At 27.1% G+C, this 144179-nt stretch overlaps 9 protein-coding genes and 2 pseudogenes across 19 annotated transcripts; 8 read left to right on the top strand and 3 right to left on the bottom strand.

Annotated features, from left to right (window-relative positions):
- Window positions 1–46562: 46562 nt before the first annotated feature.
- On the top strand, window positions 46563–53160 carry LOC114123346 (serine/threonine-protein kinase 26). Of its 2 annotated transcripts, none has more exons than XM_027986278.2 (10): window positions 46563–47228; window positions 50232–50456; window positions 50522–50687; window positions 50743–50900; window positions 50965–51150; window positions 51226–51371; window positions 51488–51698; window positions 51812–52015; window positions 52181–52374; window positions 52447–53160. In XM_027986278.2, exons 1-10 carry the CDS (start codon window positions 47202–47204, stop codon window positions 52457–52459), a joined length of 1530 nt encoding a protein of 509 aa, XP_027842079.2. In that variant the 5' UTR covers window positions 46563–47201; the 3' UTR covers window positions 52460–53160. The 2 variants fall into 2 exon arrangements, with proteins under 2 accessions (XP_027842079.2, XP_027842080.2); XM_027986279.2 differs by having other exon boundaries at window positions 46568–47228; window positions 51815–52015.
- Window positions 53161–55164: 2004 nt separating this feature from the next.
- Window positions 55165–58151, top strand: LOC114123345 (mitochondrial cardiolipin hydrolase-like). Its single transcript, XM_027986277.2, has 2 exons — window positions 55165–55776; window positions 57346–58151. The coding sequence occupies exons 1-2, from the start codon at window positions 55763–55765 to the stop codon at window positions 57962–57964; spliced, it is 633 nt and encodes a 210-aa protein (XP_027842078.1). The 5' UTR covers window positions 55165–55762; the 3' UTR covers window positions 57965–58151.
- Window positions 58152–59451: 1300 nt separating this feature from the next.
- LOC114123350 (thioredoxin reductase-like selenoprotein T homolog CG3887) lies at window positions 59452–63383 on the top strand. The gene is made up of 4 exons (XM_027986282.2): window positions 59452–59972; window positions 61242–61371; window positions 61433–61628; window positions 61690–63383. The coding sequence occupies exons 1-4, from the start codon at window positions 59812–59814 to the stop codon at window positions 61794–61796; spliced, it is 594 nt and encodes a 197-aa protein (XP_027842083.1). The 5' UTR covers window positions 59452–59811; the 3' UTR covers window positions 61797–63383.
- Window positions 63384–64615: 1232 nt separating this feature from the next.
- Window positions 64616–72035, top strand: LOC114123349 (rab11 family-interacting protein 2). Its single transcript, XM_027986281.2, has 11 exons — window positions 64616–64849; window positions 64930–64968; window positions 67167–67278; window positions 67346–67483; window positions 67696–67859; window positions 67936–68001; window positions 68087–68232; window positions 68302–68527; window positions 68598–68807; window positions 69469–69611; window positions 70180–72035. Exons 1-11 carry the CDS (start codon window positions 64819–64821, stop codon window positions 70339–70341), a joined length of 1437 nt encoding a protein of 478 aa, XP_027842082.1. The 5' UTR covers window positions 64616–64818; the 3' UTR covers window positions 70342–72035.
- A 927-nt stretch (window positions 72036–72962) lies between these two features.
- LOC114123352 (serine proteinase stubble-like) lies at window positions 72963–81276 on the top strand. 4 transcript variants are annotated; one of them, XM_050205794.1, is made up of 14 exons: window positions 72963–73152; window positions 73221–73382; window positions 74559–74744; window positions 74864–75061; window positions 75181–75378; window positions 75496–75705; window positions 76074–76175; window positions 77968–78159; window positions 78241–78317; window positions 78395–78489; window positions 79402–79670; window positions 80514–80567; window positions 80704–80858; window positions 80940–81276. In XM_050205794.1, exons 1-14 carry the CDS (start codon window positions 73098–73100, stop codon window positions 81102–81104), a joined length of 2118 nt encoding a protein of 705 aa, XP_050061751.1. In that variant the 5' UTR covers window positions 72963–73097; the 3' UTR covers window positions 81105–81276. The 4 variants fall into 4 exon arrangements, with proteins under 4 accessions (XP_050061751.1, XP_050061754.1, XP_050061752.1 ...); XM_050205797.1 differs by lacking the exon at window positions 74864–75061; XM_050205795.1 differs by lacking the exon at window positions 80514–80567.
- Window positions 81277–83922: 2646 nt separating this feature from the next.
- Window positions 83923–91513, bottom strand: LOC114123351 (DNA-directed RNA polymerase III subunit RPC2). Its single transcript, XM_050205792.1, has 2 exons — window positions 91171–91513; window positions 83923–87135 (listed from the first exon to the last, which is right to left on the bottom strand). Exons 1-2 carry the CDS (start codon window positions 91372–91374, stop codon window positions 84001–84003), a joined length of 3339 nt encoding a protein of 1112 aa, XP_050061749.1. The 5' UTR covers window positions 91375–91513; the 3' UTR covers window positions 83923–84000.
- A 361-nt stretch (window positions 91514–91874) lies between these two features.
- On the top strand, window positions 91875–140956 carry LOC114130738 (voltage-dependent anion-selective channel-like). Of its 5 annotated transcripts, none has more exons than XM_050205799.1 (7): window positions 91875–92354; window positions 138818–139041; window positions 139246–139372; window positions 139437–139555; window positions 140075–140183; window positions 140243–140448; window positions 140514–140956. In XM_050205799.1, the coding sequence occupies exons 2-7, from the start codon at window positions 138843–138845 to the stop codon at window positions 140603–140605; spliced, it is 852 nt and encodes a 283-aa protein (XP_050061756.1). In that variant the 5' UTR covers window positions 91875–92354; window positions 138818–138842; the 3' UTR covers window positions 140606–140956. The 5 variants fall into 5 exon arrangements, with proteins under 5 accessions (XP_050061756.1, XP_050061755.1, XP_027851583.2 ...); XM_050205798.1 differs by lacking the exon at window positions 91875–92354 and adding an exon at window positions 114627–115075; XM_027995782.2 differs by lacking the exon at window positions 91875–92354 and adding an exon at window positions 137395–137848.
- LOC126551735 (uncharacterized) lies at window positions 96887–122157 on the bottom strand. Of its 3 annotated transcripts, none has more exons than XM_050205803.1 (3): window positions 121988–122157; window positions 97201–97472; window positions 96887–97120 (listed from the first exon to the last, which is right to left on the bottom strand). In XM_050205803.1, exons 2-3 carry the CDS (start codon window positions 97452–97454, stop codon window positions 96925–96927), a joined length of 450 nt encoding a protein of 149 aa, XP_050061760.1. In that variant the 5' UTR covers window positions 97455–97472; window positions 121988–122157; the 3' UTR covers window positions 96887–96924. The 3 variants fall into 3 exon arrangements, with proteins under 3 accessions (XP_050061760.1, XP_050061759.1, XP_050061761.1); XM_050205802.1 differs by lacking the exon at window positions 121988–122157 and adding an exon at window positions 100526–100762; XM_050205804.1 differs by lacking the exon at window positions 121988–122157 and adding an exon at window positions 99267–99377.
- On the top strand, window positions 103926–105880 carry LOC126552609 (uncharacterized; annotated as a pseudogene).
- Window positions 119232–123529, bottom strand: LOC126551734 (uncharacterized). Its single transcript, XM_050205801.1, has 3 exons — window positions 123242–123529; window positions 119922–120193; window positions 119232–119841 (listed from the first exon to the last, which is right to left on the bottom strand). Exons 2-3 carry the CDS (start codon window positions 120173–120175, stop codon window positions 119646–119648), a joined length of 450 nt encoding a protein of 149 aa, XP_050061758.1. The 5' UTR covers window positions 120176–120193; window positions 123242–123529; the 3' UTR covers window positions 119232–119645.
- Window positions 126655–128133, top strand: LOC126552608 (zinc finger BED domain-containing protein 4-like; annotated as a pseudogene).
- Window positions 140957–144179: the final 3223 nt, after the last annotated feature.

Here is a 144179-nt window from a genome sequence, read left to right as displayed (position 1 = left end):
TCAAAATAAATTGTCTAATGATATAAAACTGTTCTTACATCACTATCATTACAAAGATATAAATATATAAAGGAAAAGAATATTATTTTTTTGAATTTTTGATAAATATATAATAATCTAATACAAAAAATTGTATTAAAATATTTCAGTACCTAGGTACTTTAAACTATTATTATAAATTATAATTAACTAGGTATCACAAGCAAGTAAATCAATTTGTATTCCCTTTTTTCAAAAAGTTTAATATACCACTAATATATTATTATTCGTTTCCTGGCCAGACTAACTGAAAGTAGTCCCAAGCATAGCCATGCTTTTTGACCTAAACAAAAATAAAAACCAAAAATTTCGTATACAGTCTATAACAGGTGCGGCCAAACAGTCGATCACGATCGACGGGTCGATCTTGGACAATTTCAAAGTCGATCATGATAGAATTTATTTTTAGGGCCACGCGCTCTATATGTATCTTAATAACTATAATTATTCAATAATAATAATAAAAAATTATGGAAGTCAATCCTTAAAGGTGAAGTATATTTTAGTAGATCGTAATCAAAAAATGTTTGGCTACCCCTGGTCTATAATATATTATAATCACGAGAAGCATAATGGTAGATTTTTTGATAAACAATTTTTTTCAGAAAATGTATTGAATAACAATAAAACCATTCTTAAATAATCTCGAATAAATTAATTTTTAAAATAATTTGTTTTTTATACACGTGTAATAGGTTATGTTCTAAAATACTATTTTACTTTCTAAGCAAATAGTAAAATAATTCTAATAACAAAGTAACAAGTACCAATTATTTTGTGTTGTCAGCATAAATATTATAATTAAGAACGAATCGATCTAACTTAAAGGCGAAAACGCGAAAGTTTGGTTTTGTATGTTAATCATTGTACTATATTTATATTTTAAGGAGAAATACGAGTGATACGTAAGCGAAATGTGTCACATTATTTAAAAACGTTCACGACTCTCTCCAAAACTAAAATATCGATAAAAAACTGAAATAACGTCAAAAAATAAGGATAACAATGTTTTCTATGGAAACCAATCTATTATATCGTCTAAATTAGAATAAATTCAATTATCTCGTACACTACTTATATTATGTAATATGGACACGTGTCCATTGCAGGTACCTCTCCGCCTCCCGAACCCTGCACGTGTCTACTTATCGCGAATAAGGAAACGGTTCTATCGCAATATTCATTATGTAATATACATAATACACACTGTATTATGTATATGCGTAAAACAATATACATACAGATCTGTGGCGTACGTATAGACACGTATACGTGTATGGGTAATACCGCGTAATATATGTAGATAATAGACGCCAGACAGAGACATCAAAGGCGATGCGCAGCGACCGTCCAAAATGTTTTCGTCAAACGATCTCCTGGTGAAATATATTCCGTAAATAAATCTCTTAATATACATATTATATACCGGCGTTGAACAGTCTACAGCAATTTGTGTATGTGTTACTATACATAGAGGTAATGTGTGTATCGCGTGTACGTCCGTATAGGTGAACGTATATCATTGTACGTGTATGTAATATGTATATATATATATATATATATATAGAGAGAGAGAGAGAGATAATATTGTCTGCGTCGTTTTTAGACCCACCGCGCATATATTTTACTTGTACGGGATGTACCGTATAGTATAGACGGTAGTTACTACGACCGAGACGTTTCATCTACTGTTAATTTTTTTCCTAAAAAAAAAAAAAACAGATCAAGGCCAATTTCTTCCAGTACGAAAAAAAAGAAGCCGTTACCCTTTACAGTATGACGTAATACCTATACTGTTTTTACACGAATTTAAGTTAAAAAATCTTTTGATTAAGTATATATAGTAAAATAATAATTATTTTGTAGTAATTACAAACTATAATATTCATTCACGCGTTCAGCGCCTAATCCCGAATTTACGTATATATTATGAGTCTAAAGCGCGGTTTCGAAGGTATTAAACTTTAAAAGCTAAAGATACTGGTCCACAGGGAGCACCTGGACTACGAGAATACGAAAATTATTGCGATTAACATTAATTTAAAACCTTTGTATTACATATTTTTATGTAAAACCATTACTTAGAAATATATTATCTTAAGCACGTCATAAGGTTAAATAAATCGGAAACTACTCGTTCAAGTTTCGATTTAAATGCGTAACGTTTTCAAAAACATTTTTGATTAATAATTTACATTCAAAATAAAGTAACTCTAGTTAAAAAAATTTGAACCACCACAAAATTCTTCTCAAATGAAATTTGAAAAAAAAAATCGAATTATTTATAGTTTTTAATACAAACTTAAATACCCCTAAAACCAGAATAATTTAAATAAATACATTATTAGTAAATAAAATGTAGTTGGGTCTGATTGACAAATCTCACGCTTTATACGAATAATAGGGTATAGGTTAATAAAAGCTCTATCGTATGTATTCGTACGTCACGTTTTTATTATTCTGACCGCAATATATTCTTTTCCAAACCAATATAAGACCATCTTACTCGCCTTCTCCAAATAAGTCCGAAACATGTATAATAATTATAACATTATTGTAGTTTTTATGTTTTATCGTAAACTCGGTTAGGTATATGGTAGGTCTTGTGCCTACAAGATATATCGAAAATTACGGGTCCTTTTCCATGAGCGTTTTTAAAACGCGCGAACGCGTGTGAGTTTAACGCGCGTTTATGAAATGCATTGGAAGAAATACAAGCGTACCCATTTCAACGCGCGTGAGTTTTAAACGCGCGTCTTACGCGCGTGAACGCGAGGTCTTGCTTCTACGCGCGTTTTTCGTTTGAGTTTTGAGCTTAAGCTACACGCGCGTTTTAAAAACGCTAGTGGAAAAGGACCCTACGTTATTACACAATAATATTTGAATATTAAAACGTTAAAAATACACTCATAAACAAAGTGGAGTGATTAAAACATTATTTAATTTACTAAATTTACTAATTTATTCAAATTATTTTATTATTTCTGTGTATAATATTATGTAAATTAATAAACTGATCGACTGACATATCAACGCACAACCCAAACTATTTTCTGTCATTTTGCACGGAGATTTCTTATATAATTCAAGCAAGTACTGAAAAAGGATTTTTTTAAATTCGACCTCCATGGGATTGAAAATAGGTGCAAGAGTTGGTATGAGAAAAAAATGAAAAATAAGTTTAATAAACAGTTAGATAGTTAAAGCCTATGGGCATAATATGTGAAAAAAATCTAGAAGGTTTGGTAGCTACAGCGCCCGGGGAAATGGGTATTATTGTCACAACTTGGCTCTGAAACAACTTATCCAATCGTCGAATGGTTTTTGTTTTTAATTTATAGAGAAAACTTGGAATCAGGTTTCAAACGTAGTCCTTGTAGACCCGATTCTTGTCCCTGGAAAATGAGCAATGAAATAGAGTACATCAGAGTCGGTTTTTACAGCGACTTTGTAAAATCTGTTTCTATGGAACAACCTACGACTGGACCGTGTTAAAAATCTGCGTTTTTTTCATTTTTTGTTTATTTTCCCGAGCGAAGATGTACCAAAACCGATTTTCTCGTGAAGTTATTACACTTTAACCGAAACACGCCTAACGCTATATTTTATATTTGTTCATTTTCTCAAAGTCAGGTAATACAGCTAGTTTTTTTTATAAACAAAAAAAATGACGACCCATATTTTTAATCTATCGTGCATCCTGAAGCAGTGAAATTTATTATGAAAACGTTGAAACGATAATAATAAAAAAAACTAAATTTATCATAATAATTGGTTGTTGCTCGCTTAATAAGCATTTAAAGTGCATAATATAAGCACGACTTTGGGGTGGTCGGGGTAGAGACATACACCACAGTCGCTTCGCAACTCTAAACTTTTTATACGCGTGTCTACACGTTTATAAATAAGAAAAACCATTACACGTCATCATTATAAATTCATAAAAATATTCTGCTCCTGGATATGAAACTTTTTAATACAGTGTAGAAATTATCGTTAGTAAAAAAGGAGAATAATATTGAAAAAAAAACCAAAAATGATAAAAATGACAATTCAAAAAAATTGGTGTAGAGATGCGTATTATTTTATTACTAGTCAAGCTTCAACTTAAGCCAAAAAATCAATTATTTTAATATAAAAATTATTTACCCTTCCCTTTTAGCTTAAAATTTTAACACATAGATCAATATTCAATCTGCTATTTAAATTTGTTTAACATTTGAGTTAGTCATCAACTTATTGTGATGAAACATTTAAACTAAATTAATTAGATGTGTCTGTTTAAGAAAAATCGATCAAATCCAAATGTAGCCAATAATTAGGTTTCAGCGAGATGTCTAAGCTCTCGTACGTCTGCAATGCGACTGAAAATCGAGTAAGTATAAATTATAGTTATTCACATTGTATAGTCAGTATACTATATTCATATTATACAGGTTATGGCTGAGTCAAGGATATAAAATAATAGCTTTTCCTGGTCTCGTCGTCTTGCGCTCAATGATTCGTAAAACTAGACGGTACGACATGTCCATAGTGCATTACATTAAATAAAATTGTAAAAAATACACAAGACAATCCATTCAACTAAATATGCTAATTTTCCAAGTCAATTTTTGTGTTTTAAAAAGATTAATGTATTGTGGTTTTAAAATTATTATTTTTTTTTTAGTTAGAACTATATTGAAAGACTATAATATTGTCTTGGAACACAAATTTACACAGCAAATTTATTCTATTTAATCGATTGACATTTTACATTATTAATTTAAATTTTATATTGATAATATCTAATTATAAATTGCAATAATACAATAAAACAATTGTGTATAATAATTTATCGGACATGCTCAACTATGGTATATATTATCATTGTTGTAAACAATTGTATATTTAATAAGAATATATTCTAATACTGATTTTTGGGATTTTTAAAATACTCAATGACCTATTTTTAAATTGAAGTGAACTTTTTTCCATTAAATGTTGAAAAGATGATATTTTTGAAAAATTGAAAATATGGAGATTTCATGTAAAATATAATACATATATATATATATATACTTACTTAGATATAAACCTGAAAATTTAAAAAAAATATATTACAAGCCCATAGATTAATATTGATTACTATAATTTTTAAATCATTACTAATGCTTATTATAATGGTTTATTGTCTTTTACCTATGTGTCGCCATAAAATGTTTTTTTTAAGTAATTTATTTTACTTTTAATATAACGATAGTATGATTTAATTTTTCCCCAAAAAAAAAATTTCATTTATTTACTTATTGTAATTTATAGTTATGTATTTTATTATCGTTATTAACTTTGGTGTTGATAATACCTTATTGTGAATATTAAGTGTTATAATACTGTGTGAATAAGTTAATCGCATAAATAGATATCTTAAAAATATTATTCCTTATATTTTTAAAATATCATTATATTGAGTAAACTTCATAATATAAATAAAAGTTATAAGACTCAATAAATAATTCAATTTTAACAAAATAATTAATATTGTTATTTATAGTTAAAATACGTAAGTTCATACAAATTTTTAATACAAATATATTATATAAAAATGAATTGTGTTTGTGTTGTTTTTAAGATTTTTTTTAGTTCAAATATGAGCTATATACATAAGAACATCTTTATTAATTTTTTTTTTGCTTGTTAATATAAAAATGAAGATTTTATAAATAGTTTATACATTCCGTTATTATAAAAAAAAATTAATTTTATGATTAAATGTATGTATTTTAATAATTTAATAAAAAACAACTTATATAAGATCATGTATTCGATTTTCATGAATTTTGACCCTGCGAATATTTAAAAAAAAACTAAAAGCCATACCACCCTCAAAATATTATTATATGATGTACAAAAAAAAAAATTATATATTGTATTGTATGTATTATAAAATCAATACATTCATCGCTCCACTCAAAAAACTAAAAAACAGGATGTTCTCATTATAAAATAAATAAATATGTATAATGTCATGAAAAATCTGAGTGTTTTATTATATGATCTTAAATAATACTCAATGTTCTAAAAATCGTAATTTGTATGAATGCAAAAAAAAAAAAAAGAATGGAACTAAACATATTAATTATTCGTGGCAGGTATGTAACGATGAGGTTCTTGGAAGCGTATCCTCAGTTTCAATTTTCTCGTATTATCAAAGAGTGTACTGTAATTACAATTTCTATTTAAAGAGCACAGTTGTACATATTATTGTCTGATTAAATAGATTTTCCTAAGCTGTACGTTTGATGAACACATTCTTCGAAAACTATTCTGTAATTTAACAGTACCTTCCTACGTCTCTTTTCGCTATTGATAAAATAATAATTATTAATGTTTAATTTTAACTATAATAAACTGAACCGGAAAATAAAAGCGAAGGGCACTACAACCACCACCTTTGCCATGGTTCAACAGTATAAGGTTAAAACACTGCTGTCGGTATCTATTTATAAAGATAATATGCGTACAACGCGCAGGTCGCGGGTCGTCGTATTATATATTGTACGTAACGTATATAAAATTATACAGAGTTATTCGTTGAGCATGCTAATCCCCTTTTTTCTCTTTAATAATTCTTTAACTCAAATTCTGTTTTTTATAATTTTAATGACCGTATTCATATACACAAATACTTAGATTGCTTATGCAATTTAAGAAAAGTCCTGTTACAATACTAACCCTTTTTTGTAAACGTTAACCGTCATAATATTTTACTGTTAATTACGTGTTGTTAGGTAAGATGATTTTTTTTCGAAAATATTGATTTTAATGATTTACATTAATCTAAATTCAAACATTAAGTTCCTGAGTTATAAGAGTTTATTTAAAAATAATGAACTGACGGTTTAAAAGAAACGGGAATATAATGAGTTGAAAATTAAAGAAATTTATATTAATATTTTATAACTTTCTTGGCTAACTAAAATATATTATTTAATACGTATTATATTCTATAAAAACTATCATCATGCGGACATATTTTATATACTTTATACATAACGTTTAGTAATAGGTGACTACCTATATAGTAACCGATTAGTTCGAATTTCAGTTTAAATAATTAACATTTTCAAAAGCCAAATATTTTCATGGAAATTCGAGTATTAAAAAATGTGATCTTTAAGTATGTAGGTATTATAGTTAAAGGCTTTTAAGATCCAAGTATTGGAAAAATCCATTATTAAATAATAAATAAAGATAGGCATATTATAATATGTTAATATGAATCGATCCACGAGACCGTGCACAATATAATATATAATATATATATAGCTTATAATAAAATTATGTACAAACGTAATTTGTAGGTACAAGTAATAGAGTTATTGTTCGAGTACTGCGGTACATATTCAGTGTGTATAATGTACCCCAACCTAATGTACATACCTACTGTTAAATGTATTATTGTTCAGGTCCGAACGTGCACACGCTTTTGCAAACATTTACACTGAAATATTTAAATACAAATTGCAAATAAATGTTCAGTATATCTATACATATTATATTTATACGTTAAGTTCATGAATAATACAATACGACGAATCGAAAAATTCGACTTAATATATATTATGTTGTATAACAGTGCACCGTGCAGTACGGGGTATAGTAGTATAACATAAATAACTAACAAATGTAATTAACTAAGTATATGTACCGTACCTATACCGGCTATCTTAAAACTTTTCTTCTAAATTGCATGAAGTACAGACGATAATAAACATACGTTATGGCGAAAGGAGATAAAATCTCTGCAGATAATCAAGGAGAAAATTCATTATTCTCCATTTGAATATCTATAGATTTGTCAACATTTAAACTTCAAATCTATTGAAAAATATTTCATTAGTATTTTCTAGAATTTGTATAGACGTTTATCGAGAAGAACTTATTAAGAATATTTGAGCCCATTAAGTATATCATTGGTATAAAAACATAAAATAATATTTGTATTCTAACCTGACGAAAGTCGTATACATTTGAACTTTAAACAATCATCCATAATAATTGTCAATATTTATTCATATATGTATGTATTAATTAGTTTTTTTTATATTGTACACTTAAAAGAAACCTTTTTTTTTTTAACACAATCGAATTTTATTACCGATGCTAATACTTACACCAATTGATGAATTAACTATTGTGTCAATAGTCCCGTATTTACAATTCCCCGTCTTGTACATACACACATACAAATTACATATCAAAAACCAAACACAATATCGAACCATTTTTTATAAAATGTATCTCCAAATATATATATAAAAAAAAATCCACATCAATGCAAAGCCAACAAACGTGTCAATCATTCCAATCAAAATCTAAAAGTTTTCCACCCTTATTGATATGCATTATACGAATAATTACAGCGCACAAAATAAATTGTGTACACCTATCATGTAACTGTATTTTTTTTTTTTATAACGGGGTGTCTAATTTTTATACCACTCATTTTTAACAAAAACATCGAAAACCGTTTTATTTTTCCACTATACAATTTTAATTTATATGGTAGGTATAAACATATTATTATTAAATATTTAAAAAAGAAAAAAAAGTATTTTACCTTACGTATTGCGTATGTGGATTTTATTTGGTGTACTTTTATCTCGAGCGTCCATCGCGCACCGTTGTTCCCATTTGAAATCCTGATTCCATACCCATATTTTACCGAACATTTATGTGCATATGAATATAAAACATCGAACAAACGGTTTATTATTCATTAACATATACAATTCTGAGGGGTAAAGTGGCGCAATAAAATCGCAATGCGTAAAATACACCACTCGGCACTTTCTACGTATGTATTCTTTTCACACGCCCCGCTATCTTTACTACATTATATAATATACAAGAGGATTCTTTTGTAGAGGTAAATGTTCGTATTTACTAAGAATATTGGCGTTTTTGAAAAAAAATATTTTACATTATTTGAAGATATTACAAATGTTTAAAGAAAACGATTATATAACTTTTTCTATTTTTTTAACGTTTACATTTTTTTTTTTTATGACGTCTTAAATTTTAGATGATTGTATTGATTTTATAATGATGTGTGTGTGTGTGTGTGTTTTTGTGTATATGTAGTATGTAAGTACATGTGAAAAGTAATTGAAAAAAATGCTTTGATCCTTAACTTTGAGAATGATTTCTGATAAAAAATTGGATCTAGTGCCGACTATTGAAAGGTTAAAATTGAACCAATTCTTTCTAATTTTTCAAAATGATCAAGAAACACAAACAAAAAATACAAGAAAATGAGGAAAAAACAGTTTTAGACAAAATCAATTTTGTTTTTTTTTTTTTAATGTATAATTCAAAAACAAATAACTGCGGATACTTGAAATTTTCATTATATGTTTTTATCAGTATAATATATGTGTGATAAATTTTCAATTTTTTTATAATAAAATTTCAATTATAAATTGCTGGCAAAGTAATTCTTTAAAAAATATTTACTCAATCAAAAACCTTGAAACGTATAACAGTTAACAATGTTTCTCATAAGTTGTTTGTCTGTCAATTAAAAAGATAGGTACATTAAAAATACAAAGAATAATAGTCACAATACTTTTTAAAGAACGTTTAATGTTAGAATTTTACCAAATGATGCTTGACCACAATTTTTTCATGAACTACCTATGTATAAAACGATTATATAAAAAAAGTAACACATCGCATAAGTGTTTAGATTTGTTTTTATTCTATACCTATGACATACCTACATATTAAATAATTATAATTAAAAATTTTGTTCATCATTATACACACAATCAAAACAAATAAATTTATTGACTATTCACTTCAAATGAAATCATTAACTCGAAAATGTTTATTGCTCTAAACTAAAAACGAAATGGACCGTGCGATAAGTTATCCAGAACCATGGCAACCTGCCGACAGCAGTGGTGTATTTCAAACGTTAAAAAACAGGTACTTACTTTGCCTTTTTTGAAAAAAATTATGGTTTATTATATCGAATATAATCCATATTGTATAATATAATAATAGAAAAAAAATTTAATAGGTATAATCGAGTACATTTTATTTCAATTTATTTTTAAGAAATAGATTAACTTTCTTGTCAGTTTTTATTTATAAAAAATGACTATTGGTCACAGTTGTTACCCTTACTGGTTGTTTGGTTTTTTTTTTTTTATTGGTTTTAATTGTAGAAAAAATAAAATCCCACGACACAAACACGTCGTCCGAGAAAACATGACGAGTGTAAACTATATATACTCATATAATACGGATTGATCCATTTGACTGGCTACACTTATTTTCTTAGTAAATTTTGAAATTGATATATGTGCGCAACGCACGGATCACCGACTGTTATTACAGACGTGTTTACAAAAAAATAAATTATATAGTTAACCTTTAAATTCTCGTGTAAGATAAAAAAAAATCATGATTAATAATAAGATTACAACATAGGTACCTCAGTAACTATTTTCACCGACAACTGAGACCACACTATTTTGTGACTTACAATAATAATGTATAATGTACATTACCCACTGTAAACCAAAGACCACAAGTACCACGTTATTGTTTATACACAAACGCCCTAATACTTACACCGTGTCTACATACCGGGTGATCCTTGATCCTTCTACAATTTCTACAATAATATACTCTGTCAATATGAGTTTATGGGAATAAAAAAATGTTTTTACGATTTGAACGGTGTAAGTATTTATAATACGACATTATTATCTAACAAGACAACACTTTATAATAACATTGAGGATTTCGTGTTCTGAAGTCATTGTCTAATAAACGCTTCACTCGTGTTATCTTTAAATACCTACACCTGTTGTAACATAGTAACTATAAAACTATACGATATTTCTTTTTGTACTCGTTTACATATTTTATCGATAATTCCGTTTCTAGTTATGAAATTATAAATACCTATTGTGGTTTTCGATACAATAAAAATAAATAATAATGATAACTAGTAAAAATTTATGCTTTTGTAAGGATCATCGCAGCAGCGTTATAAACGAAATCAAGAAAACCAGTTGAAAGGATCACCCCGTATTATGGTTATTATTTGTACACCAATTACGTTGCCGGGAAAAAAACTGCAGGTGTGTGTACACTGTACACATAATAATAAGTGCGTGAGACACACACTTCCTATACGCCACCTGTTATTGTTGTGTACGACGATAATAACGATAATAACGATACAATAAATACCGTCGTGCCACCGCATCACCACCACCGTTGGACCACTTGACTCGTACGCGGGATGAGTTGACCCTGCGTGTCGTCGTCTGTGTACAGAGTGATTCACTTTTTCATTTAACAGATTGGTGTTTTGATTTTTAGAATATTTAAATATACCACAAGACACAGATACAAATTCTGGTTTCTTTTTTTAATGAGAACCTCATTTTTTACTGTAAATTATTTGGTAGATAATTTTATTAAAAAATTTTGGATGCCTAGCTAATGCACAGTTCAAACGATTGGTTTTTAGTTATTAATTAAATGTTTATATTAAGAACGACATCCTTAAAAATGTAGGTTTTACTAAAATATACTTATGTAATATATGAAATATCGGTTCTAGTATTCGCATTACGTGAATTATTTTTTTTTTACTATAATAATATTGATAGGTTATTAGTATGAATTATTTTAAAACGTTCAAATTACTCTAGCTCCTATGAAATAATTCAATTCCTATTCGTTAGAGTTTTGATTTTAATCCGTCAACGTTTTCGAAAAAATTATATCTGTTGATTAACTTATTGTTAAAAAGGAAGGTTGTCATTTGAAGAACATAAATTTTTATCTCCGCCGGAAACTCGAATAGTAGTACGACACGTGTTAAGAATCTAAAAATACGAACTCTGAGTATATTTAAGAATTGCTCGAATCAAGTGAACAAATGCGTCATTGAAAAAGAAAAAGGGGATGAGAACGCTCGGCGAATCACCCTGTATGTATACGAGCAAGTACCTGTCGTCTGTATACGCGTGTGTGTTCGTTCTTCCTCATTATCGCTGGTTCGAGCGTTTCAAGGTAAATCAATTTTAGATTTTCATTCTTTATAAATACATGTACCTACCTATATTATCATGCTGCACGTCCGTATAGTCGAGTGTGAAACGCGGTCTTAATGCGATACCGCAGACACAGCAGCAGTGGATCTTCAATGAAATCGCTAGACCGGATCGACTATAGCTATTATAACATTGTACTCACACGTACTTATAATGTAGGTCCCCCATAATATAATATGATGTAGTAGGCACACGTAGTTAAACACTCGTAATACGCATACCAATAATAATTATATAGGTACATTATATTATGTGTATACTCAATCACGCTAGCTGTTATAATAGGTATATTGTATTGGTAATAAATATTATGTAGGTCGATTCCGACGCTCGTTTTTTTTTCTTTCATTTCTGTGTTTTTTTTAAAAAAAAAAATAATAATAATAATGACTTTTTCATAGAAATTTTAAACACTTAACCTGCTAGCTAACAGCACAGATACAACGCAGCGCCGTTAAATGCGTGTTTTTGGACGAGGTGGAAAAGGTGCGAAGAGCAATTGCCCCGGGTGGCATATTTTTGGGGTTGGCCGTTACCACGGAGTATATTTTTTAACTGCGCCTTATCCTACTTAATTAAAAATAATATTAACAAAATATTATTTTAGTAACATTATATATATTATATATTTTTTTTTAATACAAACACTACTTACTTTTTTCAATTGTTATCAATACAATTTTTACGATTATATGAAAAAATTACACATTTCTGTCGGCGGCTTTTAAAATACTCACTATAAAATGTTAACTCAAAAATCAAAATAGCTATTAATTATTATACAACTTAATATAATATTTAGTACAATAGTTACCATTTTTTGAACTCTCTCAGTCAATCGACTCAATACCATCGTCTATTGGATTCACTACACTTGTTATGGAACAATATATATTATTATAAAAGGTATATTTATATGATTTTTAATACATTTTTCAGATTTTATTGCATTTATTTCTACTATTTATAATACTCTTTACTCGACTTCTCCACATCACAAAATATTAAATATTTGAACATTTTATTTTATATCATTTGAAGTGATTATTTACAAAAACATTTTTGAACAAATATATTTATATTCTTTACATATTAAAGAACAAAAAATATATAATATTATAATATCATCTCGTTTAAATACATAGCCAAATTTAATTTGTTTAGTTTATAATGTATTTATATCCTTTTATTCTTGGTCCTTTCGCCTTATTGACTCATTCTATAATATACTCAAATATTGTAGCTCCAAATCGAGAATGCAATAACGACAAATACTGTACTTTAAATCGAATCTTAACTGCTTACGTTTTAAAAATAACGGTACTTAATTGCTTACGACGTCAAATTGTTAAACACATCTAAATGAATAAACTTTTACCATAATTCTATCTATAGTTTTGATTTTTCATTCTGAATAGATATATTTTTCCAAAACTTTTGTTAAAATAAAAACTGAAATACGGATATTTTATGATTTATAAGCATTTAAATGTTAAAAGTTTACATCGACTAGCCTCGATTCGTTCTGGTTACCTGCAACGCTATCACTCCCGCTTCGAATACGCATTGCTTAATGGCTATGCATTATTCTTATAAGAGATGAGCATACAATTTTTGAAATCAAAATGTAAAATATATTATTGTGATTATGAAATTTGAGCAGCATAAAAGCGTATATATCCATGTCGTCAAACGAGTGTCGTGTTAGATGGAACTACGTAATACTATTGCAGAGTCTGGTACGAAAACAGCATATCAATTTTAATATTCACCAACGTCGAAATACAGGCCAAAAATAATCTAAAGAATATAAACGTCAATTATTTATTTGTTTTCTAATAGACAAACTTTTTACAAAAACTTCAACAACAGTACTTCGTGTATCAATACCAAACCATGTGAGAAATTTACAGAGAATTTTTTTTTTATAGTGGTATGAAAAAAAAAATAAATAGGTATCCGTTCTTATATCATATTTAAAAATGTAGAGTTAAAGGAGATAACACCACTCTAATATTTTACCTATAATAAATCTATGCATCAATTCATGTAACCATTGTTTTGTATACTTTAAAATTTAAATATACTCATTACAATAAAAATATTTTAATGACATATTAGTTGTAACTTGTAATATAAAATACAGAAAAATTAAATAAAAGCTCAAGAATGATGCATTAAAATTAATTAGAGCATAAAACACAGTGATGAGCAATAGGATATCGTTGCCCTCAGTCCTCACTGTAAAATGTCAAGGGGCCATTCTTGCATTCCTCGGTCCACCAAATTACAATTATATGAATACAAATCCAAATTCCATTCTCATGAATTCAGTAAAATGTCACATTTTTAAAACTTGAATACTTATTAACATTTATTTGGTAAATTAGTACAATTTAAATAATATATAGGTGTTTTACATTTAACTAATATCAATATCAAAAGTAAAAGTAGGTAATTACATTATTAAAAGGCAATTATTTTTTATTTATTTTAATTTATAGCAATAGTTATCAGTAATAATTAGTATAATTTAGACGAATATATTGGCTTAAAAACTATTAAAATGATTTTTTGCATTGATGTGATAGCTTATGTTGTATTGTTTATACATATTACCTGAAAACTATAAAAAAAAAAAAAATGTGAACTATTTAGACCCAACCAAATTCAATCATTTAATAATATTAAAAAAAAAAAAAACCAATGACTTTTTTCAAAAATCGACCAGAATCCTCGTTCTCAGCAATAATTTAGAAAAATAAGGCATCTAGTTAAAATAATATTTTAGTCAAAATCTAAACGGGTTCATTTAAGCAGTATGTAGCTTTTAATCCTAAATGGCTTTATTATAGAATAATTTTGAATCACGATAGTAAAAACAAAGTTTATTTTTTTAAAGTCTACTTATACCATAAATTTGCATGAATCATGAACTATTATAAACTATTATAAATGTAATTATTTTGATTTGTATTATACGAAGTTAATTTTTAAAACAATTTGAGACCTAACCTTTTTATCTATATAATATAATATAATTTAGAATGCGATACAGATAAAATCTGAATAATAATGATGACATAATATACAACGCTGTGTATTTCGAGTATAATAAACGCTTAAATGTGAATTTTGACGGCATTGTGTATGATTTTATACTGTGCTCAGAGGAGTCGGCCATTTTCAGTATTTTTGAGTCGTTAAATAAATTGCAAAGTCAAATATAAAAATCCATTAGGAAAATAGGGAATCTAAATCCGAAATTGTATTTTGCATATTTTAAGATTATTTTCGCTTATAACAGAAAACGTATGCAATATTTTAGCGCTTCAAAAATTAAAACACCTATACTACAATGCATTATATAAATATTGAATTGTTTTCCACAAGGTAAGCTTCGCTGACGATAACAGTTTCGTATTATTTATTGACTCATTATTTGGTTTATATTAAAGAATTAGATCTGATGACATTGTTATAAAATACAAAATAAAAATTACAATAATTCAATCGACATTGATTTTTTTTTAGTACATATTTGGATATATATAATTCTTTTTATGCATATTTATATGTTATTTTAAAGTCAAAAAACTTGTTATAAGTAGTTTTTAAAACAACTTATCTTCACAAAAAAATATTAAATTATGTTTTCATTTAGGAAATTTGTTTGCACCAAGACATACACCCAAAAAAAAACATATTATTCGTAAAATAATATTAATTTTTAATCTCTAACCTAAAACCTAACCTTGGGGTACTTGTAACATTTAATTAGTAATATACAATATCACGAAAAACAAATATAATAATTTTTATTTAGGTACCCATTTACAAGATCCTGAGTCTTTATATTATATTAGTTCAATACAAAAATGCGTCAAAATTAAATATAATATGAGTAGTAAATATAATAATAATTTTAATAGTATTTTAAATTAACTTATAGTAATAAATAACTTTTTACTGCATTTTTTTTTTTCACTGACCCAAGTTATCCCTAGGCGATGTTAAAATTGGGCCAGTCATAAAATTATTGAATGGAATTCAATTTTCCACTATTAAGGTCTAAAATGGCAAGTGGAAAATATTAAAGTTTTTAGCGAATAAAACGTGCTTGAACCGAAACATTCCTAATTTTTTATTATATTTTGTTGATATAATTTTGTGAAGAGAATGTTTGATAACAAGTTTGAAAGTATTCAGTTAAAGTCGTGAAAACAAAATTTACTTTTGCTCCTATATAATCATTTATATATTTATATATAAACTCCATGTTTACAAGTTTAGTGGTATATATTTATGGAACGGACAAACGTTTATAATGCGGAGGCGCCAAATGGTTTTAACTCAAAGTATAAAACAGGTCAACACGCGTTGTGATAAAATATTTACATACAAACATCACTTAATACCGATTTACTAGGAAGATACCTCTTACCATTGTATATTTTATATATTAAAATTGTCTGAAATCTTCAAACCATACGCGTTAACATGCTAAAGGTGGTACGCAAAAATGTCGGCTTTCATGAACGATAAGTATAAATTAAAAAGAAAAGAAAACCGGCACGTCATAAATTAAAATTGTATATTTTAATATTTTAAAACTTCTTTTCAGCTTTTTCTATTTATTTGCGTATTTAATACTTCACGCGTATATATTCTAATTAAGTATAATTATGTTGCAGCGAACGGTGTAAAACAAAATCCTTAGTTAACATTTTTTTTTTTCAAAAAAACCAATGAAAACTAGTTATTTAATTTCCTTAAGTTTTTTACCCTTTTATTCGTACTTACATTTCTATTTACACGCGCACATTAATTACAATATTTTCGAGTATGTAAATTGATTGTTATACTCCACTACTGAGGAAAAATTACTCAACTCAATGTTTGCAGTTAACGAAAGATCTTTATTTAGTAATAGGTATAATAATATATTCATCATAGTAGGTAAGTAAATAACAATTGAAGAAGTGAATCTTAATATTAATACCGCAGAACCATAAAAATATAAAATATTAATTATCATTCCACAGCTTTCGGTTCAACTGGTTCAAGTCTTATAATTAGCCAAGTCAAATTGTACACAACTCGCCTAACGTTAAGTTGCCATTATAATATTCAATACTGATAAAATGCATATAGAAATGCACTATTTTATTTTTAAAAACAATTTCGCATTACAATTAGTACAGATTATTAATTTATTACTATTATTTAAATTATTACATATTAGTATATTACGTACATTATACGACTTATACGGCCAAAGACTTAAATGAATAAAATTTAAAATTATGTCTTGACCAATAGTTATTTCATAATATATAAGAAAAAATTGAAATCGTGTTCAAATGACATGATTATTATTGCTAAATTTTAAAGCGAAACGTTTATAACCATAATAGCGTTTCATATTATTGTGAAATTTTAGTTTTTTTAAAAAATTGTACGAGCTTGTATTATCAATATCCTAACATGCCAATTGTGTGAAAAAATCATCACATATTATTTAAATTTTTTTCGCAAAAAAAAAATCATAAAAGTCATCAACTCGCTCAACTATTATGTTTTTATTGTGTATACCGAACAGCGGGTATAGCCGAAGACATTAAATTATAATATTATACCAATAGGTTATTGGGGCCACCCGAGCGCCACTGCAGTGTTTCCCCCGCATTATCTATATGTACAGCTGGTACATCAGGCACTTACACGGAGGGAGGGAGGTATTTTGGGTGTTCAAACGCCCCCTGAAATATTTGTTTACTTATTCTATTTTAATGTTAATTGTCAGATTATACATTAGTAGACAGGTACAATATTACATTGTGCTTGTGAAAATTTAACAATAACAAATTAAAATAATTAAACATTTTGTATGTTTATCAAAAAAAAAAAAAAAAGTTCTACTTTTTAATAACTGATTTTCAAATACACCCCCCCAAAACTTTTTCCCGTGTCCGTCACTGTACACTATATGATGTTATTAAAACCGCAAAAGCGCGAATCGTCAAAACTGCATCAGCAGGATGCTATATTTTTTATATTCGTAATTTTTTTTAAATATTATACCATTTATGCATTGTCGCGTTATAATCGCGTATGCCAGCAGTGTTGTGTCCATCTCGCGCGTAATACGTATCTGTCGCAAAGCTCTCGTCCTCTCGTCCTTTCCCACTCGCCCGCACACCTCAACAAACTACGACCCGCCAGCCTCCTTACACCGGGACCACGGTCATCACGTCCCCGACCGCACTAATTACGGGCCGCCACGTCGACCGCTGCGTATGACAATAATAATATTAACTATATTATAATATTATACTGCAAACGCGATATCGTTCACACGATGTGCCCTCCGCTTAAACCCGTATAATATTTTAATATATATATTGCACACTTTCTATTACAACTATACAGTATACCTGCCGTACGTTATAAAACGCGTTATAAGTAAGTACGTGTGTGTATTTAAGTCTCGTCCTTAAAGTTTTTACGCACACGCACGCCGCCGCGTGTACCAGACGTATAATATTATATATAGCCTTCAGCCGTCCGTCGAGGACCCGGAGCGATACGCGGGATATACGCTTAATAATATAATAATATTAAATAATGTGTAAACGATGTCTCGTGCAGTGAGGTACCTGTATATTTATATAATACAATATTAATACCGACAAACTGGTATTTGCGATTAAACACGCCGAGGCACTAAAAACGTAGGCAGGTAGGTAGGTAAAGTTATTCTAAAAGCAATAATTAAATTATAATAATATTACCACCGTTGTTGACTACTCGCGGCATTAACGAATTCAACAAACAAACAAACGAAAAAAATGCCAATTCGCCGTATTAAAATATCACGCACCGTATTTTATAATAATATCGTTTGAAAATATAATTACCACTATTTATACACAAGTAGGTATAATTATATATGTTGTAGTAGCGACGAGGAGATGATAAAATCGTAGCGCCCGATCGATCATATTTTAAACGTCGATCAATTTTACACGCGTAAATATTGTGATGGGAAACCTGTGTTGTATTTATTTTATATTACATACATAGACGTATTATATAATCGTGAAGAATTCACTCTAATTTACATATAAGGTTCGAGTTAAAAATTAACGGCGACGTTAGTCTTTAATCATCAACGTCAAAATTGAAAAACTGGGAACTCCTTCGGCTGTGTAGTATAATATGTCGAGTGTGCATCTTCACCGAGTAGGTTGTAGCTATACCTACTGTAATGGATGTGTTTGATTTGAATTCAATGATAAATCATTCAATACGATAAAAGGTTCTGAACAGAGACGGTTGTCGGTCTATGTATTATTATTAAGTAAAATATTTCATTATATATTTAAATCGCTATATAAGTAATTTACTTCCCTATGAATTATACAAAATTCTACAATATACATAAATTATTACTATAACAATATATTATATAATATACTATTTTTATTAATTTTTTGGTCAAATCAACTTAGCGTGTAGAACGGTGTGCGTAGGTTCGTGACGAAAATAGCTACCATTGCTGTTAAAATTATTAATCTAAATATTTTTATAAAATGTCATTATGTATAATAAAATATAACAATATGAGTAAAAGTGTCAAGTAATTGCCAATTATATTTTTGAATTATAGCTAAATTTGTTTTCGTCGAACTATTTTATCAGAATTTTAACTTCAAATATCTGTATCGAAAATGTGCATATTATACAATATTAGATTTTTAGATTTCATTAAAAACTATTTATGAAAAACCTCGTATTATATTTTCAAGCCTCAACAATTAAATTCAAAAGTATATTTTTAGCTACAAAATAATTTTTAAGCTTTTGAAATTTTCAATATTTTCGTCAAAATTTGAGCTCCAAGTATTTCGTTTAAAAAAAAAATGTATTCATAAATTGTTAATATTTTGAAATGTTTATAAAAGCAACAAGTTATGTGAAATCTTTTATTAATTTTTAACGATTTTGGCAAGCTTAAAAATATTTAGCATCAAAGATTCTTACAAATACACCATACAAATAAATAAATACACACTTTATACAAGAATTAAATAAAATTCAACTATCTACAAATAGGTTAAAATTAAATTAAATATTTTGAATATTTGATCATATTAGTTTTATATTTTTACATATTTATGAGATAGAAGGATTGTCTTGTACCGATACAAACTTCGGTTTATTTTTAAATCAAAATCACATTTTTTTACTTTTAAATTTTCAAGCAGATGGTTTTAGACTGAACAGTTTGAGCATAGCGATTAATTATATATGTATATACAATTAATATATTGCTTTTACGATGTGTAATACTATATTTTTTTATGGCTCTTGTCCTTTATTTTGGAGCAGTAAAATATTTATATTTGTATTTTTTAGACGTGAAATAATTTTTAAAGTGTTTTATTTCTTTTTGAGTTATTTAAAGACATCTGAAATTAAAAATATATTCATATATATAATATAAACGTGTTGTATAATAATATTTTTTTTTTGTTTTAGAAGATACTAATATACAAATAGTATTATTATCGCCTCATTAATTATCTGTAGGTATAAAAATAATGGTTACAGAGTATTGAATATTAACAAGTTTAACACTATGTGATGGTCACTAGATCATCTACCATATTCGTTTTTATTTCAAATATTTAAGTTTTCACTTACCGAGTTTCGTTTTAAAACACTAGAAAAAAATTAAATCTTTTATTTCATTATACAATATACATTATTATTGTACAATTTCGTCGCCTCTTAAACTCTAGTTATATCGCCTAGCGTTCCGTCCATGTACTAGTAATTGCCTATTGTTTACGCCGTGAAATATCTATTTTTTTTAATAATTTATAAAAATACCTATTACATATTTCGTAATTATGTATTTTACTGGCTTACTGGTCAAGTACCAACATTAGATTACATAAAAAACCAGATTATATAATATACTTACCTATATTTTATGATTATGTAAAGAATTAAAAATAATTATTTCAAACTACTAACATCAGTATAGTATCATTTACAATCAAGTATTAAATTAAAATTTTTAAACATGATTATTTTCTATATAATTAATTATTTAATCAATCAAATTATTTTTATAAATATTTAAAATGTATTAATTATTTCTTATAGGTTAATGCTTTCGTATGAAATACTCAGATAAATTGATTGGAGTAGCATGTAACTTGGTGGCACTAGAACCAAAAGGAGGCGAGTCCCATTAAAATACTGAAATTAAATTATTATCTATAGAATATTTTTCGTATTTTAAATCAAATTATTTTCATCACAAATATAATTAAAAAAAAAAAAAAAAAATGTTCAGTGCTTTTTTAATATATTAATAAAGATCTTGTACCCTTCTCTCCCACAACTTAACCATACTTTGGGATCTTTAGCCATGCAAAACTGGATAACTTTATTTAACTTTATGTAGAATAACGATGAATTAAGTATATAAAATAACTATTAATTTTAAATAAACTATTAAATTAAATGTTTATGCAAAATAAATATTTTATAAATACATTTGAGAACTCTAAAATAATATATACCGCTGCTAATCTTCAATCTAAACTATAATAAACCTACAAAAAACACGCAATGTATTCAATATAATATTATAAACATTTTTCATTTTTATAGCTTGTAATTGGTAATTGTTAATTGTACATTCAACGTAGGACTCATATTGCCGCGGGTCTGTAATAAAAAAAATATATATATACATATATGAATTATGGATACGAATTAAAATCTGTGATTCTCAGTCAATTCTCGACAATCAAATAAACATGATTATATCAGTAATGACGATTATCATTAATTATTTGATCCATTGTTTTTTTTTTTTTTAATATTTGGAATGAAATTATTTATTTTTTTAATACGGGAGAATGCTTTTGTCTGAAATACTTTGATTACCACTTACCTGATTTACTTCGGCACAATGACAATGAATTGAAAAACATAATAATAACTGTGAATTTCAAATAAAATCATATTGAATAAAAATCACTCGTCTACCCAACATACCGATAACAAATTATTAAAAGTACCTACCTAACAATACCAATTAAGTCTAGTCAACGTACCTTTAGTTAAATAAAATATTCATGCACATTATTACAGTGGCGATTATATCAGTTTCAGTGATTGATATTTATTATTTAAAATATAATTGTAATCAATTTTCTCTTGGAAGCTTTTCAAAAAATTGTCAGATCACACCAAAAATGTTAAAAAAAAAATAATAATAATAAAGTACGAAATACTGATACTCATAATTATTATCATACTGTATTAAAAACACATTTCGCAGCTTTTATTTTTTACTTCTGGTATATCAAAGAAAAAAGGAACGTAAGATCCTATAAAAGTATGGTGTTAACTCCTACACACGCTTTTATCAAAATGACCGAAGAAAAATTCTATAATTTCTAAACAAATTTTTTATTTTTATTAAAATATCAGTTTTATAAAAAGTTATAATACATGTTCGAAATACAAAAACTAAATCGGTTACAACCATCAATCATAATCAATGAAAAAAAAACATTATTTTTAATATGTTTAAGTTTAATAGACTAAAAAACACATTTCAACATTAATAAAAAATGAAAAATGAAAATGAAAACTTCAAAAAAAAATATATATTTCGTCGATACCACGTATTTTCTATACGTGGCTTACAATTTATTTATAGAAATAACAATTCGCATTATTATGTTTTCGTACTAAATGTTATTTAAAATTTTTAAAATGAAGGTTTTTAAAATTTTTTAAAATCTAACCATATAATAAGAATTATGTTTTTTCTCCACTAAGGACTTTTAGACACTCTAACTCGTGCTGTAAAAAGATCAATGTAGGATATTATATTTTAGCATTTGGCCGAGGAAAGCGTTTTACAAAAATTAGGCGTAAATGGGTCCTACGCTTACCCCCACGCACCGACCACCAATAAACGAAACACCCGGGATTGTCATGATTGTATTTTAGTAACTGACTAATATTTTAAGTAAAATTTTAATTAATTAAAAGACTGCCCGACAAATGACTGCGCACGTTGAATATAAACAATACGAATACTACTACAGTGATGTGCTTTGCTAAATCGTTGAATCCAATTATTCACCGTTGTGTTTTATTCGAGTACTCGATAATGAATGTTAAAACATAATGCAATTAACAGTAGACCTACATCATTCGGTTGTGCTTCGCAAATCGCAATACACCGGTGAAAAATTCGTAAACATTTAACTGCAGTCAGTGATGATGTTTTCAGATCGGTAGAGTTTTTTTTTTTTACTCAAAATCCATACGTAATTTAATAACTATTATGATGTAATTCAAACGTCTACTATGAATTAAGCATACACATCCTTTCGTGATGAACCAGACTGACCTGGCAATATATTAGAAAAAAAATGTAATTTTAATGCTTTTTTCAAACGCTATATTAAACAACTCGATTTTATGTACATTTTTCAACAATAATCTGCGTTTGGTCTTAAAACTGAAAAATGTTCGCGTTTCTATAACTTTTAAGTATATTTTCAAAAAAATTGTACAAAAATTAAGTTTTTACAAGGGCCCGTATAATCAATAGTTTTTAAAGTTCATCAATTTCTATGCAAATAAATGTCCTTAATCAATTAAGTTCTATTATTTTTAATTAAAAAACAATAGAAATAATAATAATAATAATAATAAAACTAGTGGTTTTTGCATTGATTCTAAATGTTATCTAGTCAAATCAAATGTTCTAATTTAAGTAGGTACAGTTAAAAATATTAATTAAGTCGGGACAATATTATATTAAACAATATGATAGTAATTTTACGAAACAAGTTAGACTATTCGTTAAGTACAAAAAATATCAGTATATTTTATAAAATAATAAATTTATAAAGTTCAAATTTAAAAATTTTATTGACACGCCTTCATTCAATAATATTTTTGTCAGTGCCTCCAACTTACATTAGAGCGTTTGATTTGATTTAATAGTGATTTAACCAAGCATCGTTTAAAATCACTTTTTAAAATCCGTAATATACTATAGTTCTAAAAATATTAAATAATAATATAAAACCAAATCCGTGTCTAAGAACTGTCGAATAGGATATATAATTGTTTTACAAACGTCATACGGTTTATTCGTAATGAGTTGTTAGTAAAATTCCTTTAGGCATCGTGCGCCGTCTATTAATCTATTAGTTTAATTCTATGGAAAATTAATAAGTTTCTATAACATATTAATGTTGAATAATATATAGACATTTATGTCATTTATTTCCACGGACGTGATGAGTACTATCTGCAGCAAAGTTTATGAAAACACCGTCAGACTTTAGCGCAGACGAAACATTATTGCTACTTTCTGCTCGAATGTCTCGTGTACCTCTACTTGTATTGTAGGAGTGTGACGGTCGTTCGTAATAAGAACAGCTTCTATGGTATTTATGTTTTGACAGTATTTTCATATTTCTTTTACAATTATATATTATATTATGGCTGATGACTGCAGAGAATATGTGGTCTGTCCTCGATTTTTTAACACGCGTATTAAAAAAAAAAAAAATCAAATTACGGATTTAAATTAGACACAGCACGAATCGCATCACCACAATAATATTATTATAATCGTCGTTTCACGTTTAAAACAGTGTCAAAATCGATTCGTCTATCGCGATTATTGCCATTCAATTGGCGTTGGTTTTAAAGTGCACTTTATATACGTACAAGACGTGCCGTTACAATCCTCTGGTAAATCATCTTCGTCTAAACGCTATATCATAACTATAAGCCACCCATATAGGTATAAGCACACATAATAAAATATCGCTTTAATTACGTATACTTCGTATAAATTACTTGCCGCCAGCCTGCGATATATATAGACACGTTATAATATTATACTGCAGGCACATGAACGTTACATGATATACGAAGTCCTGCCCCGCGGGGCATCGCCGCCGAGTAAAGTTTACCAATTTCACGTCGCGTCTTCAAAGTTGTACAAAATTTCAACAATTGTTTTATTATAATGTATATAATATATATTAATACGACGCTCGTGCGTTTAACGTAACGATCGTGATCGACGTCGTTTCCAATCTTAATCCAATTAAACGCCGTAACACAATAGTGTTGTGCGGTATTATATATATATTGTTATTATCTAATATAATAATATTATACACCTAACATGTTATTATTATTATTATTATAATACCGTCGTCGTCGTATACCGAAACCAACTTTAACCTTCCGCGAACGTGCGCATTGCGTCTGCTGCAAGTGATAGACGCCATAACAGTCGCTCGTTAATCGGAACTTACTATTATATTATAGGGATATGTTATTATAATATTATATTATGTCGATATGCACAACTATTTTATTGTGCGCGTACAACGGAGGCGGTACTCGTAAAGTTAAACGCTCGATTTCACACAAAAAGTTTCAGTGTTTTTGGAAATATGTATATGTATTTTTTTCTTAAGTTAAAAAACATACTTTTTACTATTTATTAAATATTTACGTTTATTATAAAATATAGCAACATTCGTATTTAATTTCATATTTCGAAATATTCGCTCGTCAAAAACTTTTTTATCTACTTCTGACTACAGAAATAAGTGTATTTGTATTTTCTCAATATAGCTATTATACCATTATAATAATGTTAAATATTATTTTAAGAATATTAGAAAATTAGATTTTAATATTGTCGGAAAATATTAGTAAATGATGTAAAAATTATTTTTCCGACATCAAACTTATACACTTGTATGCAAAACATATTTTTCAGCAGAGATAGATTCTCGGTACAATGAACCTCGGACATATTATATTAGTTGTACACATTATATCGAATAAAAATATAACTTAACTTAAAAATCCACATTCTGATTAAAATTTATAGAATATTTACCAATATATGTATGATGTTTCTTTCAATAAAATATAATACACATATGTTAATCATCATTTTAGAAACGATATGACAATTGTACATTAGATAAATTCGCAAAATATGTGAAACTGTCAACACATTTTTAAAACAATGATCGACACGAAGTTATCAACTTTCAACTGCTGTTTTATTTACTGCGATAACTGTTATTTTCGTAATAGAAAGAAATAATAAAATTGTACAGTATTTAATTGAAAACTAGATACGATGTCATTGTGATGGTTTACATGATGTGAAAATATATTATCAGTTATTCATAATTCATACGATAAATGTAACATTATGATAACTTTCAAATTTTATTATCAAATTATTCCACATCTGCATTGAAAACTACCATCGAAAATAAATTTTAAAAAGAAAAAACCTTGCAACAACGTCCGAAATATCTATATAATTTTTAATTAATGTAAATGTTTCTATTTAAATATTTTTAATTAATAAAATATAAAATAATAAATATGCTTTTAAGCGAATAAAGAGCAAAATAAAATAAATATCCACTTAAAAGTAAAAAAAAAAAATCTTTTTAGTACTTCGAATCTCGTGGACAATGGAAACATATTTTATACAAAAATACATGCTTGCTCTACTGATAACTATACGTTCGAAATGTAAATCGTATAGATAACTCTTAGAAAATTATTTTGCTTTGGAATATGAAATTAAAAATTTATTCTGTCTTTCAAAAAAATGAAATGTGACGATAAAAATAAAAATATCACGATAAAAATAAAAATATCACGATAAAGATAATTAATAAATTATGTTTTGTAATGACTTAAAATTATGCAAGAAAAATATTTTCATAAACGTTAGTACTTTTCGGACCTAAAGGAAATGAGTGCTTACCATTAAACCAATCTCCCTTTTTACAATAAAATATTACTTGCTAGTCTGTACATAAATCTTGAAATGATTTTTATTTCGGTGTGTTAGCAGATACACTGTTAGTTACACCGTCAGCACAGCATATTTATTATTTTGTAGAAAATACTATAAAGATATTATATTGATTATCCAAGGAAATTATAAGAGTTGGTATTCAAATAACAATGTTATAAGGTCAATAAAATACTTCATGAGTATAGTTCGAAACACTTATTGAACCTTAACATGATGTGCATTCATTTATGCTCAAAAAAAATCACTGCATTTTTATAGACGTATTATAGACAATACGCAGTAACCAATATGCAAAAGTGCTTAAATAATGTGCTCAAAATATATATTTAAAAGACTGGTTAAAGACACTGAAAAATTATGGACTATTATAGATTTTATAATATGCGACGTACTGTGTAATAAAAACGGCCTAATCACAACCAAGATTGACAAATTAAAAATTATGTAGAAAAAAATATAATCAGTCGATAATAATCTTTAGTATATTATATAAAATTACATGAACTATAATTTGATAATCTTGTCGGTAATGATGGGTTTTTTTTTTAATAAGGAATTATTATAATTTCAAGATAATAAATATTTTCATCAAATTGCTTTTAAATATATATAAAATAATGTTAAATTTCCAGGTGTTTTGAAATACTAATCAATCTCGCCTAGCAATAATGTTTTTAATTTGAAATTTGAAACTTATAATTACTGACTAATAATCTTATATTTCAAAGTGTTAAGATTATAAATAAAATATTAATTAGTAGATTCTACTAACTAAATTTCTAATCGTTACAGTCGTTACATTGTATTCAGTTGTCCAGTATATAATTTTAATCTTATTTTGGCCTACTATTTTACAATGAATACAAATTATAACGTATGTATGTATATATAATTAAAGTATAATACTTACCAGTTACCGTATTTCGATAGGCATTTTTTTGGTGAAACTTTTTGTAGACTATAATCTGCTATACTACTGCAATCAGCTACTCGTTTAGACATTGAACAACAAATAACAATTATGTTTTGTGATGCTTTTGAAAATATTGTATTTGCGTAATTATTGAAGTAAGTACATCTTAATTTTATTTAATAAACAAACGTTGGTAGGTATAAATGGTATAATACTATTAAATTAAAATCTTAAGTAAAATTTAAAATATCAAAATCAAAGGTAACGATTTCTATGTAATGTTGTGAAACTCAAAATTGCCAATATGTATGCACGTACGTATTTACGCACTTCGAGGTCAGATATACAGTGCGATATGTAAAAATAATATACTTAAGCACCTGACATGTTTCAAAACGCGTACTTACCTAAATATTTCAGCCGATTACGATGACGTGACGGGTGGTATAACGCCAGGCACGATATACATATTGCTTATGAATATAATAATAATGATGGTAGTGTATAACTATAATATGCAATAACAATGCTTCTATATTTTTTCTTACGAAAAGTGATTAATAACTAATATATATGAAACAATGGAATACATGTCGAGATACGTCTGACGTTTACGCGTCTTACCTATAATATATTAGATTAGTCTAAGTATACCTAAAGTAATTAAATATTCATCGTTCGGGTAAATTTAGAGCACGATGAAAAATATTTTATGCATTCTACAAGGGAAAATAGTAACTCCAAAACAAAAGAATAGAAATTTTCATTTGAACTTATTAATTACCAAAAATATTATTTCATTTAAGCAATATATAGCTACATACTACGTACTATTGCTATTACCTGTTTACCAAAACCAAAAATATTTCATCACTCTTGATGGCAAACAATTATCCACACACAGATATATATATATTATCAGTCCCAATAAAATTAATTTTTTTTTTGTTGAAAAAACTTGTGAATAACAATTAAAAAATAATAATAAACAGATAGAGACAATTTGAAAGTTACATTTCTTGAAATTTTCGAAAACCAAAAAAAAAGGTCAAATGATTAAAGTTCTACTGTATAGTAAGCCACTATAATTTTATTGATGTATTAAATTTGAATCCAATGCTAGGTATCATTTTATACGAAAAACCATTTGAACGGAGATGATTTGTCAGCTTAGGCCCTATAGGCCAACCAGTGGTTGGTATAAAAGGTGTTTTATGTTTTAATGGCCTGAATAAACCAAAATTTTAATTCTTTTAAAATTATTGTAAGCTAAACTTATGGAAAATCTTGCATTAAATTTTCAACTTTTAGCTACTTATACAAAAATTTTTATGAATTATACCTACAAAATAATTTGTAAATATTCATGATTTTGACGAATTTTTTTCAATATTTAAACTTCAAATACTAATAAAAAACAATTGTGCCAATGAATTCTTATAATTTTTTAATCACTATAAGAATAACTTATGAGGAACTTTAAATTAAATTTTCAAATATTTTGACTAAGCCAAAAAAATGTTATCAATATTTTTAAAATTAAATGAAGTAAAGAAAATTCTAATCTAAGTAACAGATGAAATTTTTAAGTATCTACGACTTATACTTTTTGAATAATAACATATATTTCAAACCGTTTGAGGATAAATCGTTTTCGTTACGTAATTTCGTAAGCATTTAAAATTCAAAAACTCGCAATATTTTTCCTATAATGACGCTTCGGATTTTCTCTATAGCTATTTGAAGGTAAATTTATGAAAAACTTTATGTTTTATTTTTTAAAAATTTTGTGTTAAAAAATTATTGTGTGATTAATTTTTCAACTACAAAATTACTTTCAAATGTTCGTGATTTCGACATATTTCGTAAAAATTTGAATATAAACCCTTATAAAAAAAAAATTGTGCTAACGATTTCTGATTTTTTTAAACTATAATAAGAACAACTCATAATACATTAATCACTCCGTTCAGAATCTAAAATAAATAAAATTATTTAGCGCTCAACGTTTAACAACTGTTTTATAGGAAATAAATAAATACCAATAATAATGGGCCTATTTGTTGACGTTTTATGTAAATTTGATAAAATTTCAATTTGACTATACATTGTTAGCTTAATATTGAATTAATCAACTTTATAAATCCGATTGTATTACCACATTTATCTAGTTTTGTAATGTAACTGACAATAATATAGACATCACGATGGATACATTTAAAACTCAAAAACATATTCGTATTATAATGGTGTCATTATTATCATACGTAGTAAAAAAAAAAAGAGATTTTAATCGTATTTTTTTATTTTTTGTCCAAAAATACTAATCGATACATCTAGATCAGAGATTCAATTCATTGCATTGTACGTTGTATACATTGTTTTCCCCTACTATCGTTTTGTACATTAAATATATATAAATGCACAATCATAGTATAAGTAAATTCCAGTAATTATTAATCACAGAAATTCAAAAATCCTATATCACCTAAATCAATTTAAAACGATGTTTTACCAAATTCCAAGAGTAATGTAAAACAAAAAATTCAAATAATAATTATAATTATAAAAAATAGTTGTTTGAAATTTTTCAAGCAATTTAGTTACTTTAAAATTGAATAAAAAAGTATTAAGTTAAAACAGTTTAATCAATATAAATTGTATGATTCCTAATAATAACTATATTAACGAGAAACTTAGTAGTGAGACAGAGCCAATCATTGAAATGAAATATTTCAAAAAAATAATCCATGTATATTAATAATTTTTAATATTACTGATTAGCAATTAAATGTATTAAATTTATTCTATACCTATTGGTTATTTAATCAAACGATTTATTGCAAACAACTTAAAATGATTTTGATAGGTTTTATATTTTTCATTAATATTGTCACACTAAAATGTAGTTTTAAGTGTAGACGGTACGCCCACATGTAATATACAACACTAGAAACTGAATTATTCAGTTTTTACATTGAGTATGGCGACCATATTATATTATAGTGCAATGTTTGCAAATAAGCATATTTTATTTATTATCAAATTCTACTTACTGTAATAATTTATTTATTTAACGTCAATATTAATTAAGTTGATTTTTAAACTGTCAATTATGTTTATCTGAAAATTTTTCATTATATTTAATTGTTATATTATAAATTAAATATTTTTTATTACATATATTTTATTATATAGGTAATAAAAAACAAACATAATACACCATATTATACTATGGTAGACTCGCGTTTTCAAATTGTGCTAACTCTATTCTTGGAAAAAATTCATATTTATATATTTATTTAGAATAATCCTAGAATTTATTACTTATTTTATATTTTTTTATAAAAGCACTTGAATAACTTAATAACAAAAAATCGTATAAAAGCGTATAGTTTAATAATTATATTCTATATAAATATTTATAAGTTATAAAAAATGTAATTAAATATCAAAACCAAAAAAAAATGTATGATTTTAGTTTTCACTTATTATAATATTTATAGACTTTTATTGTATTTACTGATATCACACAAAATAATTGGTACGTGCACTAAAACACTTATATTGTAATATATATTTTATGTATCTATTTTAGTTTTAGCTGTTTTCGTTATCTAGTATGAATAAGCACCAATTTATACACGTATATTAATCAGAAGTTGTTCAATTTCAGAAAGAGTCAGGTCTTACTATAGGCAAAAAATATAGAATAAATTGTACCTATGTATTAATTCACTATTGTGTGTATCATATTTACAATGGCGATATTAATATACTATTATACATAACTATAACACATTAGGTCTTGCACTCAAATTAACCGGGAACTGTAACATGTATAAAACCTTTAAAAAATTCAAAAACAGAAACTCATAAATACTATATTATTTTTTTTTTTTTCATAAAATCTGAATTATAGATACCCAGATAAAATAACACGGTTAACCAAAAATCCACAATATGTTTTATATTAATAATTTATTTTTGTTTGTATTATTGAATTATTGAGATTAGTTTGATTTTGTAATTAATAGTTTAATAACAAACATTGACGGGAATAATTTTAAATTTAAAAGGTAATAATTATTATAAATATTTCTCGTTATGTAAACATGTTTTAAAATTAACTGTGCAATATGTTTCACGTTTAATCTATTCATTCAGCAGTATAATCGGTCTATTGCCTATCATTTATCAATTTTATCATATAAGTTGAAATAATATTTTAAGGAATGTCCTACCACATAAGAATTAGGTACCAACACATAGGTTTTAAATCAAATTTTTCTGAACTACTTAATACCCGTATTAACCCATATTATATGTTACGTGTTATCTGAATAATAACTGTAATGATTACGTAATATTACATTTATTGAAGCCCAAATAAAATGTATCGGGTACAAAACCTGCATTATATCAATATTCTTTTATATTATTTCAAGGATGCCTATTGGTTATTACATAGATACACATTCAATATATAGTGTTTATGAATAATGATCGATAAAAACACAAAGTAAGTCTTAGACAGTAACATAAATAACTGTATATGCATACCAAGTGATTCATTTAACATGAAACATTCATTATTTCAAAAATATTGTAACGTTATTGAAAATACTTTTTTTTAATAATTTTAAGTCATTAAAAAATAACATTTTTTAGTTTATTATTCTCTAAAGTACTTAATCATTGAAGTTTAAGTAAGTGAAGTGAAGTGGTAAAAAAATAATGGTCTCATTACTTCACTCATTTAAACATTAAATTGGTAGGTACTTGTTACAAAAAACTATTTGTCAAAAATATGATTTTTGTAGATAATGATTCTTGAAATAATATTCTGCTTCCGAATATGAAATCAAAAATGTATTTTGTTATTTTTCAATCAAAAGAGTAAAAAATTAAATAAAAATTAAATATTAAGAAGATAAAGAAAATAATTTTATTTTTTAAGACTTCAAATTATGTAAAATAAAATATGTTTTCAAGTTCGTTAGTGTTTTATGAAATAGTTAGTGTCTTTACTGCGTAATGGTATATTGTATGGTACTTATAAATACCTGTACATATTAATACATAAAGTAAATTTTTATCAATATTTTAAAAAATGTCAAGATTTGTGTTTTAAATTAGGTAATACATAACAAATATTTTTTATTATTAATGTTCTTTAAAAAAAAAAATATCCCAACTTAATATTATATAAGTTGTCCGTTTGTATAATGACAATAGTTAAATTATTGATTATATTTGGGTTAACTCGCCTACAGTAGGATTAAAAGTTTTGGCGTCGCCATTGATTATAAATAGCTAACAAATGGCACTGAAGTAAAATAATGAATACAATAATTATAAGTACCTAAATGCATATATTATAATAAGCACCAACACCTTGAAAAATTATTGTCCAGACAGTACAAAGGTCGCGTGTAGTATAATAATTTATCGACTCAACTTGTTGTGTTTAAAGCACATTATATTACACGCTGCAGCTGTTTGTTCAGTACTTACCTATACGAGTATAATATCGTCATATGCGCTTTACTTTTAAATAAAATAAAACACATACAAAACATTTCTGCATCAAAGGTCATATGGTTATGCTCTGTGTATTATATATACTTGTTTACAGCACGCTTTAAACACTGTATAGGTATTATACCAATTATTACGATTCGTGCAACGAAAGAATAATATTCTACAGACTGCAATTTAATGAAACAAAATTGGCACGAAATTGTTTATGCAATTATATGATAATCTTTAGACTAGAAGTAACAAAAGCAGAAAACTTGCAAACTTTATTTTAAAAGTAATAAGGAAAATATATTAAATTTTGTTCAAAGAAAACTTTGGAGAAAAAATGTATGAATGGAAAACCTGTTACCTATATGCTTCCGATTATATCAAGGATAGGTACCTAAAATTTCTCAAATGTTAGTAAATAGTAGATACTTATACTCGATTTATCTAGCAGTACAATTTAAATTAAAGTCAAAATTTCAGACTCATTGCTTTTAATATAAATTAAATTAAATATGAGAATTACATTTTAAGACAACTTTATTCGCATTAATAACCTAGTCGATCTATATCTCTGTCTCTATAGTTTGTACATCATTTATGCTAATTATTTATAATAAATTAAACATTTTAATTTATTTATTTATATTGATGTATATATTTAGTATAAAAAACGTTGAACGAACATGAAACATGGAATTTTTTTAACAAATATTGATGAAAATGTGAGTACAACAAACTGTAGTCGACATAATATTGGTTCTTGTTTTTGACTAATTAAAGCAAAACTATTATATGCTGTACCAAGGACACGGCATATCTTCAACGATGATACAGTAATAAATCACTATAAAGTATATAGGTCTATAACCATTATTAAATAACACTGGTATTAACGGTACATAATGTTTTATTTTCGTGAATTTAACAAGAATTTTTAAAAATGTATTTGGATGTAGGTATAGAAATTTAATGTTTATTTTTGTCAGTTTAAAATATTAAAGAAAATCATCGTTAGTGACAATTTACTAAATAAAAATATACTTATTTTTTAAAAAAAACTAACTTAATTAATACATTATTATTGAAATATTTTACAATTTAATATTTTCAGCTATTTTATTTTAATAAAGGAGATTACAAAAGGACAATCGTAATCATCAACTTATCTATACAAAACAATACTTCAATCTGGTATTGTATACATATATATCTTTCTTATAATATTGTCTTTTTACAAATACATAAAATTTAATTTAATCGATTTTTTTTATTTTGTTTTTTCAATGTTTCCTATTATACGAATTGTATAAATAAAATAATTTTAATTCAATTTATTAAATATACTTAGTTACATTTTTATTTTGTAATCTTGTATTTTCAAGTTCTCCCTCTCGGTATAAAGATTTAATTTTACTTAATCCTTTTGCATTAAACTAATATTTTCTAAGGAGACTTAATTAGATGTTCTCCTTTACCTATAAAAAATATTATTGACCATAAATTAATGATTATAATTATAAATTAAAATTTTAAAATTTTTCTATCTGATTATTTTCTTGAGTTAAGTTTCCATTTATATTTATTAATAATAAATTATTATTATTAACTTTAAATAGTTTATGATTTCGAAATCAATTTAATCATAGTTCGTCCTCATAAAGTTTGTCAACAGCAGCAATATTTTTTTTTTGCACATTTCTCTTTTTTTTTCCTGAATCAGTGTGTAACAATAACCTTACTATAAATTTTCAAAAATACAGTAGTGTTTTATTGATAATAATATCTTTTCAATACGTTTATAACTGATCAAACATTGTTCAAGATTGGTAATTTTTATTTTTCTATTAAAAATTAATCCTGTTACATAGCTTTGACAAGTAATTATTCATCATGAAATGCTAATTATACTAGTATAATATAATATGTATTTCGTGAAACATAAGCATAACAGAACAACAAAATTCACAAATATTATAAATAAATAGAATAAAATAAAATTTAACATGGCATATACTCGTACGAGTAAAATAAAATAAACATTACAAAAATTAAGTAAACAATGATTATAAAATTAAAGACTATCCGGGTCTACATAGTAACTATTATAGTTCAAAGATAAATTTTGAAATGACGTTAATAAAATATATAAACCTATATAAGTTAATATGTACCAGTGATTCCAAATCACGTAATTAATTGTTTTTGATATATACGTAAAGTGGTTTAATAGCTGTGTACGTAAGTTTCTAAAAAATGGTTTTATAAAAATTTGATTTCTATTTTAAAATATATTTATACATCGTAAAATATACATTGCAGATTACTATATTTCATTGCTATATTTATTATATAATATACTCAGATATAATAAAATTCAACGATTGTTTGAAATTATAAACCATACTATATTAATAGTAATAAAATACAGTAAATGGCGCTTATATGACTCACGAATATAAAATTCAGTCGCTTATTAAAATCAAAATCATCTGGAGCGGTCCGGAAGTAATCAAATACGAGTACATCAACTCGGTTATAAGACTCACCACTTCGGTTATAAGACTCAAATTTCGTAAACAAGGTAAAAAATGTAAACATTTTGATATAAACTAGTTTTGAGAAGTTATTTTTGTCGCAGTGGTTTTATTTTATACATTATTTTTATACAGTGTATAAATACAATTATAATAAGTAATAACAATATAATATATATTATTTTAATATATTTATTAGTGTAAGTAATATACCTCCAAAATAGTTAAAAAAAATAAATAAAAATAAACAAACTAATATCATAATTTATTTTAATACTTTTTTTAATTACTAATAAATATTATTAATATACCTATACATACAAAATTTAAAATTTAAATATTATCTAGTTTAATCTATAATAATTAAAAATTTTAAACTTTAAATTTTAAATTTTCACAGTTTAAAATTTATTTAAGTTAATATAATATATATTATATGTATTTTATTTATTTAATGATATCTAATGATATCTATTATGTAATAGAAAAAGCAAAATAGCAAAATAAAGTTAATCATTAATAAAAATTTTAATTACTTTTTCTCCGCTATAAAGATTTTTTTTCTAATAAGATTCGTTCGAATGTAAAATTCACTTAATGCTGGTCCTAACTAATAATAATCTATAATAATAAAATGTATTATTTCAACAGACATTAAATGAGTTTTGTTAAAAACAACAATAATTATGTTTCTAACAGTCGTCGTATATAGAATACGTCATATTATGTCATACCATGTGTTATATTATACGCAGAAAAAACTGTTGTAATATAATATTATGTAATATACAAATATATAATAATATACCTAATGCAATTAATGCAATATAGTGTTGTGATATTATAAATTATAGTAAAAAAATCACTAATAATTGTATTCTATTATAATTTTATTAATACTTCTATATTAATGCATTGCGATAAAATTGCTATTCTATTTTTAAATTTTAATAAGTTACAAACATTTAAATAATATTATACAATGAATAAATTGTTTTGATTATGCTCACTAAAAAGTAAAAACTTTGCATTAATGTACCTATTTTGTCTATACGTGGCGCCGTACAACGCTTTATATATTTTATGTGAACCGAAAATATTATTTATAATACTGATTTTCACATAATTATGTTATATAATTGTTTGATTACCTATAATAAATAAATGTGAATTTTAACACTCTTTGAAATTATTTTAAAAATTAATGACGTTACCTAATTCAAAGCTATAAATCCAAAATTATTTTTAAAAACGTATTTATAAAAATATAAGAATCATGGATTATAAAAAAAAACTTAATAAAAAATTTATTTTTTTATTTTTGTTGTAAAAATAAAATGAAATATAACATATAAAAAATTATAGCACAGAGCTCGAGAAATTATTACAAAAAAAAACTTAAAAATATTGAATAGGAAAAAAGTTATTGCATTTGTTAAATATCGTCCTGCGTTACACCCTGTTATCATAATATTATACATCAGTATACGTATAGATACTAATATACTATAGATACACTATGTATATTGTGATTATCAATATTAATTTGTTTTAAATCGCTTTTCAAAAAGTATCAATGTTTTTGAAAATATTTATAAATATAATATAAATCAATAATAACAAACTAAATTTTGATAAAGAAAAATCATTTTTAAAATTATATATCTATACATATCTTACAACTTTTTATCATCATTATTTTTAAATTTTTTTCCGTTTTTAATATCAAAACATTATTCTAATTTCATATTCTGTAGAAAAATACTATTCCGAGAATTAAAATATATAAAATGTTAAGCAAGCGGGTACCACATTGCTGTACATTAGCTGCTATAGGTGGGTCACTGTAGTGGGTGTGTTAAATTAGTATTCAATAATATATCCTTGTATACAAAAGACGATTCTAAGTGAAAATTGTCTGTCAGTGTATATCGCACTGAGTATTATATTTCATGATATGTTTTGTAATGTAACCATTAAAGTCATTTTATTTTACTTTTACTTTTATAATAGGTTGATTTAATTTTTTCCAAAAACATGCCTATATTATTATTAGTATAATATACTTATACCACTTTTTACGCTAAGTCATATTTTTTCTAGTATTAAAGTTAATTGATCAACTGTAAAATATGGAGATAATAACATAATATCTGTTCTCTGTTTTCTCGATTAATTTGTTTGATACTTAATTTTAAGCAAATTATGAGTACTTATATAAAATATAAAAAACATTAATTTAAAATTAACACTTTTAAAATAAAAATGCATTCTATAGAATGATATAGTAATACAAAGTAATACTCTATAATGCATTCAAATATTAAAACCAACAAAACTAAAAATGAATTGTACACGACAAACAAACTAACAAAATAAAAATAAGAACTGCTGAATGTGAATTTCTTATGTTACGTACTTAAAAGACACTAGATAGATAAAACACATGATAGTGAGACGTCCTCTTAACTCATAATCATAACGTATGATTAACGTTGATATGACACGTTATAGACATAATTAAGTACTGTAAAAATGTCATTCGTCAGATAACATAATAAAACTTCATTATAAGCACTCAAAACAGCATTTTAAGACATTAATAAAAGCAAAAAAAAAAATACAACCTTAAAATTTTTACTATACAAACCTACTCATCACCTTAAACTTATAAATAAAAATAAGATAGTATCTCCTCAAAATCAAACAATATCTACTATTAGTATTATTTTACAGTATAAAATATTCTAGTCTGTGCGATCAAGTGGCAGACCCTATCAGATGATATGTAACTTTTAAAAACTTCTCTATAGTGAACAACTTACTTATATTTTAAATTATAAATTAATTTAATATACCACTACATACGACATTGAAACTTAAAACAATACGACGAACAGCGTGACCGAGAATCAACTAATCATACATCATAACACATTAACACCGACGGTATTTCTCGAAAATATCCGCCATCCATGTTATATCTACCGGGAAATGTTAATATTATAGTTTATTTTTCCTGCAGCGTTATAAATACAACGCTGGAATATATTTATTGCCCCATGGTCATTCACGACCGACGCATCATATTATATTAAAAATAAGTAAAAATGAGTTGAGTAGGTATCAGGTTAGATTATCTTAAGTTCTAGGTATCGGGTATATAACAGAATACACTGCAAAATTATATCTTAAACACGTATTGAGGAAAGAATTTTTATAAAACTGATAACATTTTTATCACTGCGTTACCTCGAAGTGGAACATAAACAAAAATAAGTAACCAAAAAAAAATTATAAACTATAAAAAACATTAAAATAATTACCAAAATAATCGATAAAAAAAAACACTTTCAAATAAGTAGTAATAACATGACATAAATATTCATAGCATTGGTATGGATTTTAATTCAAGCAAAAAAAAAACCAAGCTCCAAATCCCAAACTCTGAACTCTGGAGACTAAAACATAATTTAATATTTTAACATATTATGCTAAACTTACTATGTTAAAAATACAATTTAAATAAATTTAACACCAGACCCCTTCTCCGCCACATTTACAAACATTATAATATATACCGATTATTAACATTGTATTTGGGAAAGACTTATAAATTTGAAGTAAACTTAGATTATAAAATATTGAAGACTGAAGTATGCGGTCCTGGGGACTTAAAGCATACTAAAAAAAAGCGGATAAGTGGATACCGTTCTACTGTATATTAGGTACCATGTGGATCACTATTATATATATTATAGGAGTGTTAAATTTATTTGAATCCAATGATAGGTATCATTGTATACAAAAAACGATTCTGAACAAAGATGATTTGTCAACCTATAGGATATAATTTCCAGTGGTTGGTGAAAAAGGTGGCTTATATTTAAATGGCCTTAATATACACCAAAATTTAAATTGTTTGATAATTATTGTAAGCTAAACTTATGAAAAATCTTGCATTAAATTTTCAACCCTTAGCTACTTATACAAAAATGTTTATGATTTGTATCTACAAAATAATTTGTAAATATTCATGATTTTGACAAATTTTTGTCAATATTTGAGGTTCAAATGATAAAAAAAAAACAATTATAACTATGTATTCTTATAATTTTTAATCACTAGGTATACGAATAACTTATGATGAACTTAGAATTAAATTTTCAAGTATTTTTACTCTGCCAAAAAAATTTTATCGATATTTATATAAAAAAAAAAAAAAAACAAATACGAATATTTCAAATGCCTATAAATAGCATTTAAATCAGCGAAATATTTTGAAAATTAAATCATATAAAGAAAATGCTAAACTAAACAACTGATGAAAATTTCAAGTATCTACGATTTAAAATTTTGAATTGTAACAAATATTTAATTTTGTTTGAAGATAAGTCGTTATCGTTACGCGATTTTGTTAACATTTAAAATTCAAACGCACATATATTATTCCTATTATGATGTTTCGAGTTTTCTCTGTAACTATTTGAAGGAAAATTAATGAAAAACTTAGTGTTGAATTTTTCAACCTTAAATATAAATATAAAAATATTAGCTATAGTATATCAACTACAAATTTACTTTTTAAATTTTCCCGATTATGACATATTTCGTAAAAATTTGAACTATAAACACTTATGTAAAAAAATTGTGACTAACAATTTTTGATTTTTTTAACTACAATAAGAACAACTCATAAGGAATCTTGTACTAAATGTTCAATTTTTTTTGAGAAGCCAACGTTTTTTCAAAAAAAAATAATTAGAAAAATCAAAAATTTCAGTTGTCTATAAATAGCTCAAAAAAGCCAAAATATCTCAAAAATTTGACCTATATATATAGATTACACTAATATAAACATTTAGTGAAAATTTAAAATATTTACAGTGATTATTTATTGAGTTACAACCATATAATTTGGTCGAAAACTGGTTTTGCTAAAATTTCCCGTTTTACAGTCACTTTCTTTTTTGTTTTTCTTGATTTTTTTGAAAACTGTTGGAAAATGTTTACTTTTGACCTCTATAAAGCACCAAAAATATTTACATTTCCATCGGAAACCACCCCCGAAGTTTGAATTTGAAACATTATTTCGACTAGTTAATAGTTATGCTGTAAACAGACACAAAAAAAACAAAAACACACATCAATGTAGAATCAATATACATTCATCACTCCGTTCAAAATCTAAAAAGTATGTATTAGTTGCAGAGAAATCATTGAATAGTTACAATATATCTAATCCATGATACAAATTATACTTAATATATTTTATGATTTTGTATACTGCTTTTACAAAAACAATGGATTTATACGATAAGACAAGTCAAATAATATTATATACCTGTCTCTATGACCCATAGAGACGAGTGAAACGTCCGGTAGGTACGCCTTTTTTTAATTAATTTTTACAAAAAGTGTTGTGTACACAATATAGGTGTGTCCCAAAAATACGTACATTACAAGTAATGCCTCTTATTTTCGAGTTAAAGTTACTCTGAATTAACCATAATATATATGTGAACAATTAATTTGGTATTTAAGGAATATAATCATATTATTATAATATTTTAAAAGGTAAAATGCTTGGCACTGAGTCTTAGATTCTGTTAATCAATTATGAAGTCATTGTAATCATTTGATAGCGGTATTTACTTTTTATTTTTTGATTTCCCAGAAATAGTTAATAGTTTATAGTGTAGTTCGTATTATAGTTCTGAAAATTTTAATTAAATATCAATAAATAAATTTACGTTTAAAAAAATATACGAACAATTAAGATGTAGTTTTGACTATCAATTTTTTATTTTATAAGTACCTATAAATAGTATTGGAATAGTTATAATAAAATACTATTTTACTTATTTATTAGGTACATGAATTATTAGATCCTATCAAAATTTGTCTTAAATTAATATTGTAGGTACGCCATAGCTATGTACAGTTTAATTTACATATTTTAGGATTTGAAAAAAAATATATTACTAACTAAAATAAACTATACTTAGTTATACTTTAATAACTAGGTATACTACTGCTACTAATTATTTTATTTTCGAGTTAAAATTAACTTATTATATCATAATTCATCTATGGATAAGAATGCGTGACAACTGACAAGGCTTAGTGAAAACGGTGATGAATCTAAACGGACCTAAATAAGCTAAACAATAAAACCTTTATTGGGCACCCAAATTAACTAAAGTACTGATTGTACTTCGTTTACATCTATTGATTCTATTTTTTTATGAACGCGTATTATTTCAAAAAAATATGGTAATTATCTATGTTATATTTTAATAAATTATAAGGCCTATTTCAATAATATTTAAGCGGACGAGCAGTGACAAAACAAAAATGAACAAAAAATTGGCTTGGTCATTAAGAACAATATTTTAAACAACAAAATAAATAAATCATATTTCATTAAAATTTCAACAATAATTTATTAGTTAAATAAATTTATGGAACCATAATATTATATTGAATATACTCAAATTATGCGCTCGTTATAATTAGTAAATTGTGTAAAAAAATATCATGCCAACACTTTATGTCAATTCTAAGTCAGTGGAAAATATAATATAAATACTATTTAAATAGTTGATAAATTGGTACAATCTTATCACGAAACGTGTGGTGCAAACAAATCGTGTGTTATAAAATTGATATCCGTATTACGACGAGGTCACTTCCTAGTTAAATAGTTGTTTTTTTTTAACTTTTTATGACAATATTTATTGCACAACGTTAATTACTACGGTTCTAGTGCACTAAAGATGTTTTTAAATTTAGAGTAATGATTAATTTGAATAATTAACATATCATAGCAAACAGAAATGCAAAATACATGATTCTGCAGAGTGGAAGTCTTACGAAATTTAATTAAATCTTATGACAAAATAACCACCAAACAGTTTTCTATCAACTACCCGCTACAATAGCAAGCGGAATGCTTCAGCATCAGCTATGCTACGGTATGCTATATAGTTGTACCTTCGTGATTTTTGTTCACTAAACTAATAGACTAGGTTTAGTTAATAATCTGAAATATTTGAGATTCACTGCTTTTATACTCTAAAATGCTTGATGTCCTATTATCTCATTTATTTATAAAAATAATATTTGATGTTAGACATTATTCGACAATAAAACACGTAGTTTATCAATATCAAAATGATAATAATAATAACTTGTAAGATATACAGAAAAGTATCTATTATATATAATTTAGTTAGGTAAATGCTATTTTGTAATTTGTAGGTGTGTTTGGCAAAATGCTATACCTACGACTTACATTTTTTTTAAAACAATTTCTACTCTTCATTTCCTGTTACACATTTACTGCACGACTGCACGAATCACGAGTCACGTCCTAAATTCAGGGGGTCAAATGAACACGTCTCCGAGGTGAATTCACGCAACTCTTAAATTATTTATTTTTTAATATTTTTTAGTACGAAAATCATTTTGAAAAAAAATGAGCGAGTGAGCACCGCTTTACTATATAGTAGGTACCGAGTAGGTTACTATGATGGATGTATTAAATTTGAATTCAATGATATACGAGTATTATTGTTATACCTTACCTAAAAAAAAGCATATTTTTTTTTTTAACTGCAAATTTTTTTTTTAAATTAGTCATTTTGGCAAATTTTGGCAACATTTGAACTAAAAAAAGTTAAGAAAATAAATTTTGCTAATGTACTTTTAATTTTTTCATATATCAAGTAGAATTAAGTAATGAAGTAGGTAGGTATGGAATCTTATACTCAATTTTCAAACTCTTTAACCGAGAAAAAATGGGAAAAAATTGATAATTTTTTATGTTTATAAACAATTTATAAAGAGTCTTAATATCTTCAAAAATATCAAGTAGATACCTAATATTTTTTACGGTTATTAATTTTCGAGTAACACCAAAAAAACAAAATCGCTTTGTCAAAAAATGGATTTGCATTCAAAACTACAAAAGCTCATTTTCCTTAATTCTCTTCCTCCGGCCACCACTCGGTTATTTGGAAAATTATTGGAATTTTTAATTTTTATAATGTCTAAAATATAAACTGGATCCAATTTGCTATCAGAAACCACCTTAAAAGTTTAAGATTGAAGTATTTTATCGACTATTTATCATATAAACAGAAAAATATATATATACATATTATACATTATTAGATAATCTATTTTAAATGCCAAATAAAACCCATGTATAATAATTATACTATTACTATACTACTTACTTTCAGTTAGCTATTATTTACAAATTAAAATAATAATTTATTTCATATTATCTGTATGACTGATAAGCGCTTAAAATATAATTATAATTTCAAAATTTTATATAAAATTGGACTGTATTTATTTATTTATTTAATTTTGATTTTTTGATTTTTGTACATCTGCCAAACGTATAGTATACATTTTAAATTAACATAAAAATATCAAATACTTAAATAACATATTTTATGTCACAGGAGATCACAGGCATGCATGCCGCAGCACGATATTATAATCGTAATATTATAACACAAACTTAACGCATTGTAAAATAATAAAATACATTTCTAAACATTAATTGTATAATATTGATATTGTCATATTGAAGCTCAATACGCATAATACGAATAGGTTTATGTTTAATATTATGATGTATAAAATTATTTATTATGCTTTTCGATTGTGCGACCATTAATTAAAATCTATGCCAACGTATAAAATATACGGTCGTATAAGAGCCATTATTTCAGCGACGAAAAAATAACCGTCAATTAACAAACAATAATAATTTATACGACTTTTCGAGTACGTAATATGATTTGATGTCGGCGGATAAAAACGAGAGTTTTATAAACCTATTATTGTCATTATTTATTACTGTCCGTTATTGCCGAGCCGTGCCCGTGTGGCGGCCGAATGTTTCGTTACGGAAAAAATTAACCCCATACCTAAACAAACGGATTATTAATGGTTTTGGGCGGAATTCCGCACGAAATGATAAAGACCGACAGACAGAATTCGATTACCGATAATTTTTATTTAATAATATTTTCGTCGACAGAAATACAGTTTAGAACTTTAATAATTCGGCATAATTCAGACCACAATTAGTGTCGGCCAGGATTACTGTGTATAAGCCGACTATATTACTCGATGGATGATGACCGAGAGAAAATAAAAAAAAAAAAAAAAATACTTAATTAATTACGTAATCAGATGCGTACCTAATAAAGTGTTGACAGGTGTTTAAAAAAATAAGTTGTATAATAACTTAATTGAATTGAATTAGCGGTGTATCAGCGAAAAAAATCGATAATTATTTTTTGGATTACCTATTCACAGCGTCGGCCTAACACATAAAAGGCCTTAGCCAAGGATGTGCAAATGAGGGTGTTTTTTATTTGGTTTTTATAATAAAAATTTAATACTAACAACTTAAAATAATTAATATAATTTTAATAAAAATAAAAATAAAAACACCTATACAGGATTTATAAACAAAATAAAATTGTACCTATTGACGTGATGGGCACAAAAGAATTTGAAAAAAAAAATTCTACTTTTCAATAACTGATTTTCAAAAGCACCCCCCCCCCCCAACATTTTTTCTGCGTACGTTCCTGGCCTCGGCCTCAATTTTCCTCTAGCCTCTGGAGCTTCAATTATTTTTCTCCGTTTACGATAAACAAGGTTAGGGTAGCAGTGACTAGTGTATATCCTCCTCTCCTCCCTGCACCACGATTAAAAATTAAAAAAAATAAAGCTCGGGGCCTCGGCTGCGTTTGTGGCCCTGGCCAGGCCGACACCGCCTATTCGTGACTTCAATATCGAAAACGATTTTTTCAACGACAGAATAATAATATATTAATTTAATAATATTATCGTTTTTGTTATAATATTATGCACATTTCGGAGTAATCTGTGTGGAGGGGCGGGGGGGGGGGAACAACGAAACGATTTCGACGAAACGATATCGTCGTAGATAAAACATAATAATAATATAAACGAATAAAATATCATAATATTCGTCAGTAATAAAAATAATTATTCATGAGCTCCGGGAATTCGGATATATAATATTATAATATTAATAATGGATTAATAATAAAATATGTGCCGTTTTATAACAGTCTACCGCGTTCGCCCGACCGTCGTCGGGAGGTTCGGCGCAACCAACAATAATTAATAATAATAATAATACGATCGCCGCATATTGTGTGTGCGTGTCCGGTACGCGTGTGTGCGCGCGTCGCGCCTCTGTGCCGCGTATATTGTGCCAGTGTGGCGGCGGTGCACGGCGACAGGTGTAAAACCGTCGTAACCCGTAGGCCGGTTAGCGCCGAACGCGACAGTCGACGCGCTCTCCGCACCTCTCCGCTCCACCGGCGAATCATACAACCTCTTTGCATTCCGGTGAGGTTTGGAATGTAGGTAATAATAATTGCCATCGCCGCCGCCGCCGCCGCTGTCATGTACACAACAACAGACTGTGTGTACGTACGGTAACAAATTATTATTATTATTATTATTATTATTATTATAATCGTCACTATCAAAATCGAGGTGAAAAATCAAATTAAATAGAACCTACTGTACCGCTGCGACTAGTCGTAGTAATTGCACTGTTATTGCACACGGTTAATAATAATTAATATTAGTTTGTTGCTGTTTTCGTACACATTATACTCGTACACGCGTCCTTTTTGTCGTCGTGTCGTACGCGCGCACGACCAACGAAATCGCGATACCAAAAAGTTTTTGATTTTTTTTTTTTTTCTATCATCGTCGCTCGATATTCTCTGTACGCGATAGACGTGCGTTTCGGCGAAGAACGGTTGCGTCGCGGGCGAAATACGCCGCCGCCGCCGCGGTAAAACGGCGCCCCGAGCGCGACAAATGCGACGCGCTCGTCCTCGAGACAGCGGACAGCCGAGAGCAAACGCCGCCGCCGCCGCAGGCCCGTTTTGCCTCGAATAATGTGGTCGAGTCGAAGGTGGCAATTGGACTACCACACTACGACGATTACGGTGTCCACTACCAGACCATCATCGCGGTCTGCTCGCCACAATCGGATCGCACCGCAATAACTGTCCGGTCATCGCTAATACACGCAAGCAAGACCAGCATAAATGACCAACGATATGGCTTTCAACGAAGTGAGTGTTTCGTACGCAGTCGGTACCTTTAATCGTTCATCTTCCAGCCCGATGGTACTCTCGTACAACCCCGTTCAAACAATACTATCATATTTAAGGTTTTAACCCGTTAGAAGGACAGACGCATATAGGTACTCGAGTTACTTCACCCTTGAATCGTACCTAATTAGATAAGTAGATAGATACTTCTCTATCGAGTTACAATACCTTGGTACCTATTACATATTATTATCAATTTATCTGCTGGTTGGTACCTATCAGTTAAAACACTTTAATGTTAAACCCCGTGTTAAACAATTTGTTTATTAAAAATTAATATTACTATAACTTGAAGCTATAATAATCATTTTTTAGATTTACCTACATAGTGCAAAAAATTAAAACAACAGGTACCTAACCTAACCTAGGTACCTGCCTAAACACCATATTGTTTTTTATCAGAATCAAAAATTAAAAATTAAATCTTATTTTGCATGTTTTATATGAATAAATAGTAGATTTAATGTATATAAGTACTTATATAGTTATAAAAAAATTAGCAAACAAGTAAATAATAGGTAAACTTATTCTTTGTTTTTATCAAAAAAAATATAATTGATTTTCTAGATATCTATTCAAATATAAATGTATAATATACATATATATATATATATATATATATATATTTAAATCAATATCAGTGTAATTTTGTGTATTGTATAATAACATTACTTAATCAAAAATCCACTTGTAAGTTAAGTTATAATATAATTCCTTATATCATTAAAAATAAATTAAGTCTAATCAAAGCAATTAGGTAATAACAATAAATTGTAATAATTTGATTTTTAATATTAGCATCAAATTTATATTTGTTTAGCAGTATACCTGACTGTATTTTTTTCTAAAAAGATGGGTAATTTTTAACAATGTTTGTTGCATAAATTTATAAGTATTTAATAGTTGTTATTGATTTCTTAGCTGGTTTTGAAATAAAAATATATTGAATGATTGGTAAGGCTATGCTATAAGGGTAATGGGAGTGTACCTACCAAGGTCGTTTAATGGTTTATTTTAGTTTTTTTATTGGTTCAATATAATAAAATGTATTGATTTTCCTTTTGTATACTTTTGCTTAAGTATTTTTATCCTTATCCTTAAAAGGCCAAACAAGTTATAGTAACAATACCTATAAAAACTTATTCAATCAATTTTTCAAGAATTTATTGAAGAAAAATTATTTTTAATAATCATTGGTAAATTTTTTCATAGCCTGTTTACCTAATTCTTACAAAATAGTGTTATTAGTGTCTATATAACACACATATCAATATTATCAAAATTGGCTTCAACATGCCAACCTCGATTCCAACTTTGTTTCTTATACCTAACTCTGAAGACTTCAATAATAATATATTAAAGTTTAAAAATTTAGTAAACAGTATTTTTAACAAATTGATTTTATGAAATCTTCTTAAGTTATATAAGTCTGTAGTTGTTATTTATAAATAGAATCTGATTAGCAAAGTAATTTTGGTAGACTAAAATTTTAGAGTTTAAAATTCCAATTGAGAGTTTAGCTCCTTATGAAATTCTAAATAAAAGTACCTATGTTACCTATTTATTTTCTATCTTTACAAATAAATATGACAATTTGTATTACTTATAATTATATTAGATATTCTATTATTATATATATTATAATTAAATGAACCTAATAAAAATATAATAAATAACAAAAATGTAAAGATTCAATAAGGTATACATTATAATAATAGTACATATCACCAGAAGCATGATAAACAATCAAATCTCAGGTCTGAAATCTGAGGCAAACTAGAATTTTACCACCTAAATATTTTAATCTACATTTTTTTTTTACTTTATAGTATATGTATTACCAACCCACCCATTTTAGTCTTCTCAAAAAAGCCTACTTTGGTGCACAGCAGTGTGCTGAACATCATTTTGACTTTCAGTCAAGTTACTTATTTACTTTTTAATGATGACTGATTATTATTTTTCAAAATATTAACATTTTATAAGATCTGTTATATTTAATTAGGTATTTATCTATTATTATTATTAATTATAACTTTTATCTACTCTTATTTCAAAGTATATAACATACCACATTCAAGATCAATTTCACAAATAAAACAAAATATCTCAATTTTTTACTAACTTAAGTACATTATAATAATAAAATATAATTTAAAAGTATTTACTATTTATTAAAATATATTAAAAACTGTTTTAAATGTATCAATGTAATTATACCTATAGTTGTTTAGTTGTTATACAAATAATTTTAAAATACAGCAAAGAAATGTGAGATTTAACACTTTAAAATATAACATCTGCTTTAATGCTTTATCATTCAACTAAATAATTTGCTAGATCAATATTAGAGATTTATATTCTCTTAAAATCCTTTAAATATGATGTTGTTACGTCATTTAAACTACCAGATACCTACAATATTTTATATTCTTCAAAATTCAAAATATTCCATTAATAATCTGTAAAAAAAAAAAAAATTATTAGGTATAATAAGATATTCAGTTAAAATGTATTTAATTAATTTGGTTAACTATAACTAACAGTTTAAACTTATTTTATTTACTACAATTAAATGTACATAAAAATAATACGTGCCTAATATAATTGTTTTCTTCTAAAATATTTTGATTTTATTTTCAAATATTTTTCAACTTATTAAATATTCTTTAACCCTTAAATAAGCTATTTATGCAAAATACATTTTTTTCTATAAATTCTCTTACATAAACCGCAAATATATTTTTTTCCGTTTAATACATGTCTGCATTAAAAACAGATATGTAAAATCAGACCTCTATTCATTTTTAAAATTTTTTGGGTGATATCAGAAATTAAAAATACTATTAAGTTTCTTTTTTTTAACACTATTTTATGTGTTTCTAATTACCATCAATTGTACCCATTATACTTAATTTGATCTTATGGTATGGATGTTATTTACAAATGTTGTTTTATATATAGAAAGTCGACCCAGAGCTCATATTTACCAAACAAGAACGTATTGGTAAAGGCTCATTTGGTGAAGTTTTTAAAGGTATAGACAACCGAACACAACAAATAGTGGCCATTAAAATAATTGATCTGGAGGAGGCTGAAGATGAAATTGAAGACATCCAACAAGAAATTATGGTTTTATCTCAATGTGACAGTCCATTTGTCACCAAATACTTTGGTTCCTATTTAAAAGTAATTTTAAATACATTCAAACTTGTTAAATAAATATACTTAAAATATTTATTACTTTACTTTAGGGCACTAAGCTATGGATTATTATGGAATATCTTGGTGGTGGGTCAGCTCTTGATTTAATGAAAGCTGGTAATTTTGAAGAAATGCATATTGCCATTATACTTAGAGAAGTCTTAAAAGGTCTTGATTATTTACATTGTGAACGGAAATTACACAGGGATATTAAAGGTAACTATTAACATCATAGAAAAAAACCTTTATTTTTAATCATTCTATTTTACAGCGGCAAATGTTCTATTAAGTGAAATTGGTGATGTCAAATTAGCTGATTTTGGTGTCGCCGGTCAATTGACAAATACAACCAGTAAACGGAATACATTTGTTGGCACACCATTTTGGATGGCACCTGAAGTTATTAAACAATCTGCATATGATTCCAAGGTTCATTAATTTTTTAAAGTATTATATTTTGAGTCGAAGATTAAAAATTATATTGATTCTCTAGGCGGATATTTGGTCACTAGGAATAACAGCTATAGAATTGGCCAAAGGTGAACCACCCAATTCTGAGCTACACCCAATGAGAGTATTATTTTTGATTCCAAAAAATAATCCTCCTCAATTGACAGGAAATTATACTAAACAATTTAAAGAATTTGTGGAAGCGTGCTTAAATAAAGATCCTGAAAACGTAAGCACTTTTATCGCACCTATAATTTTTCTTCACTATTACATTTTTTATACAATATAATTTAATATGTTTTAGAGACCAACTGCAAAAGAACTATTAAAATTTCCATTTATTAGAAAAGCTAAAAAAAGTTCATATCTGGTGGATCTTATTGATCGTTACAAAAAATGGAAATCTCAACGTAATGAAGAGAGTGAAACAGAATCAGAAAATTCAGATGTGTAATTATAAAAAATATTTTTAATACAGCTAATTACTTGTTTTATTTTGAGCTTTATAAATTATATTATATTACTATGTTTTTCCTTTGTTTTTAAAATGTTAATTTTAATTTTAGGGAAGATTCTGGTAAAAATGACAGTGATTTAGATGAACCGTGGATTATGACTGTTAGAGGACCCAATTCTTTAAAGCCTTTATTAAATTCTGCTGCTGAATCTAGCTCTGCTTCACAATCACAATTGTTGTCTAAGAAAACTCAACAAAATGGATCATTACAATCATCTAAAAAATCGTCCAGTCACAAATCCAACAACGTTGAATCAAATGTAATTTATAATTGTTATATAATATTTAATTTTGAATTAAGTTAATTGTTGACTTCTATTTTTGCAACAAATAATTATATTTACATAAATTTTGGTATTATTTATTTAAAAAGCAGTTGATTGTCACTCATATTCACGGATCTAAAAATTCAGACAAACGTAATTCCAAAGAAATTGAAACAAAACGCAGTGCTACTCGCATGTCAGAACATACAGATAATAAGAAACAACCTGCTCATCCCAAGACTAACCAAAACCATAATAACTCGTGCTGGTCACCATGTCTTTCCCTTTTAATATTTCCTTTGATATCTGAGGTATGTTATCAGTATATATTAATTTATATGATACAATTAGCATACAGAGCAAAGTAGCATTGCATGTTATAATATTATTTTAAAATATATAATATATATACAAAACATTTTCTTTCCTCAGTTATGATTCTGTATGTACATAATTTTGTTATATTTAACTTTCAGTTACAAAAGAGATATCGTTACAAAAATGAAGTGTCCTATAAGATTGATGCTATTGAAGAGTTGAAAAACTCTTTTGAATTGGCTGAACGTGCAAGTCCAGGAATAAGTGATCAGTTTCTTAGGGAAATGATACACAAATTATTACCATCATTATCAGAACAGAGAATATCTAACATGCTAGATCATATGATTAGGTAGTGCTACATTATAAATTTAACTATTTGTTTATTTTAAAAGTACTTATAAAAAATTTTATTTGTTTTCAGGGATAAACATTGATGACAGCTAAACATTTTTATTCATGTTATTATTTCGTTATAGTATTCTCATTAACGTCCTAGCCAATCAATTCGATCAGACAATAAATAAATAATTCATCTTTTAAATTACCTTTTTTTTTATGATTATTATTATTAATTTTGTTTTTTTTTTTCATTTATGTGTTATACTGTGAATTTTTAAATTCTAGTTATTATTATTATTATTATTTTTATTTTTATTTTTTTTTGTTTATAATTCGAACTGTTGTATGATTGATGTGTCATAAATTTGTTTAATTCAGATCCTAAAATGTTTTGTAGGGTATTAGTGTTAAATTTTGTGAGGGCGACTCAAATGAATAGTATTAATTATGAACCCTCGAATACGCGTTTTAACACATTATCATTATTATTATTATTAATATTATATATATATTTTTTTTTACTATGTTAAGTAAATATATAAAAAAAAAACATTTTGTTGAAAATTTAGAATATTAATTAAAATTATTTTTATAATATCAAAGTTAATGAAAAGAAAAAATGCTTATATATTTATTTTTACAAAACCAAATCAATAGATATTTTAATTATTGTCCGCTACCAATTCTATATTGTTGTTAATTATTTCTTCATTAAAATTAAAATTTTAATCATACAATATAATATAATTGTTTAACACAGTATTTAATTTATTAAAATTGGATTATCACATTTTTATTGTTTAATGTTATTTGTTTAACACTGTAATGAAGAACATGCTATTATAGTAATGATGTTCGGTTCTCATTATATGTGCATACTCTAATCTTAGATAAATGTTATTTAATTACTTCAATATTTTAGATACCACCTCATATAATGCACTCAGTGAATCTACCTTAGCGTCAAATTAAAATATTGACCAAGTTCTTAGATCTTGAAATAAATGAAAACATTCAATGTTACCAATTAGGGTGAAAATTCTCACAACATTCAATTACGTTTGTTAACATAGAGATAATATAATTTATATTTTGTCATTAATAGTTATACAATACAATAAATAAATATACATTCAATAAATATCAAGAATATAAAATAAATAAAGTCATTAGCTTTTAGTAGTTCTACATATGATTATTTATTGCTTTTTGATAAATGTTCAGTTAACTATGGGATAATGAAACATTGCATTTCGTACAATCACATTGATTTTGATTTTTCTGTGTGTCATGTACAGTATTAAATACCGAATAGTCAACATTTTATGGATAATACAATCTCCATATTAGTATCTATCATAAATAAATTTATGGATAGTTGTATACGAAAATATTATAATACAGTTAAACTAGTTAGATGATTTAGATTATGTACTAAACACCAAAGTATTCACTTTCTTATAATCGGTTCAATTTTCTGGTGTAACCGTGCATTGAGAGATATCAAAAAATTAAACTTGCCCAATTTAAAGAGAAACAATCAATGATTAATAATAATGACAAATGTTATTATAATACTTACTAAACCATGTTGAAATACAATTTGTAATTGTAATTAATTCATGTTTATACAAGTAGCTACTATAAGTACTGATTATACCCTCTCTCACAAAGAAAAAAAATGAAATAATACTATTAAGCTCAAGTTGTGCCACTGTAACCATGTGCTTCTAGGCCATATGTTAGTACCTGCTATCATTGAATTTAGAATAGAATTGTCTATTATAAAATTAAAATAACTACTTAATAGTTGAGTCAGAATACATAATAATAGAATATTTTAATTTGTAATGTAGGTAGGTACCTATCTACTTAAATATTTGAATAGTGCTAGGTAACTTTAAGATTTTTATTTTATGATAAATATATTAATTATCCTGTGCATTGGGTTAAATCCAATAAATAGTAAATTAATAATGAATAATTTTTATTTATTAATTTTCTAATATTTTGATTTAAATAATATGTTTTCAAATTATATTTTTGGATAAATAAAAAAGACCTATTACATAGGTAATAAATAATAATACTTATATAATATAATATAACAAAAGAATTTTAATTATTTAATTTAAACAAAATAAAATTAAGAGGGCAAGGGCCAGTGAGCAGTGAATGTGATCTGATCTACTATCATATTATAGGATCTAAGACAATTGGTCTCCGGCTGAAAAGTTAAATACAAAATACTTTTTTTATCATTAAACATACTTTAAAATGTATTTTCAATAATATAATACTTTTAGAATATAATAATACTATTAATACTTATTTATTTTAAAAATGAACATTATAATATAATATGTCGAATAAAAATATAATTCTAGTATAATATAAGATATTCTAATAATTCTAATTTATGAAAATCTCGAAAGGCTATACAAATAGGTAATTTAAAAGATGATCTTTTAAAAATGTATTATCAAAACTATTACAAATTTACAAATAGAAACAATGTTTTACAATGTTTTTTTTCCTTGAAGGTTTCAAAATATCATCATCACAGTTTAAGATATATTTTAAACCGTAATCATCATAATATTATCTAATAAAAGTAATAATTGATTTTTTTGTACGTCAAAAAGCAAGAATAAAATATTGAAAATAATTAGTACAATTTTTTTTTGTGTTAACGTTTGAAGTAGAAACTTTGACAAAATTCATTAAAACAATGAATAAAAAAAAAATACCTACACAAATTGTTTAAATTTTATATTGCTTCAAAGCTTAAAAATTGAATGCAAGGTAAAAGTATTATATTATTGAAAATACATTTTAAAGAACGTTTAATGATAAAAAAATATTTTGTATTTAACTTTTAAGCCGGGCGCCCGAGTATAAAATTATGAAGGGCCGAAGAGGACAGAACCAATTGTCCGCATACGACATTTTTTCGTGGGGACCAATTGTCTGGAGACCGATTGTCCGTATCCCCATTTTATGTTGTGAGCTATCATATTATTGTTCTATGATAATAATTTTCTTTCGCAGTCCGTTGTTAATTTAAAGTGATATCAACCGTCTCTACTCTCTACTTGAGTTACAAATATTACTTTTTTTTAGTGCATTTGTTGTTGTTGTAATTTTTTTTTAATGTGTTCTATTATTTAAGTCGTCTATGACCGTAGATATTTAAAATGCTGGATTTGTGATTCGTTTAGTGCCTTACTGTTTTCTGACGCTACTACCAATCCCAAGCAATAACAATGTAAAAAATAAATTCATAAAACAAAAATATTAATACATTTTTTTATTTTTGACATTTAACGACACGTGTCCACGTGTTTTAAATAAATATATTTTTCCGACAGTTCTATTTATCTCTAGATTTGTTTTTTATGATGGGATACAGGTAAATTATGATTATAAATTTATAACACAGTAACTAGGTTGTAGTCTCACGTTATATTTTGTATGACATAAAACAATTGAACATTAAAAAAAAAAAATAATTGAAACATTGTTCTTATTTTTAATTATTGTGCTTATATAATGACATTAAAATGGCTTTAAATCTTATAATACATATATCATACTATTATTATTTATTATTATAAATCGATGATTGTTACATTTACCAGTAAAAAAAAAAAAAAAAACATAATTTAAAACCATTTGAACATTACTATATTAACATAAAATATATTATATTGTGCCTATGACATACACTTTAAAAGATCTTTCTAAATCTGTGATCTATGACCAATTTATACACAATGTACAATATTTTATTAATCAAAATGTAATTGTTATTTTTCTGAACTATTTTAGATTCTTGGTTTCATGTAACTATATAAGTGTAATCTCAGGTGCTTAGCATCTGGTTAGATAACAGGAATGTGTGTGACTAAAGTATACAGTTCAACTAGTACCGTGCTTAGGTGTACCAAGAAAAATCTAATCAAACCATCTACCTTGCATTTTACTAAGTTTTAAGCAATTGTTATATTATAATAGCTACAATACTATCAAAATTTAAAAAGTTGCCAATAGTTAACAAAAACTGATTTATCCAGATCAGTCTAAACCAAATAAAAATTGTTCACTACTTGAGGTTACTCTTAAACTAAGAAAAAAAATATTTAATATATAAATCTGTGATTAAAACATATCTATACTGAACAGCATAGGCGCCGACTCCACGGGGGCAAAGGGGGCGATCGCCCCCGTGCATTGATTAAACGGGGGCAAATGTATTATTATTTATTTCGTCCCCGTTGTGTACAATAATAATTATTTGGTTAAAATACCAGATTATGACATGAAAATATTCATTAGAACATCGACGATTGTATAATTATATAAAACTTAAATATGATCATCGATAATAATTATAAATACTTAAATACTTTAGAACGCTCACTACTATTTGGTTTTAAATTTGATCTAAAAATACATTTGTAATATCAATTATTCCCGAAATATAGAGACAGAACTGATTTTATTACTTTTATAGTAAGTTGAAGTAATTTTATAACTCAAGATGTAGAATCTTTGGACTTATGCAAAATAGGAAATACTTTTATAAATAAGTGTTCAACAAGAAAAAATACTTTCGCATTAAAATAAATGTATATATATTATAATATATAATATAACGTATTGTATAATAAAAAAATTATATTTTCTATATTTTCATGTAAATAATTTAAAAGAAATAAAAACAATAAAGAAAATTAAAATAATATATATGCATAATATTTTATTTTGTACTCTATAGGAGTATTAAAAAAGAGTTACGGGACATTCAGTTTCCCGATCAGTAAACTATAGAATTTTTTTCCGATTAACAGAAGAGTTTGCCCCTGCGCTAATATCTAAAAGTCGGCGCCTATGCTGAACAGTTAGATACTTATCTTGATTGTAAGATTAGTTATTTGTTTATTTACTATTATATGTATTTTTATGATTTTGTTTTTAGTTTTATGTCAAGTACATTGATCAATTGGATATGTATATCATGTGTTAGTTCTTCATTAACATTAATATGGTTACATTATGGAAAGAAAAGAACTAAAAATTCAACCAAAGTACTGTTCTATAATCCTGTTATCAAATCAACCAATTGCAATTGTCGAAACTCATTTGATTTTAACTGTTCATCTCCGAATTGTTCGAGCATTAAAACAAAAGAAATTATTTTGTGTTTACGAAAAGCAAAAAAGTCAATAGATATTTGTGTATTTGCTATATCTAATAAGCCCATTTCAAATGAGGTTGTTGCTGCCCATCAACGAGGAATATTGATAAGGATTATAATTTCTAATTGTATTTTAGTGTATTCACATGAAGTTAAAATGTTTCTGGAAATTGGTATTAAAATAAAATACCAAGAAAACAGAGATACTAGTTACATGCATAATAAATTTGCTATTGTTGACTCTACATGGTTAATTCAGGGTTCTATGAATTGGACACATCAAGCTACTTATGGCAATTGGGAAAGTGTTATAATAACAGATTTACAAAGTTTGATAATTCCATTTTCCATAGGTTTTGAAAAAATATGGGAAAAAACTATTTTAGTTCCAATAACTTGATTGCATGTTTATTTTGAATATAAAATTTAAGTTTAATGTAAATAAAACATATTTTTGCATTTAACGTATTAAAGAAGTTTATTATTATTTTTTTTTTATATATATATTCTTGGTTAAAAAGTATATTACCATTTTTAAACAAAGTTGTCTTAACATGTAAATATTTTGATACTAAATTCTGCATTGTAGAAACTACAGAATATTAAATGTTTATCAATTTTTAATAAAAATAAATAACTCATAATTATAATACTAAAATAAGTTACGTTTATGTTAATTTATTTGTATATTATAATATATTGTGTATTGACTATTGTATTACTATTCATTAGATCATACTGTTATAATATATTGTTTGTTTTTAAAGGTGTATTTTATTTGTATTATTTTATTTAAATTCCTTTTATTATATGAGTATTATATAGTTAAAAACAAATTGATAGATTGCTTATTAAACTCAATATACATGTATTATATATCAATGCCATTAAAATAATATTAAGTATATCACAACATAAAATAAACTTTAAATCAACCAATACAAATCCTAAAGTATTCTAATGAATTATTAAATTGAATATTTTGACTCATTTTAACTTATTGCTTAAACTAACAATGAAGGCTAGATAAAAATATGATGATACCAATAATATCATTATATTTACAGGACCGAGCGAAAAATTAATTGATAGGTTAAAAACAAAATTGACAGCATTAACATGGTAAATAGTTAAGAATGAAATGCATGAAAATTTTTATTAAATTTATATTAAACTAAAAAACTAGATAAATATTAACATAATTATGCATTAAATATACTATTAGAATGCAATAGAATAGAATTATAAAAATAGAAATTTAACAAAAAATGTAATATTAAATCTATTTTAAAAGATTAACCCGATGAAATATTTTGGAAAATTAAATTTGAAAAATATAGTAGATAAAATTACAAATTAATTAAAAACAATAAAAATTTATCATACTACAAGTACCTATAAATAAAAAATAATAATAATTTTAATTGAAGTCATGCCAGACAATAAAATTGCAAATATTTGACAACTGTTCAAAACAAGTTTTGTGAACAAAATAAAACAACCATTTATAACTTCATAGATTTTAACGGGGTAGTCAAGTACTTTGATCTATAGACATTAGGTATTTGCATCAGGCATGACAAAATTTTGTTACGGTTACTTTTAACTTTTAAGTTGTAGTGACTATTATTAATGTTGTAAAAAATAAAAATATATAACAATTGTCAATTTGAATAAAATTCTATCGTTATCACTGCGGTGTGACAGGATTTTTGTTTGTAAGCATTGCATCGCACATACAGTCGTTTGATATGATAAAATACCATCGTTTACGGGTATAAGGTATACGGTATCATGTACATTATCCTAGAACAATATTATCTAACCCGATTAACCTAACGACGTACTGTCATTGGGCGCGGCGACGGTCAACAGTCTTTATCACGAAATCTTCGCCGACACGATAATGTTGTTCGGTAAGATTATTTATTATTATTATTATTATTGCATAATACTGAATATTCATTATTAATTATTATTCAATAATTTTCGCTCTATCGAATAGAGTGGTTCTCCTCTAATATTTTAGAGACTGGCGCAACATCGTGTTCCGTTCCGCAGTCAAATCGCGTCGTTAATTAATCTCGTTACGTCGCAGTGGCGTTTCCATCCTTGTGATTCCGTCGAACTATAATTTACTGTCTTCAGTCATCTGCTTAGCGGTAGTGTCGATACCCGTCTACGCTTGTCTATCCATCCCGATTTTCGTTATTAGCGAGTTGACGTCGCGTGTACTCCGTGACCACCATGGCTGCTTTCAGTACCGCGTTCGCGGTCGTCATCTGCAGTTTCGCGTTGTTCGGTTCGACTTTTGTGTCGTCCGACAGCGGTGGCAGTCCGTCGAAGAGTGTTCACCTCGGTGGCGGTAAAGGACCGATCGAAGGGCAGACGCTCAAGTTCCTGTACTGGTGAGTGTGAAAAACTGCTTGCTGTTTGTTTAAGCTGAATAATTTTTTGTTGCCCTTGAATTTTGATTTTTTATTATAAATCTTATTTTTTTATCTCATTACCTAAACTATAAACTCGGGTAAGGTATTGCTTTTGTATTTTTTATCTCATTTTACCACCTATTTTACGTTTAATATAACTATTGTTGTGAGCACTGTGGTGCGTACTCACACTTAAAATAGTGTAATGATATAGCACATTTATTTGTTTGCTGTGCTTAGGATGTTGATAAAAAATATGTGTATCTAAATCAATTTCAAATAAATTATGAAGTATGTAATATATAAAATCATTTATCTTTCTTTGTTTTGTATGGGTGTTAACTTATTTTGTAGGTACTTAACTTATCAATTGATGCCATTTAACCACAAATTTTTATTCTCTCAATTACATATTTTATCTATGTACATTTGCAATTTTACATTTTCAAAGTTAGTATTTTGTTGCTTACTATTATTTTCCATACTTGTACCTGATACGCACATAATAAAAAAAAAAGAATTACATGTGGTTTGTTACTATACATTGATACACCTATGCAAAACTGTTTCACTCTTACATCATTACGTTAATATGTACCAGTATACCCTTAATTTAATTTTAACAATTTTGTTAAGTAAATATTAGTTTTTAATAGGTACATTGGAATTTTTTCAAATTTCTACTTTTAATATTAAATAATATACCTATTTATCTTAAAATTTTTACATAAACTGATTACAAACAATTTTCATGATGTTCAATTTATGTATTTAGCTAAGTAGGTATCACTCTACTTCTGTAGTGTAAGAAAAATAATGGAGTGCTCTCGCATGTACAAGTCACCACGTGTATCACACATGAACGATTTATAATATAAACACGTTTTATCATTTCTACTGATAAACCTATTAATAAAATCTGAAAACTGGTTTGGATTCTTCAATATGTCTACTTTTGATTGATTTGGTCACATTTTAAGATTTTTTTATTTAAAGTTCAAATAATCAAAATTGATAAGAGTTGGAGAACAAAGTTTGTTAAAATGGCCTTGATTGATCTCTATTAAACATAATAAACAATTCATTTCAATTTTCAAAAGTATAAACGCATGACTAGATCCTTCGGTATGATTAACAAAATATTGTAATATTTTGGTAGAAATTACTGACCATTTGAAATCTTCTTATTTTAATTTAATATTTTTTAGTATTTTATAGTATTCTATTAGTTTTTTTATGTTTTTTTAGTTATTCGTGTGGATATCAAAAAGCATTTGATCAATATTCAAATATTCTTAGTGAAAAATATCCTCATCTTCGCATTGAAGGAGCAAATTATGACCCTTCTATGGCACATTTACTAGCAGCCAAAATATTGGTATATAGATTTTTATAATACAGTACAAAAATAATTTTGACATAATATAATTTTATCCTAGAGTTTAGCAAAAATGGTGATTATAATTGCCATAGGATCTGGAATCAACTTATTTGAATATATTGGCAAACAGCAACCAAACTGGTGGATCTGGTGTACATCAAACAAAATCTACGCTTGTCTTGTGGTATTTTTTGGTTCAAATATGTTTGAAGGAATGCTTATTTCAACTGGTGCATTTGAGTTGTATTTAAATGGTAAGTATGAAAACATTTATTCAAAAAAATTATTTTATGTTGATGATTTATTAATTTACAGATATTCCTGTTTGGTCAAAATTAGAAACTGGAAGAATTCCTCAGCCTGCTGAATTAATACAAATTATTGATAACTATTTATTGTTTGAAAGCCCCTATCCTGCATAAGTATTTGAAAACGTTTATTTAAAAAAAAAATAATTTCTTCTTTTTTATCAAGTAATATATTTTTTTTTTTTAATAAGTCAATGATATTTATTGTATTGTTTTATTAAATGCTTTAGTGATTATATTGTTAGTAAACAAAAAAAAACATAATACATATTTTCCTTTCGCTCTTAGTAAATCAAGGATGGTAAACCAAGTCTCAATACCCGTTTATAAGCACTAATAATATAATTTACTTTTTTGGTTTCTATCAGTAAAAATAAAATATAAATAAATAATTTGTTCGTGTGTGCCTGTTTCAAATTAGCATATTATAAACTCAAGTAACTTTAACATATATAAATGTATATATTTTTTAAGTATATTTTATATTATGCTGAATAATACAAATGTTATTTGGAACTATTATTGTCAATGATTTTTTTTCTCAGTGTATAAATAAAATCTGGGATTTTAATTTGTTTTATACAAACCACACTTGTTCAGATATTTTTCAAAATTGATTATGTTGCCAAATTCCTCATTCATCAGTTTTCTGTAAAATACTAACTATAATTGTTGATCTTGGGTGATTAGTTCACCATCCTTGTAGTGAAGTAGACCATTAATTGCTATAATATAACTATGCATTCCATTACATTATTTAAGTGGACGGTTTTAAACCTTTTGAACTGATAAAATACATATTAACAAAACGTATCATAATAATATGTAAATGTTAAATTTTCTCATTTTGTTTTACTATTATTATGAACAAATATGAACTCATAGTTATTATTGTTTTAATAATTAGAGGTTATAACTTATAAGTAACATGTTAAATTTGTGTTATTTGTTTCAAAACTTACATTTTTCAACCTTAAACGATCAAATGCCTTGTTAATTAAAAATGATTTCATAATTGACTAATGATGATTTAACTGTTAAAATCCGAATTTTAAAGTAAAAATATTCTTATTTTTCTTTCAAAACATGTTAAAATTGTGTTTTTAATGAATGAGTGCTAATAAATATTAAATTTAACTCATTTTTTTTATATTTTATGATATTGAATCAACAAAAAATAAACTGTATTAAAATCAGCCTTCAAAATCTTTTTGGGTTTGAATTAAGTTAACCAAATTAAAACATAATTAAATTTAAAATATAAAATATTTAACATTAATATAAGCAATTTGTTTATTTTAATATAGTAAAATGCTGTTGGATATTTTATTATCATTCTTACCTATATTTAAAAATAAAAAAATTATTGATATCAAACCCAAAAACAAATTTGTATTTTGAATAACTATTAAAATGTATTAACTATACGTCTATACTTAATAGTGTTAATTTCTATTGTAAAAGGAATGTTGAAACAGTTCAAATATATTTTACATATATTTGAACAAATCATGAAAAGACCAATTAATTAACACTACTGGTCGACTTACTATTTGTTAATTTGTTTGCCATTAGTAACAATCTTTGTTTTTGTTACATGTTGTAATTTATTTAATCTCAGTATTCTTAAAATAATTTTTAAGATTTGTTTTAGATTTCATGTGCAAATACTTGAATAAATATAAAATAAAAACCAAAGAATTATTCGTGTATTTTTTTATCAATTTACATTTAAAATCATAACTGGTTAAAATTTATTGTTGTGGCTAAACACCTATTTTATTCCCAAAAAACAGTGATTTTGCACTTGCCATAGAAAATTCTTTACTAAAATAATATCTTAATTTTCTTAGACATTTAGTCTTAACCAACACTTAACCGGACATTGTGAGAACAGCCCTAAGTATTTTTTTTTTTTTTTTTTTGTAGTCGTCAGTAATTTTGTGATTGATAACATAAATCAAATCTTTAGCAAAAATTAAATATATTAGGTATGTCTGTGTTTTTAACTTGAAACTATTCTTATGAATTGTGTATATTAATACTTTTTAAATGTTTTCTACTATCTATGTAATATTTGATATTTAAGTCTAGTATAATGAATGTTATAAACATTTTCAACACTTATACCTTACTATATACCTTTTAACTTTTATTTAACGCTTCAAGTGAGATATTAAAGGCAGCCTATGCCCGATACTACAAGTACTGTGGTACTTTGCTACACTAAAAACATATAAATTAAAGTATGTTAAAGATAAGTTTGTTTATATAAATAGCAGTAGAAATTAGAAAGAATACATTAATGTAACAAATAAATGGTTTCCTATACCAACATTAAATGGCAAATTGTTTTGAAAATACAATTTATATTTATTTGTAGATTGATGGAGAAAAAACTGTAATTTAAACAAAGCGCAAAAAATAATAGTAGTGATTAACCAATTTAATCATTGGAGGTATATTAACACGACTTGGAACTAATAACAAGTCATTAAATTATTATTAATACGCGTCACGCGACTACCAAAGGATTCGATCATAAAAAAGTTCTAATCATACCTTGTTTTACACTCGTATGCTATAAAATAATATATAAAAAATGATTAATGACTGTATGACAAATGTTTAAATGTTGTTTAATTAGTAGTTATTAGGTACACGTCACACGTCTCGGAGTCTTGAATAGACGAAGGTATTTTAGACTTGAGTCATTTGTGATAATCATATTTAATAATTAATATTAATAATATCGTGATGGCATGGCTAATAAAATTTTTCTGTCGTAATTATTGATTTTATTCAAACATTTCGGACATCACATAATAATATTATTATGATCGTTGATAAAACGATATTATGTTGTTACGTGATAACGACTATCGCAGTCGTACCATACGAATATCGTATGCTCGAACGTTTTTTCATTATTCGTGGCGGTAGTCTTATCGCCGTCGTACGTCGTCCTTATCAAACGCTCAGCGTCGAAACTCTCAGTTTTTCTCCTCTCAGTAGCGCAGCGTACCACCCATAGTTATTGTTTCGTCTTCCGTCCGACTCCGAGGCTTAGACCTTTTTTTTTTTTTTTCACTCACCCATCGTCCTTAGCAGCCAAACGAACCGATTCACCGACGCTATGTGGAGTCCCACGCACGTACAGGTCACAGGTAAGCGTTGAACAAAAAAATACCCATCGACTGCAGTAATTGTACCTAATGAAATTAATGCCACCGTGTTTCGTTTACAGTTCAGAGGACCCGGGGCTTAAACTTCAAGAACAAAAACGGTAAGTACTTCTCGATAATTATTTGTTAATAACTCATATTATACTCTCTAGATGCATTCCTTTCTGAGGTCCTCGATTCAAACTACTTGTATCTTGGTATATGGCGTGTACCATCAGACGAAACAATTTCATTCTGATCGTATATTCGATCATATATATCCTATAATAGTTCTCAGTTTTGACACTAAATCATTAGAGCTTGTTATTGATTAGCAAAAATAATAAGCCCACGTATAAGTACATACTGATTTATATTAGTCATTACTTATGTTTCCCTTCATCTAAGTTTAGTGAGTCATAATAATATGGTTCATTTAGTAATTATTTATATAAAATTCTCAGAAACGTTATCAGACCACTTAGTATTTATTTCCTTTTGGGTATACATAAGGTCAATGATTAGGCCATTTAAAAATTGGTAGTAGCTATTATGTTTCATTACAATGATAATGCTTATAATGTTTATTGTTTATCATTTTAATTTAATTTTAAGTAGGTTAAAATAGTTTTTGAAGCTGTATTAATAATTTTGTTGCTTACAAGATGAAACAATCACAAGGCTATTAAAAAAACTCTAAATGATAATATATTTTCAAACAAGAATTTTTATCTTAAACTGATGTCATTATTTGAAAAAGTTTTGATAAAATTTAACTTTTAATTGATACAGTTAAAGAAATTAGATTTAATGAATGCAAACTTTTTATTATCTTGATATAGATCTTGATTTAATTCTTTTTCAACCCAAATATATTAATTTATTACAAATACAAATTCTATTTCAGTAATTTCAGGTGTTTCTCAAAGTTATAACATTTTTATACCTTTTATTAAATGTATTAATTAATGATACCTAAGTAATATTAAATTTTAAATATTTTTTTTTAAATTAAATGTACTATTAATTTATGATGGTCTGAGGATTTTTAAGTGTATTAAATTATTGAAGATTTCAAACTTTGCAAAATCATATTAATAATATTCTAACTGATGTATTTCTAAAAGTATGTGAAGTATGGGACTTCTCATTCAAATGTCAATATGTCTTACACGAAAAACCGTAGTATTTCTTTTAATTACAGCTTAAGTAGGTATTTATAATTTATTTTGATTATTTTATTTCAAGTAATAAAATAATATAGTATATGATAAATAATTACTATTCTTGGTGTAACAATGGTATTTATTTTTTAAATTATATTTTATTAAGTATAATGTAAAGTATAAAATTGCATACCTATACCTCTTTTTGAATGCATATTTAAGAGTTTTTCAAGTTTGTAATCGCATATAATTCTGGTCTCTACTTATGATAAAGCTATAGCTCTTTTATTGCTCTTATTATAACAATTCATTCACATTAAAAATTATTTTTATATCAATTTGTTTCCAAGTAGAATGTACTCAAATTATACAAGAAACCTATAATATACCACACTATGCCCAAATTGTAATTGATTATCTCACAAGTTATGATGATAATGTTTAAATTTAAATTTCTCAACAAAAAAAGATTGGATTAATATAATTAGGTATTAGGTCTTTACTACCTAAAATATTAAATAATATTACCAATAACACATTACTACTTGGTCAAATTAACTTCAAAATTAACATAGGTAACACCTGTAATGAAATCCTATTTTATATATTATTACAGTTTTCTTAAAATGTAAGTTATGGCAATTACACTCTCTGGTAAATATTTTCTTATATCTTTTTGATAATACATAAATAAAGTTAATTTATGTAAAATCTTTTCCCATAATGTTATATATTTTATTCAGTTGCTTAACATAATTTATATTAAATTTTATTAATTTATTTTATGTACCTAAATGTATTAACTATTAACTTGATTTTAATATACATTTTTTTTATATGTTTTTAATATGATCTCATATTTTGATCTTTGTATATACATACATATATAAAAACCTTTGAATTATGTATCAAACTTATTGACTAATATAAATTAATTAATTGACTATTTAACTCTGATCATTTGAGCATTAGGCATTAGTTACTGATTACTTAATCTTAATACAATACTAGTTTAATTATCTTTTATATACATACCTATATGCTTATTTAAATAGTAAGAGTAAATCAACAAATTCCAATAATAATAAAATTGTTAAGAATAATACACAAACGTGTATATATATTATACACAACTAATTGGTATTTTACTTTAGCCAAAAATGATTTATTTGTCACCATTGGTTTGGGAAAAGAAAAATATCAAACATCGCCAAAAGAAAAAGCAATAGATACCGAATTAACAGAATGGCATGAAGTTTGTGAATTGTAAGCTGTATAAAAAAATATACAATAGTAATGTTATGTAAATACTTATCCAATGTTGTTTTTGTAGACAAATCCCTAAACAAGGAAATACTGCTGAATTAGTACTAAGCGTACTACACCGAAATTTTTTGGGACTAGACCAATTTTTGGGTCAGACTACAATACCTTTGGCTGATATTGATGTTTACGAACGTCCAAAAAGCAAGTATGTTTATGCTTAAATCAAAATGTTTTCAATAAAGATGTTATTTAGAATACTTATAATCTATTTAAAATGTAGAATGATACAATTTATGTATTATTAATATATGGCTGATAATCAAATTTTACCTATAATTTAACTTATTTTAGCTTATAATAACTAATAAGTAATAATCATGAAATTATTAATCTTAATCTCTACTGTTTCAAATTTAGGTGGTATCCTTTAAAAAGCAAAAATGGACAAGAAAACAAAGAACGTGGTGAATTACAAGTTAAAATAGCATTTACAGTTAAATCTGGAAGTCTACGGGATCTAAGCAAGAAAGAAAAACACAGATTATCTGTAGGGCAATTATCTCATACAGCTTCCAATATCAGTAAGTGTAAATCAGTGTCAATAAACAAACTGTTAAACATTTACATTTTATAAAAGATTTTGTTTTTTTTTTTTAGGTGGTAGTTTGATGAGCATTAGTAGTGTTGATAAAAAATCTTTTAAGAAACTTGCTAAAACAATAAGTAATTACCTGTTTAAATTTAATTATTGCTGTTTCCATTTATTTTTATCAAATGTGATCAATGTTAGATGTATTTTAAATTTTAGCGGGAAAAATTAAAAGAGAAAAAAAAATTCAAGAAATATCATCCTCTAGTATTAATTTAAGTGTAGAAAATCCAAACAAAGTAAACTCTTCACAAGCAGGATATGATGCCGACCCAGGTGTTATTAGTGATGATGATGATTTTGCAGTAATTAACAAGTCAATCTGTAATTTATAAATTGTTTATTAATATACCTATAATTTTCTATTTCTTCAGCTTGAAGATTTATCGCACAAAGGATCAGCTTGCTCTTTAGAGACATCTGGTCAATCTGATCGCAAAGGAGTGAATAGTTCACCTATCAGTGGCTTAACTTTACCTATGCATGGATCAGTTGAAAGTGTTAGTAACTCGGATACAATGAACAAATCTCCAGTTATGAATCGTTCGCCTGTTTCTCAAACACAAGATGAATGGCAACGAAAACTATACAAAAACAAAGGTATAATATTAATTAAAAATTAATTTATTTTAAACATTAATTTGAGAACATGTTAAAATATTTTTTTCAGATAATAATACTTTAAAACTTTCTGACACTCTCAAGTCAAAATTAAAAGATGCTGTAGATGTGCCAATCAATCACGATAGAACTAAAGATAAAAGTCCAACACCATCACTCAAAAATAGTCCTAAAGTTCAAAAGAAACATCCTATTTCACCACTTGATGACCGTTCTTTTAACAATAAGGAATCTAACCATGAAAATGACACATTACCAAGTAATCAAATCTATATAATATTATGTTTAAGTTACTTAAATATATAGTTATTTATTTGTTTATGGAGAATATTTTCAATAGAGGAATATTTGGACACTATTTTTAGTTATAGTTTGTCAGTTCAGATTTAAGATAAATCCTTAAATCTTATACTTAATTAAAATATAATTTATGTACGGTCTATAAGCAGATGACTAAAGTTACATTACTGTTGAATGTTTTATTTTAAAATTAGTTTGATACTAGTAAACAACTGTATCGTCAAATTCTGATTTCTTATTGATATAATTTTATAAATCATATGAAATTAAAAATTTTATTTCACAATGATATAAAAATATTATTGCCCCTTGAAAACTTGACACCCAAAATAATAACTGGATCATGAATCACCACCAACCAAACATTTTACATTTGTATAATTTTATTATATTTTAATATTTATATATTATTATTGTATGCTAGTGATAACAAATAATCATCTATTAAAGTCAGACGTATAAACTTGTTCAACAAATGTTTTTTGCATTTTTTAGTTTTTTTTAATTACTTTAAATTAAGAATTTATTAATTTTTTTTTTTGTGAAATGTTTAAATTAGTTTTTACTATGTAAATTGTTTAATAAATGTATCAACACATCTTTTTCTCGACACTTTTTAGAAAGCAAGTCGGCGTTGTCGTCATGGAACAAAGCTTATGAACGCATCATCATTGGCAAGGAAAAAGATTCCAGTCATCATCAAAATTCTCATTCGAAACACTCAGCAGAGGTGCTTCAAAAGTTTGATGGAAAATCCAGAGATGTGTGTATATAATAATAATAATAATAAAAATAAAAAACTCCAAATATATATACTAATCATTAGATAGTATACAATTATGATGTGCACGAACAGTGTACACAGGTCTTTAACCTACCAGTAGGGTAAAGTCAATAATTAATGGTCTGACCTGTGGTTTTAAAAATAATTATTTAGTCTTTTAAAAAAGATAGAAGGGCTTGAATTCCCGCAATACAATTTCCTATTAGCATTGAAAACCTATGACTATAGTCTAAAACAATCACTGGAATTAATCTTTAGATTAATATCGCAACCATAGATTTATAGGTTCTATCTAAGGCTATGTTTAATATTATTTTCTCTCGAATAATATTTTTATTATTGCTTGTTAGGTAACTATAGTGTCTTAAATTCTTAAATTGTGGTCAAACGTGAACCAGAAAGAGAAAATAAATAGTATTCTAACATCTTCTTTAAAAAGCTTGAGATAGCCTAATCTAAGCTCCCTGTTTATGTCTTCAAACAAAAATTTTATTTCCGAAAAATTTACTCAAGTTTTCGTAGTAATAAAATATTAATATGTTTTCAGGATTTGATTGAAATGGTGATTCAGTTGCAAACCAATTTGCGCGATGAGAGTAAACAGAGAACCGAACTAGAAGAGTACTTGGACAAGCTGTTGCTGCGCGTCATGGAAACTTCACCAAAAATCTTGCAAACACCTTATATTTGCTACAAGCGCAGAGTATAATGTTATAATTTTAACAAACAGTAGTGGCCGGACCGAAAATGTATTATTTTTTTCTATTATTTTATTAAAAAATTCTGATCATTTTTTTTAACACAAATGAGATGACTTCTAAGCTCGCCAATTAGGTGATGGTACACCAGACTATATTATTAATGATAACGAGCTTGTATAATATATTTTTTTAACCATTACAAATAGTAGTATTGTTAATATTCTTGTTGAATTAACACATATATATTTTTATATTCCTCGACACCAAAATATATAATATTTTTTTAACTATATTTTATAGTTTCTGAGATTTACATCATCAAAATTACAAATTATGTAGCCATTTAAATGTTTGTCACAGCTATTACGTTATGTTTTATCTTTGTTCAATTAACTGTTTGATTATTTCACGGTTTGTCTGTTATTTTTATTAGATAGTTACTATTTATTCATGTATGTTAAAGGTGTGTACCAGCAGATATATATTTTTTTTATTTTTTTTTTTTTTTTGTTATCTCACAGTTATTTTCTTAGAACAATTTTAAGACCTTTATAATTGTATTAATTTATTATTAAATCTTTTTATGCCATTTTAATAGAAGACATAAAACACATAGTGTAACAAAGGTTTAAATTGTTTTCACTGTAAATTTGTTAAGTTGTTTCGTTTAAAGGGCTATATATTATGAATATATATTTTTTAATGATGGAAATAGAACTCGCTGCCTTTTGTGTGAAACAATTTTTTTTATTACTATTATTTAAGTGTAATCTAATGTTGTGATTTTTATATGTGCTATTTTTTTTTTTTAAGAATAACCAAACCGTCCCTTGTAACTAATAATAATTTTATAATTTTATAATATACATATTGTTATCCGTGTACATAATTGTCTTACTTGAATGACATTATGTTATCATTTGAGTTTTGTTATCAATTATGTTATCTGTTTCTAATATTACTAACATTGTGTATCGTATCAGGGTGTTATTATGATATAATAAATTATAGATTTAGTTAAGTATTTTTAAATATTATTATGTTAATTTAAAGCATGTGTCAGTAATAAGCAAAAGTGAATTATAGTTTAACTAAACCATAGAAAAAAAAAAGCTGGAACCACCAGTTATGTCCAATTTAAATTTTACACTCATAAATATTTGTTTTTTTTTATATATATTTCGTCCCATCTTAGTACAAACAATTACTTTATCTGTATTGTTTTCCTTTGTATGGATACCCAGAATAATTATTCATACACTTAGAATAATAGAATCTAATATTTGATAATTGATGTATTTTCAATTTTCTAGAACGTATATAATTTTCTGAAACTTCTTTTGTAAAACTCATTTGGACTGTTTTGGAAACTAATTGCCGACCCCTTGTTTAAAACATGTGATAACAATTAATTATAAAAATGTATGGAATATTCTAAATTATTGTAAAGAATATTCTTTACTTTTCAGGTTGTATTTATCACAACAAAACCATATTATTTTGTGCTAATTATATAACAATGTATTTTATAAGTTATTGTTAATTTATCTTAAGGTAAAAAAAAATTTGATGTATGTTATGAAACTGTTAAAAATATTATTAGAAATGAGAGTTTTATTTTTTAGATTGATTTTAATTATATTTATTTATTTATTTATATAATTGATATTTGGGATTTCCAATAAATTAATTTAATATAACATTTGTAGTATACATTGATTATTATAATGGTTTTTGCAATATCGCATCATAATATCTGGTTCAATTTTTTAATAAATCAACATCAGTTCTTTATGGATACAATATACCATTATTAGAGATTAAAGAGTATATTATTAAGTTAACCGTAATAGCACGTATCTACATTTTCATAATTTTTCATTTAAATTTTACATTTTAATTTTGAAGGGAAAGTAATTATTTTTTTGGTTATTGTTTATATGAACAAAAGAATGTATAAGAAGATTATACATAATAACATATACTAACTTTAATTTGTACAAAAATGTAAATACGCATTATTACAGTTTATTTAACAATATATTATATTCATTTTAAAAAAAGTGGGAATTTTTACTAAGTCTTGTGAATTAATTTTCTTTTCTTTTAAATTTATATTTGTTATTGTCATGTATCTTGTAATAAACATATTTATAAAACACAAGTACCTATACATATTATAATGTGTAAGCACCTAACCTATAATATAATTTTTGAATAATTGAAATCTTATGAATTTTTTTAAAATAATTAAACAAAAAGAATAATGAACATAATATAAGTGATGATAAAATTACAATAAAAAATAAATAATAGCAAGCAAGTAAGTCATTATGATTTTATTATAAAACTACTTAAAACGTTACTATAAAAAAATAGTCAGGGGATCCGCGATATCTAAAAAGTTTTCATCAGGAGTCCGTCGTCCGTGATCTTCACAATCTTAAGAACCACTGAATTCGGTTGTACTGCATTCTTCAGTGGTCCGCAAGACCATTTGGGTTGACCAGTGACCACCCCCACTCTAAAAATGCCCGACAAGTGGTTACAAGTCAAAGACGAGAGGCAGTTGGTGGTTTAGCGCCGGGAAGCCGTTTTGTTGCGTTCGGGACACTGTAGCATCGAGTATCTACCTAGTACCTACCTACCTGTAGTTGCAAAGACAGCGCCTTTCATTTATGTAACGATTTCTCCTTTGCTACTGATGACTTATTTATTACAACATTTTTTTGTCATAAACTTATGTTAAAAACAGTACAATATAATGTCTTTAACTTCTACTATGGCATATGCCCTGCTGATACTTTCTATACTGAGCAGTAAGCTTTCTGTTTTAAAACGTAATCATCACGTAAAAACGTTTTTTTAACATTAATATCTGTTTTAGTTATTGTTGATGTTAAAACAATTATACCTCATACTCAACTCAAAACTTCTACCGTATCATTGAATGAAAGTAGCACTGAATATGATTATTCTCAGACAACAAAGGATACCGTCAAAGCAGTAAATAATTCCCGCCTATATAATACATCTAAATTCGAAGGAGGTATGTAAAATCTGATATAATATTATTAAATAAAATATTCGCTGTTACACGTTAAACTATTGATCATTTGATATATATTAGCATCTGATTTTGAATTTTGATTATTTATATTTACACTATTATATAAAATTAAGTTAGTTTTTTTTGTTCGGTATAAACTTCGAAATTACTTATTCAATCGTCGTACAATTTTTTTTAAATTAAAGAGAAAATCACAGAGAACGTTTTAGGCACAAATTTAGTTCAATAGAGTTAATAAATAATTAGTTTTTATTAATTAAAATAAACGTGTAAATTGTATACCTATAAGGCTATATATTATATTACGCACTTATTGTGCGACACGGCGACCCATGGGTTTCCAGCTATCAGCAATCTGACCTTATATTATTCGTCAAATTGTATTATGTTTGATATCGGCGTTGTTCCGAGAAGTTTATCGCACTTAACCAACAACATGTATATCCAATATTCGTATTAATCTATACTTCCATATCTATATCTATACTACCATATAAAATGAAGTCGCTCTTTTTTGTTCGGGATAAACTCCAAAACTACGTACAAGTTGTTTGGGGAAACTACCTGTGTTAAATATTAAAATTATAGCTAATGTGTTTTTAAAATAGGAAACCAATAAACGAATACTTGAAACATGATGCAAATTAAAACGTACAAAAATATTACTAAATGTACACTAGGTCCGAATAACAATATTATATTATATGTACTTACTATTCTGATTTTTTATAGTAATTATTGTCGTCTGAATTTCGAATAATATAGCTTTTAATTTGTTCACTATCAGATTTTGACGTATTTTTGTTGTACAATGTACCTACGTACATATTATAATTAATTATATTAACAAACACAGAAAGGAGGTCTTTAAGATCCACTTTTGTATGACAGCCATTTGTTTCTCATCCCATTAAATTGTGTTTTGTTTTAACTTATAATATAATAATTTAAATTTTTTATAAAAAGTGATAAAAAAAACGTCACACTAAATGTTATTTGTTAAAAAAAATCATGCTGATTAGACGTATATGGATTAAAGGTATTATACATCAATAGATTTCCAGTCAACTGTAATAAAAATAATTTAATATTCTTATAATACAACAGTTAACAATACATCAATAGATATATTATGTTATGTTATTTATGTTTTAGTGACGCAAAGTCCACCGCATTTCGATAGTTTGCCACTTATACGAACATCTACTGAGTTTACGCTCCTGGTAGAAAATACCTCTGACGCATTACCGGAAGAAAATTGCACTTCGACGACTATGTCGACCACAACCTATTCCGCTGATATCGAAAACGGTAATCATGATATGCCCAACGAAGAAGAAGGTAAGTCGTGTATATCCACACATACTAAATATCTAAATATAGTTCGTTAAAAAAAAAAATTATGCCATTTGAACAGCACAAATCAATATATATAACATATTATGTCATTTCTGTTTTAGTGGCGCACAGTCTACTAGAATTCAATAAGAAAACACTTTTACGAGTACCTGATTTGTTTTTGGTTCAGATCGAAAATGTCGAATTTAATACCTTTGAAGAAACACTGGAAGAAAATAGCACTTCGACGACTATGTCGACCACAACCTATTCTGCTGATATCGAAAACGGTAATCATGATATGCCCAACGAAGAAGAAGGTAAGTCGTGTATATCCACACATACTAAATATCTAAATATAGTTCGTTAAAAAAAAAAATTATGCCATTTGAACAGCACAAATCAATATATATAACATATTATGTCATTTCTGTTTTAGTGGCGCACAGTCTACTAGAATTCAATAAGAAAACACTTTTACGAGTACCTGATTTGTTTTTGGTTCAGATCGAAAATGTCGAATTTAATACCTTTGAAGAAACACTGGAAGAAAATAGCACTTCGACGACTATGTCGACCACAACCTATTCTGCTGATATCGAAAACGGTAATCATGATATGCCCAACGAGGAAGAAGGTAAGTCGTGTATATCCACACACTATAAATGTCTAAATATAGTTCGTTAAAAAAAAATTATGCTATTTTAACAGCATAAATCAATAGATTTAAAATATTATGTTATTTATGTTTTAGTGACGCAAAGTCCACCACATTTCGATAGTTTGCCACTCATACGAACATCTACTGAGTTTACGCTTCTGGTAGAAAATTACGAATTCAATACCTCTGACGCATCACCGACAGAAAAAAGCACTTATGTAAACCCTTCGACGACGATGCAGTCCACAACCGACTCTGTTGATATCGAAAACGATCCTCACAATATGTCAAATCAGGAAGAAGGCAAGTCTAGCCTTGATCAGACAGATTATTTTATAAACATTAGTTATACTGGAATGATACTAGATTGAGACTAGAAAGCAATATTAAAAACACTTGTTTATCTAATAACCTATATCTCTGTTTTTTTTTTTTTATATAACATTTTCTCGTTTTATCTTTTTCTAATCTTTTTCATCAACTGGCAACTGGAAAGGTATAATTATGCTTTTATGATCATTGATCACGACTCAGACGTGCAGAATTTAAATCATTTTACGTCTTGATAATATAATAGACAGCTAGTATAATATCATTCCATCCCTATTTCAGTAATATACATAGGTCTATCAAACTTCAATAATTTTTATTTATTTTTCCTTATTGGTTAGTGCTTCCAGTCGGAACACACGAATTCAACGATACATCTGACACACTGTTAAAAAAGAACAACACTGATATTGATTCTTCGTCAACGACAATAACAAAATCAGGTTAGAAAACAATGTTCCTATCGTTAAGTCTAAAAACCTACAAGGTAAGTCATACCTTGATCTGACATATATATATATTATATAATATTATCTATAAATAATATATTGAAATATTGAGGACCGGGTAGACCTGACAATACAGTGTTTTAAGAGGTCCAGATTTAGACTTATATACGGTTTTCGTAGGGCGTGACAAATTTGGTAACCATATTTTACTATTCTTTTGTGAGCATATTTCGTATTTATTAGTTTATTGTACAATATGTTTACATTTTTAAATCAATTTATGAACACCCACAAATATTCAACTTATACCATGATAAACAAAAAGTTTAACAATAAAAATAAAATAAAATTATAGACATTTTATTTTATTTTAAATACCTATGTATATAATCGTACATACCTTACCTACTGTGGTTTGGCTGAAGTAGAAAAAATCGATTAAGCGACAGTACGACAAATACAAGGTTTTAAGTACAAATAAAATCTAACATCTACGATGCCATAAACTCTTGTACTTAATAAAAAAAAAGGTAAAAGATAATTTTTAATTCGTATCAAAGAATGTGTTATTTGAAAACAATATCGTGGACGGTCCTCATAATTACCTAATGGTTCAAGATTCCATAGTGTCCGCTACAACTATACTTCTTACGACTCTAATTCGGGTTCTAGAAGGTAAATATACGGTATTTATCTTACCCTTTTTATGATGCACTTAAATACACGCATACCAAGACATACGTGTGTTTCATGTTATATTTATTTATAGTATTATTACAAGGTAATCATTAACATCTAACTATTTTTTATTACTCACTAAATGTATTATGATTATCTTTCGAGCTACAGCAAATACCTATATCAATGTGTGGGCCTAAGCATACTACTATGATCACAATAAAGTAAAATATATGGTACCTACAGTATTTATATTTTATTTTACTTATACATATCAGATACTTACACATTAAATTTATGTACTCACTATGACTAATATAAGTGCTTTGTCCGATTTAACATCTAATTCCTTTTGTATTCTCTCACCGTTTGGTATCATTGCATACAGGTGCCGTATCAGACATCTACAACTAAGATCAAAAGTACGACCCACGAACAATTTAAATATAGATACTATCACTACTATATCACTTAATATATTTTTACTTAACAATTACATTTTTATTTTATTAGATACTACTGAAAAATCTCGTGAAATCTAAGAGCATTATAATTAATATCTCATTACCACGTAGTTTTTCAATAACTACAATTATCGTTTTACGTCATTTTTGATGACCTAAAAAACAAATCGTACAACTGAACTTATCACAAATATGGGATGATCATATGTGTACCTATATTATATAAAAAAAAACCAACAGACGGTTTTTGCTCAACTTTAAAAAAGAAATTGTGCACTGATTTTCATATTTTTAATTATAGATATTCTAGAGATAATGATGATTGCCTATTCTATGCGAGACAAAGCATTACCTTTGTTGCGAGAGTTCGTAATATTCTTAAATCATATACGTCTTTCTGTGTAAGTGTAATAGTAAAAATCCTCTAAATCAACGAAAATAAAATCCGAAATTTCAAATAAAAAGTATAATCGAAATTCGAAAGCTTTTTATTGTTAAATAAATAAAATATTTAAATATGGATGTCTTCGAATATAGCCTGGATAATTGTTAAGGTATAGGCGTATAATAAAAAATATCGTTTTATTTTTTTATAATATAATATAATATATTATAGATATAATTTTAAATTGTTTTGGTTTTAGTTACACACAATTTATCAGCCGTCGATGGTACGAATATTTTACCTCTTGTTATCAAAACACATATTATAAACAACACTTCTAGTAAACCATTAACAAAGAACAATACTCGTATACACCCGTCGAAAGTTATTTTGACGACCGATTCTACAGATACCGAAATTCCTCCATTTAATATGTCCAACTATAAAGATGGTCAGTCCAAGACAAATTATTATATAATAATATAATATTCGTGGATATAATTAATTATTTTTTTTGTTTTCACAAATAAAGTGTGTGGGAGACAACTTATTAAAATGGCTAGAATAGTCGGAGGCAATAAAGTTTCTTTTGGCGAATGGCCGTGGCAGGTAAATACATTTATAAATACGTCGATACCTATAATTATAACTAATATTAATATAATTCGGTTATTTTTTTATTTAAGATTTCATTAAGACATCAAAAACAGTCTATACACAAATGTGGGGCCGTATTAATTAATGAAAACTGGGCTATAACTACTGCTCACTGTGTTATAAAGTAAATATATTGAATAGTTTTATCGATTATGTTATGTCTTATACTGATACTCTTATGCTATATTTATGTATCTACTTAATATTTATTCATGTATTAATGTATCATGTATATCTTTTTTCGGAGGGAGCAATGGTCCTCGGCGCAACTTTTTAGAAAGATTTATTATTGGCATTTATAATTATTATTAATTATTATAATTTTTATATAATTGTTATTTAATCATTAAAATAATCCGAGATTATTTTATAATAACAAAAAAAAAATACATTTTTTTCAATTTATATACCTATATATTAAACATTGAATTAATTTATAATTTATACTTAATTATTTCTATACCTTAAGTTACGAGGTTATACATATTAATATTGCAAAATTAAATCGAGTAATTAAGTATTACTACTATATTACTATTATTACTATTTATTATTTTCTGAGCAGGCCGATAAATGGTTTTATAATAAAATATTTATTTTTAATTTCTTGAAGCAGAAAAAAAGTTTCTATTTTCAATTTTTAGGGTGATTTCTAATAGCAAATAAAATTTAGTCGATACTTCTAGGAAGAGTGGCATAACATAGTTTACAGTTTATTTCAAAACTAAATAACGATAATAACTACGAAACACAAGTTTTCAAGAAATTTTTCTAATTTTCTATTACCTATGTTATTATAAAAATTAATAATCGTTAATATTTAATAGGAAAATTCCCCTTTCGCTTTCCGTAATACTGTGACTGTCTTATAATAGCAAAAATGAAAAAATATAACACCAGAGTACAAAATTTCGGTACCTTCATTAATTAAAAAAAAAAAAAGTTATTAGTATTTAACATATATTTTCGGTAACAACGGTCTAAGTATTACTTACTCATTAATTATTATACTGATTGCATCGAATTTTTTTTTTAGCGTTCCAGTAACAGACATACACCTCGTGTTTGGTAAATACAATTTTTTGGTGAAAGATGAACCTTACGGTAACGTAACTAGGAAACTGCAGACAGTAATTACACACCCAAAGTTTAAGTCAAATGAAACGAATTACGACTTGGCACTATTGAAATTTGACAAACCTGTCAAATTTCAACCGAACATCTTACCAGTTTGCATTCCAGAAGACGACTTTAATTTTGTAGGATATTCTGCTCGTGTCACTGGTTGGGGAACTTTGTATTATGGTAAAAATTGTAATTATATATTCAATCAAAATGCTATAATAAATGGTATTACCGTACTCGTAGAACCTCGATTATCTGAATGTCGCCGTTACGAGTACCCAGTGTTGAATCCGGACAATTTCTCTGGAGGGGCTCACTTTTTTTTTCATTGCTGAATACAGTCAGTAGATAGTTCTTATATTGGCATTACGGTATAAAAACATTGATATAAATAAATTATATTTTATTAAACGCTATTAGGTGCGGTAATCGTTACGAGTATTGTGCATTTAATAAATAGGTATATTTTGTTGAAAGTTGTATTATTGTCAGGGGGTGCGAAAGAAATTTCAGGGGAGCATTCACCCCCCTGAAGTATACCTGGATTCAACATTGCGAATACCTACTTGTTTACTCTATTATCCGAACGTCATACTCGTCAGTCGTCAGTTTATGTATGCAAACGTATTGGCTTAACCAGTACACCGATTTTCCCATTTTTGTCAAAATTTATTTTTACATACCTATCTATACATTTTCTATAGTACATACATGTAATGTGATAAATTTATTTAAAAAAACGTAATCATAAACATCATTTTATGACGTAATCTACAATAATTGTTTATTTATAATAATTACATGGTATGCAATAATAATAAATATAATATAATAAATTTCTACATACTCGTATTAAGTAGGCAGTTAGGTAGATACTTATATAAATTAATATATCAATACAATTTTTGAAAAATACCAAATATTCAAACTTTCATTTATCCCCGAAATTACTTACCTATTCAATGGTATGAAGGCATTATACCTTAAGTACTAATATAACCTAAATCGGACTTTTTTTTCTAGAATTTATATATTTTCAACTTTATATTAACAAGAATACAAAATCAAATGTAATAGGTAGTGTATTATTATTATGTATATTTTAATTTGAATGTTATTTTATAATGCCTATAATCACAAACTCACATGTGAAGTGAAGTGTATAATATTTACTAAAATGTTTGCTGTTTTATGCGATTATCTATCTATATAGGCGGACATTGGCCTACTATTCTACAAGCAGTAACAGTTCCAGTGGTCAGCAATTCCGTTTGCGAACGTATGTTCCTTGCGGCTGGATATGTAAAGAAAATACCGGACACGTTTATCTGCGCGGGTACGGAAAAAGGAGGTTTCGATGCGTGCAAAGTAAGTATAATATGCTTTCCATTCACTCTAAAAATTGTTTTGTTCAAACCGATCAATTAAATATCCGATGCTCTTGTATAGGGAGACTCGGGTGGACCTATGGTCGTACAGAGACCTGACAAACGCTGGTTAGTGGCGGGTATCACATCGTGGGGCATGCGATGTGGCGAACCAAATAGTCCTGGAGTGTACATGAGAATCTCAAAGTTCAAAGACTGGATTAATCAAATAATATTACAATTTTAATAGACAAGGCAAACTCAATACGTTCGATATTTACAATATTCAGTAGATCTGTCATCGGTTATATAACCACTTTTACTATTTTTATTTTTTTATTTTTTTAAGTTCTACCTAACTTTTTATTTCAATTTATAATATTTATATCCAACAAATAATAATCAAATTAATATAACAATTTATAATGTACTGTAGTAGTCAATAAAGGTAGTATCTTAATAACTTGGGAATTAGGTAATGTGTATACTTTTAAAATCGGGCTCTTAAATATGACAACTTATATAATTATTATGAACCATGGTTCAATATTAATTTTAGCAATTGTTAGTAATTGCAATTATAGTATTAATGTGATAAATAATTTAATATTTATTTTTATTTTACTCTGTAATGTAACAAAAAACTATTATACATTATTTCAACATTTAAGTATATTATTTTAAAATAAATATTCATTTTATTCTTGACTGGAAATTTTTTACATTATAATATATACCTATTTATTTTATGAAATCTAAATTAAATCAAATAGGTACCTTTTTTCAGTTTTTGAACTGACGACGCCATGAAAACTGCTTTAGCATTACTTCCACTCAGTTCAATATATTATGCGGTAATTAGCCTACTTTTAAATAAGATACATGTTATAAGTAAAAAAAAAAAATTATTTATTATTATTTACTTTTAGATTTTGAACGAAGTGATGATTTTACAATGATGTGTGTGTTTTTTTTTTACTGTTATCACTTTTTTCTACAATAAAAATGTTTCTATTTAAAACTTCAGGGGTGGTTTCCGATGACAAAGTCGAGAAAAACCACAAAAAAGTGACGGAAAATGGAAATTTTTACGAAAAACCAGCTTTCGACCAAATCGATTTTTTATATAGTTATAACTCAAAAACTAATCACTATAAATATTTCAATTTTTCACCAAATGTTTATATTAGTGTTATCTATACACGGTTAAATTTTCAAATCGGCTTTTTTGAGCTATAATTAGATAGCTGAAATTTTAAATTTTTGTAAGTATTTTTTTTTTGAAATATCAATAAAAAAAACTTGAACATTTGTTAGTGCTGATATTTGTTGAAATTTTATCGTTGTTTCTTTGAATATGATTACAATATTATTTTCAATTACCTATTACATACTATACACATAAGGTGATTTATAAACGGTTAAATGCTCTACACTCATTATTACGAAAAGTTTTAACTTTTAAAAAATATCACGATTAACGTATAATTATTTGATTTTATAATAATTCAAAAATGTTTATTTTTTACAATATTTTATAGTCGTCAAGTTTTTCCCGTTTTAGAATGTCAACATATTTTAGATTCTGACTGGAGTAATAAATTTATTGATTTTATAGCAATATTAATTGTTGTTTATTTTAATTTTTTATAAATGCGTGTAAACGCTTTTTAATAGAAAAATGTTATTATTTAGAATTTAGATTAACGTTATTCTATTGCCTATTTATACCACTAAGTACAAACATATTAAATCATTCAACAACAAGCCGGTATTGACTTAAATGTTAATAAAATTAATATAATCATCATTACAAATTAACGCACTAAAAATTCTTCAATCTGCAGTCCATCTTATTTGTTTGAAGCCCACAAACACATTTAAGCATTGCATAAATTTTTTAATCCATTTCTAGTAATTATTATATACATTTTTATAAATGTGACTAGCGAGATTTAAAAAATAATTTGTAGTCTGCTGCCTAAAAAGTTGATGACCTGTGTTAGAACATAATATTACCTACATATGTTTAGATATAATATTGGTAGCTTTTAAGTTTTCAATTTATGTATACAGATACTAAATAATTATGTCATTAATGTTTAAATTTATTTAAAATATATCAGCAGATGCAAATTCAATAAGTAAAATATGGTATAAAGAATGAGGAATGCATTGATATAAAACAGAATTATATAGTCAACACAAAATCTACATATTATAGCATAATTAGCATCCGAGATAAAACATCATATTAGTGCTCCTATATTGTGTTACTAAGACAAAAACTCATCTAAAATGGATCAACATACTAATAAATGATTTCTATGTATATTGTATACTATGCTGATTATGCAATTATAAAATTGAATGTGCAAATTTTTGTTTGTGAATATGGAATTACAAATAATTATTTTTTTTCTCTACAAGCATTTAAAAACAAAAATATTTTATTGAAGTAATTAAATATATAAACATATATCACAAGTACTGGAAATAATTATATTAATACAATATTTTTTTTAATAGATTAAAATAAACATTTTATTAAAAAAATAATATTATCATTAATAAAAATAGACAACATAAATTAGACATTAATAAGTATTTTTTTTAAATCAAAGTATAATATTCTCAATCGATTTAGTTTTTAAGGCACATAATATATTATATGCAAATAAAACAGCACATAAAAAAATTGTAGGATTTTTGTAAGTTATTAAATTTCAAAAAGAATAAAAATAGAATTGAAATAATAATGTAAACAATGTTAAATGTAGACTACTTATAATTACTTATATAATAAAATACTAATCCAACAATTTGGACAATCAGCAATTATAAAAGTAGATTATAATTTATTTTAAAACTGAATGATTGAGAAATTAATTTTAGCACTAAGTGGCACCAATAAACAAAATGTCTGAGGCTAAATAGTAATCTTTAGTTATATGTACAGATCAATTATAAATTAATAATGAACACTCACCTTTACATTTTGTTAAGCAAAAGTTGTGATGTTTTATAAAATCTATGTTATCATCAGTTCTGTTAACAAAAACAAATAATTTATTTAAATTATTTTATTAAACAAATAAACTTAGGAAACACAAAATGTTTTTAAATTTGAATACAAATACTTTTCAGTCACAATATTTTTTCAATGATATTTTAGGTACTATACTCATTGCTTGCAGTTCTTGAAATAGTAATTTGCATGCATAAGGCATTTTGATTCGGCACACTGAATTACTTTTTTGGCACATGTGACACCAACCAGAATATGAAAATAAACCACATAATTTGCATACATCCATTTCTACCACATCACTACTTAACATCAATCTTTCAATGATCAGCATACTAGCACCATATGCAATAAGACAGTCTCTTTCCATCTCTCCCATCCGGAGTCCACCATCTTTTGATCTACCTTCTGTTGGCTGTCTGGTCAACAGCACTCTAGGTCCTCTAGATCGAGCATGTATCTTATCGGCTACCATATGTTTCAGACGTTGATAGAAAACTGGGCCTGAGTAAATATATGCTTCCATAGGTCTACCATCAATGCCACAGTATAGTACATCTTTTCCCAGATAATTATAATTATGTTTCTGCAACTCATTACTAATATCGGTGACAGTTGCACCACCAAAAGCACTGCCGTCTTGAAATTTGCCTTCTAATAATCCCGCTTTACCAGCTAAAAGTTCAATAAGTTTACCTACTGTCATACGAGATGGGAAACCATGAGGGTTCATAATCAAATCTGGGCATATTCCAACTTCATTGAAAGGCATATCCTCTTGTTCTACAATCAAACCAACCACTCCTTTTTGACCATGTCTACTACTAAATTTATCACCAATTTCAGGTCGTCTTGGTTGTCTAAAGTTTTCTTTAATCAAAAAACAATCACTATTTGATGTTATCATTACTTTGTCAATATATGATGGATCATATCCTTTGTAAAATAAAGGTGTTTCCTTAAAACCTCTATCACCACCTACATCTTCTACAGTAATAGTTTTTGGTGTTGCTTTATTGATTGTGACTTGTTTATCAAATACTGGTTGACCAATAGCTGCTATACCATCATTTTCTAATGCCCTATGTTTATAGATTGGTTTTTTTGTGGCATTATCGATGATAGGTCCTTGAATAGAATCCATCATTTGATTTGGATAATGTCTTAAGAAACATTTAGAATTTCTAAATGTTCCACCTCTTCCAAAACCTCTATCAACACTAGCCTTATTCAATATGATAGCATCTTCAATATCATAGCCAGAGTAACTCATAACAGCAATAGTGGCATTTTGACCAGCTGGCAACTTATCATAATTGATCATTGGTACCGCTTTAGAATGAACCATTGGTATGTGTGTGTACCACAAATTGTATTGAAGTGTATCTATTCTATGTTGGTAATTTAAAGCTATAGTACCTATGGCTTGTTTACCCATAGCACATTGATAGGTGTTACGGGGCGATTGGTTATGATGTGGAAAAGGTATAACACTAGCACATATACCCAGTATGCTGAAAGGCGCCATTTCCATATGAGTAGTTTCAGGAACAATCTTCTCTTCATTATACGCTATTAAACAATTATTTTCTTCATCGACATCAATAAATTCAATAAGAGATTGATCAATAAAATCTTGAAATGTACAATACCCTCTTTTTAAATCATCAATATGATCATTAGTGAGTAATGGCTGACCATTTTCTACAACTATATACGGTCTACATAGTCTACCATCACCAGAGTTAATGTAAATACACTTGTGCCTTTCTGATATGTAAATGGAAATAAACTTACTGAATATACCTTTCCGCCTACACCTCCGAAATTTTTCAACAAAGTCAATACACTTGTTAGTAGAACCAATGATATTTCCATTAAATATTATTAAATACATATAATCTTCATGCAAATCGTTTACTGAATACAAGCCTACTGGTTCAACTCCTAAATCAAGAGCTAATTGTAATACAGCATCATCATCCTCAGATTCAGTCGTCACATGAGCTAAAAGTGAAATATTTTTTATGAGTCCACAAGCTTCTCCTTCAGGAGTATCAGAAGGGCACAACATTCCAAACTGGGAAGGTTGTAATGAACGTGGTCCTGATACTTTTCGACTTTTTTCAAATTGTGAATTAACTCTAGTCATCATACCTATAGCTGATAAATATGACAATCTAGTTAAAACCTGAGTAACACCATGTCTTTCCATACGAAATCTCTTAATAGACCAATTACCAGTTTGAATAGCGAATACCAAGGCGTTTGTAATTGTATCGGTTCTAATGTACTTGATTATATCAAACGGAGTAGCCTTCACTTTTGGTATATTCTTATCAGCTACAGATTTCAGTTCAAAAGTGAAACGTTTAAAAGTATCATCAAAAAGTAAAGATAAAAATGATCCAGGTAAATCTAAACACTTATTACCATAGTAATCTTTACTATCAAATAAATCTGGATTGGACAGTGAAAAAATAAGTCGCCTTACCATGATTGAAGTGTATATAGCTTTCATATGATAATTAGTGTTAGTCACGGGTATATGAGCCAAAATCACAGTAGATAAAAAATCATGTACTTCAGTAATAACTCTGCTATCATAGTCTTCAGAGGTGAACCCCATTTTTTTTATCCTATCTCCAATAAATCTAAGAGCTTGTTTTTGAGTATAGATATTTAACTTGCTACTTTCTAAAAAGCATGGATACATTTGATTCATAATAGCAAACTCTGTACCGACCATCTGAAGTATTAACTGATCTGAACAGACACCAAGAGCTTTCATAAAAATAACAAAAGGTATATTCTCCTCAAGAGCGTTATGACAAACATAAATCAAATTTTTCTTAAAAATAATATTAGTTTTAGACTTTTTGTCAACAGTACTACTCATTACTTGAACTGTAGGTACTCCATTAGAATCTTTTTCGACCAATATTTTGTTTTTAGCAGGTTGTTCTTGCATCAATATTACTTTTTCAGTTCCTTTTACTATAAAATAACCACCTGAGTCATATATACATTCTTTCATTTTTGCTAACTCGGCATCTGATTTTTGGTAAAGACAGCACCGATTACTTCTTAACATTATAGGTAGACGGCCAATAATGAATCCTTTTCGAAGATATTTCATGCCGCTTTTAACATATTCAATATCAACATATATAGGAGCACAATATGTTAGATCCCGTAAGCGGCATTCTTGTGGTGTAACATTTCTAGTAACATTGAAGCCATCATCTACCTAAAAATTAAAACATCATTATATTCTCATAGTAATTTATTTTTTTACATTTTGTTATTAGTGTTATGAAAATGTAGTTTAAGAAATAAAAAATTTTTCAAGAGTAATATTTACATTTAATTGATAAAAATTTAAATACAAATACAAAAATAATGTCAATTACTTATACAGCAGAGTTAAAATTCACAAAAATCAAAAAATGCATTCAAAGATTCAGTCCAAAAATAAACAGAAAAAATATAATACTATTGAAGCTTCACTCAACCTATTCAAGTATTGAAGTATTTATAAAAAAAATCAATATTTATTTTAGGCATAATGAATTAATATTGAGAAAAATTTAAATATTTTGATAACAATATATTATGCAAAAAAAAAGTCATAGAACTTAAATATAAATCAATATAATATAATTAAGTGTAGGACATTCTATTGTCACGAATATTCTCTTAAACCGCCAAATAGATCCACTTGAATACTTGAAATTTGGTATAAATATTAAATATTTCTCAGTATTGGAAAAGTTTGAGATAGATAGTAAAGAATATGATAGTCTATTGCAACAGTGATATAGAGACATTGTGTATACTATTCCAAAGCTGTTGAATGTAGCTTTAAAATAAAATATCAATTTTTATAGTACATCTATCTTATTAATGTTACAACATTTTTTTTAACTCTTATCATAATTGAATGGTGATAATTGTATATTATACTGTTTTAAAATGCTTACAAGCAGCTTTTCAACAGTACATAATAGTTTCTGGTTTAACAAATAAGGCCTGTTTTGATGTTTGAAAAATAATTTTTAATGTTTATTATATTATTACAATATGATATATGATGTTTTTTGGTATAAAATGTATTTAATATTGTATATACTAATTAGGAGCACTACAGTTAGTAAAAAGTTTTTATTAAAAACCATTACGATACAATTGTACGTAAACCGAAAGATTTTGCTTAAACATAAATATTTATTCCTTAAAAAATCATGTATGATTCAACACTCAGAAAATGAAATATTCTGTTATACTGAGTGCGCTGAGAGAGCGCAAGTCGGCAGCTACCAAATTCGGTTTTACTGCGCATCCCCAAACGTCACTCTGCCATAGGGAAACCAGTTTTGATAGCAGGGAGATACAAGAGGATGCGCAGAACTTGATAGCCGACTTGCACTCTTTCGGCGCACTCAGTATAGTTGATTCTTTGATAGTCTAATTGTTATTAAATAAAGAAAATATTGCATTCAAGTTGTATATCATGTACATAACCAAATAAATCTAAACATCTTCAAACATGTTAAATTGATTAAAGAAAATCTCAATAATTGAATTACATACTTCATAATATTAATCATTTAATTTCTTATAAATTAAGAAAATATTGTGATTATATCAAAAAAGAAGATTCTAGGTAAATTAAAAATATTGATTCAGCTAAAAAATTTAATTATTTTAAGTAAGAAAGGTTAATTAAATACATATACTATACAGGATGATTCTTTTATCAAACAACACTCATTATTTCAAAAATTATTGACTTTTTTCAATTTTTTTTTTTCAAAATTTAAGATCCATACTGTTCTAGAAGTTTAGAACACTTCCATATTTTCACCCTTATATTTATTAGATAAACCACTATCAATTTTTTATTTTCAAATAACAACCTATACTTAAAATATTATAAATTAATAAGGCTATTTTTTTTTATGAATTATCTTTATCACATTCAAATTTCATTTTTTGTTAATCTATTGATGAGATAGAACTTCTCAAAGTTGGGTAGTTTTGGGAAAGTTTATTGAGTGTAAAAGTGTTATAACTCATCAGTAGATAAGCGATAATAATTAGTAATATTAGTCCAATTAATAATAATTATATGACAATTGATAGATAAGCTATGGCAGGTAGTATCAGGTACAAATATTATCACCATTCTCTGCTACACCATGAGGTCGACGATATTGAAGTCATTACTATTATACTTACCAGTGTTTGCAAATAAAAATCCTAGTTCTGGTGGTGTTGATTAGTATATACATATAACACTTATAAACCTTCTGAAACTACCCAACTTTGAGTCAATAAATTAACAAAAGTTAAACATTTTAACAAGAAAATTAATAAAAAATATAGCTTTATTAATTAATGCAATTATTAATATTATAGGTTGCCATTTGAAAATTGAAAATTGATAGCTTTGTACTATTAAATATAGGGGTAAAAAAAACAAAAATTATGCAGTTATAGAAAAACATGTATTTAAAAATTTGAAAAAGTCTATATTTTATACATACCATATAAGGTAATAATAAAAAATTAAAATTGTATAAATATTTTATACTAGGTATGTAGATAATGTAAACATAGTGATTCAAAGACTCAAAGTATAAGTGGAATTTATTACATATTTTCAAAAAATGGATGATACTTTTATAAATAATAAATAGTTTTATATGATGATATAGATGAACAACAGCAATTATACTAGAAATAAAAAGAATAGTTAATTTACACGACTTACATTATAATATATATTGCAGAATACATTAACATTATGAAATAAATTAGAAAAAAGCTTTCAAAGAATACAAAATAATATAAGCACTTTAGAAAGAATCAGTGTTAATCGAGGTATTAATGAATATAATTATGAAAAATATTTATCATTGATTCAATTATCAATTTTTCCTAAAATGTGAAAACATTAAACACCTAAAAATATATAGTAGATAAATGACTTAAATATATATACATATTATGGTTTAATCAATGGTTCTCATAAAAATATGATGATTGGCAAAATATACCTGCAGGCTGTTCTTAGATGGATTGAAAAAATATAGGTAGTTAAATTAATGATAAATTGTTTTTAAATAACTACATTTTGAATTTAACAGAAATACCTATATAAAATAAAATTAGAATAGAATTTTTGACACTTCCGTGATATCTCAACTGCCTTATGTGCACAACTGTGTTATCTCGACTACCCAAATATTTCAAAGACTACCTATTATATGATCAACTGTGTTATTTTGATTGCTGCAATTTTTAAATAATAAAAATAATTAATAATATTGAATTATAAAAAATTAAATTTAAATTAATATATTCATATTATAATATTGTTTATTTAACAATTAGTTAAATCTATTGTGAAACATAAAAAAATGTATGTAATAGTATAAAAATTAAAAACAATAAACTTTCATCAATCTCTACAATTTTCCACCGTCCACCTTTTTTTCTTGTGATTTATTTTCAATAGCCATTACACATACTGCATTTAAGTAATTATTCCAGACTCCAGTACATAACTGTATTTTCACTTAAATGTAGTTCTTGTTCACATCACTTAGTATCATTTCATTAGACCAGCCATGTTATATGAATCACACAGCAGTCGTAAACGATATTTGTGATCTCGCAAACCAATTACCATTTCGTATATTTACCTTTTTTGAATTTTTTTATGTTACATTTCCAAAAGATTTCGGACGATGGCAAATTATAAAAAAAATATTGAATAGACGTAATTCTTATAGGATGGTTATCGAATGACTGACGAAATAAAAACCAACATATGATGGTTAGAGTCAACTAATTGGCTAATAGTAATTTTACATCGAAAACAAAATTAAATTGTACATTACAATGATACAGATTGCAACCCGTAAATATACATTTATTAACGAACTCCTATACGGATGTAGTCGAGATAACCCAAATGATTCTAACAGATAGTCTTGGAAGTATTTGGGTAATCGAGATAACATGACAATACCGAATTATTTTATAAGTTCAGAATCAAAATACTTAAAGACCTAGGTTCTTGTGTGAATAATGTTGCCATTTTTTTATATATTAAAATTATTTTTATTTTATGGAAACAAAAATCAATACAGCATAATGTAATTTTTTATTCGCTTATATTTATTAATTAATTATTATTAATTATTAAGTATTATAATTTATATTCATACAATAAATTATACGTATGACATATGCTACCTAAATTATGTTATCGTACCTGTGGGTGGCCGACGGTAACATTTTTAAAATGCAAATAAAAGTTTGGGTCTGCATCACTTCGTACGGAATGATTTTGCTGAATGATTTTCTTCAAGTCGCTATCGATGAATGCATTGAAAGAGTTAATATGATGACTGTATAATCCACGGGTCTCCAAATATTCTTTGACTAGAAATTCTTTGTCACGAAGCACTTCGACCATTTTTTTTTTTGTTTAGTTCTTACGTCTCTGCAATGAGTAACGATAGTCGATAGAGTTAAATAAGTTCATGAAAAAAAATACATAACGTTAAATAAAAATTCTACGATAGGATTACGAAAAAAAAACGTGCGTTTGTTGTCATTTTGAAGAAAATGATAAACCGAAAAACGTGATAAACAAAAATATTGATAACAAGTAATTTTACTTGATACTATAAATTCTGTACACTGTACACTGGACGGTCTACACCGTATTCATAATAAGACTATAATTGCTCATAATTAATAGTATGTACAATTCCAAGAAGGAATTCTACTTGTTCTAGTATATTTTAATATAAGCGATCTCTTAACATAAAATATATTCCAAAACATTAATATTAATATGATATAAACACTATAAACGATAACAAAATAATTTTTAGCATACCCACTTCAATGCAAAGTACTTTTTACTGGAGGCCGATTTTTGAAATCGCGATAAACTGGCGAATGCGATAAGAATTTTATCGCACGATAATAAAAATTTGGTATTCTTAAAAACATGTATGATTTTAGTCGAACGAAAAACATTCGTCTAATGTATGAAATGTGATATAAATTTTCTTATTATACAACAGAATATTAGACATTATAGTTATTACCCACTAAATATTTTTATCAATTATCGATTTGTCATTTTGCGTTGTGTATATTTCTTTGTATTAATCCGTAATTAATTGTCTTTCTTCGATTACAATGGCAAATTTTGATGAAATGGCAATGTTATTTGCGATTGATAATGTTATTGAGCATGAACGAGTGAATAACGTACGACAAACACAAAGGAAAGAGACAAATTCAGATACTTTCGATACATCAGATCGAATTTTCATTAAAAATTTCAGACTTACTTCAGACCTTGTAAGATATTTTATTGAACATTTACGACCACATATAATTTCAAAATACCATCAGTCTGCAATTGATTTAAATACAAAGGTTAGTGAATAAATTATACTCTTATGTTCATTTTTCATAATTGTGCACGTAGTGTTTCAAAATAATATAAATATATTTAATATTTCTCTACATTAATAAGATTCTAGTAACATTGAATTTTTTGCTACTAAATCGTACCAGTCTCCAACTGATAATAGTCGGTTTATAATTTTGTCTCAACCGTCTGTATTCTACCGTACAAACAAAGTTGTGGAGGCAATAAACCAGCCAGAAATATTTGACGAATGGGTTAAGTTACCTAGAACTCTGAATAAGCTGAGTGAAATCCGCAATAGATAACTTTTAAATTTTCTTTTGAATATTTTTAATAATTGTTTAGTAAGATTTTTAATATTATTACAGTTTCTATAGGTAGATTGGTAATCTTTCAAACCTAATTTTTCACTATATTACAATATTGCCACTTAAGTTTAATTTTGAAAATAGTCGAAAATTAGATTAATATTTTTTAATTATAACTATTTATTATTTACCTTTTATTATTTTAGATTATTTAATTTTAGAAATCATTCATTGTAGGACAGAACTAATACTTAAAAGCATATTATTATTCAACTGAAATATTAAAGCCATGTTATAAAATATTAACATTATCCCTATAGTATATAACATTAAATATGAATAGGTATATAATATAATATACTACATAATTTACCTATTTATTCATGATTTTTAACAAATATTTTTACAAAAACGAGCATTTTAAGAAAACTATCAATGATATAATATTAAAAAAGTAATAAAAAAAAAAAACTTTTACTGAAAAAAGGGCTTTTAGAGACTTCCAAAATAAAAATGGTTTTCAGTTGAAAAAGTGACTTAATGGCAGCCCTTTAATATATTTTATGTTGTAAGGTTGCAGTGTATATCTTATAGTTTAACTAAATAAATAAATATTTAAACTCAACTTTAGATTTGTGATTCAAAGTTAAGAATTTTAAATGTGAATGCATTATTTCCTGGTAGCATCCACAATACACATATATGAAATAATAGTTCTGTTTTACCAGTTTTTCAGCAATTATACAGACACAATCATAATAACATTTATTTATTAGGTAAAATACATTCCTAACATTGTATTTAAATTACAAATTATTTCTTTTTAATAACATCTTTATTTAAAAATATTATTAGGCAATTCTGGATACCTCTCACGTCAATAGTTTTTGACACCAATATCAATCCCTACAACGGATGCTGAAAGATATTATAATCAAAAACAAATGTCAACCAGACGCATAATAGAACGTTGTAGCGGAGTGTTAAAAGTGCGATTTAGGTACCTAAAATCTATTTCCAATTTCAAAGCTAAGCACAATTTTAACATAAATTTTTCTTCTTTATTCAAGGTGTTTATTGAAAAACAGAACTTAATGTCTTTGCACTATAAACCAGAAAAGGCATTGTTAATAATAAATGCGTGTATAGTTCTACATAATATGTGTATTACTAACAATGTTCCCTTGTATAGTTGTATGAACTTGACGTTCCTGTGCATGATGATTTGGGTGTGTGATGGTAAACCAAGAAATATTAGCTTGACCATATTCAAAATTTACACTTGGCTCTTGGTAGACACATAGGAATACAATATAACATAGGTACTTACTTCATAGACATGTTGTTTAAAGTTATGCATAATTTTCATTATTAATAAAATATATATTTTTTATTGAAAGTAACTGTGTAATGTGTTATATATGTAAGTATCTGCAATCTAGTCAAGTATTTAAAATTCAAAAACTATACAATAAAAATAAATGTTTATTATAAGAAATGTTATATATAATAATAAAAACAAAAAATAACTATCTTTGACACAAGAAATAAGAATTTTAATAAATAATAATAACAAATAAAATTAAATTAAAAACCCCTTTTACCTACCTAATCCTTTGGTAATGCAGTCTTAAGGTTTTTAATTTAGTTTTGATATTTTTTCAGATAGTGTTATAAATACTGTTGTAAGGTTCTTAAATATTACGTTTTTATCTTCCATCAGCTTTAATTTTTTCTCATAGTATATGTTCCTATTTTCCATCAGTTTTATTATTTTTTTTTTTTTTAATAATAATCTATTTTTAATTTCATTTTTTCTCTGAAATATCACCTAGTCATTTTGCTTTCAGCATTTATAATCAGAGAACTTATTAAATATGCATGAAAAAAATGATTTATTATTATTTTTCCAAGATGATCCATACAACGGGTTTATGTACCTAAATTCTCGATTCACTTATAATAATAATTATCCAGTATTAACATTGTATAAATATTACATATTTTTATTTTATATTTTTTTTGTATTTATATGTACATATAATTGTTTTGTTTTATTTTTTGTTATTAGTGAATATATTTTATCAGTTTGAAAATTAATACTATCGTTTAAATTATACACAACATTAATTTTAAACAAACATCTGTAAATATAATTATTACATCTTTTCATACAATAAATCAATTGAATTATTATTTTATTTTTTTAGAATATTATAAATGTCTAATATAATATTACCTACCTAACTTAATTTAAAAATGTTGTGTAGATCATAAACTTTATAATTATTTAATTTCATACAACTATTCTTTATATTTTCTACATTAGTATTATTCTTGTGATTAACATTTTTTTTTATTTTTTCATAGTTTTTAATATTTTTTTGTAGTAATATTGAAATAATGTGCTAAAATAGCTTTATCGATAATCAAAATCAATTATGTCTTTAAACTCTTATTAACAGAATATTTGGTCTTTGACCCAAAAGACTTATGTCACAATAGTGATATTTTAAATCTTATATCAGACCAATTGATTTAGATTAGGTACCTATTAATATTATGTTAGAAAAATTAAATCGGAAAACAAAAAATTTGATAAGCTATAAAGATAAGATATGTTGCTAATTGTGTTGACAGGTTTTTCTTCATTTAACCATTAATGTTTGAACTGATGTCCAACATTAATAATAATTCCCAATTTTTATTATACTGTAATTAATTACAGATAAATATCCCACTCAAAAGTTTTACTATTTATGTTTGTCTGTTAATGACTCATTTGCTTAGAAACTAAAAATCCAATTTTAAATATCGATCTATTATAATGGTTGATTTCATACATCATGATAAAATACCAAATCTTATATTTTAAAACTGTAGTATAAAATGTTATTTTATCATAAGGATGAGGTATATAGTTATCAATTGTCTTCAACATTATTATTATTAGTAAAATTACAGTCCACTGAGTATATGCCTGCACAAACTACTGAAAAACTGATATGAATATATGATGTGCCAGAATACAAGGTGGTTCATCAAGCATGACACCCTGATTTTTCCTTAAATAAATACATAAGTTTGATAAATCTAAATTCTGAAATTGGTATTTTAAAAATATTTACATTTTTAAATATGTATAAGATTATCTTCAAAAGTTATCTTTTGGATTTATAATATGTGTTTTTACAACATTTATGTCTTATTTATTTATCTGTCATGAGCTGATTATAACAAAAAAAAAAAAAAACAGTCTATTAGTTTGTGTATAGTTAGTAGTGTAATAATTTAGTTTATTAAATTAATTAATACAATATAGACAAATAATGAAGTGTACTGAACAGTGATCGTGACTTGTAGTATTTGCATTTTTCAAAGCGTTGATGTTACTTTGCTGTTTTTTTTTTTAGCACTATTTTTTGAAAGTAGAAAAAAGATACATATTTTTTTGGTTAGTGTTAATCAATTTTATCAGTTTATATTTATAGAATAATTTGTGTTATAACGTTGAGATTGTTGCTGTAAATAATTCCATTGATGAGTAGTCCCTATCTTGTTTTGTGGTATTCTAGCTAATTTTTAATTATTATAATGTATTTACTTATGTAAATTTTACATAAGGATGATTTTGTAACATTACATATTATATAATAACATAAATCTTTAAAATTCATAAATTAGGTATAAGGTATAACCTCACTATTTATTGATAAAAATAATTATGTTTTTTAATCACATTAAATAATTTTTCTGCATATTTCAGCATTATAAGTGATTATCATGACCTTTTTCTAGAAATACAAATCACACACCCTGGCCACTGAGGAAAACGAAAAATCTAACCCAAAATGTATTATTTATTGGGATCAATTTATTTCATAATTCAAAGTTAAATATTTAGTTATAACTACCAAAATATTGTAATTCTATAAAAAAAAAAGCACAAGATTACCCATAAGTAGGGCTAGGATTTTATAGCATTTGTTAAATTTAAACTAAGAGTCATAAGTAGGGCTCGGAAGTTGATGACTTTAAAAATATTAAAATATTAGCTTAAAAAAAAATGCAAATATGACATAAGTCCTTAAAATAGGGAAATAAAAAAATTAAAAAAATGCAAAATGCATCAACTTTCGAGCCCTAGCCATAAGTAATTAAAAAAAAAAAAAATAATAATAATAGGTAGTTGATTGAATTTAAAATAATATGAACACAATGAAATAAAATTAGATTAAATCACTGTCATTTAATCAATCAGAATCGACTATATATATTCTTTCTTTATATGTTCAGCTTTAATTTTTACACGTTTACCATTATCGGCCATTTCATTATCAGATTCTTCGGACTCAAAATCACTAGGTGGCTTTTGATGCACTTCAACGTGTCTCTTCAACGCAACACTCCTCGAAAACACCTTGTTACAGGTGCTACATATATAAGGAAGAACAACATCATCTCTAAACAAAATAAAAATCATTTGAATTTAACATCATGTGTGATAATAATTTATAAAAAATATGACTAGATGAATAGTTACTTAGGCTCTTGTTTAGGTTTTAATAGTTTTTGTTTTTTGTCGTTGCAATTGATTACATGTGACCGAGCAGCCTCTTCACTCAAAAGGATCTTTAGACACATTTTACACGACCACACAGTGCTGTATACGGTTTTTGTATTATCGTACCTCACCATTGTGCGAGGACAAAATAGTTTTTCTTTGGGTTCGAGAATTGGACCTGTATTCTTACGTTGCTTACGCGACTTACAGTTCATGAGTGGATTTTTGGACATCTTTATAATGCAGAAATTCTGTTAAAAAGTTAAAATTGTATAAGTACCAATTAAGCATACTATATTATCTAAAAAAGTCTCATGTTTTGACAGAAAAAAAAAAATAAGGTATTATAAAATTAATAGATACATTATTTGCTCTAATTGGATTTTAAAATGTAAAACTATAAATGATAACCATCAATTAAATCAATGTAATGTATTTAGAATAAAATACTTAGATATTGGTAAATTTTCAAAAATTTGTTATTTTGTAATTTTATTTCAATATTGAGTTTGGATTTAAAGAAAACCAATAAATACATATCCTACAAAATGATGTACCACTATTTTTTTTCTTGTATTACCACAATAAATACAAATTTATTCGTTATTATTTACCTTAGTGTTATTTACAAATATCAAATGTGTAATAACCTAAAATGATATACTTAACGTATACAATAACTTTAATAGGTAACTAGGATTTGAATATTTATAAGTAAATAAACTTTTTTTTTTTAATTTGATGTATGTATTTATTTTACAATCTATTATTGTAATATCTTACTAATATTGAAGTTAATAACTTATAATCTATACTTTCATTTTTTATTAATATTTATTTATTTATTTATTTAGAAATCAATGGGACTAGCCCTTTTACAAAATTGAATGTGGTATATAGACCAATAATGTATGGAAAAAAGTAATTACAGAATATAATGATTATTAAGTACAACACTAAGTAATATTCAAAAGTATGTTAACATATAAGGGTACAAATAATATTGACAAGTACAAATATTGAAAAATAAGTTGGTGGAAACTAAATTAACAAGTTTCAGAGCTCTAACAAAGATTGAGTCATTACTTGATGTGGACTAGAGGAGTGGGATGGCAAAAAGATCATGATTTCTTGAGTAAAAAGAGAGAATACAGAAATTGATCTGAGCTAGAAGCTCAGGGATTACAACATTATAATTAATCGAATAGTTTATAAATAATACTCCTAAGTGAGAGCCTTGAGGAACACTATTTGTTTTTTTATTCCTGTAAATCCAAACCCACAAATAGTAATTTATAATTAATTAATTTATAATTTATATTTATCTAGCAGTGAGAAAAATAAATAAAATCAATTTTTCCTGGAATATTGTAGAGTTTTTTTTGATAATTTTGAATACTACACAAATTCAATATTCTGCAGGCCGCATAGATCTCCGTTTTGAAAAATTTTAATTTCAATTTTATAATCGGTCTTCAAAAATAATAAAATTTTAAGCAATTTTGTATAAATTATATTTTACTATTACTTTGAATAAAATACAAATCGGAGTTCGATGCATCTTGTAAGAAGTCTTCTTCTTTCAAATAAAAATATAATTACTAAAATCCGACAATTTTACAAGGCCTGAGAATTTTTCCTGTGAAGTCATTTTTTTTTATATAATACCCTCTATCATATCCACCCTTCAACAACAATCGGGTAGTAAATTAGTGGAAAAGTACTCTAATTAAGGTGTTAACTAAATTATAAAATTTTATAAAATTGCCGAAAATTTGAAAATCTAATACCGGGCCCCTTAAATACATGATGTAATGAGTACTAAATACTAATACATAGCTTATTAAAAAAATGCAAAGTTACAATGCCAAAATGGTGTTGCTATTATATAAGTTGTATATCTAACCTATGATGATATTCATAGGTTGAATATTGAAGTATAATTTAGTTAACAATATTTAAATCATTTAATACATAATATACAATTAATATTAAAATTAGGGTCCGGATTTATATTTTCTATATGTCTAAAATATGATACATACATTCTCTAAAAAAACTGCAAATATTCCGTGTTTATATTCTCTCCATAAGCAAAATTATTTTTACATTACTCGTTAAACATCTAATTATACTCAAATGAAGCTTAATAATATATAAAAACAATATAATTAAATCATTTATTACATAAAGTATAAAAGAAATGTTGAATAATCGATCAATAAATATTTTGTTTGTATCAGTATCATGGAAGAATGAACAGCCAGCATTACTGAAAATGCGCGCGTACGATACCTACGCGTCTCCGTGAAACGGGCCTTATCATTGCACGTATTTTTAACAAAATTAAACAAAAAGTATTATAGTTATTATTAAATCCATTAGCCATAAATGATTCATACATTTTTTTCCAGTTACCTTCTTTATTGAAATTAAAAGAAATCGGAATCTTTTTCTCAAAATGAATCGTCTAAAATTTTTACTCTACTGAGACTGTATATACCTATACTCAGACACAATATGAATCCGAACCCTAAATTTATAGCATAATGCTCCTTGGTACACCTACGCTCCTATTCCCTATATAGGTATATATTAAGGCTGAGGCTATACACGGCGTTTTCCGCCGCGTTTCGAACGTTGCGTACTTCTGAGTCGTTTTCCGTCTAATTGAAAATGCGTGGATTTATATCGGAGTAGCTATACAAGACGGACTTACTACGCCGCGTTTTAGTCCGTGGCGGAAAACGCCAGTCGCTTGCGTTTTAGCGGGCGAACGCCGAAACAATAAAATGGCGGCGTATCACGTCCGTCGTGTATAGCTACTCCGATGACCGATATAAACAAACGCATTATTAATTCGACTTAAAACGACGCGAAATACGCAGCATTCGAAACGCGTCAGAAAATGCGGGGCGGCTCGCGTTTAGACGAGCGAAAGCCGAAATAATAAAATGGCGGCGTATTACGTCCGCCGTGTATAGCTACTCCGATAAAAACCAACGCCTTTTCGATTCGGTGGGAAACGCTGGTCGGTTTGCGTTTTAGCGGACGAACGCCGAAATAATAAAAACGCGACGCATTACGTCCATCTCGTAAAGCTACTCCGATGTAAACAAACGCGTTTTCGATTCGACGGAAAACGCAGCAGAAAACGACGCGGAATACGCGACGTTCGAAACGCGGCGGAAAACGCCGTGTATAGCCTCAGCCTTAATGTAGACACTACAGTTAACATAAAACGCGAGTTTCATACGACAATATGCATATTATTATAAGAAAATTAATATTTTTTACAACTTACCAAACGTTTTGTGCTGCGTTAATACTATGTCGATCCGCGGTGAATTACAGACGTCAGCACTCTACAGCGTACACGAAGGAAAATAAAGCGGTCGGGAGAGACGGGAGTTTACACTGTGTTTTGTACTAGTAGCAGGCGCGGGGGTTAGGGGGGGGGAGGGTGGTAAATTGAAACGACTACAGCGCATGCGCGGGCTATCGACAGCCCGGGCTCCCACGACGTGCACGAGCAAAAACGAGCTAACGTTGTTCCGTTGCGAGGAGATCAATAAACATGGCCGAATAGTATTAGTAATAAATTTTAAGTTCATGGTATAAAAAAAAATGTTTATTCAAGAAACTGCTATTTCCATGGGAAATCATGAGTAAAAACTACGGACTAAGATATACATATACAATATACATATATACAGGTATTTATATAATATATATATATATATCTACATATCTATACATGTATACATATATATATACTATATAGCCAATGATAATATGTCTCGTTTGCGTGATGTGTCTTCCCGTCCACTTTAGCCTTTGGGGCGTTGGTGGGAGAGTCGACTAAGTCGTATCGTTGTAGGCCGTGGTATTAAGGTTGATAAGGCGCCGACCGGTCGCTGCGGTAGCTGTATACTTTGTACCGGCGATCGTTGCGTTCCGTGTCTACTCCCCCTTCAAACCGTCGCACAGCGTTACGTTTATAATGGTGTCACAATCTGGCGGGGTGCCGTTTTTTGGCGGCTACAACCCGTTTGCGCATATTTACTTTTTTTTACAACTCGTTTGCGCTAAAATACACAACTTGATTGCGCGCATATTATATTTTGGCTACCTGAGACAACAATCCCTATTGTCAGAAATCGTTTGTGCATACATTTTCCTTCTCACTTAAAAAGACTCAGGACTGTTGGTTTCAAACAGTCGTGATTAAAAATGTATATGTGTGTGTGTGTGTGTGTGTGTGATAAATGTTGATAACATCATAAGTAAATATGAAAATAATTATACTACATTTAATATGAAGTATCGTCGTAATTATTATAATTTTAAATTAAATTATTTGTGTAATAAATTTTTTAAATAAGTAAAAGGCAATGTCGAGACCTCCAAAACGGTTATAAAATATTTTAAATCAGTTATATATTAAGAACAAATTTAAAAATAAAAATATCATGTTATTAACCAATTAACCAAAGGAAATATACCATTTATAAATACCATTTGTAGTACCTAATTGTCCTAAATTAAATTTGTTAAAAGTATAAGTATTTTTTTATTGAATCAAAAATTTTAAATAAAAATATTAATTTGTAAATATCCTTTTATTTTTTTTGGTCTACATGACCCCTCCCTAGTTAGTAGGGGTCGCAACCCCCAGGTTGAGGAACTCTGGTCTACATTGTACTCGAACGGCCTACCCGACTGATAGCCCTCCCATGTTTTATCGTTACCTGTACCATCAATATATCAACGCTCAACTGTAGTGATATCGGCGCCGCCGAAGCTTTGCAAATATATCGAAACTAGGTCAAAGTTCGGTGGCGGGGGCGGCTGGCGATATTTTTGACAGCGCTAGAACCGGTTTTGTTGGACCCTATGCTACGCTGTGACGTTATCGGTAATAATGTCGTGGCCCGTGGGACGGCAAAGTTACCGACGGCGGGTGGCGATACGTTATGTAACTGCTTTCCGTTATCGTAACACGGTTATTTTTCGATCACGCGGATTTTTCCTCCGTACTAGAATACCTGTTACGTAAACCTAACTTGGAAATATCCTAGTTATCCGAAAAGACACACTCCTAATTAATCACCTTAGTACTAAGTAATATAAGCAGATATTCGAGGTGTGTATCAGCGTGGAACTTTTTACTTTACTCGTTTACCGGACTGAATCCTCAGCGGGGAGCTAATTTGACGCTGACCTTGCGGGGGTTGATTGTAGATCGTCCTCGCGGAGAGTGGTCGGCGTCTGTTAAGCTGTAACTGTAGTTGCCGATGTTAGTGCTTGTCTATAGCGCATGCCCTTCGTTGACCACTTAGGTCTTAGAAAAATACATAATATTTTTTATATTATGAACTAAGATTATGAACACGGGTATATTTAACTATTTATTATTATGTGATATTACTAAAAAGTTTTACTAGTTGCTCTATCATATTAATTATTATTATTATATTGGCCAATTTGTGTAAATTAGTATAAACTTACTTTTATCTCACCTACCATTTTAGTATCCATATATGCTAAAAATGTATTAATTATCATCAGTGGCGTATATAAAGGGGGCTTAGAGGTTCAACCCCCCATGAAATGTATGGTTGGTATGGGCATTGATTTTGGTTGCTATAATTTTATATATAATATTATTATCATATATTTTAACCCCCTCCGAAATTAATTTCTATATATGCCACTGATTATCATAATTATGTAGTTAACAAGATGGATATGTACTGACATAAGCTTAGGTTACTTATTAGGTTAGGTACTTATTACCTATTAGGTACCAAATAATATCAATATATAATTAATTGGGATCACCTGAGTTGCGTCCAGTGAAAAAGGTATAAACGAATTGCGTCCCAAAAAACACAGGACGCAAGTCGTGTGTTTAATTCAGGGGTCCTTAAATGACTAACAAAAATAAATAACAATTATAAATATAATCACAAGTTATTCAAAATATTGTTCATCAATTAATGTAATAAAAAAATATATAAACGTTAAATTACTTAGGTCCAATCAAAATTAATATAGTACATAATATAATAAAGAAGTAAATTAATAAATAATAATGATACCTTATTTTATCAATAAAAATATCAGTCAAAAACAAAAATTATTAGGTTTATTTTTTTTAGATAACCTTTTTACAAAATTTAATTTTAATTTAATTTTTTGATCTGTTTTTTAAAAATAAAACATTGTTTCGGCGTTGTTTCCTATTATGACGTATAATAATTAGCAAACTTCTTTTTAACATTACACTAACGGTTTGCATTATCTTTAAAACATCTAAAAATGTATAAATAACTGGATGAGAACTATTAAAACAAACTATTAAATTTTTTTTGAAAAGACTCGCACGGGTTTGTCGCTATGCACAGAATAAATCAGTAAAATTTGTGGTTACTAGAAATAATCATACAACGGTTATATTGGTAGTATAAAGACGTGATCAATCAATCAATTTTCAACGATCATAATACTTACATTAATTTATTATTTTAATATAATAACATAAATATAATTTTTATTTTTTCGTGATGTGGCCGAGCGCATCATATGCATGTACCTTGCGGGCCAAAATTACAATTAGAATTTTAGGTACGCAAATGTATACCCTGCGTACCGCAAATGACGCCACTGGTTATAATCCATACTTACTTATCGATTGAGAAATGGGAAGTCCGTATGGTCTCTAATATTTTTATCGAAAATATCTATAAAGCTAGAGCTACACACGGCGTAATCCGCCTCGTTGTCCATCGAACTAAAAATGCATTGGTTTATTTTTAATAAACGCCGCGGAATACGCAGCGTAATTTTAAATGCGGCAAATACGCCATGTATAGCTCCGGCCCAAAAGTACAAATCACTAAAAATAAGTTTCATTTAACATTATTTTGTTAATGATAAATATTTAATAATTATTATTGTTTTTTTTAAAAAAAAAAAAAATTTAAAAATATCAAAATCAAAAATAAATTTGGAAAGCTCAAAAAAAAAAAGGTAACTTAAAAGGTAACACGAATTGCGTCCGGGACGCAATTCGTTCAAAAAGGTTCGTCTACCTGTTTTGGTACGCAATTCCTGTGCACCGTTTCAGATAGCTCTTGTGTATTAATATTATTTTAGGAGTCATTGGAGTAACCGAACTAGATGAAAGTCATACTTCCAAATATTTAGGTGAAGTTTTTGTAAATACAGTATCAGAATGGGGCATTGAAAAAAATAATGTAGTGGCTGCAACAACAGATAGTGGGGCTAAGGCTAACATAAAAAAGCAGTAGTTGACGAATTTGGAGAAAAACGACATATAGCATGTTTAGCACATACTATTAATTTAATTGTGGAAAAAGGTATAAGTGAGACCCAAGAAGAAAATGCCACAACTTAAGTTAAAAGTGAAGGAGTTCCCCAATTACTGCATAAAGTTAGATGTATTGTTAAATACTTTAAAAAAAGTACCAAGGTGTGTGATGAATTAAGAAGTTTTCAAAAGTCAGAAGGTAACAAATACAATTATTAATAGTTTTATGACAAAACGATAATTCTTTTTTTATTGTTCAATTGTTCAATTTACATGAGTGTCCGTAGGGAAATGCAGAAAATTAATACTAAGGTTTAAAGATATATATTTTATAGAACCACAAGCCAAATAAAAAATATTAAATACACTATTAAATTTTATCGAAGCACAAAACCCATTTGCAAACAACGATAAGATCGGGGAAAATGAAGTAGAAGATAATTTTGATTCTACTAATAGTAATAATTGCATTGATCTTTGGAGTCTACACAGGAGTCTTGAGAAAAAACAAAAAAATAAAACGAAGTCCGGATCTCATGAGAGAGATGAGATACATTCTTATTTGGATAAATCGGTTATAGGACTCAAAGAAGATCCGATTATTGAATGGAAAATATCAAAGGAGCTTTTCAAATCTATATAAACTACAGACAATATCTTTTTATATTAGCCACATCAGTACCATCAGAAAGGTTGTTTAGTAAGACCGGTAACATTATGACTAAAAGTAGAAATAGAATATTAGGCTCAAGGTTGTCAAAACTAGTATTTTTACAATCATTAGATGATAAGTATTGGTTCTGAATTTCTAATTTTCTAAATATTTTACCTTACAAGTTGTAAAATTTATAATATTCAATGTACACATAATTATAATATAATAAAATATTTACTTGTTATTAAATTATAATATGACCTATTAATATTAATATATAAAATTATATCGATATATCGATATTTCGATATTTTGATACCTATAAAAAAGTTTACATCGATATATCGAACCAAGGTCGTTTTTGCGCATCCCTACTTGTGAACCTTTTCGTTTAAGAGACTTACTTACAGTGGTGGTTTTTGGTTGTATGATTTTAGTGAGGCGATTTTTGCATTAGTTCCCCTTCCTTCATAACAAAAATTAAACTAATATTGAAATCGGTTTCATTAGGCTCTGTGACAATAGTAATGGTTTATGATTATCCATATCTATAAGTGTTGTTGTTGAATGTGAAATCACGGCTGCGAGCTGACCATAGAACCTATTCATCTATTTTTAGTACTCAGAGGCGATGAAAAACGAGCCTCTCGATGATCATTGCGCTTGTGCAATTTTGCTTATTTAATAGTCGGGTGCATTCGCGTACCTACGTGCGTGTGTGTGTGTGTGTGTGTGTGTGTGTGTGTGTGTGTGTGTGTGTGTGTAATGTTGTATTATATGTATGAATATTTTATAAGAGATGTTAGTACGTAAGAAATAAGTTAAGAAAAACTATAGATAATAAGTAAAACAGTAAAATTCAATAAGTTAAGCAATAGTTAATTATTCACAGAAATAGGTTAAAATAACAATTGTGCAATTCGGTGCCAGTAAACTTTATATTACAGTTAGCATAGTAAGCAAGATATAATAATAAGGAATGTAAATAAATTTGTTTAATAATTTACTAATCGGGTTAGAATAACAATTACACAATAATCATAGTACCTATAATTGTAAATTTAACGTAGTAATAGAAAAATGTAGAACAATCGATAAGTAATTCGATTGTAAGTGTAATATATAAGTGAGATGGCTAAGACAGCAAAGGTAGTCACTAACCTAACTTTATTTTGGTATACGTCCGAGTAATCGGCGTATACGACAAAGTGGCGCCCAACTCGTGGCTCGTTAATCTACGGCTTTCTTTTGTGTGTGTGTGTGTGTGTGTGTGTGTTTTGATTATACACGATTTTTCGAGAGATCAGTGTGTGTGTTGAGTATTAAGTACACGCGAAATTTTTTTTGGATTTCTACAGTTGTGTGCGTTGAGTACACGTGAATTTTTTTCAGTTGTGTGTGTGTTGATTATACACGATTTTTTCGAGGTACCACAGTAAGTGAGTATTTGTGTGTGTGTGTGTTATACACGATTTTTTGAGAGAACAGAGAATGTGTATGTGTGCGTTGAGTACATGCGAATTTTTTTCAGTTGTGTGTGTGTTGATTATACACGATTTTTTCGAGATACCACAGTAAGTGTTTATTTGTGTGTGTGTGTGTTATACACGATTTTTCGAGATAACAAAAATGTGTATGTGTGTGTTGAGTACACGCGAATTTTATTTTTGGATTTCTCCAGTTATGTGTGAGTGTGCGGATTACACGCAAATTATTGCTGGATTTCTCCAGTTGTGTGTATGCGATATACACGAAGCGGATTTTTCAACCCAGCATTTGTGTGTGTGTTGATCATACGCGATTTCGTCTAGATTCTACAGTGTGTGTTTTCAGACAGCGCAGCAAGATTAGTAATTATATACGTCATATATGAATATATACCTTTTTTTTTATTATGTTTTTATTATTATTATTTTATTATTAGTATAGTTATTTATGTATTTATTTTTTTTTTAATTATTACTACTATTTAAAAAAAAAAAAAAAAAAAATTTTGGGATATGAACAGAAATTAAATTAAAATTAAATTTTATCGTGATTAACATATATTTACCTAAAGAAAAACAAAACTTATAGGTGTGTAAATGTATCCAGCCTTGTTTAAATTTTAAAGCTATAATATAAGAAAAACTTGTAATTCCCCCTCTGACCAAAAAGACCTTTTTTTTTTTTACACTTGTATAATATTTTTGTCCACAATAACACAACCAACAACCATTGCCGGCATGTTCCTCGAAATCAAAATGTACACCTACCAAAAACATATTACTCGAAAACTATGTTCACTGATCTTCCTGTTCGCCTCCAGGGCAGAAACAACCACATGGTACGGCGGTCGCTCAAAACCAGCCGGCCACTCCATGGCAATACTCAGTTGTACAGTGCCAACTAATAAATATACATAATAAAGAAAAACAAAAATAAGAAGAAGAAAAACAACAAAACAAACACAACATACCATAAAACTCGTATTATATCGCCACAGTTATAATTTCCGGGCGATTTGGAAGATCGCAAAACAGCTACTAAACCATCAAAAACACATCAGCAAATACAAAAACAATAAACAAAGAACAAGCATTTTCTACGTCAACATATTTCAGACAACACAACTACATAATTCCATAGTCAGTAGTCAGTAGTCATCAATAATTAAACAGCGTGACCAACAGACATAAATGCGGCTATTCAATTAAACTTTTCCATATACGGGGCACAGGTGTAAAATATGAGGTCATATTTTTTGTAATTTCGGGGACTGTTGTATTATATGTATGAATATTTTATAAGAGATATTAGTACGTAAGAAATAAGTTAAGAAAAACTATAGATAATAAGTAAAACAGTAAAATTCAATAAGTTAAGCAATAGTTAATTATTCACAGAAATAGGTTAAAATAATAATTGTGCAATTCGGTGCCAGTAAACTTTATATTACAGTTAGCATAGTAAGCAAGATATAATAATAAGGAATGTAAATAAATTTGTTTAATAATTTACTAATCGGGTTAGAATAACAATTACACAATAATCATAGTACCTATAATTGTAAATTTAACGTAGTAATAGAAAAATGTAGAACAATCGATAAGTAATTCGATTGTAAGTGTAATATATAAGTGAGATGGCTAAGACAGCAAAGGTAGTCAGTGGTGGTGATCGTGTGACTCGATCACCACCGGACGTCGTGTTCAAACTTCAAATAAAGTATTTTGCGTTATTTTGTGTTTAACTTTATTTTGGTATACGTCCGAGTAATCGACGTATACGACAGTAATTAATGTACACAAGCAACAATTCAGAGGCGACGTTAAACGGTGCCTCTCTGACGTCATCGAAATATTGCCGCCGGCTGAAATGATGAGATTTGTTTACGTAATAATTATTTCGTACATTTCTTATCGGTTTATCACTATTTTTGGTAGTATACGCGGAATAATATTATACAATAGTAAAAAAATGATAATTCATATTATTAAACTTCGTAAAGAAGAACTTTTTTCAAATAAAACCATAAACACGTTAAAATTTTTAACGAAATGTGTGCTATCGGTGAGTTCAGAATTATTCTTATAGAGTATTTTTACTACCAAATTTTAGGTTAGACACCGCCTTATTTGCCTTACTTTCAAAACCGCAACTGCTTACTTACAATTTACCGATTTTTAATTGCTTCGGATAGTGCATCGTAGTTTGAACAGTGTCACTCACGTTAAGTAAAACGTAACCATTTTTGTTAATTTTTAAATATACTTTACACGTTTTCACGTTGAATATTATCAGCAAAACATTTATGAAAACAGAACTTATACTTATTCAATTATTTTCAAATGCTTTGTTTTTCACTTATAATGTTTTGCACCTCATTTCTAAATACATAAAAATCAAACAGTTATCACAGCTCACGTAGGTTAACGATAAACTAAAAACTGAGTAAGAATAAAGACTGAACTGCAGTTGTTTCTGTGAAAAAGTGGATTACATAAAAGAAGGTTCTTGTAGGTCTAACGAAATGAGTTTACAATTGGTAATTTTTGTTTGCAGCCATGATATGGATCGACGGACTACTACTATTAGGTAAGTATAAATAAATAACGAATATATTATGATAGGGACACATAATAGTGCTGGTCAGCGAGGGGGCGAATAATAATAATAATATATGACATAAGATTGACACTAATAACAAAATAAGAAAAATAAAACTATACAAAGGTAATAAATAAATATAGATATAAAAAAGTAGTGGCGACGGCAATGTTTGAACAATGTCGGCACGACGGTGCAGTGCTTCCAAGGGGGTGACGTCGGCCGACGGTGGCAACATACTACACAAAAAACTGGGACACTTCACGCGGTGCGTACGAACGAAGACGAGTGTCACAGTAAAAAAGCAAACGGTATTTTCAACTTTCAAGTATTCGATCGCAGTTGGGACACGATAGTAGGTAATGATCGCGGTAGGTTTTCGCGAGCTCATTCGAGACCACTGTTCACGGCACAGAGCGAGCGTGTGAGAGTGTGTGTGTGTTATGGCGACTATCGGAAGCCCGATCAAACCGTTATTACGGTGTGTGACGTCGTCGTCTAAACAGCAGTAAAAGATATACTAGACACAACAACGTTATTAATAGTGCATATTGTACCTACCTAATAAAATATTTTATATCAACTTGGTAAATCCAGAACATTGCGTAACTAAATGCTATGTACACATACAATATGCATATAATGCAAGTTATGAGCATTTTTAATTTACACTATATCATACACTCATAACTTGCTAAACAATTTAACTATCGTAAAAAACTAACATACAAATAACACAGATAATGTTCTTATTATCAAGTTCCATAATAGGTTGATTAACTCTAATTTTTAAACTAACGGAACTAAACGTGATCTGCTAAGTATAAATTTGCTGTTACGCACTTGTAAGACGGAGACGACATATGCGGGTGTTGCGTCCTCTTAATACTTATTCTAGTCTTAAACAGCCTACTACACATTTTGTCATAAACCACGCATATCTATAATCATTTCCAACTACTTATTTGACGATGATGATGGTAATGCTTTATCTTTCAATTTACCTCCTTCGTCCTTTTTAATCAAGTGGCAGTCGGTGTTTACCTATACTTAATCCTATATCCAGTTAAGGAGTACCTAGTTGGTTAGTCATACCCGGCACATGAACCACTCTTGGGAACCGGGTTGTTGGATCGATATAAATAAAGTTTTATTTTATAGGTCCAAGAAACTTATGACCGACACGCGACGTGGTTATAACGTGGTTACGACGTGGTAGGACGTCTATAGGTTCTTATATAATGTAATTTTTTTTAAATTTAGGATAAGATTGTAACTTATATTATTGATTCATTAGTCATTACCTATTTTAACAATTGTGTGTTATTAAATACACTATATACTATAATTAGTATAATTATACTTCTATATATTTTTTATACTTAAATTAAGTATAAAAGGTATGTGGTAGATCCCCATATGACAGTCATGTGTTGTATACATAGACTGCATAAATCAAAATATAATACAGTTATTCCACATATATATACAATAAGATAATAAAAAAAATATTTTATAAAGGTATCTGTGAGTTATTCAATATTAATTAAATAAACATAGATAGATGAAAAATTAAATTTTTTAAAAAATGTTAAAAACCTAAAAATATATAGTAGATAAATTACTTAAATATATATATATTATGGTTTAACCAAAGGTTCTGATAAAAATATTATGATTGGCAAAATATACCTGCAGGCTGTTCCTAGATGGATTGAAAAAATATAGGTAGTTAAATTAATGATAAATTGTTTTTAAATAACTACATTTTGAATTTTACAGAAATACCTATATAAAATAAAATTAGAATAGAATTTTTGGTACTTCTGTGATATCTCAACTGCCTTACGTGCACAACTGTGTTATCTCAACTTCCCAAATATTTCCAAGACTACCTATTATATGATCAACTGTGTTATTTTGATTGCTGCAATTTTTAAATAATAAAAATAATTAATAATATTGAATTATAAAAAGTGGGCAAGTGGGTACCGTTCTGCTGTACATTAGGGGGTGGGGTTGACCTCGGACTAGGGTAGGTTAAATTTGAATGCAATGATAGGTATCATTGTATACGAAAAACGATTCTGACCGGAGATGATTTGTCAGTCTAGAACTCTAGAGTATTTAACGTTAGATATAAATATAAACAATTTTATGAACTTTGAACTAAAAATCTAAAGAATCTAAAAATTAAATTTTAATTAATATATTCATATTATAATATTGTTTATTTAACATTTAGTTAAATCTATTGTGAAACATAAAAAAATGTATGTAATACTATATAAAAATTAAAAACAATAAACTTTCATCACTCTCTACAATTTTCCCCGGTACACCTTTTTACATTTTGAACGAAGTGATGAATGTATTGATTTTACAATGATGTATGTTTTTTTTTTTTTTTTGTCTGTGTACAGCATAACTAGTCGAAATAATGCTTCAATTTCAAACTTCGGGAGTGGTTTCCGATGGAAAAGTAAATATCCTGGTGCATTATAGAGGTAAAAAGTAAACATTTTCTAACAGTTTTCAAAAAAATCGAGAAAAACAAAAAAAAAATTCGGAAAAACGGGAATTTTTACGCAAAACCATTTTTCGTCAAAATCGAATTTTTTGTTTTGCTATAACTCAAAAACTAATCGATGTAAATACTTGAAATTTTCACCAAATGTTTATATTAGCGTTCTCCATACACAGTTAAATTTTCAAAGAATTTTGAGTTTTTTTTTAACTATTTATAGACAATTGAAATTTTCAATTTTTCTAAGTATTTTTTTTTTAAACAACGATAAAAATTTTTTGGCTGACCAGAAAATCTTGAAAATTTAATACAAGGTTTCTTATAAGTTGTTCTTAAAGTGATAAAAAAAAATCCGAAATCGTTGGTCACAATTTTTTTTTATAAGTACTTAAAGTTCGAATTTATACGAAATATGTCGAAATTGCGAAAATTTGCAAGTAATTTTGTGGTTGGAAAATCGTAACAATTTTTTCTTTTATAACTAAGTTTTGAAAATTTGGTACAAGATTCTCCATAAACTTTTCTTCAAATATCTGTAAAAAAAACTCTACCGGATTCAGACAAAAAAATTTTATGAGTGTTTGAAATTTAAATTTTTACAAAACCGCGTTAAATAACGGTTTAGCCTCAAACGATTTTTGATATTTGTTGTTATTCAAATAGTATAAGTCGTAAATACTTAAAAAATTACCAGTTATTAGATTGTCATTTTTCTTACGTGATTTGATTTTCAAAATATTTTTGACTTTTTTTGAGCTATTATAGACAAATTAAATTTTCAATTTTCCTAAGAATTTTTTTTTGAAGTGTCGATAAAATTTTTTTGGCCCTATCAAAATACTTATACAAAAATCCTCATATGTTATTCTTATAGTGATTAAAAAATTATAAGAATACATAGGCACAATTTTTTTTTATTAGCATTTGAAGTTCAAATTTTGACAAAAATTCGTCAAAATTATGAATATTTGCAAATTATTGTGTAGGTATAATTCATAAAAATGTTTGTATAGGTAGCTATAAGAGTTGAAAATTTAATACAAGATTTTTCATAAGTTTAGCTTACAATAATTATAAAAGAACTTAAATTTTGGTGTATTCAGGCCATTAAAACATAAACCACCTTTTTCACCAACAACTGGAAATTATATCCTAGGCTGACAAATCATCTACGTTCAGAATCGTTTTTCGTTTACAATGATACCTATCAAATTTAACCTACCCTAGTCCGAGGTCAACCCCGCCCCCTAATGTACAGCAGAACGGTACCCACTTGCCCACTTTTTTCTTGTGATTTATTTTCAATAGCCATTACACTAAATACACATACTGCATTTAAGTAATTATTCCAGTACATAACTGTATTTTCACTTAAATGTAGTTCTTGTTCACATCACTTAGTATCATTTCATTAGACCAGCCATGTTATATGAATCACACAGCAGTCGTAAACGATATTTGTGATCTCGCAAACCAATTACCATATCGTATATTTACTTTTTTTTAAATTTTTTATGTTACATTTCCAAAAGATTTCGGAGGATGGCAAATTACAAAAAAAAATATTGAATAGACGTAACTCTAATATAGGACGGTTGTCGAATGACTGACGAAATAAAAACCAACATACGATGGTTAGAGTCAACTAATTGGCTAATAGTAATTTTACATCGAAAACAAAATTAAATTGTACATTACAATGATACAGATTGCAACCCGTAAATATACATTTATTAACGAACTGCTATACGGATGTAGTCGAGATAACCTAAATGATTCTAACAGGTAGTCTTGGAAGTATTTGGGTAGTCGATATAACATGGAAATACCGAATTATTTTATAAGTTCAGAATCAAATACTTGAATACCTAGGTTCTTGTGTGAATAATGTTGCTATTTTTTTATATATTAAAATTATTTTTATTTTATGGAAACAAACATCAATACAGCATAATGTAATTTTTTATTCGCTTATGTTATTATTAATTATTATTAATACCTATTAAGTATTATAATTTATATTCACACAATAAATTATACGTATGACATATGCTACCTAAATTATGTTATCGTACCTGTGGGTGGCCGAAGGTAATTTTTAAAATGCAAATAAAAGTTTGGGTCTGCATCACTTCGTACGGAATGATTTTCTTCAAATCGCTATCGATGAATGCATTGAAAGAGTTAATATGATGACTGTATAATCCACGGGTCTCCAAATATTCTTTGACTAGAAATTCTTTGTCACGAAGCACTTCGACCATTTTTTTTTTTTGTTTAGTTCTTACGTCTCTGCAATGAGTAACGATAGTCGATAGAGTTAAATAAGTTCATGAAAAAAAATACATAACGTTAAATAAAAATTCTACGATAGGATTACGAAAAAAAAACGTGCGTTTGTTGTCATTTTGAAGAAAATGATAAACCGAAAAACGTGATAAACAAAAATATTGATAACAAGTAATTTTACTTGATACTATAAATTCTGTACACTGTACACTGGACGGTCTACACCGTATTCATAATAAGACTATAATTGCTCATAATTAATAGTATGTACAATTCCAAGAAGGAATTCTACTTGTTCTAGTATATTTTAATATAAGCGATCTCTTAACATAAAATATATTCCAAACATTAATATTAATATGATATAAACACTATAAACGATAACAAAAAATTTTTTTTTAGCATACCCACTTCAATGCAAAGTACTTTTTACTGGAGGCCGATTTTTGAAATCGCGATAAACTGGCGAATGCGATAAGAATTTTATCGCACGATAATAAAAATTTGGTATTCTTAAAAACATGTATGATTTTAGTCGAACGAAAAACATTCGTCTAATGTATGAAATGTGATATAAATTTTCTTATTATACAACAGAATATTAGACATTATAGTTATTACCCACTAAATATTTTTATCAATTATCGATTTGTCATTTTGCGTTGTGTATATTTCTTTGTATTAATCCGTAATTAATTGTCTTTCTTCGATTACAATGGCAAATTTTGATGAAATGGCAATGTTATTTGCGATTGATAATGTTATTGAGCATGAACGAGTGAATAACGTACGACAAACACAAAGGAAAGAGACAAATTCAGATACTTTCGATACATCAGATCGAATTTTCATTAAAAATTTCAGACTTACTTCAGACCTTGTAAGATATTTTATTGAACATTTACGACCACATATAATTTCAAAATACCATCAGTCTGCAATTGATTTAAATACAAAGGTTAGTGAATAAATTATACTCTTATGTTCATTTTTCATAATTGTGCACGTAGTGTTTCAAAATAATATAAATATATTTAATATTTCTCTACATTAATAAGATTCTAGTAACATTGAATTTTTTGCTACTAAATCGTACCAGTCTCCAACTGATAATAGTCGGTTTATAATTTTGTCTCAACCGTCTGTATTCTACCGTACAAACAAAGTTGTGGAGGCAATAAACCAGCCAGAAATATTTGACGAATGGGTTAAGTTACCTAGAACTCTGAATAAGCTGAGTGAAATCCGCAATAGATAACTTTTAAATTTTCTTTTGAATATTTTTAATAATTGTTTAGTAAGATTTTCAATATTATTACAGTTTCTATAGGTAGATTGGTAATCTTTCAAACCTAATTTTTCACTATATTACAAGATTGCCACTTAAGTTTAATTTTGAAAATAGTCGAAAATTAGATTAATATTTTTTAATTATAACTATTTATTATTTACCTATTATTATTTTAGATTATTTAATTTTAGAAATCATTCATTGTAGGACAGAACTAATACTTAAAAGCATATTATTATTCAACTGAAATATTAAAGCCATGTTATAAAATATTAACATTATCCCTATAGTATATAACATTAAATATGAATAGGTATATAATACAATATATTATATAACTTACCTATTTATTCATGATTTTTAACAAATATTTTTACAAAAACGAGCATTTTAAGAAAACTATCAATGATATAATATTAAAAAAGTAATAAAAAAAAAAAAACTTTTACTGAAAAAAGGGCTTTTAGAGACTTCCAAAATAAAAATGGTTTTCAGTTGAAAAAGTGACTTAATGGCAGCCCTTTAATATATTTTATGTTGTAAGGTTGCAGTGTATATCTTATAGTTTAACTAAATAAATAAATATTTAAACTCAACTTTAGATTTGTGATTCAAAGTTAAGAATTTTAAATGTGAATGCATTATTTCCTGGTAGCATCCACAATACACATATATGAAATAATAGTTCTGTTTTACCAGTTTTTCAGCAATTATACAGACACAATCATAATAACATTTATTTATTAGGTAAAATACATTCCTAACATTGTATTTAAATTACAAATTATTTCTTTTTAATAACATCTTTATTTAAAAATATTATTAGGCAATTCTGGATACCTCTCACGTCAATAGTTTTTGACACCAATATCAATCCCTACAACGGATGCTGAAAGATATTATAATCAAAAACAAATGTCAACCAGACGCATAATAGAACGTTGTAGCGGAGTGTTAAAAGTGCGATTTAGGTACCTAAAATCTATTTCCAATTTCAAAGCTAAGCACAATTTTAACATAAATTTTTCTTCTTTATTCAAGGTGTTTATTGAAAAACAGAACTTAATGTCTTTGCACTATAAACCAGAAAAGGCATTGTTAATAATAAATGCGTGTATAGTTCTACATAATATGTGTATTACTAACAATGTTCCCTTGTATAGTTGTATGAACTTGACGTTCCTGTGCATGATGATTTGGGTGTGATGGTAAACCAAGAAATATTAGCTTGACCATATTCAAAATTTACACTTGGCTCTTGGTAGACACATAGGAATACAATATAACATAGGTACTTACTTCATAGACATGTTGTTTAAAGTTATGCATAATTTTCATTATTAATAAAATATATATTTTTTATTGAAAGTAACTGTGTAATGTGTTATATATGTAAGTATCTGCAATCTAGTCAAGTATTTAAAATTCAAAAACTATACAATAAAAATAAATGTTTATTATAAGAAATGTTATATATAATAATAAAAAAAAAAAATAACTATCTTTGACACAGAAATAAGAATTTTAATAAATAATAATAACAAATAAAATTAAATTAAAAACCCCTTTTACCTACCTAATCCTTTGGTAATGCAGTCTTAAGGTTTTTAATTTAGTTTTGATATTTTTTCAGATAGTGTTATAAATACTGTTGTAAGGTTCTTAAATATTACGTTTTTATCTTCCATCAGCTTTAATTTTTTCTCATAGTATATGTTCCTATTTTCCATCAGTTTTATTATTTTTTTTTTTTTTAATAATAATCTATTTTTAATTTCATTTTTTCTCTGAAATATCACCTAGTCATTTTGCTTTCAGCATTTATAATCAGAGAACTTATTAAATATGCATGAAAAAAATGATTTATTATTATTTTTCCAAGATGATCCATACAACGGGTTTATGTACCTAAATTCTCGATTCACTTATAATAATAATTATCCAGTATTAACATTGTATAAATATTACATATTTTTATTTTATATTTTTTTTGTATTTATATGTACATATAATTGTTTTGTTTTATTTTTTGTTATTAGTGAATATATTTTATCAGTTTGAAAATTAATACTATCGTTTAAATTATACACAACATTAATTTTAAACAAACATCTGTAAATATAATTATTACATCTTTTCATACAATAAATCAATTGAATTATTATTTTATTTTTTTAGAATATTATAAATGTCTAATATAATATTACCTACCTAACTTAATTTAAAAATGTTGTGTAGATCATAAACTTTATAATTATTTAATTTCATACAACTATTCTTTATATTTTCTACATTAGTATTATTCTTGTGATTAACATTTTTTTTTATTTTTTCATAGTTTTTAATATTTTTTTGTAGTAATATTGAAATAATGTGCTAAAATAGCTTTATCGATAATCAAAATCAATTATGTCTTTAAACTCTTATTAACAGAATATTTGGTCTTTGACCCAAAAGACTTATGTCACAATAGTGATATTTTAAATCTTATATCAGACCAATTGATTTAGATTAGGTACCTATTAATATTATGTTAGAAAAATTAAATCGGAAAACAAAAAATTTGATAAGCTATAAAGATAAGATATATGTTGCTAATTGTTGTTGACAGGTTTTTCTTCATTTAACCATTAATGTTTGAACTGATGTCCAACATTAATAATAATTCCCAATTTTTATTATACTGTAATTAATTACAGATAAATATCCCACTCAAAAGTTTTACTATTTATGTTTGTCTGTTAATGACTCATTTGCTTAGAAACTAAAAATCCAATTTTAAATATCGATCTATTATAATGGTTGATTTCATACATCATGATAAAATACCAAATCTTATATTTTAAAACTGTAGTATAAAATGTTATTTTATCATAAGGATGAGGTATATAGTTATCAATTGTCTTCAACATTATTATTATTAGTAAAATTACAGTCCACTGAGTATATGCCTGCACAAACTACTGAAAAACTGATATGAATATATGATGTGCCAGAATACAAGGTGGTTCATCAAGCATGACACCCTGATTTTTCCTTAAATAAATACATAAGTTTGATAAATCTAAATTCTGAAATTGGTATTTTAAAAATATTTACATTTTTAAATATGTATAAGATTATCTTCAAAAGTTATCTTTTGGATTTATAATATGTGTTTTTACAACATTTATGTCTTATTTATTTATCTGTCATGAGCTGATTATAACAAAAAAAAAAAAAAACAGTCTATTAGTTTGTGTATAGTTAGTAGTGTAATAATTAGTTTATTAAATTAATTAATACAATATAGACAAATAATGAAGTGTACTGAACAGTGATCGTGACTTGTAGTATTTGCATTTTTCAAAGCGTTGATGTTACTTTGCTGTTTTTTTTTTAGCACTATTTTTTGAAAGTAGAAAAAAGATACATATTTTTTTGGTTAGTGTTAATCAATTTTATCAGTTTATATTTATAGAATAATTTGTGTTATAACGTTGAGATTGTTGCTGTAAATAATTCCATTGATGAGTAGTCCCTATCTTGTTTTGTGGTATTCTAGCTAATTTTTAATTATTATAATGTATTTACTTATGTAAATTTTACATAAGGATGATTTTGTAACATTACATATTATATAATAACATAAATCTTTAAAATTCATAAATTAGGTATAAGGTATAACCTCACTATTTATTGATAAAAATAATTATGTTTTTTAATCACATTAAATAATTTTTCTGCATATTTCAGCATTATAAGTGATTATCATGACCTTTTTCTAGAAATACAAATCACACACCCTGGCCACTGAGGAAAACGAAAAATCTAACCCAAAATGTATTATTTATTGGGATCAATTTATTTCATAATTCAAAGTTAAATATTTAGTTATAACTACCAAAATATTGTAATTCTATAAAAAAAAAAGCACAAGATTACCCATAAGTAGGGCTAGGATTTTATAGCATTTGTTAAATTTAAACTAAGAGTCATAAGTAGGGCTCGGAAGTTGATGACTTTAAAAATATTAAAATATTAGCTTAAAAAAAAATGCAAATATGACATAAGTCCTTAAAATAGGGAAATAAAAAAATTAAAAAAATGCAAAATGCATCAACTTTCGAGCCCTAGCCATAAGTAATTAAAAAAAAAAAAAAATAATAATAATAGGTAGTTGATTGAATTTAAAATAATATGAACACAATGAAATAAAATTAGATTAAATCACTGTCATTTAATCAATCAGAATCGACTATATATATTCTTTCTTTATATGTTCAGCTTTAATTTTTACACGTTTACCATTATCGGCCATTTCATTATCAGATTCTTCGGACTCAAAATCACTAGGTGGCTTTTGATGCACTTCAACGTGTCTCTTCAACGCAACACTCCTCGAAAACACCTTGTTACAGGTGCTACATATATAAGGAAGAACAACATCATCTCTAAACAAAATAAAAATCATTTGAATTTAACATCATGTGTGATAATAATTTATAAAAAATATGACTAGATGAATAGTTACTTAGGCTCTTGTTTAGGTTTTAATAGTTTTTGTTTTTTGTCGTTGCAATTGATTACATGTGACCGAGCAGCCTCTTCACTCAAAAGGATCTTTAGACACATTTTACACGACCACACAGTGCTGTATACGGTTTTTGTATTATCGTACCTCACCATTGTGCGAGGACAAAATAGTTTTTCTTTGGGTTCGAGAATTGGACCTGTATTCTTACGTTGCTTACGCGACTTACAGTTCATGAGTGGATTTTTGGACATCTTTATAATGCAGAAATTCTGTTAAAAAGTTAAAATTGTATAAGTACCAATTAAGCATACTATATTATCTAAAAAAGTCTCATGTTTTGACAGAAAAAAAAAAAATAAGGTATTATAAAATTAATAGATACATTATTTGCTCTAATTGGATTTTAAAATGTAAAACTATAAATGATAACCATCAATTAAATCAATGTAATGTATTTAGAATAAAATACTTAGATATTGGTAAATTTTCAAAAATTTGTTATTTTGTAATTTTATTTCAATATTGAGTTTGGATTTAAAGAAAACCAATAAATACATATCCTACAAAATGATGTACCACTATTTTTTTTCTTGTATTACCACAATAAATACAAATTTATTCGTTATTATTTACCTTAGTGTTATTTACAAATATCAAATGTGTAATAACCTAAAATGATATACTTAACGTATACAATAACTTTAATAGGTAACTAGGATTTGAATATTTATAAGTAAATAAACTTTTTTTTTTAATTTGATGTATGTATTTATTTTACAATCTATTATTGTAATATCTTACTAATATTGAAGTTAATAACTTATAATCTATACTTTCATTTTTTATTAATATTTATTTATTTATTTATTTAGAAATCAATGGGACTAGCCCTTTTACAAAATTGAATGTGGTATATAGACCAATAATGTATGGAAAAAAGTAATTACAGAATATAATGATTATTAAGTACAACACTAAGTAATATTAAAGTATGTTAACATATAAGGGTACAAATAATATTGACAAGTACAAATATTGAAAAATAAGTTGGTGGAAACTAAATTAACAAGTTTCAGAGCTCTAACAAAGATTGAGTCATTACTTGATGTGGACTAGAGGAGTGGGATGGCAAAAAGATCATGATTTCTTGAGTAAAAAGAGAGAATACAGAAATTGATCTGAGCTAGAAGCTCAGGGATTACAACATTATAATTAATCGAATAGTTTATAAATAATACTCCTAAGTGAGAGCCTTGAGGAACACTATTTGTTTTTTTATTCCTGTAAATCCAAACCCACAAATAGTAATTTATAAATTAATTAATTTATAATTTATATTTATCTAGCAGTGAGAAAAATAAATAAAATCAATTTTTCCTGGAATATTGTAGAGTTTTTTTTGATAATTTTGAATACTACACAAATTCAATATTCTGCAGGCCGCATAGATCTCCGTTTTGAAAAATTTTAATTTCAATTTTATAATCGGTCTTCAAAAATAATAAAATTTTAAGCAATTTTGTATAAATTATATTTTACTATTACTTTGAATAAAATACAAATCGGAGTTCGATGCATCTTGTAAGAAGTCTTCTTCTTTCAAATAAAAATATAATTACTAAAATCCGACAATTTTACAAGGCCTGAGAATTTTTCCTGTGAAGTCATTTTTTTTTTATAATACCCTCTATCATATCCACCCTTCAACAACAATCGGGTAGTAAATTAGTGGAAAAGTACTCTAATTAAGGTGTTAACTAAATTATAAAATTTTATAAAATTGCCGAAAATTTGAAAATCTAATACCGGGCCCCTTAAATACATGATGTAATGAGTACTAAATACTAATACATAGCTTATTAAAAAAATGCAAAGTTACAATGCCAAAATGGTGTTGCTATTATATAAGTTGTATATCTAACCTATGATGATATTCATAGGTTGAATATTGAAGTATAATTTAGTTAACAATATATTTAAATCATTTAATACATAATATACAATTAATATTAAAATTAGGGTCCGGATTTATATTTTCTATATGTCTAAAATATGATACATACATTCTCTAAAAAAACTGCAAATATTCCGTGTTTATATTCTCTCCATAAGCAAAATTATTTTTACATTACTCGTTAAACATCTAATTATACTCAAATGAAGCTTAATAATATAAAAACAATATAATTAAATCATTTATTACATAAAGTATAAAAGAAATGTTGAATAATCGATCAATAAATATTTTGTTTGTATCAGTATCATGGAAGAATGAACAGCCAGCATTACTGAAAATGCGCGCGTACGATACCTACGCGTCTCCGTGAAACGGGCCTTATCATTGCACGTATTTTTAACAAAATTAAACAAAAAGTATTATAGTTATTATTAAATCCATTAGCCATAAATGATTCATACATTTTTTTCCAGTTACCTTCTTTATTGAAATTAAAAGAAATCGGAATCTTTTTCTCAAAATGAATCGTCTAAAATTTTTACTCTACTGAGACTGTATATACCTATACTCAGACACAATATGAATCCGAACCCTAAATTTATAGCATAATGCTCCTTGGTACACCTACGCTCCTATTCCCTATATAGGTATATTAAGGCTGAGGCTATACACGGCGTTTTCCGCCGCGTTTCGAACGTTGCGTACTTCTGAGTCGTTTTCCGTCTAATTGAAAATGCGTGGATTTATATCGGAGTAGCTATACAAGACGGACTTACTACGCCGCGTTTTAGTCCGTGGCGGAAAACGCCAGTCGCTTGCGTTTTAGCGGGCGAACGCCGAAACAATAAAATGGCGGCGTATCACGTCCGTCGTGTATAGCTACTCCGATGACCGATATAAACAAACGCATTATTATTCGACTTAAAACGACGCGAAATACGCAGCATTCGAAACGCGTCAGAAAATGCGGGGCGGCTCGCGTTTAGACGAGCGAAAGCCGAAATAATAAAATGGCGGCGTATTACGTCCGCCGTGTATAGCTACTCCGATAAAAACCAACGCCTTTTCGATTCGGTGGGAAACGCTGGTCGGTTTGCGTTTTAGCGGACGAACGCCGAAATAATAAAAACGCGACGCATTACGTCCATCTCGTAAAGCTACTCCGATGTAAACAAACGCGTTTTCGATTCGACGGAAAACGCAGCAGAAAACGACGCGGAATACGCGACGTTCGAAACGCGGCGGAAAACGCCGTGTATAGCCTCAGCCTTAATGTAGACACTACAGTTAACATAAAACGCGAGTTTCATACGACAATATGCATATTATTATAAGAAAATTAATATTTTTTACAACTTACCAAACGTTTTGTGCTGCGTTAATACTATGTCGATCCGCGGTGAATTACAGACGTCAGCACTCTACAGCGTACACGAAGGAAAATAAAGCGGTCGGGAGAGACGGGAGTTTACACTGTGTTTTGTACTAGTAGCAGGCGCGGGGGTTAGGGGGGGGGAGGGTGGTAAATTGAAACGACTACAGCGCATGCGCGGGCTATCGACAGCCCGGGCTCCCACGACGTGCACGAGCAAAAACGAGCTAACGTTGTTCCGTTGCGAGGAGATCAATACAAACATGGCCGAATAGTATTAGTAATAAATTTTAAGTTCATGGTATAAAAAAAATATGTTTATTCAAGAAACTGCTATTTCCATGGGAAATCATGAGTAAAAACTACGGACTAAGATATACATATACAATATACATATATACAGGTATTTATATAATTATATATATATATATATATTATATATATATATATATATACATATCTATACATGTATACATATATATATACTATATAGCCAATGATAATATGTCTCGTTTGCGTGATGTGTCTTCCCGTCCACTTTAGCCTTTGGGGCGTTGGTGGGAGAGTCGACTAAGTCGTATCGTTGTAGGCCGTGGTATTAAGGTTGATAAGGCGCCGACCGGTCGCTGCGGTAGCTGTATACTTTGTACCGGCGATCGTTGCGTTCCGTGTCTACTCCCCCTTCAAACCGTCGCACAGCGTTACGTTTATAATGGTGTCACAATCTGGCGGGGTGCCGTTTTTTGGCGGCTACAACCCGTTTGCGCATATTTACTTTTTTTTACAACTCGTTTGCGCTAAAATACACAACTTGATTGCGCGCATATTATATTTTGGCTACCTGAGACAACAATCCCTATTGTCAGAAATCGTTTGTGCATACATTTTCCTTCTCACTTAAAAAGACTCAGGACTGTTGGTTTCAAACAGTCGTGATTAAAAATGTATATGTGTGTGTGTGTGTGTGTGTGTGATAAATGTTGATAACATCATAAGTAAATATGAAAATAATTATACTACATTTAATATGAAGTATCGTCGTAATTATTATAATTTTAAATTAAATTATTTGTGTAATAAATTTTTTAAATAAGTAAAAGGCAATGTCGAGACCTCCAAAACGGTTATAAAATATTTTAAATCAGTTATATATTAAGAACAAATTTAAATAATAAAAATATCATGTTATTAACCAATTAACCAAAGGAAATATACCATTTATAAATACCATTTGTAGTACCTAATTGTCCTAAATTAAATTTGTTAAAAGTATAAGTATTTTTTTATTGAATCAAAAATTTTAAATAAAAATATTAATTTGTAAATTATCCTTTTATTTTTTTTGGTCTACATGACCCCTCCCTAGTTAGTAGGGGTCGCAACCCCCAGGTTGAGGAACTCTGGTCTACATTGTACTCGAACGGCCTACCCGACTGATAGCCCTCCCATGTTTTATCGTTACCTGTACCATCAATATATCAACGCTCAACTGTAGTGATATCGGCGCCGCCGAAGCTTTGCAAATATATCGAAACTAGGTCAAAGTTCGGTGGCGGGGGCGGCTGGCGATATTTTTGACAGCGCTAGAACCGGTTTTGTTGGACCCTATGCTACGCTGTGACGTTATCGGTAATAATGTCGTGGCCCGTGGGACGGCAAAGTTACCGACGGCGGGTGGCGATACGTTATGTAACTGCTTTCCGTTATCGTAACACGGTTATTTTTCCTCCGTACTAGAATACCTGTTACGTAAACCTAACTTGGAAATATCCTAGTTATCCGAAAAGACACACTCCTAATTAATCACCTTAGTACTAAGTAATATAAGCAGATATTCGAGGTGTGTATCAGCGTGGAACTTTTTACTTTACTCGTTTACCGGACTGAATCCTCAGCGGGGAGCTAATTTGACGCTGACCTTGCGGGGGTTGATTGTAGATCGTCCTCGCGGAGAGTGGTCGGCGTCTGTTAAGCTGTAACTGTAGTTGCCGATGTTAGTGCTTGTCTATAGCGCATGCCCTTCGTTGACCACTTAGGTCTTAGAAAAATACATAATATTTTTTATATTATGAACTAAGATTATGAACACGGGTCTATTTAACCATTTATTATTATGTGATATTACTAAAAAGTTTTACTAGTTGTTCTATCATATTAATTATTATTATTATATTGGCAAATTTTGTAAATTTGTATAAATTTACTTTTATCTCACCTACCATTTTAGTATCCATATATGCTAAAAATGTATTAATTATCATCAGTGGCGTATATAAAGGGGGCTTAGAGGTTCAAACCCCCATGAAATGTATGGTTGGTATGGGCATTGATTTTGGTTGCTATAATTTTATATATAATATTATTATCATATATTTTAACCCCCTCCGAAATTAATTTCTATATATGCCACTGATTATCATAATTATGTAGTTAACAAGATGGATATGTACTGACATAAGCTTAGGTTACTTATTAGGTTAGGTACTTATTACCTATTAGGTACCAAATAATATCAATATATAATTAATTGGGATCACCTGAGTTGCGTCCAGTGAAAAAGGTATAAACGAATTGCGTCCCAAAAAACACAGGACGCAAGTCGTGTGTTTAATTCAGGGGTCCTTAAATGACTAACAAAAATAAATAACAATTATAAATATAATCACAAGTTATTCAAAATATTGTTCATCAATTAATGTAATAAAAAAATATATAAACGTTAAATTACTTAGGTCCAATCAAAATTAATATAGTACATAATATAATAAAGAAGTAAATTAATAAATAATAATGATACCTTATTTTATCAATAAAAATATCAGTCAAAAACCAAAAATTATTAGGTTTATTTTTTTTAGATAACCTTTTTACAAAATTTAATTTTAATTTAATTTTTTGATCTGTTTTTTAAAAATAAAACATTGTTTCGGCGTTGTTTCCTATTATGACGTATAATAATTAGCAAACTTCTTTTTAACATTACACTAACGGTTTGCATTATCTTTAAAACATCTAAAAATGTATAAATAACTGGATGAGAACTATTAAAACAAACTATTAAATTTTTTTTGAAAAGACTCGCACGGGTTTGTCGCTATGCACAGAATAAATCAGTAAAATTTGTGGTTACTAGAAATAATCATACAACGGTTATATTGGTAGTATAAAGACGTGATCAATCAATCAATTTTCAACGATCATAATACTTACATATTAATTTATTATTTTAATATAATAACATAAATATAATTTTTATTTTTTCGTGATGTGGCCGAGCGCATCATATGCATGTACCTTGCGGGCCAAAATTACAATTTAGAATTTTAGGTACGCAAATGTATACCCTGCGTACCGCAAATGACGCCACTGGTTATAATCCATACTTACTTATCGATTGAGAAATGGGAAGTCCGTATGGTCTCTAATATTTTTATCGAAAATATCTATAAAGCTAGAGCTACACACGGCGTAATCCGCCTCGTTGTCCATCGAACTAAAAATGCATTGGTTTATTTTTAATAAACGCCGCGGAATACGCAGCGTAATTTTAAATGCGGCAAATACGCCATGTATAGCTCCGGCCCAAAAGTACAAATCACTAAAAATAAGTTTCATTTAACATTATTTTGTTAATGATAAATATTTAATAATTATTATTGTTTTTTTTAAAAAAAAAAAAAAATTTAAAAATATCAAAATCAAAAATAAATTTGGAAAGCTCAAAAAAAAAAAGGTAACTTAAAAGGTAACACGAATTGCGTCCGGGACGCAATTCGTTCAAAAAGGTTCGTCTACCTGTTTTGGTACGCAATTCCTGTGCACCGTTTCAGATAGCTCTTGTGTATTAATATTATTTTAGGAGTCATTGGAGTAACCGAACTAGATGAAAGTCATACTTCCAAATATTTAGGTGAAGTTTTTGTAAATACAGTATCAGAATGGGGCATTGAAAAAAATAATGTAGTGGCTGCAACAACAGATAGTGGGGCTAAGGCTAACATAAAAAGCAGTAGTAGTTGACGAATTTGGAGAAAAACGACATATAGCATGTTTAGCACATACTATTAATTTAATTGTGGAAAAAGGTATAAGTGAGACCCAAGAAGAAAATGCCACAACTTAAGTTAAAAGTGAAGGAGTTCCCCAATTACTGCATAAAGTTAGATGTATTGTTAAATACTTTAAAAAAAGTACCAAGGTGTGTGATGAATTAAGAAGTTTTCAAAAGTCAGAAGGTAACAAATACAATTATTAATAGTTTTATGACAAAACGATAATTCTTTTTTTATTGTTCAATTGTTCAATTTACATGAGTGTCCGTAGGGAAATGCAGAAAATTAATACTAAGGTTTAAAGATATATATTTTATAGAACCACAAGCCAATAAAAAATATTAAATACACTATTAAATTTTATCGAAGCACAAAACCCATTTGCAAACAACGATAAGATCGGGGAAAATGAAGTAGAAGATAATTTTGATTCTACTAATAGTAATAATTGCATTGATCTTTGGAGTCTACACAGGAGTCTTGAGAAAAAACAAAAAAATAAAACGAAGTCCGGATCTCATGAGAGAGATGAGATACATTCTTATTTGGATAAATCGGTTATAGGACTCAAAGAAGATCCGATTATTGAATGGAAAATATCAAAGGAGCTTTTCAAATCTATATAAACTAGCCAGACAATATCTTTTTATATTAGCCACATCAGTACCATCAGAAAGGTTGTTTAGTAAGACCGGTAACATTATGACTAAAAGTAGAAATAGAATATTAGGCTCAAGGTTGTCAAAACTAGTATTTTTACAATCATTAGATGATAAGTATTGGTTCTGAATTTCTAATTTTCTAAATATTTTACCTTACAAGTTGTAAAATTTATATATTCAATGTACACATAATTATAATATAATAAAATATTTACTTGTTATTAAATTATAATATGACCTATTAATATTAATATATAAAATTATATCGATATATCGATATTTCGATATTTTGATACCTATAAAAAAGTTTACATCGATATATCGAACCAAGGTCGTTTTTGCGCATCCCTACTTGTGAACCTTTTCGTTTAAGAGACTTACTTACAGTGGTGGTTTTTGGTTGTATGATTTTAGTGAGGCGATTTTTGCATTAGTTCCCCTTCCTTCATAACAAAAATTAAACTAATATTGAAATCGGTTTCATTAGGCTCTGTGACAATAGTAATGGTTTATGATTATCCATATCTATAAGTGTTGTTGTTGAATGTGAAATCACGGCTGCGAGCTGACCATAGAACCTATTCATCTATTTTTAGTACTCAGAGGCGATGAAAAACGAGCCTCTCGATGATCATTGCGCTTGTGCAATTTTGCTTATTTAATAGTCGGGTGCATTCGCGTACCTACGTGCGTGTGTGTGTGTGTGTGTGTGTGTGTGTGTAATGTTGTATTATATGTATGAATATTTTATAAGAGATGTTAGTACGTAAGAAATAAGTTAAGAAAAACTATAGATAATAAGTAAAACAGTAAAATTCAATAAGTTAAGCAATAGTTAATTATTCACAGAAATAGGTTAAAATAACAATTGTGCAATTCGGTGCCAGTAAACTTTATATTACAGTTAGCATAGTAAGCAAGATATAATAATAAGGAATGTAAATAAATTTGTTTAATAATTTACTAATCGGGTTAGAATAACAATTACACAATAATCATAGTACCTATAATTGTAAATTTAACGTAGTAATAGAAAAATGTAGAACAATCGATAAGTAATTCGATTGTAAGTGTAATATATAAGTGAGATGGCTAAGACAGCAAAGGTAGTCACTAACCTAACTTTATTTTGGTATACGTCCGAGTAATCGGCGTATACGACAAAGTGGCGCCCAACTCGTGGCTCGTTAATCTACGGCTTTCTTTTGTGTGTGTGTGTGTGTGTGTGTTTTGATTATACACGATTTTTCGAGAGATCAGTGTGTGTGTTGAGTATTAAGTACACGCGAAATTTTTTTTGGATTTCTACAGTTGTGTGCGTTGAGTACACGTGAATTTTTTTCAGTTGTGTGTGTGTTGATTATACACGATTTTTTCGAGGTACCACAGTAAGTGAGTATTTGTGTGTGTGTGTGTTATACACGATTTTTTGAGAGAACAGAGAATGTGTATGTGTGCGTTGAGTACATGCGAATTTTTTTCAGTTGTGTGTGTGTTGATTATACACGATTTTTTCGAGATACCACAGTAAGTGTTTATTTGTGTGTGTGTGTGTTATACACGATTTTTCGAGATAACAAAAATGTGTATGTGTGTGTTGAGTACACGCGAATTTTATTTTTGGATTTCTCCAGTTATGTGTGAGTGTGCGGATTACACGCAAATTATTGCTGGATTTCTCCAGTTGTGTGTATGCGATATACACGAAGCGGATTTTTCAACCCAGCATTTGTGTGTGTGTTGATCATACGCGATTTCGTCTAGATTCTACAGTGTGTGTTTTCAGACAGCGCAGCAAGATTAGTAATTATATACGTCATATATGAATATATACCTTTTTTTTTATTATGTTTTTATTATTATTATTTTATTATTAGTATAGTTATTTATGTATTTATTTTTTTTTTAATTATTACTACTATTTAAAAAAAAAAAAAAAAAAAATTTTGGGATATGAACAGAAATTAAATTAAAATTAAATTTTATCGTGATTAACATATATTTACCTAAAGAAAAACAAAACTTATAGGTGTGTAAATGTATCCAGCCTTGTTTAAATTTTAAAGCTATAATATAAGAAAAACTTGTAATTCCCCCTCTGACCAAAAAGACCTTTTTTTTTTTTACACTTGTATAATATTTTTGTCCACAATAACACAACCAACAACCATTGCCGGCATGTTCCTCGAAATCAAAATGTACACCTACCAAAAACATATTACTCGAAAACTATGTTCACTGATCTTCCTGTTCGCCTCCAGGGCAGAAACAACCACATGGTACGGCGGTCGCTCAAAACCAGCCGGCCACTCCATGGCAATACTCAGTTGTACAGTGCCAACTAATAAATATACATAATAAAGAAAAACAAAAATAAGAAGAAGAAAAACAACAAAACAAACACAACATACCATAAAACTCGTATTATATCGCCACAGTTATAATTTCCGGGCGATTTGGAAGATCGCAAAACAGCTACTAAACCATCAAAAACACATCAGCAAATACAAAAACAATAAACAAAGAACAAGCATTTTCTACGTCAACATATTCAGACAACACAACTACATAATTCCATAGTCAGTAGTCAGTAGTCATCAATAATTAAACAGCGTGACCAACAGACATAAATGCGGCTATTCAATTTAAACTTTTCCATATACGGGGCACAGGTGTAAAATATGAGGTCATATTTTTTGTAATTTCGGGGACTGTTGTATTATATGTATGAATATTTTATAAGAGATATTAGTACGTAAGAAATAAGTTAAGAAAAACTATAGATAATAAGTAAAACAGTAAAATTCAATAAGTTAAGCAATAGTTAATTATTCACAGAAATAGGTTAAAATAATAATTGTGCAATTCGGTGCCAGTAAACTTTATATTACAGTTAGCATAGTAAGCAAGATATAATAATAAGGAATGTAAATAAATTTGTTTAATAATACTAATCGGGTTAGAATAACAATTACACAATAATCATAGTACCTATAATTGTAAATTTAACGTAGTAATAGAAAAATGTAGAACAATCGATAAGTAATTCGATTGTAAGTGTAATATATAAGTGAGATGGCTAAGACAGCAAAGGTAGTCAGTGGTGGTGATCGTGTGACTCGATCACCACCGGACGTCGTGTTCAAACTTCAAATAAAGTATTTTGCGTTATTTTGTGTTTAACTTTATTTTGGTATACGTCCGAGTAATCGACGTATACGACAGTAATTAATGTACACAAGCAACAATTCAGAGGCGACGTTAAACGGTGCCTCTCTGACGTCATCGAAATATTGCCGCCGGCTGAAATATGAGGATTTGTTTACGTAATAATTATTTCGTACATTTCTTATCGGTTTATCACTATTTTTGGTAGTATACGCGGAATAATATTATACAATAGTAAAAAAATGATAATTCATATTATTAAACTTCGTAAAGAAGAACTTTTTTCAAATAAAACCATAAACACGTTAAAATTTTTAACGAAATGTGTGCTATCGGTGAGTTCAGAATTATTCTTATAGAGTTTTTACTACCAAATTTTAGGTTAGACACCGCCTTATTTGCCTTACTTTCAAAACCGCAACTGCTTACTTACAATTTACCGATTTTTAATTGCTTCGGATAGTGCATCGTAGTTTGAACAGTGTCACTCACGTTAAGTAAAACGTAACCATTTTTGTTAATTTTTAAATATACTTTACACGTTTTCACGTTGAATATTATCAGCAAAACATTTATGAAAACAGAACTTATACTTATTCAATTATTTTCAAATGCTTTGTTTTTCACTTATAATGTTTTGCACCTCATTTCTAAATACATAAAAATCAAACAGTTATCACAGCTCACGTAGGTTAACGATAAACTAAAAACTGAGTAAGAATAAAGACTGAACTGCAGTTGTTTCTGTGAAAAAGTGGATTACATAAAAGAAGGTTCTTGTAGGTCTAACGAAATGAGTTTACAATTGGTAATTTTTGTTTGCAGCCATGATATGGATCGACGGACTACTACTATTAGGTAAGTATAAATAAATAACGAATATATTATGATAGGGACACATAATAGTGCTGGTCAGCGAGGGGGCGAATAATAATAATAATATATGACATAAGATTGACACTAATAACAAAATAAGAAAAATAAAACTATACAAAGGTAATAAATAAATATAGATATAAAAAAAGTAGTGGCGACGGCAATGTTTGAACAATGTCGGCACGACGGTGCAGTGCTTCCAAGGGGGTGACGTCGGCCGACGGTGGCAACATACTACACAAAAAACTGGGACACTTCACGCGGTGCGTACGAACGAAGACGAGTGTCACAGTAAAAAAAAAAAAACGGTATTTTCAACTTTCAAGTATTCGATCGCAGTTGGGACACGATAGTAGGTAATGATCGCGGTAGGTTTTCGCGAGCTCATTCGAGAGCACTGTTCACGGCACAGAGCGAGCGTGTGAGAGTGTGTGTGTGTTATGGCGACTATCGGAAGCCCGATCAAACCGTTATTACGGTGTGTGACGTCGTCGTCTAAACAGCAGTAAAAGATATACTAGACACAACAACGTTATTAATAGTGCATATTGTACCTACCTAATAAAATATTTTATATCAACTTGGTAAATCCAGAACATTGCGTAACTAAATGCTATGTACACATACAATATACATATAATACAAAGCTTTACCGATAATTGATATAGTATAGGTAGAATAGAAATCATGTTTTGTTGTTCACAATGACGACGAACGAACTTTCTTATCATTGTTTATCAATCAGGAATCGGTAATAATTTTTATTATTATCGAAACATTATTATGTATAATATCAGAGCTCGCAGGCTCTCTTATAATTAATATACCTCGGACAACCCCTGAACACGAAAAAAAAATTCTACTACCTAATCAATATAGGTAGTGGGAATATAGATATTGTTTTTAGTTTACTAAAATTTACCTAGGCACCTAATGCTTGACTTGATACTAAAAATTGTTACATATCACGTGAATCTTTTCTTAACCTAGTTAATAATTTCCACTTTTAGGTACGTTTTATAACAGGTAATAACATGGTAATATATTATGTTATGTATATTGTAGAAATATGTAGGTATTATGATAGTCATTAATAGGGCTTGAAAGTTGAAAGTAATGATTTTTTATCGTTATTTAAAAAAAAAAAATACTTAGAAAAATTGAAAATTTAAATTGTCTATAAATAGTTCAAAAAAAGTCAACATTTTTTGAAAATTTAACTGTGTATAGAGAACGCTAATATAAACATTTGGTGAAAATTTCAATTTTACATCGATTAGTTTTTGAGTTATAGCAAAATAAAAAATTCGATTTTGACGAAAACTGGTTTTGCGTAAAAAATCCCGTTTTCCCCTCATTTTTTTAGGGTTTTTCCCGATTCATTTATTGAAAATTTTTAACTTTTAACCGCCCCAAAGTACTAACTAGATTCAATTTCCTTTTGAAAGAGGAGATGAAGTCAAAGATCGAAGCATTTTTACTGCTTCAAATGTTGTCGTCAGACACATTAAAAAACACAAACATTATTGTAAAATCAATACATTCATCACTCCGTTCAGAAACTAAGAATCATCTGCATGCAAATATGTACAAAAAAAATGTTTAAATATTATAATATACACAACATAATACACAATTAATGTAAAATATGGTAAAGTAAATTTATAGTTATACCTGGTATCGAAAATACGGTGGAAAACTATAGATGGTTTTTTTACAACTCATTAAAATGTAAAAATAGTTTTAAAAAAACTGTCAAATGTCAATCGTGTACAACAACTTTAATAATAAATAAACAATAAATATTATATTAAGTTGATAACTCATAGTAGATAATAGATATTATAAAATACACTAAGATAGTATTTTGATATTAGCAAAATAAAGATTAAATGCTCATTGCACCATTGTCGATAAATTAATATTCGACAACGGCGATAACAATAAATACTTACTTAAGAGGATGCAATACCCGCATGTACAATGTACTGCCTTCGTCTTATACATACATGCAACGTACCAAATTTTCATTCAACAGAATCAATTTTATTCTATCAGCTTTAATAATGAGTAAGTTTATCTATATTCTATTATCAAACTTAAAGGTTAGAATATTATCTAGGCAATCTCATAGTCATTTATTGATATTTTAAATTGGGAGTGAGTTACGAGCATTTTAAAGTTTAAATATTTTACATATTTAAAAATGTATTAAAAATTTAAAAATTAATAAAAAAACCTATATGAGATGATCTACAGAATATTATTATTTTTAAGTTTGATAATAGGTAAATTTACCCTATTGTTAAAGCTAACAATATTAAATTGATTTTGCTGAACGAAAATTTGCTATGTTGTCTCTGTCTTACAAGTGCATAACATAGCAAATTTACGCTCAGTAGATCACTTTTAACTCCATTAGTTTAAAAATTAGAGTAAATCGACCTATTATGAAACTTTATAGTTAGAACATTATCTTGGTTTGTTTGTTGGTTTTTCACGATTATTCGGCTTTTAAGCAAGCTATGAGCATTTTTAATTTACGCTATATCATACACTCATAACTTGCTAAACAATTTAACTATCGTAAAAAACCAACATACAAACACAGATAATGTTCTTATTATCAAGTTTCATAATAAGTTGATTAACTCTAATTTTTAAACTAACGGAACTAAACGTGATCTGTTAAGTTTAAATTTGCTATCTATAGGTACCTATATAATAATACGAGTAGGTAAGTATATATTATATCCACGTTCTCGTCGATCTTGTGAATTGTGATCTATATATCTATTTATCTGTCATGGACATAAGCAAACATAGGTGACAAGGTATTATACTTAATGTAAATAGTACAAATAATAATATTTTTTAATTTTTAATACATATTGGCATATATTGTAACACATATTTTTTGATATTTATGTATCTTTAAGTACCTATATAATGTCATTTTTTTTAAATTTAGGATTAGATTGTAACGTATATTATTGATTCATTACCTATTATAATAATTGTTTATTATTAAATACACTATATACTATAATTAGTATAATTATACTTTTATATATTTTTTTATATTTAAATTAAGTATAAAAGGTATGTGGTAGATCCCCATATGACAGTCATGTGTGGTATACATAGACTAAATAAATCATAATATAATATACTTATTCCACATATATATACAATAAGATAATAAAAAAAATATTTTATAAAGGTATCTGTGAGTTATTCAATATTAATTAAATAAACATAGATAGATAAAAAATTTAATTTTCTTAAAAATGTTAAATATGCATAATGTATACTTTGTGTATGAAAATCAATAAAATATACACTTTTTCATTAAAATTGACGAGATTACCTAAAACTTCGATTTTTAGATTCTATAAGCGAAGCAATAAGTATATAAATTTTAGCAATAATGAGTTTTTATTTTTTTTTTTTGCCAGTAATCACTTTTTGGAGTAGTAAAAATCACAGATATATACAATAAATCTGTGGAAAAAATACAATCCATTTTAAACTTTTGGCCTAGTTCGTATACTCTATAGGAGGTAAATAATGTAATGTTTGGTACTTTACTTAATAATTGAGCAAAATAATTATGGAAAAATAAAAAAATTCACGTTTAACAAATTTTTGATAGATTTTTTTACTGTTTTGTTTTAAATTTTTTTTTTAAGGTTACAAAACTTAAAAAAAATTATCACGAAGTTCCAAAAAATTTTCCATAATAATTATTATACTAATCAAAAAATATCAAACACACAGACATAATTTTTTTAAAAATTATTTGAAGTTCAACATTTTTGGTATAATTCTACAAAATCATGAAAAATTGCAAATTATTTTGTATTTGTATACTTAAAAGTTTATAAAATATTCAAACTTAAAGCAAAGGATTGAAAATGTAAATAGAAGGTTCCTCATAAGTTTACACTGTAACCTAAAAAATCTAAGAAACAAATATTCATCAATCACAATTCACAATAATGATTATTTTTTTTGATAAACGAAAATTCCTATATATTTTAAGTTTTAACAATGATGATTGATGAATATTTAAGTTAAATGTTATAACTTAAAATTATTCATCGTGAAGACTTAAAACATTTATGTACAGTAATACAGTATGAACTTTAACGTGTACTTAAGCAATACAATTTGGAAAATAAGTAAATACCTTTTAAGTTATTATACCAATATTAGATTCTAAGCGAAGCAATGAAAAATTTAAATTGATCGATTTTACATTGATATCTTTTATAGCGTGTATGCTAGTATACTGTACAACAACATATACTAAATAATTGCAATCAAATTTTGATAATAAACCTTGAGAGTAGATTTAAATAAAAAATTTAATTTAATTTATACTTTGGAGAAGTAACAATTAAAAATACTCAGTATTTTGTATAAACTAACTGGGGTAAAAAAAAGAAAAACGAGATTTAGTTTTAAACCTAGTTTTAGGCAAAATCCATTTTATTTTTTTGTTGTGAACTCAAAAACGGATAACAGTTTAAAATTTTAAATACTTGAAAAAATTTTCAAATGTTTATACGATTATTTTCTAAACATACGTATCTACTGTAATATTCATAATATTTTGACTCTTACAACAGCTATTTATTAAGGTTTTAAATTTTAAATACATATATTTTTTTTGTAAAAATACTTATTTGTCTGGGTAAAATGCTTGAAAATTTGATAAAGAGCTTTTTTTTGAATTTTAATAAATATTAAAAATTTATAGTCGAAAAATTTTTTATGAGCGTTTAATTTTAGAATTTTAGTGAAATTCATAAAATCTCAAAAACTTTCAAACTATTTTGTTATTAGAAATAAAAAGTTTTTTTTTATATCTAAGATGTTAAAATGTAATATAAGATTCTGTATGTTTTTCAAACTATAATGTATTTAAAAAAAAAACTATCAAAAAGTTGAAAAACTTATTTATTTTTTATGCTTTTGAAATTTAGATTCTTATGACATTGTGTTTAAAGGTATTAAAATAATTATTTCTTTTTAGACGTTTTTTGATATATTATTGAGATTAAAAAACGAATAACAATAAAAACTCAATATTGATATTATATGGTCATATTCTATACATAATAAAATTTTCAAAATATTTAGACATTTTTAAATTATTTGTAGACATTTGAAATTTGAATTTTTTTGTTTTATTTTTATAGATGATGATGTTAAAAAATGTATTGCTCTATTAATATACCTGATATTAGAATATTTTAAAAATATCACATAATTTGTTCTTATTGTATTTACAAAAATTTTAATGAGTATAATTTCTTAGTTATTAAAATGTTTAAACTAAGGATTTAAAAATAATTCCTAGTCTCTAAACATTTTTTTTAGAAAAATTTATATTATATCCATATAATATTTATTCACTATTCATTATATTTTGGCTAAAAGTATAGATTATTAATGTTAATAAAATTGCTAAGATTTCTAAGATCATTACGGCCCTATATTGGCTATTACCTTTAGACCTAAATATACAAAATTAAATAACTCGAATACTGTTCGTTGGAATTTTAATTTTGATACATCAACATGTACAGAGCAATTGTCTGCTAAATTATTTGAAGTGCCTAGATACCTACTTTTTTAAGGCAATTTTCATTTGAAAATTTGAAGTTTGTTTTTCTGCAGGAAACTTCATCAAGATTAGGTCTCAATAAAATCTCAACTATTTGAACATTATGGTGTTTGAGTTCATTTGAAAATTCCAAACATTAGATTTTGAATAGCTACATTATTGAAGAAAAAAGGGGTGAAAACTGAAAGTCAGCACAACATAGGTATTAACTATGATTGTAGGTATATTGAATTATAATTATTATTTTATTGATTAACCAGAATATTTACCCATTTACCGCTATCTAGTAGTAAAAACGAATTCGGGAAAAATCAATAGTCTCGCCCTATATGAATGGCTTCCAGCTTCAGTACCGAGTATTTTTCGTCCATGAATAAAATAATGTTAGTATAATTCCATCCAATTTTAATACAAATTATTTGGCTAAAACAAATTAGTCTTAATTAAGTTGAGTCGTTTAATAATTATTTTTGAAAAAATTTCAGACACTGTTTTTGATTTTAATTTTTAATTTTTTTAATTTTGAGCGCTGGTAGAAAAATGTTATTCATCTTGGACGGACATTGTTTTTTCCATGGCTAAATAACTAGGTATGATCTCATTAAGACGCATTTGCGTTCTGGGCTGCGCACGTACTATTCTTCACGTACTATTCACGATTTGGCATGGAAAGAAATCCTAACTGGTTTTTTCCATTGTTTTTTTCTACAATCACATGGCCCAGTGACGTCTGCACTGCCGTGACTCGTATCACTGATTCTTTATCTCTGATTCTCTTCTAATCTTTATTCTGTGCACTACAATTCTTCATAATCCTGTTGCTCGTGCATGCCTAGCCTGAATCCAACGTGAAGATTCTACAGTTATTGGTGTTAAAATTTTTTTTTTTGCTTAACTTCAAGTATTCAAAGGTAAGTCATATCCACGACCCACCCGGCCACCCCTAAAACGGAATTTTGCATCGTAACCGTCTACTGACTTTTTATGGGTTGTGACAGATATTGCGAATGTGCAGTTTGTTATTGACAACTACATTCCTCTCATACTCCCACACACCATTCAGACGTTCACTTACACGAGCGTTAACAGGGCCTGGAGAAATTGCTTTAACATTTTTATCGTGTTGGTACCTAAATAATATAAATTTTATTTTTCATTCCATTTCCTTCAGGACTCTGCTAAAGATACCAATCAAGATGGCTCCGTCATACTACGATTATGGCAGAAAAGAACGTGAAATATTCGACATCGGTTATAATGTGCTCGGCAAGTGCAAGATAGATCTGAGCACAAGTACACAATTTGGAATCACGGCTAGTGGTTTTCAAGAATTGGAGTCGGTCAATGTTCCTATTTATTTTGAAACAAGATACAAGTTCTACAAATCTAAATACTGTAGGTCATTTTCAATTAAAGATGCCTAATATCTACTTTTTTCATACTTCCCTTATCTTGTTAAACGAACAATTTAAATTATTTTCAAAAATTAAATTTGACAATTTTATCAATTTACTTTTTTTAGAAATTATTAATACTAATTTATTTATTTTCCATACTTAAATTGTGTTCAATTTTTAATACATTTTAATTTTTTTTAAGTGATTTCATTGGCTGAGAAATGGAACATGAATAATAAAAATAATAATATTACTACTCAAGTTTTGATAGGGGGCTTGTTACCAGGTTTCTTACTTACAACTGGTGGTACATTTGACTGCCAGAAACAGTAAGTTAAAATAATCAAATTTAATTAAATTTAACTTATTATACATAATTTTAATTGTTCAAAGTTCTATAGCTCCAAGAGTGCGCTGTGAATACACTAATGATTATGTATCACTCAATTTGGACACTAAATTCGAAGCCCTGAAACCTATTATTGATGCCTCTGCTATAGCTGTTTACAATGGTATATAAATTCTAAGTATCTAACTAATAAACATTTAAGTACTTCTTGGTGACCCAAGTCAGTTCATCAGCACACGTAAGCCACATTATTTTTACATGTTTTTTTTATAAATGTTTACTTTTATAAAATTGCTTCAATTGTTTGATTATAATAAATTTAATATGATTATAATCAGTTATTTTTAAATAATATCATTTAAAAAATACTTGGGTCATCAGTTGGTATAATAACTATAATATGGTCTATTGGTCTACCAATATTATAGTTTTTTGTATAGACCACTAAGTTGACCGTTGTCATATGTTAAATTCATCAACATTTAAAAGTAACAACCTTTTGCAGTTTTTGTCCATCAACACCATTTATATGCTAAAAAGTTTTCAAGATTTTTTCTAAAAAAATAAATTTTGATAATTAAATACTGTTAAGACATTTTTTATGTATTTTTATTTTTATTAAAGTGAAATATAATTTTTTTTATCAAAGGTATCTTAGACTTCTTGATTATTTTTTTTTTAGGATTGATGGGAATTTTTTTTGTTAGATATAATACCAGCGAACAAGTATTACAGTTTGGCCAAATTGGTCTCAGTTATAAAGCTAAAAAATTTGTGGTAACCACTACTGTGTAAGTAAAATAACCATAAACTTAATTGTTTTTATTTTTAATTGTTTTATATTTTACAGAAATTATAAATATAATTTTAGCGGATCAATTATCAGAAAATGTATTGAACGATTATATTTGGGTTTAAAAGTTTGTTGGTCACCTGTAATCAATCGTAGTTACATTGCTATTGCTGCTCAATACAGAATAAATAGAGTTGTCATGTTTCGTGCTAAGATTAATTTGAGTCAATTATTCCTAAGTTCAAGCATTCAAATCAAAAAAGGTATGTTCCCATAATTTGTCATTACAAAAATAATAGAATTTTAAGTAACATACATTTTACTTTAGGTGTTAATTTGACATTGGCTAGCATACTGGAATGTCGTCAGTTCAACCAGATCAGTCACAAATTTGGTATTGGATTGCAACTTACTTGTTAAACAAATATTATACACAGCCAAACTTTTTTAATTTAAATTGTTTATCTTACTTACAAAATGTAGCTACATGCCTTTTCAATGTAATAATATACTTATAAACTATAGTACCCAAATATATAATGACATACCTATGATTAAATTTGTATTAGCACATAAAATAGTAGTATTTTAAATTTGCTTTACCATTCAACTTTTAGGGAACATTGTATGCTTCTGCTTTTAAAATGTCTGTATAAATTATTATTAAGTTCCATTAATTTTCCTGAAATGTTGTCTTTAAAATTAATTGTCTAAATACTAGAGATTGAAATCATTGTATCTAATATTTTGGTAATAAAAATTAAATTTTAACCACCTCTAATAACGTAATGGTTACTAGTTAATAGTTTTTGATACATTGTTTATTTTATTTAATATTTAGTTATTTATTATCTTTATATTAAATGTTTTATTATATTATTTTCATTTCTTTTATACTATTATAACTATTATATTTTTTTATTCTTATTCTTTTAATTATAATTTATAATTTATTTAATTAATATGATATTTATCTTTATTGGAACTTTTCACAAAAAGTAATATTATTTTCCATTTTATATGTGTAAAAAAAGTACCTATGTAAAACATTGTTGATTAACCATAATATACTTTTATAATTATAATTTTAATAACAAACAATTTTAAATAACTTAATAAATTATTTTACTACAATGCATGACAATTAAATTTGTTTTAAGTTTGTAAAGACATTGTGGTTCTCTGAAACTAAGTGGCATTGCACTAGGTTGGTTCTTCTGAATAATTAAATATTTGTTTTTTATAAACAATATTACATGAATTATAAATATATATACTAGGTATGTCATATTGTACAATTTTATTTTTTGTCTACTGAGTAAATAGTTTTTTTAAATAAATACCTATGGATTTATCTTTTTTCCATAGTTGTTAATAATTATATCCAAAATATTATTATTATGATTATGTTTATTATATTATATTATAGGTAATTATTGTTAATGGTAAAAATGGTGTATTATTGTAGACTGTATTACTGACCCGTTTACATATGTGGAAGTAATAAATAGGTGTACAACTTACTTTCCTTACCTACTTATCTAATGATCTTATATGACACAAATATCACATTGAAGTAGATAGTGTGCATTTGTTAACAAGCATGTTAAAAATTAGTAAAAGCTATTTATTAATTACTGATCAATTCAGTTAATTTAATTTGATTATAATTTTTATCAACAAAAAACTTATAAATGTATCATTTAAAATTAAATTATGTGTATAGGTAAGTATTAAAGTATAATAATTTATAAATTATAATGTTAGGTTTTTGGTTTTTATTTATAATTACATGTGAAGCAAAAGTTGTAGAACATTCCTACAATAAAGGTTTTTAAAATTGTTTTAGTTCTTTTATTTGTGTTTTGTTGTGATAATTACAGTATAATATACAAAACCACGAAAATTTACAGACATTTTTGTAATTAATAATTAATAAAATGTTAAATTTTACATCTAAGACTTGTAAATAGAATAGATGGTATTTTATAGACACCTTTCGAATATAATAATTAAGTGTAAGTGACACATTTTTGTTTAGCTTTTCGGCAATACTATTCAATATTATTATTATTATTATTATTATTATTGTTAATTTATTTCTCAAAAAATAATAATATAATATAATTTATAATACAAATTCAAAGATATGTACAACGAAAATCATAATGTTATTATCTACGGTTGACAATATCAAGTTGGCATTACTACATGACGAGAATTTTTTACAGAATAATAAACGTTTCTAAAATGGTAGGTACCTGCATATTCACTTTACGTTTTACTACGCAGTCGACGCACCATAATATTACTAAGGTGGAAAATTAATTTTTTTTTATAACATAAAACTATACTGTGTTATGTTACACACCTATAATAATACTTAAGTACGACGTACTACGTACTACGTAGTAAGGACGACAGCTGCATCCTTGAATTCGTTGTTGTATATAAAAGACAATGTACGTGCACAGGCGCACGGCAGGAGTGTTCGAAAATCTTGTCTTTTCATTCAATTTGAAATTTTTGAATTCTTTTATTCTCACCCTGTCAACAAGTAAGTAAAATAAATTGGTTTCCAAAATATCGTGTTAATCTATAAACGTGTCGTCTTTGACAACATTCAATGATCGTATGGGCCCTCAGAAAAAAGTAGGTAAGTTCCTAATCAGTTACAACATTTAATATATCCCATTTTGTAATATAAATATGAACTATACCCAGTCTATAACCACAACAAATTACATAGGTATTTTTTTTTTATAAACATAATACTTAAAATAATGATATTGATGATTTCTTCATACTTATTCTGATTTCCTTTAAAATAAACCATCATAACATGTGTAACAATGATATTTTTCATTCCACATTACTCTAAAACTGTTATAGTATTTACCTCTATTCCTCTATTAATATAATACTTAAACTATGAATATCCTATGTAATGATTATTTATTTCTATAACTTTTATCGTTTTTTTAATTATCTATCGTCGAATAAATAATCGAATACTACAATAACAATATTATTATACCTAGGTACCTATACTCAAATAGTTGTATTTTAAGCGATCAATATATTAATTTTACTATGATATAATGATAGTTATTTCTAATTTATTAACTAAGACTTTAACATAGAAAATTTAAAAATATTCAATATAAGATTTAATATTTATCATAAGATTTTATCGTAAGTTGTAACACTTAAAACCACCGAAGTCCTAAGTACAAAATGACAAATGTACTATAATGTATAATATATTACTATACATAATAATATAAAATGAAAAAAATAGATACCTACTATCTAGATATACTACCTAAATACCTAACGGTGTTTCCGAATTGCGGACAAAGTGACAAAAACTATGTGAATTGCGGACACGAAATCTAAAATGCCAAAATGGTAACATACGAATTGCAGATACAATTAATATAAGATACTAATAATTGCGGACAAATGTACAATTATTATTATATAATAAATGTTGCAGTACCTATTCAAGTGTTGAAATTAGTAGAATATCATTTATACAGGCTGTTTCAATAATTAAAACTTAACAATATAATATAATAACATTAAATTATTTAACAACATTTTAAAAATAACGATTGCTCTTTTGCAAAACACACATATTTTTAAACCCACCTACCAATTTTTTGGTTGCTTGTACTAAGTCCTGAAAAGTGGTGAAGGGAAATATTTGTGTCCGCAACTTAAGTGGTTTTTATTAAAAAAAAAGCTCTGTACGCAATTACTATGATGACAACGAAACTCATGTCCGCAATTGTTATGTTAAAATATTGTCCTGAATAATTTGTCCGCAACTAGTATGTGTCCCTAATTTTCAGTTACTGTTAGGTCCCTCTCCTCTTCAAATTGATAAATCCTGGAAACGTCATTGAATTACAATATTATTGTAGTTTATAAGTAAATTATAGTGAAAACTCGAAACTGATACATATATACATAATATAACATATATATC

This window comes from Aphis gossypii, chromosome X (assembly GCF_020184175.1).
Source record: "Aphis gossypii isolate Hap1 chromosome X, ASM2018417v2, whole genome shotgun sequence".
Classification (NCBI taxonomy): Eukaryota; Metazoa; Arthropoda; class Insecta; order Hemiptera; family Aphididae; genus Aphis; species Aphis gossypii.
Note: the sequence above shows the minus strand (reverse complement) of the source record. Positions and strands in the feature narration are given on the sequence as shown.

Excerpts from the sequence above, each read along its gene's own strand:
- LOC114123346 (XM_027986278.2), top strand. The coding sequence starts at position 47,202 with ATGACCAACGATATGGCTTTCAACGAA. Across the intron at positions 50,901-50,964 it reads AATCTGCATATGATTCCAAG|GCGGATATTTGGTCACTAGG; the intron begins GTTCATTAATTT and ends TTGATTCTCTAG. Across the intron at positions 51,151-51,225 it reads TAAATAAAGATCCTGAAAAC|AGACCAACTGCAAAAGAACT; the intron begins GTAAGCACTTTT and ends AATATGTTTTAG.
- LOC114123350 (XM_027986282.2), top strand. The coding sequence starts at position 59,812 with ATGGCTGCTTTCAGTACCGCGTTCGCGGTCGTCATCTGCAGTTTCGCG. Across the intron at positions 59,973-61,241 it reads ACGCTCAAGTTCCTGTACTG|TTATTCGTGTGGATATCAAA; the intron begins GTGAGTGTGAAA and ends ATGTTTTTTTAG. Across the intron at positions 61,372-61,432 it reads TACTAGCAGCCAAAATATTG|AGTTTAGCAAAAATGGTGAT; the intron begins GTATATAGATTT and ends ATTTTATCCTAG.
- LOC114123349 (XM_027986281.2), top strand. The coding sequence starts at position 64,819 with ATGTGGAGTCCCACGCACGTACAGGTCACAG. Across the intron at positions 64,850-64,929 it reads CACGCACGTACAGGTCACAG|TTCAGAGGACCCGGGGCTTA; the intron begins GTAAGCGTTGAA and ends TTTCGTTTACAG. Across the intron at positions 68,528-68,597 it reads AAAACTATACAAAAACAAAG|ATAATAATACTTTAAAACTT; the intron begins GTATAATATTAA and ends TATTTTTTTCAG.
- LOC114123352 (XM_050205794.1), top strand. The coding sequence starts at position 73,098 with ATGTCTTTAACTTCTACTATGGCATATGCCCTGCTGATACTTTCTATA. Across the intron at positions 75,062-75,180 it reads TATGCCCAACGAAGAAGAAG|TGGCGCACAGTCTACTAGAA; the intron begins GTAAGTCGTGTA and ends TTTCTGTTTTAG. Across the intron at positions 75,379-75,495 it reads TATGCCCAACGAGGAAGAAG|TGACGCAAAGTCCACCACAT; the intron begins GTAAGTCGTGTA and ends TTTATGTTTTAG.
- LOC114123351 (XM_050205792.1), bottom strand. The coding sequence starts at position 91,374 with ATGGTCGAAGTGCTTCGTGACAAAGAATTTCTAGTCAAAGAATATTTG. Across the intron at positions 87,136-91,170 it reads TTACCGTCGGCCACCCACAG|GTAGATGATGGCTTCAATGT; the intron begins GTACGATAACAT and ends TTTAATTTTTAG.
- LOC126551735 (XM_050205803.1), bottom strand. The coding sequence starts at position 97,454 with ATGTCCAAAAATCCACTCATGAACTGTAAGTCGCGTAAGCAACGTAAG. Across the intron at positions 97,121-97,200 it reads AAACCTAAACAAGAGCCTAA|AGATGATGTTGTTCTTCCTT; the intron begins GTAACTATTCAT and ends TATTTTGTTTAG.
- LOC126551734 (XM_050205801.1), bottom strand. The coding sequence starts at position 120,175 with ATGTCCAAAAATCCACTCATGAACTGTAAGTCGCGTAAGCAACGTAAG. Across the intron at positions 119,842-119,921 it reads AAACCTAAACAAGAGCCTAA|AGATGATGTTGTTCTTCCTT; the intron begins GTAACTATTCAT and ends TATTTTGTTTAG.
- LOC114130738 (XM_027995780.2), top strand. The coding sequence starts at position 138,654 with ATGTGCAGTTTGTTATTGACAACTACATTCCTCTCATACTCCCACACA. Across the intron at positions 139,042-139,245 it reads GTTCTACAAATCTAAATACT|TGATTTCATTGGCTGAGAAA; the intron begins GTAGGTCATTTT and ends ATTTTTTTTAAG. Across the intron at positions 140,449-140,513 it reads AAGCATTCAAATCAAAAAAG|GTGTTAATTTGACATTGGCT; the intron begins GTATGTTCCCAT and ends ATTTTACTTTAG.